This window comes from Pinus tabuliformis, chromosome 6, assembly GCF_031772625.1.
Source record: "Pinus tabuliformis cultivar Carrire ecotype Pingquan chromosome 6, CPIR1, whole genome shotgun sequence".
In the NCBI taxonomy this organism is placed as follows: Eukaryota; Viridiplantae; Streptophyta; class Pinopsida; order Pinales; family Pinaceae; genus Pinus; species Pinus tabuliformis.
The window spans coordinates 750,010,112-750,154,290 of NC_142292.1; positions in this window are offsets into that span (position 1 = coordinate 750,010,112).

A 144,179-nucleotide genomic window follows, 5' to 3' on the forward strand; every position below is an offset into this window, starting at 1 on the left:
TTGTATAAATAGGTGTGTCTTAGGGATGTCTAAGGAAAGTAATGAAGATTTGTCTATGGGTATGATGAAAGGAGTTTAAGTTAGCGCATAAGAGTAGGAAGAAAGGCTTTGCAGCTGTGTGCACAGAGGCCTAGAGTAGAGTCCGAAGCTGACTGCACAGACCCCTACAGCTGAGTGCGCAGCGAAGTCTTGAATCTGTAAGTTGAACTAAATATCAATAAAGAAGATTGTTACAGAAATTCCTATGTTTATCTCTTTACTTCTGCTATGTATGAATGCGCTTATGTTGTGATGAATAATGGTTGTATGAAATAATGATGTATTGATGCATGACTTTACTTGATCTATATTGTCATATGAATGCAATTGATGTTAAGTATTTATGCGAAGATTATATCATTATATGTTAAAGTTATCAAACATTTAAGCAGATCTGAGTAAATATAGGGTTAAGAGTAATCTATGATGCACGTAAGTAGTTAAGTCACTTGTTCAGGGTTTGCAAAAGCCAGTTGTAGACCTTTGCAGAGGTTTAGAGGCTGATTAAGGGAAGTTACATCGATAAGCCATAAGGGCTTATTGATCTGTGTGAAGGAAGATTTAGGGCATAAAAGGAAATCACGCTGATCTTTGGGTGTGGAAACTTGGTTCCAACATCCCCTCATACTGCTTCGGGTGAGACTTTAGTCCGCACTCCGCGGGTTGATGCTGAAAGGGCTAGTAGTGTAGGGATTTGTTTGGCACAACTAACTCTGAACCTAGGTCAGGACCCACTAAGCCAACAATGGATATTAGTGAATGCATCATCAAAAAGGACTATGTGCTTTTGATTTCCAAAATAATTACAGCCTTACTTTTTTCCTTCTTAGTTAGATAAGAAATTAATTTAATATATTAAAGGAAATTTTTTTAATGATATCACCACTCATAATATATGATATGCGATATATATATCACTTCATACATACTCATATCACTCCATATGATATATATACCATCACATAACATTATGTGTTCATTCATAACTTACGTATCCATGAACCATAATGATTTCATAATTTGTGTATCCATGTATGCCACAAGCTTCATATATCCATTATATAATAATACTTGTAATATGAACCAAAAAAAACTTAACAAATTTTATACATACTAGCACCAAAACGACCAATACTTTTTCATATACCCATCATTTTTTTTAAAGGAAACAATTCTCATATACAAATTTGTTTTTTAAACTAATCTCTGCATAGTTTTTGGCCCTTATAAGAAAACCCAACACATTTGTGTGCCATGACATATATACATTATTTTCAAAGCATATTTGACACAACACATACCACTTTCAACGAACGCAAAACCAATGGTCATGCACACTAGCAGAGGCATAATACGAGACTTGGCCTCACATCCCAACAACCACACCTCGATGTAGCACCCCATTTATGCAACAGAAAATATTTAGCACAATATTTAATTCATAACCATGGCAAAATCATGATCTTTTCACAGCTCAATGAGCATATATACCACAGTTGAATGCAAGACATACAATTTCCAGCAATGTCTAACGCTAAGAGTAGAGAACACCATTTTGCATAGCCTTCAAGTGCACGCTTACCACACCATAAGGTGTCATTTCACAAATCACACAACATTCATTGTAATCAATGTTTCATACCATCAAATTTAACGCAGGGTTCATCCTTCAATCCAACACAGTATTCAACACAAGTTATAACCTTCAACACACCATTTCAACCTCTCCACACATTGCACAGGAAGAGATTTGAGATTCAAAAGGAATCTGAAACTAAATTTGGGCAGATAGAGGATAGAGAATTCAATGCACAGAGCAGGGAATATAGCAGTGGATAGGAGTTACAATGTAGAAAACTAAATTTGGGAGTTGGATCCGATACCATGCTAGGCCAGGAGTAACTCCATGAATGAAATTGTTATTTTGCATTAAGAAAAAGATGGGATATAAACATGGAGAGGTAGACTATTGGGTTTCATCTTCCAATGTCTCTTCATCTTCTAATTTATTTTATTTTTCTATTTACAATATGTACATAGATTTTCCTAATCCCAAAGATTAGGTGTCTCAGTCCCTTCAGCTATAAGCCTTAAGATGTGGCCACAAGATGGTTTCCCTTCTAGTTTCATAAACCCAACTAGTTGAACTGTTAATTATATATGTATATGTGGTTGAGAATTGAGGTGATAGATCTTAAATTTATATGGGTGTGAATAGGGCTAACACTAAAAGGATTAGCGTGGAACCAGGAGTAATGAAACTCTTCCCATTGGGACATCACCCACTACCTACCGCCAATTATTTTTATCATGTGATAGTCATGAGACGAGCATGCAAACGATGTTGATCGATCCAATCACAGTTCTTGTTGTGGAACCATATAAGTGCCCACCACCCACTGCTTATGACAAAGTGTGTTGTGAATATGGTATGAATATTCCAATGGAGATAGATGGATCGATCATGGTTCCAATAAAAACCCTTCCACCACTCATTGCCCACCACTCGATCTTAGAATTTTTTCATGAAGGCGGAAAGGGGGCCGATAGAGGGTCACTAGTCTGGTGTGACATGGGTTTATAGACCCCATATGGAATGGGCTTCAAATGAAAATTTAATATAACGGGGGGAAGAACTCATGAACGTTGCACTAAGGAAGAACTCGTGGATGTCACGCTAAGGTTGATTTGGTAGTGGCCACATGGAAGGCTTCATAGGAACTCGTGATGAGAGGGGCCCTTTTTTTGGCTTGGAATAGCCATGTGGGCCACACGTGGATGCCAAATGGTATCCCAATGCTAACATGGCCTAATGTGATTGGATTAACTTCAAATAGGCATAAATTTCACTATGAGAGACATATTAAGGTAAATTGTATATCGTCGAAAAAATATTGACAAGATGAGCATGATGGTGAGGTCAAAATATAATTATGCATACTTGAGAGATGTGACATTTTATAACCCCATCTTCATAACAAACCTTGGAGGTTGGGTTAAATTAATGAGTAACACTCATGTATCCCGAGAAAGTAAAAGGCGGTGGGAGGGAGTGTTACAACTACCATGTGTGGGCCATCTAATTCCTTTTCCACATCAACAAGTCTAAAGAATACATCACTCCTTATTGTATCAACATTTCCACAACCAATCATAAATCATTTTGAGAGAATGAATTCTCTAGTTCCAAGAATCCTTTTAGTGTTATAGGCATGCCTTTGAGGGAAAAACCTATTGTTTTCTTTGTATCTCATTCATATTAGAGACTTTAGAAATGAAAACACTTAGAGAAATTTGAACAAACTACTCATAATATTCTAGATCTTTTGTAGAATTTCTTTAAAGAAGTAATTTTGGGAGAAATAGTAAGTGAAATTTCTACTAGTTCCGATGATTATAGGATTACAACAAGTCTCTTGTTAATATATTTAGCAACATATTTTCTAATTTATGCTAGTAGACTTGATGCTCCCTTCTTTTTTTCATTTGGTTTATAAAATTCTTCAATATGTCTTGTGGTGAAGTAAAATTATGAGTGCGGACACAAACAAACTCCTCTAGCCCGATAATGGGTCTAGCCACAACTGATACATTCTATGAAAGATTTCCTTAGGTTAGAACCAATTAAGAGGGCCTACCTCTTAGTACACTTAACCCGTTTGATGATGTCCTTGCTTGCTCGCTCCAACTATCTCTCGCTTCCTTCTTCAAAAACCTGAAATAAGTAAACAACAAAAAACAACAACTGTGATAATAGACAAATTATAATTCAACCTACTTAACAAGTCAAGAAACATTAAGCCATGAACATGTAAGATGACAAATCATGTAGGAAATCAATCGATAGTTGCATATATATTTAATCAAGAAGAGATTACAACCATTGTCTTGACGTTGTTGTTCTCCTCCGACAAAATCAGGTTCCCACACACTTCTGCTAGCATTCCATGATGGCCTCAACAATAGTAGTTTTAAAGCTCTTCCCTTTAGGATTCACACTAAACCAAATTCACACTTCTTCCTCACACAACTAGAGAGCTAAAAATATGAATAGCTTGTTGTTTACTCCAAACTTAATTAGCACTAGCTCACCAATATTAACACTAGCTTGTGGTTGGGGAAAAGGGAGGTTTATATAGGAAGAATGGATGGGAGATGGATCCTATTCTCATGGGAGAAGGTCTTATCTCTTGAGGTAGTTCCATCATTATAGGGGAAAGGAGCCCAAACTGACATCCTCGACCCCATCCAGCCAAACCATTTACCAGACTTCAGTTACGAAGCTTCTAAAGTTGGAAGCTTCGACTCTTTATTTTGAAAACTTTCCAAAAGAGGACTGGCGTGATTGGAACAAAGATTAGTCACTCTGGTCGACACTAGGGACAGTGTTAATCCCTTCATATCAGCACGAGGAGGACAAATGCCATTAGCATCAGTCTTGTAAACTGGGAAAAACAGAAGTTTTTGGGGAAATGGTGAAAAAGGGAATTACTATGCTCATGAAGAGGGACACAATGGGAATTTCTTTATGAAGGGTAAGCATGTAGGGTTCACTGTAGAGGTCCTCCAGGATCAAGGAACAGGGAGTACAAGGATAGTGACAAAACTTTGTGTAACAAATGCCCCCAAAGCGTGAAGGCCGAACTAGAGTGAGGGATGAAATGCTTTATGAATCCATGTATGGAACCATAGTCTACCATCAGAAAACCTACAAGAAAGTACAAATACATATACATAATTGAGGACTCTGTCAAATAATACATTAATCATGGCATGGACGTAGCCATCTAGAGAATGATCATGTAAATGGATCCAGGTATGGGCGCAACCATCCATCAAAGAGGATCATAATGAAACCAAGGTATGGTCGCAGCCATCCAATAATGAGAAGGATCACAGATGATAACTCATGGTATGGTTGCAGCTATCCATCTGAAAGAGACATGTATATCAACATAACCATGTCACATCACTTCGCAACTTGGAATTTTGTGATCTGAGCCCAAGGTCTTGTGCTCCAACACAACCTAATCAAAGTACAAATTCTAACATGTGAATAGATGTGTTGACGTCGAACATGCTAGAAAGTCACTTGATTACCATTCAGTGATGTAAATTGTTAACAAGCACGAGAGAAACCACCAATAATGACAATGGTCCTCAAGGTACTATCAGCACAATTCACAGAATGTAAATAGAGGAATTGAAGTCAAACACCCGTGAAATCACTTGATCAAAAGCTAATGATGTGAACTTGTCATCAAGTTTGAAGAACTTGCCATTAGGGCATGCAAGCTCTAAGGTATTGGAAGGGAGTCTCTCGGGCAACTTCCCAGATAATGAGTTGAAGTCGAAGGAAAATGACCGTGTTGAAAGAGGGCCATAATGTATCCCACATCATTGACGCGAGACAAAAGGATGCAAAATGATTTTGGATGATACAGAGAATCAGAGGTAAATGTAACTACAGAAGGGTAACTCTTGAACATATCAGCGACACGACTGGAAGTTTGGCAGCTTTTGGATCCATAGGATTGGTGGTCATGATGACGTGGCAGAGATCAAATGGAAGGAAAAAATGAACGACCCAACCCAAGAAGGTCAACAATACAAAGGAGGATATCCCAACCCAACATGAAGCAGAAAGTGTAATGTCCAAGAGTGAGCTGCCGAAACAACTAATTAGATGTCCAAATTTTCCCCCACCATTTCTGGCAAGTACCCCAATTATTTTTAATTGCAAGCTTGAAGGGGATAACATATGCTTGCACTGTAAGTTCATCCTTCAGACCAATCCGACCTAGTAAGTTTAACAAGCCCTAGGAAGGAGAAGCTCATGTTCATCGTGACGACGAATCCGATGTCGTTTGATATTTTAACAAGTTCGACAAAGGTGTAACTCAATATCTTTTTCATGTTTAGAGATTTTGAAAAAGACATGTAAAAGAAAAATCCACATGGTCCCTTTTCGTATGTTTGTGTCTCTCGAGCCCGAAGAGGTAGAAAATGATACTTGAGAGAACTGCTTGACCATTTTAGTTAAGGAATACCTTTTTTGTAAATAGTACATCATAGCTCGAAAAAGGGGTAAACTTATACTGGGCACACGATATTGCACATCCATTGACGAGTTCGAAACGACAAGGGCTCAGCTATCTTTTTGCTTTTAAAGGGTCGGAAAAGAGCTTGGAAGAAGACCCCCCATTTTATTCTCTTTTATGAGTCAAAAGGGAAAACTACTCAGAAATCTTGTCATATGAGTTTAACGATTCGAGAAAAGAGCTGAAACGTGTCTTGTCATCATCGGCAAACATCCATCACCTGTCACTGCGCAAAAAGCTAAAGTGTATTATCCAATTCTTGAGGCAAAATAGGTTAAAATATTTACAAAAACCTAATATTTTCATGAAAAACTTAATAAAAAGGAGAAAAGTAAATATATTTTTACCATTTACCATTTTACCTTTTGTGAAGGGTTTTTACTCACTTTTGCTCTAATTGTTATGGAGCAGATTGCAGGAGATCCGGGAGGTCATTTGTTGAGCCGCCAATTACAGATAAGAGCCAAGGCCCTAAGCTCCATTTTCATGTCTTTTATTCCCGTTTTTAACCATTTTTAGTTTTTTTGAGGGAGATTTTATCAAAAGTTTTTCACCATCGGTCGGCACAACTTCCAGACACGAGATCGCACCTGCCGAGGGTAATTAACACGATATATCATGCCGGTGACACAACTAATTTTAAAGCAGGAAAACCGATGTCGTGAATAGGGAAAAGCCCTATTTCCTCACAAAACCATCATTAAAACTTGAAATTTATGGGCCAAGCATGATTGTTGACTCAAATCTATGGCTTTTGTAGGAAATAATCGCTAAGAATGGTAGACTGGAAAGAACGAGAACATGAAGATGTGGACACCGAGGAACTGAATGATCCAAATTACCTGGAAGCTTTGTGGGCTTGTGGGCTCCTCAAATTCTTTCTCACGCTAGGGATGCGGGTGCAAACTGAGGTGCTTCGGTACTTGATTAGTCTTTGGGACATAAATCGAGAAATATTCGTCATTGGTGACCAGGAGCTGGAGTTAGAAACTTTAGATATATATTTCATCACAGGACTATCTTGAAGAGGGGAACCAGTCAACTTATACAGGCTACGACCGATTGGAGCAAGCATATCCATGTTGCTCATCGAACATTGCCCTGAGGCCCTCAAATCCAAGAGTAGGAAGATCGAGATTTCCACTATTCAGGATTTGACACTGAGAGTGCTACTGTTGACTATCAACAGAGTGGTGGGGTCCCAAGTAGTGCATGAGACTAACAAGTTGAAGTTCTTGTATGCTATCAACTGCACAACACCTATGATCTTCAACTAGGCAGAGGCCATGAAGATCAACATAAAGCACTAGCGAACCAAAGCTAAGGCAGGAAATCTGAAGCAATTTTGCTTCAGATCTTTACTAGTGACCTTTTTCTTGGAACGTGTGCCACTGTTCCAGTACCAGTTGATTGAGATAGATCCTCCCATGCCACGTGACCTGCCGATGGCCTGCTAGAGTCGTTTGATGCCCAGGATCACTGGGGGTCAGCACATGTCGTACAAACCTGCATTCTTTTCATGGCTACAATGACAGAAGATCGTTGTGGAGGACTGGCCATATAGTGGCACTGACTTCCGTGGAGATCTAGACATGCCGCTACCAAATGGAGAGGATTTTGATGATGAAGGTAAAAAATCAATTTTTAGATTTTGATATTTTTTAATTGTTTTTGGCATATATGTGTTTATAACATTTCTTTTGTCAATGTAGACGTTGGACCAAAGCACCATGTTGGGATGTCCCCAATAGCCAGGTGTGTCGCCCACCCAATTGATGTTGTCGCTCCTTATTAGGAGGGGAGTGACAACGAGGAGGAGATCACGAGGAACCTTGAGGGGTTGACTCGTGGTATCCCAGAGTATGCTCGGGTGGGAGACATTCCTCGCCAATACCAGAGACACATGGTGGGAGTATCAGATCAGATCTGCTGATTGCTGACTCGTGTTGCACAAGCTATATCATGCTACCACGATCACCATGCTGATTAGTTCCTAGGTCCAGCACTTACATTTTTTGAGGCCTGCGTGCCATGGATATATGAGGCCTGCGAGCTGCCGATGTTATTTTGGACACACATATTATTTTTTGGGGTTTTGATGTATCAAACATTATCACCATATATATATATATATATATATATATATATATATAGATATATATACATATATTGTATTTTCTTGCTTATTATGGTACAAATGGTTTGTTTTATCTTTTCACATGTTTCATAAATGTATATTTAGCACATAATTAGCTAATGCATATGTCAATGTATTCATGCGTCTAGGAATATGATGATATGTAATGTAATCAAAATGTCTTTCTAGTAGACGAATATAGAGATACATTCTCAACATTTGAGGGTTTCTGATGAAATATTGCTCATTGAGTTGAAGGACGACAAGATGTGAATAGAAGTTTACAACCAACTCTCGAATGTCAAGAGTAATGGCTTCTGACAACGGTTCAATGACCACACTATATTCAAAAATGTTTTTAGTTGTACTATCTAAACAGATACCTTGAAGGTCAATCAACTCACCGTTAGGGTCATAGATAGCCCATGTCGTGGATGACAGGTTCCAAGTACTATGACAAGCATCATCAGCAAAACAGATGTGAGGAGTTGCAAACATATGCAAAGTAAGGAAAACATAGTAAACAGGAAATCTGTTTGAAAACTAACTCACCAAACCACACTGTACAAAAATTAATGACACACTAATGTACACAAGTAACCATGCAAGATAACCTAAGCATAGTACTTCTTGAGGTAAATCCCATTCCGGGTCTCATCCAGAGGATTTCCTTCATAATAAATAAGCTCATAGGCCCCTTTTTGCAAAACACATTTCAAAATGTAGGGCCCATGCCACATGGGCTCGAACTTGCCTGCCCCCAGCTTATCATTAGCTTGGTCATATAGTAAGACCAAATCATCCTCAAAGAATGTGCGAGGGGAGACCAACTAATCAAAATGGGACTTGACCCATTTCTTTTGTGCGTTGATAACCAATGTGACGAGATAACGAGTCTCATCCAGTCGTTCTAAATATAAGAGGCGTTCTTCCTAAGGTGATGTTTTAGGGAGAATTTCAACAGCTAGCTTGAGTGAAGGAATCTCGCATTCGATCGACAATGTTGCTTCCAGACCATAGACTAGCTAGAATAGTATGAAACCAATTTCGTCTTTGGTCAAGGTTTGGTAAGCCCACAGAGCTGAAAGGAGCATGAGATGCCAATTTTGCTTGTGCATCCCAATAATACACTAAAGCATTGTAACCAAAACCTTGTTTATGACTTCAACTTTGCCAGGCCTGAGGGTAATATGGGGTCGAGCCATTGTGGCGCAAGCCCAATGCGGATGTTAGCTCAACCATCATGTAATCTTTGAAATTGGAGCCATGGTCTGTGACAATGGCTTGAGGTACGTTGAACCTAGAAATAACATGGTTGAAAAGGAATTGAGTCATCGTCTTACTGTCTGCAGAGTATGTAGGCATCGCTTTGGTCCATTTGATGAAATAATCCACAATGACGATAATATAGCCATGCCCCCCGGTTGAATGAGGCTTACATGTCACAAAATCAATGCCCCATTTGGAAAAAGGACCAACGGTAATGACGGGGTGTAGGTGAGTGGGTGGGGCACGCATCTTGTGTTGGTAAATTTGGCATTCATGGCACTTGCGAACAGCAAGGATGCAGTCCTTGAAAATGGACGACCAGAAATAACCAGTGTGAAGGACTTTTTGAGCGATAGCATAGCCAGACATATGACCACTACATGCCCTAGAGTGGCAGTCATTGATAACTCTTTCAACCTCATTGATCGTAAGGCATCAGTGAAGAACTGAATCGACACCGACACAGTATAAAGTATCGCCAATAATATGGTAGGGTTGGGAGTGATGCCAAATCCTTCGGTGATCATCCTTAGTCAACATGGACCGGAACATGGACGTCTAGAGATACACAATGATATCACCATACCGAGGATCAAGGGTGATAATCAGGAAGAGAGTCTCGTTCAGAAGCTGTTCATCTGCACCAATAGGGAGAGACTTAGAAGGAAGCTAACAAATCAATTCGGTGAAAACGAGTGACTTCTTAGATTTTGTAGTAGTAAATACCAAATCAAATTCTTGCAGGATGACAATCCATTTAGAATATTTTCCCCTTAGCAACTAACGAGTCAGTATGAAGGTCATGGTGTTGCATTCAGAAATCACCGAAGTCGTGTGTAAGAGGATGTAGTGGCGAAAGCGTTGAACATCCTGGATGGCAGCCAAATCCAACTTCTCGACATGGGCATAACGTGTTTCCATGTCGAGGAGATTACGACTAAGGTAGTAGATAACATGTTCATTGCCTTCGTCGTCGTCTTGGACCAAGACCATAGCAATGGTGCTAGGGGCTGCAACTAGGTAAAGGAAGTAATCTCAATAATAATCCGGGGGATGCAATAGAGGAGCATTTACGAGGACGACCTTGAGATCATCAAAAGATTTTTGGGCCACCTCATCCCATGCAAAGGGCGTTCCTTGTTTTAGCAACCAGGTAAATCCTGTATCTAGCCCAACATAATTGGGTATAAACGATGGAGAAAATTTGCCTTTCCTTGTAGGCTTTGGAGTTGGTGCAATGAATATGGAGGGGGTAAATTTACAATGGCCTCGAATTTAAGCAGATCAAGGTGAATACCATCTTTGGAAACGATAAAGTTGAGGAGTTGTCTGGATTCTACACAGAAGACACATTTATGCGGGTTTAACCGAATGTTGTAGTGTCTACAACGTAGAAAAATCTACCGAAGATGGTCGGGGTGATCTTGGTGCTTACGAGAATGAGCGGGAAGGTCATCCAAGTAAGGTTGGAAAATTTTGCGAATATCATGAAACACATAGGACATTGTTCGCTGAAACGTAGCCCCAACATTTTTGAGGCCGAAAGGGAGATTTTTGTACATGAACGCACCCCATCGATAGATAAAAGCTATCTTCTCTTGATCGGTTGGTGCGATATTGATCTGGTTGTAACCAGAAAAATCATCCATAAAGGAAAAAAAATCGCTCTCGACACATTCATCAATGATTTGATCAATGAAGGGAGTAGAATTGTTATCTTTTTGACAAGCACGATTGAGATCTTGATAATCAATGCAAACGCAGATCGTTCCCTGTTTTTTCATCACCGAGACAATATTTGACACCCAATCTGTAAGAGGGATGGGATAGATGAACCCAGCTTTGATAAGCTTTTCAACTTCACCCTTGATAGCGGTGACCTTCCTAGGGTGCACTGGGCAGAGCCATTGGAAAACGGGCTTCACGTGTGGATAAGTTTGTATGTCGTGCACAACAATGCTAGGATCAATGCCAGGCATTTCTTCGTAGGACCACGCAAACACATCACAGAATTCTTGAAATAGATGAGTATAAGTCTTGATCTCATCCGGAGAACAAGATACCCGATATGGACATGTTCAATACCAGGATTGATAGAAATATCAATCGGCATCATTTGGGTAATATTATCCAAATTTCCTTCTGACCATACTTCATGAGTTATGATCGGTGGCGGAAGTGGGAGGGAAGGAAACAGAGAAGAAGACTCTTCGAAAGCGGTAGACGTGACCACCGGGCGAGGTAGGAATGAGGAAAGATGATGAGTATTGGTCCAAGGTGGTTCCTCGAGAGACATGACTTCCATGATACCTTCATTAGCAAGGAAGGTCTCAACTAAGGAATCAATGGATTCCAAAGTGCCAAGCCACGAGGATTGAGAATACATATCGAGAGAGGTCTTCGAAAAAGAGTTATAGGATGCAGAACCCAAAGCTGAAACAATTTCCACATAATTTATTTCGGCAGGACTAAGCAGCATAACCTCACCCCAGGTACCAACAAGATCTGGTGAAGGTATGACCCAAGGGTCAGATTTGAACGAGATCATGTTGACAGAGCTAACATGAGGAGGTGGGAGCAGAAAAATTTCCATTAAGGCAGAATCTTTGAAAAGACCTGCCGCCAAACTCTCATAGTGAGCACCAGTGTGATTGAATTACAGAACATTACCATCCGAAGAGGAAGAGGTAAAGAAAGATAGCTAGTCGACAGTGACAATCTTCCCTTGATGGGGAAAATGAATCATGCGAAATAGGGAGGAGGCTACAACATGCATATCATGGGTCCAACTCTGGCCAAGTAGAAGATTGTAATTAAGATTGGTGTCAACAATCTCTACCTCGACTTCCACTGTATTTCCTTCCAGATTAATGTCAAGGTTAGGTAAAACACCAAAGGGTCACAAATCGTGACCATAGAAAGCTTCCAAAGTGTTTGGAGATTGGTTCAAAGCAGGAGAACCAATGGCCTTCCAGTAGGTGATCGACATGAAGCACCTTCATCAATGACAGTCCTATGGATGGTATTCCCATTGATGATTACCTGAATAAGAAAGGCAATTTGATGAGGGAGATGCGAAACATGGTTCTCTAGATAAAAACATATCAAATTGGAATCGGTGGGATCAATACCCCTGATAGCTGACAACAAATATTTCCGCTGCGATGGGCAACTTTGGAGCACCTCGAGAGCTGACATAGTTGACGGTGCCTGAGCCAAATTCTCAACAATATTATAGTGCTAAGAAGCTCAGGCATTAGGGCTATACGAGGATTTCTATAGCACACCTCGAGAGGGTGGTTGTATAGTAGAATCAGGGTTAGGGTGCTCGATATGAAGAGGGTCGAAACTTGGGGCAGAAGAAGAAGGTGTGGCTTCTTTCTCTTTCCCAGTTGTTGAAGCAGGAGTTTGGTAATCTTTCGATCTAGTAGCCGCATTAATAGGCGTACTCATCATGAACACTTGAGATCCTGAGGAAGTATATGATTGAGGTTGGTCTACCATTTGGGTTTGCTGAGACAAAATGGCTCTTTGAAGACAGCAAGGGTCCCTTTGAGTAGATGACTAACTTCAGATCGTCGGGGACAATCCTTAGTATAGTGATCCTCCTCACAAATGAGGCAGGGATACTTAGGTTTCCGTTGTGAAGATTCACCAGCAGACGATTTGGGAGGACCCTGTTTTGGGGCATCGGCTTTACCCTTGCCTTTGCCTTTCTTCTTACCTTTCGAGGATTTGTCCACTGCAGTAGACTGGAAAACGTGGACCTCTAAGGTTTTACCAGGGCCAGGAGGATTTTAGGAAGAACTAATGGGAGCAACATTCGAGAATGACTTCTATTTGGAAGAATATTTAGCAGGGGTCTGGGATACTGAACCAATAACTCCATCGATAGGAGGTACAAATTGTGACTTTGATGTTGTGGGATCGGATGATGGCCATGGAGCATCAGGTAATAACTCATACAAAGTGCTAGATTGAGAGTAAACTATATCTAAGTCAGGAAACAACTCCTTAGGCAATCTTTCATATGGAGGAGAGGAAGAGGAACTAGGTGAACCAGATGGTTTAGCCACGATGACCTTGTCTTAGTTGATAGAAAAATAAACTTCAAGGCTTTAAAATGTTATTTAAGGGAAACTCATGATTTGGTCTATAAAATACTAATAGGATGTTATTGGATCGTGGGCAATCAATTATTAAGATGCATAAAAAGACTGGTGCTCTTTCATTTTTTAAGAGTCGAGAAAGAAACAAAGATGACTCTATCACTTTCGATTGGAAACGAGCTAGAAAGGACAAGTGCTCGAATGATCTTTTAAGTTTAATGACTCCAAAAGATCGAATGATTGCTCTGGATGATCTAGGTAAACATGATTACCAGGGAACCATGAACTGCAGAATACCTCTCGGTAAACAGAGAAGTATGAGCAGGAAATCTCCCCGAATGTTGTGTTTGGTGTATCACGTTTTCAAGGCGACCGACTCGACTTTCTAAGGATAAATGATTGTAGCCTAATGGGGTCTCCCATTATATACTCGATGGTCCGGGGAGCACAAATCTGTACTGACGCTATATAATGCCGAACCTAATGACAGTTTCTAGTTTTAAAGATGTCAGAACACGTCTCTAGCCTAGACCTTCTAGATATGATCGTTAGATGTCAAATGCGCATTAGGTTAATTGAGTTCATTTTAAAGTTTATCTTGAGTTATGTTTAAGTTTTCAGGCCTTAGCGATGCGACTCGAAAAACCTTAAATGCAACTAAATGAGACAAGACCCTTTCAATTTGATGAATTTCCTACACTAGAGAGGGTAGAAACTACACAATCAAATGCAAACAACCAAGCAACTGAAAGCAAAATGATCTTTCACTACTTCACTTTTTGAAAAAATAAACTAATGAAAAATGAATTCCAATTCCTAATTTCCTGACAAGCACGTTTCTAACAGTCCTTTCAAAAGCAAAAAGAGTTCTTTTCCTTTTCAAATGCCAATGCAATCCTAGTTTTTAATGATGCTAATTATCGTAGCACAATGATGCAATAAACTAAAATTTCATGTTTTTTCATGAAACAATGAAATGAATTTTTTGCATACAACACTTTAATGAAAGTTTTTTTGAGGCAATTAGCTCTTCAAGCAAATGAAAACACGAAAAAGAGATACTCATTCAAACTAATGAAGCATCAAATTTACCAAAAACAAGACAAGCAATGTAATCCATGCCAGAAAATAAAAGTTTTGACAAGCAAACGGAAAATTTTCAAACTTGTGTAATGGAGGTCAAAGTTGTGAAATGACCGCAAAAAAAATGCAAGGAGTAAGTACACCTACAACTCGACTTACTAAGTTCACAATCAGCTGAATGGATGACAATCCAGATGCCCTAGTGTCACTAACCATCCAATGACTCAGGAAGTCAAGTAGAAAGGTGAAAAGACAACAAGCAAACAAAAACAAACAAAAAGCAGCTTCTAGTCATGGATAAAATGGTCTAAAAGGCTTACAGGGTCGAAATCATGAGAGAAAAACACACTGGCCAAGATTGGGGACAAATCCTAATCTTCACTTACAGGCATCGGTGTGACTACCTAACTAAAAACAAGCGCCAGAGGCTGGTCGGCGTGGCTATTTCTCAACATATCGTGCTGATCGACGCGACTGTCAATGGATTAAGTGCACTGAGTGAGGGAGCCAAGAAAAAAAAAAAAATAGGGACCAGATTTGCTACTATGAATTTCAAACTTAGACCAGTAAGTAGGAGAAAAGAAATAGAACCAAAGGGAAAAAGTGGAACTAGAAAATTTCACATGAAATCATGAAATATCAAACAACAAACAGAAGGATTGGCTCCCGAGTATGGTCACCAATTTGTGGTGAAGTAAAGTTATGAGTGCGGACACAAACAAATTCCTCTAGCTCGATAATGGGTCTAGCCACAATTGATACATTCTATGGAATATTTCCTTAGTTTAGAACCAATTAAGAAGGCCTACCTCTTAGTACGCTTATCCCGTTTGATGATGTACTTGTTTGCTTGCTCCAGCTATCTCTCGATTCCTTCTTCAAACACCTAAAACAAGTAAACAACAACAAATAACAACTGTTCTAATATAAAAATTGTAATTCAACCTACTTAACAAGTCAAGAAACATTAAGCCATGAACATGTAAGATGACAAATCATGTAGGAAATCAATCGATAGTTGCATATATATTGAATCAAGAAGAGATTACAACCATTGTCTTGATGTTGCCATTCTCCTTCGACAAAACCAAGTTCTCACACACTTCTGCTAGCATTCCATGATGGACTCAACAATAGTAGTTTTAAGGCTCTTTCCTTTAGGCTTCACACTAAACCAAATTGACACTTCTCCCTCACACAACTAGAGATCTACAACTATGTATAGCTTTTTTTTTACTCCAAACTTAATTAGCACTAGCACACCAATATTAACACTAGCTTGTGCTTGGGAAAAAGGGAGGTTTATATAGGATGAATGGATGGGAGATGGATCCTCTTCTCATGGGAGAAGGTCTTATCTCTTGAGATAGTTCCATCATTATAAGGGAAAGGAGCCCAAACTGACATCCTCGACCCCATCCGGCCAAACCATTTACCAGACTTCCGTTACGAAGGTTTTAGAGCTGGAAGATTCGATTCTTTATTTAAAAAACTTTCCATAAGAGGACTGGCACGATTGTAACAAAGCTTAGTCGCTGCAGTCAGCACTAGGAACAGTGTTAATCCCTACATATCAGTGTGAGGAGGACAAAGTCCATTGGCGTCGGTCTTGTAAACTAGGAAAAACAGAAGTTTTTGGGGAAATGGTGCAAAATTGAATTGCTCTGCTCATGGAGAGGGACACAATGGGAATTTCTTGATGAAGGGTAAGCATGTAGGGTTCACTGTAGAGGTCCTCCAGGATCAAGGAACGGGGAGTACAGGGACAGTGAAAAAATGTTTTGTAACATGTCTCAATGTATTTAATGGTTCAAAAAACAATCGCCCTGGACATAGGGTAGCTTCCGCTTCATCAATTCTCTTCTAGTTCATTAATTTCCTTGTCTTTTTCATTAACAGAATATTCAAGAACATCCCTTGCTTCCTAGTGAAACTTTAGAACTTGAGAACATTTTCTTTCTCTAATCTTGATGTCATAATTCCATTGTTGTGCCACTTACTTATTTTTTACGTTGGCCCTTCCAATTTGTATCAAATTCAGTATTGTGTAGTGTAAATGATTCCTCTTAAAAAATAATAGGGTCCTAAGTAGCAAGTTTTGCTACAATGATTCTATTTTTGTCCCAACTAGGGACTTCAAAGATATCATCAATCCCATATTTTGGGAGTCAATTTGTTCCTCTTCGGATTCTTTTGTAGCTATCCCTTTTTATTCTCTCTCTCTCTTTGTACCAACAGAAACAAAATGAGATCCTTTGGTCAATCTCCTTAATATATATTCTTCACCTACTTTTTGACCTATTTTCTTATATTATCTTAATAAGGCTTGACCTATCATCATTTTTCATTATTCCTCCAAAATACCCATACTTATTTTCCCTTTGAACATTCCATACTTAGTTGTGTTTTCAAACTTTGTGCATAACCTCTCGCCTTGTATAAGAACCTCGCACTTTTTACACTTTCCAACCTATACCACTCTTAGCCATTTTTTGTTTTTGTGTGGAAGATGCTCCACCCTCTTTTTATTTGTACCATCATTCTTCGACACACTTTAATCTCCACACTTCCTACATTAGAGAAATTTTTAGGTCTAAAATGGGCCTCCTAAGGAATATTATAAAATAATATTGGAAATAACAAAATAAGATTAGATTACATCATCAAATTTTAGAGGGAAAAAAAAAAGAAAAAAATAATTTTTCAACTTATCTCCCTACATTTTGACTCAAATTTCACACAGGGGCACTCATTGGATGTGAGATTTAATTCCTCATCCAAGGAGTACCCATGTCACATACTTTCGATGGACCCTGCTACCTAAAAAAAAGAGAAAACAAAAACAAAAACAAAAACAAAAACAAAACAAAACAAAAAAACAAAAAAAACATGATTACAATTTACTTTCCATTTTGAATTATTCCTTCAAGGTACTTTGATATTTGTGATAGGTCAAGTGTTGTGTTATGGAGTTCTTAGCTATTTAAAATCTCAGTTCATGAATAGAATTAATAAACATATCTTCATCCCATACCATTTTCATCAGGAAATGTGAGAATCATAACCAGGAGTTAAGATTAGATTACATCATCAAATTTTAGAGGGAAAAAAAAGAAGAAAAAAATTTCAACTCGTATTTTCAACTTATCTCCCTACATTTTTACTCAAATTTCACATAGGGGCACTCATTGGATGTGGGATTTAATTCCTCATCCAAGGAGTACCCATGTTTCATACTTTCGATGGACCCTACGACATGAAAAATGAGAAATACATAAAAATAAAAAAACATGATTACAATCACACTTTTTCATATAATTTTCATTTTGTTTTGTAGGAGGGTCCATCGAAAGTATGCAACATGGGTACTCCTTGGATGAGGAATTAAATTATGCATCTAACAAGTGCTCCCACTTTAAATTTGAGTAAAACCTTATGGAGATAAGTTAAAAATACGAGTTGAAAAAGTAGTTTATTTATTTATTTTATGTTTTAATCTTTTTACTTTTTTACTTAAAAATGGTGAATCATCCCCCATAGTTGACATCGTCATTTTGAATCCTATTGGTTCATATAAAGGTTATTTTGGTAGTAAACTTTTGTTTTGAGGCTCATTTTTTACCTCAAATTTTCTCTAATGTCCATTGACACTCCCACTTTTCCACACGTATAAACATTCTACACTATAATATCACTTATTCTTATCAAAGTGGTTTCTCCCCTTATAATCCATACTTATTGAAATTCACTAAAATACCCATTTTGGTCCTTTCAAGGCTAACTAAAAGATCATTTAAGAAATCTTAATCCTCAAGGTAAATGGTGTAATTATGGCATTATGTGAATCAAATCCTCCAATTTCTGTAAATGGCGCACCCTTGATTGTTAACTCCTGATTATTATTCTCACATGTCTTGATGAAAGTGGTATGTGATGAAGATATGTTTAGTAAATTCTATTCATGAACTGAGATTTTAAATGGTTAAGAACTCCATAACACAACACATGACCTATCACAAATATAAAAGTGCCTTGAAGGAATAATTCAAAATGGAAAGTAAATGAAAGGAGAATTTATTTTGTGGGGATACAACTAATTTTCTTGCCCGATAGGATAAAATATTCCAATGGTTGATGATGCACTAATGGTATTTGAATTTGACACATGAGCATAAACTCAAAAATAAATATGGACCACGGTTTTGCTAATGTTGGATGTGTTCCTGAGGTATTCAATTTCAAAGAACTCATTTCTTGGTGCACTGGTCACTTTGATTCTAAGACAAAAACCATTAGATTTTCTCTTCAAGGAAGAAACCTCTAATTTTCACTCCAAATATTTCAGGAGAATGTTGAGGTTACATGACTGTTGATCACTTTTCTATCAAGGAAAAAAAGACCAACATTGAGAGAAAATATAGTGGGGAACAAGAATGAATCTCCTTATTTTCATAGAGGTGGAACTCCTCTTTCAATGAATGTAACATTATTCTATGTCTTCTGATGAATGTAATGGGTGAGTGCTAAATAATAAAATCCAACAAATCCTACAACAAGGCTCTAAAAATAGAAAATTTTCTTTTGAAGCATATGAAGGGTAAATATATAAATAAACATGAATGTATGAATTTTCATCTATTGGGTTTGCTTTCAAAAAATATTTTTCCTTTTAAAATGATCTTAATCTAAGAGAAACTATGACTTTACAAGATGAAAGTAGAGTGAAAATGTATAGATCATCAAGGAACTAAAATACATGTTAACTAAATGATCCATGTCATAGTACACATCCATTCACACATTTATGAGGAGATATATTTTAAGCATAACAATAGGCAAAAAGTAAAGAGATGGTCGAGATTGCAAAGAACTCTAAAAAAATTCCATACATTCAAATACCTTGAGCATCAATGAATATTCACAAGATTATTACTTCTTGTTTGGAAATTAAAGTTTCAAAACCACAAATGAAATTCCCTCCTAGAAATATCTCTTAGTGAGAGTCAAGAATAATAGTACAGTCTTTGTGCCTAAGAGATTGGAACGGGACTCCCATGGACCAAATGGTAAAGGTTATATACAAGAATGAGAGAAATTGCATTCAAGGATTGGATTCACACATATATAAGACAAGTAATGAAGTTAGATGATTTAAAAAATAGAAGAAATAAAGGGAATTTCTCAAGAAAAAATAAAGAACATCCATAAAATTGAAAAAGGATGGTGTACACAAGAATCCTTGCATCCATCACCATATAAATTCATAAATGAAAGATAACACTTAAATATTTCTTTCAATAAAATCTCGACATGACAAATTTAACAATGTTTGAGACTGTGTTTATGGTGATGGACCGGCCAACATTCAAGGGGATCTCCCCAGTAATATGTCCCAACTAGACCTCAGACAGTTTGGAGTAGGAGTCCTAACAATGGTTGGTAATGTAGCTCCTTGACCGTGGTAGCGCGAAGAGGTAAGTATAACGACTTTGGTTGGAAGAAAGTGTGTGACCTTGCAGTGAGTCAAGTGAGATTCATGGGGGTTCTAACACACAGAGGGGAAAAGGAAGTATGTCCCTTAGAAGTCTGTAATAGTACACAGCCTAAAAGGAACACACGAGCATAATGACATCATAAGCTGGAAAGTGGAATAGTCCAAAAACCAAAGTGACAAGTTAATCCAACATCACGTCTTCAACAAGATTCATACAATTGCATGAAAAATAGTTCATAAGAAAATGTTTAAGTTAAACAACATACATCGCTAAAGAAACCAGAATAATCGAACTACAATAAAAACATATGCATGAAAACGTGCTGCGTCAGTTATATTATTAGGTGAAAGTTCCATCCATACATACACCATTGACAACCACTAGCGCCAATAGTGGGACACTATAGTCAACACCGCCTGCTCCTCCAAAGAAGTGTACTCACTCTATGCTGTGGAGAAGCCAAGGCTCGTCATAATACTCCCAAGTCTTCTCTAAGCCTAAACCTAGACAAAAGCTTAGCTCCCAAAAGCCTGTTCTATGAGTTATTAGGATATATTTATAACAAAGGCTGGGGTGACCCTTGACAGTCCCCTTTGTCTCTTTGAATACCCTCATGACTCTTCAACTCCTTTACAAATAACCCTTTACATTACATAGTGATTGTTCACATTCCACTAATGACACTTGAAATTTCACTTAAAATATATTTACAAATAATACACATTTTCCACATATACCCATGTGGGACAAAATAGGCTTGAGTCAACCTAACAAGACAAACACCATGACTCAAAAGCTTGGGGAAAGACCAACTCAGCAACATCCTCTTGATGATCTTCGGAGACGAATTGATACCAATCTTGGTACTCTGCTATGGTATCCTCGTACGGTTTGGTGATGTCTTTCTAGAAACGGACTCTTGCCTCATGGCATCTTGGTATATGGTCCTGGAGCCTTTGTCCAACTCATCTTGAAGCATGCACAACATTTTCCTGAGTGTGGTTGGACCACCAATGTACTTCTGCATGCTATCTATGCTCAACTGCAAGTCATCGCAGGTGGCCTCTTGCATCAACTTCTCCATGTACCTATCGACCTCCAACCAAACTTATCTCTTCTCAATGGCTTTGGTGAGGGAACTGATTGAAGGGATCATGTGTTTCCTCACCATGACATCTAGACTCTTGAGCAACCATGCATAGGAAGCCTCAATTCTACTAATGAGCAGAGGGAGTTGCTCATAGTTCCCAATCAACATCCAAATCCATGCTTTGTCTAGCTATTCTCACGGGTTCATTATCTTATGCAAGTAAAGCGAGGCTCCCTTGTATCTCATTGTCCATTCATGTACATGTGCAATAACAGCATGTATGTCCTTGAGGGTTTGGCTATCCTCACACACCACTGCTGAAAACCATGTAGATGGACAACTTCCTCATGCACGGTGAACAATATATCATAAAGTTTTTGCATGGTGGTCTCAGGAGTGAGTACTTCAGCAAGTATCACTTTCTTCATCTCTGCCATAGCATATCCTGTGGATTGTTCTACCCTCTATCTAGACGCTTGCAAGTCCTTTTCCATCTAATCATTCTCTGTTAACAAGAACTTGAAACTTGAGCCCGTGGCTTCAGCATAATCCTTAGTGGCATCGTCCATGATAGCTGGATGCTTTCTAACATATGACACTATCACCCTTTCCTTCATAAATGGAGGTGATGCATGATCATCCGATAAATTCTTTCTTTGTGCCTATACAATATTTTGTTGCAACTCATCAAAGGATATATTGTACACATCCATCATTGAATCATCATCAAGGAGGAAAACCTCTCCTTGCTCGCTCGGGACTAGTTCTGATATTGGAGGTGGCAGAGACTGCGGGGCGACCTCGGATGCTCTCGGAATGAGGTCGATGTTTTGGTCCTGCAGCTCCTTTTCCAAATCTATTTCCATCTCTTCAACAATTTTCTCAAACTGTTGAGCATGTTCTCAATCCTACAATTTCTCACCCTCTTCTTCATCTGCTGGCTGTTCCGACTCTTCAACCTGTATTGGTGCAATTTGTTCTATGATCACACCTTGCCCTTCTTCTTGTTCTTGTTTTTGCTTCTCTTCCCTCTCTCTCCTTCTTAGCTCCTTCTCTTCTTTCAACTTCTTCTTTATTTACTGCAACTTCCTTTTTTCTTCCTCAAACCTTTGCTTCTCTCTCTTCCTCCATTCTGATCTCTTTATAAATTGTTGTCTCTTTGCCTCCACTGCCAAAGTTTCTTTCTCAACGAGAGGATATTCTCTAAACTTGTAGCTTTTCTCAACTTTTGGGTTCTTGGAAGTCTTCCTCTTGCCTTTGTCCTACATCGTTTTGCTACTTGTTGTTGTTGTTGTTGCTTACTACAGTGCTGCTGCCTGCAAAGCAGCTTTCCATTCTATAACCATGCTGATTAGTTCATTGAGATTAAAGGAGTTGTAACAATAACTCTAAGGATCTTCCTTTGCCCATTGAAATGTCCCGTGGATCCATGGATAATACACCTTTGCACAGTGGTTCTTGCATGTAAAGTGGGGATCGTACAAATTGTAGTTTTTGGTGTCGAACTAAAAAAGTCCTCCATCGCTTCTTAGGACATGCAAGGTGGATCCTATTCAAAGATCAACTTGTAAACTGGGATGATGAAATGGTCAAATAGCCTCACCATGACTCCATAGTATATGCACTAAGAAAGAAACTTGCAATAAATATTCACAGTAGTCTCTGATGGTGTCCATGTCCAACCCATGACAAGAAACTGATGTTGGGCACAAATTGCATCAAGTAGGTACATGGACATATAGAATCTCACTTTCTCATCCTTGGGTGGATTCCGAGAATTAGTCGCATGCACTTTCAACTAAAGAGCTAATAGATCCGACTAGTTGAATGACCTTCCGTCATTTGACAACTGGTCCAAGACAACCACCAAATTCTGCAGAAAGGTCTTCGTGCTCTCTTGACTGTACAATCAGCATGAAAAGATGATCAAGAGTTGGTAGGCCTTTCTGATTGACTTAGTCTTATAAACGTGATTGGGTGTCGATTTGAACTTTGACAACTCTTTCATCCAACACTTTATGATATCTCTAGTGTTCACATTGCTGTTGGGGGAAAAATAAAAGTGCATCCATGTGGTTCATTGATTGTGGTAAGTGAGAAATTTGATGATAAATTTTTGTCCTAAAGGTAGCAAGATGTATTCCACTGGCACTGCTCAATGGCATCATCTCAAGATCTATATGTGAGACAATCCATTGAATGATGTCCGCACATGGGAAGGCGGGGTACCTGCATGCAACCTTATATAAGCCTGACTTGTGGATGTTGACATAGACTTGCCGATCTTCTAGATCTTCCTTGAAGCTCTCTACAAATATATCCTTGATTTCCTACCATGTTATCTTCATGTCCTTCTCTATGAACAATTGTGTGTCTGCATATACTGGCAAGTTCATTGACACCTATTCAACTACATCCCCAGTGCTGCTCTCGACAGTATCCTTTGATGCAACTTTCTTGGAAGCCATGTTACCTGTACTGTTGAAGAGATGCTCAACAACTGTTGTACCTGGAGATAGAGAGGACACTCATGGCATGCAAATGTTAGCTTGAAATCAAAAGCACTTCAAGGATAGACCAAGCAACAAACTGGGCAACTGCTGGGAAGGATTGCATAATTCTTGTTGGCTTTATGGGCCCTGACCCAAGTTCCGCTTTAAGAAGCCAAGCAAATCCCTACACTACTGGCCCTTTCAGCATCAATCTATGGAGCACAGATTGAAGTCTCACCTGAAGCAGTATGGGGGGATGCAGGAACCAAGTTTTTGCACCCTGAGATGGTTGTGATGTCAGTTATTTGCCCTAACCTTCCTTCGCGCAGATAGATAAGCCCTTTAGGGCTTATCAAAGTACTTATCTTATTCATCCTCGAAGCCTCTACAAAAGTCTCTGATTGTCCTTCGCGGACCCTAAATAGATAGATTAGGAACTTATGCACCTTTATAATTACTCTACTTCTATATTTATTCAGATTCACTTAAGTGTTGGTTAACTTTAACATGCATTACGGTTATCTTTGCGTAAACAACTATTCTTACTTGTGTTCATATGACAAAGTAAGATAAATAGATTCGCGCATCAGAATAGCATTAAAACATAGACCCAGTATTCAACATAACACAATCACATGTAATGAACAAAAGTAAAATACACTGGTAATTCCATAGTACTTCTCTTTATTGGTAATCAAGATCTCCAGTATAGACTCTAACTACCCTGTGCACACAGCTGCAAGGGTCCACGCACTCAGCTGCGGACTTCTACCCTAGGCCTCTATGCACTTAGCTACAGAGCCTCCTCCTATGCTAAGACTCTTCTCTCTTAGCTCTCATAGACCCATGCATAAAACATAACAAGACTCTATTGAATCCAACTGAACTATCTTAGACTCTTCTAAGACTCCCTTTTTATACAATCCCATGGTCCGCAGACCATGGGCAAATCTTTAAAGCTGATATCACTTATACAAAAGAAGGTGTAGAAATTTTGAATAATATGACACTTATTCACAGAGATTATCCTGATTATACACTATTTTCGGAATGCATGCATAATACGTAACCTTCTCTATGTTGATCATCAATTTGCAGAGTCAAAACATTCACATCCGCACATTGAAACACATCAATAACACATATCAACACACTATGTAACCGGGGAAAGCATACAGCTGAAAACCCCCAACTATATGTATATTATATTGATTGAGAATATGTAACAATACATAGTACAATACTCCTCACAAGTACTCAGTACTATCTCCACCTGTTACACACAAACTAGCTAAGATCTGAATCAATCACAGGTTCAAATCTCCTCCACTGCTTGCCTGCCTCCACTGCGCAATCCTGCATGAGAATAATGAGAATGGCTGATCCAAACTCGTATTTGCCTTGGTTGAACCATGCAATCCTCATTGGCAATACTCAATCCACTGATTGTGCGAATCTCATGCACAACTATAGTCACAACTGACACCTGTCTTGCCCTTTCACTCACCTCTAACACTTGTCTCCACTGAACTGTCCATGCACTGAGTTAACTGATGTATTCTTTAGTTGCTTTGTGAGTTAATAATTAGTGAATTAATTAATAGTTAATTCACATCACTCATCACTAGTGTATTCTGCAGTTAGACTAAATACAACTAGTTTAACCAAGTCAAACTGAACACAACTCCATCAACTCCTCAATCAATTCCACCAAACTCAACCACATCAGTTCTAACTGAAGTCCACCATGCAATAGCTCAACTTACCCACAAGAAAATCATATTTCCTTCTGACAACTGCATGTGCCACATCCGTAGCTCGAACTGAAGTGCTCTAAGAGGATAAGATAATGTTTATAGTCCAAATATTATTAAGAGCTAATAATATTCGACTGTTCTATTTTTAGCCTGACAGTCTAAAAATAGACTCTGCCCATATGTCTAAAAATAGACATAGTCTAAAAATAGACTTTGCACCAAAAATAGCCTACGGGCCCACTTAGTGAAGGCGACTCCTTTCCACTAAGCTCCATCATCTTGTTGCATTTTCAACAGAAGGGAGGAAAACCCTTAGTAACTCTTTACATCTTTGCACTTTGCAACCACAAAATGTGGATAATTTACACAAAACTTGGGCTTTTAGCCCCAAAACTTGGGCTTTTAACCCCAAAATTGACCCCAGGGGACCTATTCCCAACAGGCTCCTAACACAAATCTAGTGACTCTCCCTTGAGTCACTCTGCTGGAGCAGAGATCTTGTCGCGAATACCTCCCAGCTCTATCTGTACCACTGCAACTTCGGCGGTGCATTGCGTCGCTGCTTGCTTCATTGTTCGACCAGCTGCTCCGTTGCTAGCCCTGCGCCATTTGCCTATACCTTCTACTGCATTCCCTGTAGACTAGCTAGTTTTCCTTTGATGCTGGCTATGATCACATAGGATTCATCAAGACAAGGCCCTATTCTGGCCTTGAGGATGCCCTCTTTGCATTGCGTTGCATCCACCGACTCCTTTAGCACCATTTCCTCCTATAGTTTTGCTAACCTCTGTGTAAGGGCGACGGTGTATGTCGTCACTTTGACGTCATCATATCTCTACTGTAGCTCCCGGGCCTTTGTTTCCAACCTTTGAAAGGTGGGGTCCTCCTACAAATTAGTAACCACTTCGAGCGCCTACTCGAAGAGCGTTGTGCACTCCTTCCCTGCGCTATCTAGAGTGGCTACTACATCTCTAACAGCAGCCTCGCACTGCTCCTTTACTTATGGAAGAGTCGAGGGCTTGGTCCCTCAACACAAGTTCTGTGATCTTAAGGTTCAGGTCCAACTGAACCTTGGCCAACTCTGTTCTCGCTTTGTGCACTCCGGCAGTGAGCTTCCGAATTCGTTCATCCACTGGCACATCTTCAGGAATATCTAGCTCGGGGACAGACCTGCATGCCTTTGTCACTACCTTGGTATTGTGCTCATTCTTTGCAGTGATAGCCTTAAAGAGCTTGATGGCAGAAGTCTTCTTGGCAAACATCTGGGCATTGTTAACCTTCTGCTCACTGATGACATTCAATGCTCATTGTTCAGGGTGTGAAGGGCTTCTCTTGGAAGCATGGCTAAGTTTAGCCTGACCTTCTGGAGGGAGAGGATAGTGGCCCTATCATATTTTGATTCCACAGTCAGTGCTTCATTTGGCAGCACAATAAACCGGGGGTCCAAGGGGTGAACCATTTCTACTACTTCAACTGTCCCAAGCGCCAAGCTGGTTGACGCCGCAATACTTCGACCCACACTGGTTTGCACTTGTGCCACTTGAATCTGCGGCTCACGTAGACTATTTGAATGGCGCGCAAGGCCTACTTTTGCTGCTGCTTGAACTATTTTAGAAGTTCCGCAGTGGCATCCCTCACCGTATAACTAATGTCATTCAGATCACCTTCTGTCAAGGTGATCAAGTCGAGGGAAGTCTTGCTAGCCTTGGACTTCTTCCGCAGTCATACTTTCTCCGATTCCCTGTTGCACTTAATCTGGAACGGAGTAGTCTCCGGGTCCGCTCCTCCTTGCCCTGATTGCTATTCCTCCTCCTCTTATGTTTTCGGGGAAGGCGACTTCTAACTCCTGTCAGATTTGCACTCCTCTTCTTCCTCTGTTTGCTTTTGGGTAGCGTGCTCTGCCCTAGATTTGTCCTCAGCCTCCTTCTTCATCTTTTCTGCTAGTTTTTCCATCTTCCGCTTGCCCTCTTCCTTCTTTCACTGTGTTGTAGACTTGCTAGACCCAGATTTCAATTCTGAAGAGGTGTGCCAATCTGCCGACCAACGATCAAGAACCGTTGCGATCACATCGTATGTGGCCAGGTATGGAAGGTCGTACCACTTTTGTTCAGGATCCTTCCACGTACGCATGAAGACATGGTGGGAGTCCGTCTTGAACTCCACATACTCTGTCAACTGATCATAAACTGTCTATGACAACCGCTGGTTGTGGTTGATGGCCATGTGAATACTCATCTCCATCAAGATTCGAAAGACCTTGCTGTCCTTGACCCTTTGGAGGTCCTTTGTAGCCCAGAGTGAAGTGAACTTTGTTGCTTCCGGCAGGTCCTCTGCGACTGGAGGAAACTAAATATCCTCTCATAACTCCCACACGACCAAGACTATGGATAGCAGCAGCCATGTGCAATGAAACACCTTGCTTTGCTCCTGTGCCTCTCTACAATTTGCGAGGAACTCGCTACAGAGGTAGCACGCCCAATTGAACTATACGCCCTCCGCACACTGGGCCGCTATGACACTACGAGTGCTGGCACTTCATCTATGTGACACTTCCTCATAATCTTTCCTTCCAAGATCCGAGCGGCTACCTTGACCGCAGGGTTGTTTATGCTAGTGATGGAGTAGCCGCGTGACTTCTTTGCAAGCTCAAATTTATCCTTCATTGCTTCGACGAGGTCATGCTCACCTGCCTTTCCTCCAAATGCCATGGCCAAATTTTCTCCTGTGTGCGACAACCGAGTGATCCTATGGATCAGCATGTCAGTGATCGGTATCGGCTCCTCTAGCCACAGGCACCCATCATGCACCAAGCACAGCAATTGCTTGATCACTATCATGGTTATGGCATGTGGTTTTAATGCAGTACCCATAGCATGTTTAACATACCAGCCTTATCCACCCCTTTTTCCCACTTTCTTGGGTCTAGCGTGGTCACACCCGAGTCTTTGTAGAAGACACGATGCATGAGTTGATCCATCGCTAAGTGGGGAAAGCGTTTCATATCAGCCAGATCCCAATCCTCTAATTTTAATTGGGGGAAACACCCCAGGCACGGTCCTTTAAAGATGATTTTGTTTGGCAGTAAGGGTGTATGCAGCGTGACCTTACTTTCATCAATGTCCTTCAGAACCTTTGTTTTTCCTCTGCGTGGAGGAATGTATTCGAGCAGTTTGGAGATAGGGTCGGACCCTTCAACGTCAACATCCTCCTCCCCCATGTTAATATCTTCCTCACCCATATGGATTTCTTCAACATCTACTTCAAGTTCTAGGTCAATTACCTTGCCCTTCTCCTGTGTAGTGGGATTCTCCTTCTATGGGTGCTTTCTGGGTGATGCGCGCACTGGTTGTGGTGCCTTCTGCTTATCTTTCTTTGCTTTTGGACCCTCCTTGGTTTGCATAGGCCTCGGCCTAGGTGTCCTCGGTGATTTAGGCACTTTGGCCGGTACTTTGACACTCTCAACCTATGGGGCAACTCCCTCAGCTTCCATTGCTACTTTTTGGGTAACTCCCTCAGCTGCCATTGCTTCTCCTGCACTCACGGTTTCTGCGAGTGCCGACATAATACTGGACAACAACTCTTGCATCTCTTTTGGCAACCTTTCAAACACTGAACTCGCTATCAAAGCTTCAAAGTTCTCATGGTTCATGTGCGCCGAAGATCTCAACACCTTAATTCTCAAAACGCCAAGTGTTTTTCGCTGGGCAGCCACCTGTAATTTATAGGCATTTTTGAATTCACATCCGACCATTCCCCCCAAAATTCGTTCATAAATGCTGGATTGGCAACATATTTTCATATATCTTGCCCTTAAATTCTGACTTAAATTCTACCCTCCTGCTCCATTTGGCCGTTTTCCCATTGTCAAGTCATGAAAAGTGACCATAACGGTCACTTTTCGGTTGCCCTGCATAATCCCTTCTTGGATAGCTTAGCTTCTGGCGCATTTCTGCTGACACTGTGACATTCCTATATTCCACGCTGGTCCCCAATCGTGCAACTCCCCAACCTGGGCATTGTATTTTATAGTCCCGCACCTCCTTTCAACTGCCTGGAGCACTAAGACTGTGCTTCCACCATGTAGTCATCTAGCCAGATCGCCAGTGTATGGCTTCAATCGGCTACCATTCACTCGCCCTGGGAATGGTTCTCCATTCAACTTTACCAATTGAACTGCTCCACCATTGGTAATCTCCTTGATGACATATGGCCCTAGCCAATGCATTTAGAATTTTCCTAGAAATTTATCAAACTTGTTGTCATATAATATAACTAAATCATTTACCTTGAAGGTGCGCAATTTGATGTGTTGATCGTGCCATGCCTTTTCATGCTCCTTTTGAAATTGTTGATGGAATCCAGCTAGAAATCTATCTTCTTCAAGTCCTGTTAGTTGCACGAGCCTCTCCTCCAGGGCTCCGCGATTCGCCACTCCTGTGAATTCCACTATGCACAGACAAGGTACAATGTACTCCATCGGCATCATAGCTTCCATGCCATAAACTAGTCTGAACAGCGTTTGTCCAGTCAACTTCTTGCAAGTCGTTCTATAAACCCATAGCACCGTGGGTATGCAAACATCCCAGTCATTTCGTTGAGCATTGCAAACCTTTATGAGCATGCTCTCCAATATTTTATTAAATGCTTCCACTGTCCCATTAGCCTGTAGATGATATGGCGTGCTCTTTTGATGGTAGACCTAAAATTCCTTTGTCATCATGCTAATCGTCTCATTAAGAAAGTGTGTACTGCGATCGCTCATTAAAATTTTTGGACAACCAAACCTTTTGAGCACATACTCAAAGATGAATTTGTTTGTTGTCGTGCTTGTATAGTCCTTCATAGGCCATGCCTCTGCCCATGTAGTTAAGTACTCAATTGCAATGATGATGTACCGCTCACCTGTCTTTTTCCCTGGAGGCTAAATTGGTCCTACAAAGTCAGTTGCCCACTTCTCGAAGGGATATAGCAATATCTGTGATTCAGCGGCAGCTCATCCCTACACGAGGGTATGCCTGTCCTTTGGCATGCATCGTGTGCCCTACAATATGCTTTTGAATCCTTATGCAAGGTCAGCCACCATAACCCAGCACGTAGAATCTTCTGCACTATTGCTTTTCCTGCATAATGACCTCCCGTGGCTCCACCATGAGCCTCAACGACGGTGTTGTTTCGTTCAAACTCTGGCACATAACATCGCAATATTTCATCTGATCCCATTTTGTACAAGTGCCCTGCAATGACAAAAAATTTTGTCACACACATCATTAGTTCCTTCTTCTGTTGGCTTGTATATCCTTCTGGAACCGTACCTGTCGTCAGGAAGTGTATAATATCTTCAAAGTGGCTATCTGTGACACGTACTGCAAATATCTATGCGTTGGGTAATCCTTCCTCCAAATTCGTAGGTTCCTCTCCTGTTTCAATGCGTGACAGATGATTCGGTCCAACATTCAAGCGTCCTCGTTTCGCAATAACTTCAAAATCATACTCCTGGAACAAAAAAAACCGCCTGCATATCTTCCCCCCCAACATAGGCTTTTTGACCAAGTATTTTAATTCTGAATGGTCTGTATACATCTTAAAATGTCTGCCTAACAAATAATTCTTGAACTTCCGGAGCACGTACACCATAGCTAGTCGTTCGCGCTCTGTCATGGAATAATTTTTCTCAGCTTTGGACAACTTCCTATTTGCGAACGCTATGGGGTGATCCAAGTCCCCTTCACCGCCCTGTGTCAATACTACTCCCAGTGCAATACATGACGTGTCCACATGCACATGAAATTCCTTCTTCCAATTTGGGAAGACTAGGATCAACGCGGTTGTCAGGCTAGGCAGTAACTCCACCAAATCAATTCATATTTTATTCCTTCAGGTTGGTCTTTATTATATACATGAGGGAGAGACTATTCACTTCATCTCCCGATGACTGTTCATATTTCTTATTATTTATTTACATCAATTACATTTATTCACCCAATCCTGATGATTAGGTGTCAACATTCCTTAATCTGAAGGGATGTTGGTGAGTGCAAGCATCATTTTGAATCGTTCAAGCTTTTCCCTTCAAAGCGCTTTGGTGAAGATGTCTACAATTTTCTCATTAGTGGAACAATGATGAAGATGGATTGTTTTTGACTCAACATGATGTTGAATCAAATGATATTTAGTATTGATGTGCTTTGTTCGATCATGGAACTTTGGGTTTTTGGCCAACTTTATTGCAGAGGTATTGTCAATCATGAGAGGAGTTGATTGTACTTGTTTTACCTGCAAATATTCAAGAATTTTCCTAAGCCACACAATTTCTTTTGTTGCCTCAGCTGCTACCACATATTCTACTTCTGTTGTGGAATCTTTTGGAACTGATTGTTTGCATGATCTCCAAGAGACAGCTCCTGATCCAAGACTCATAGCATATCTTGAAGTAGATACCCCAGTTTCTTTGTCTCCATTGAAGTCTGAATCAGAGTATCCAATCAAGCTGAAGTTGTCCACCTGTGTATACTTGATTCCAAAGTCTTGAGTTCCCTTCAAGTACCTTAGAACATTTTTTTGCAGCAGACCAATGTCCCTCACAAGGATTTTGCATAAACCTGGAGAGGATTCCAACAACAAACGAAATGTCCAGTCTGGTAGTAGTTAGGTAGTTGAGACTTCCTACAAGCTGTCTATACTTTGTTGCATCCTCAAATTCTTTTCCTACAATACATGTGAGCTTTAAGTTTTGTTCCATTGGAGTAGTAAGAGGATTGCATTCTGTCATGCCAAACCTGTTCAACAGATCTCCAATGTACTTCTTTTGAGAAAGAAATATGGACTTCGGATGTTGAGTTACTTCAATACCAAGATAGTAATGAACATAGCCCAAATTAGTCATTTCAAAAGTTTTCCGCAATTCCTTCTTTATGGATGCAATGTAGCTTTCATTGTTCCCTGTCATCAAAAGATCATATACTTATACCACAAGATATACAACTATTTTGCCAACTTTCTTGAAAAATAAAGTTGCATCATCAAGATCATAATGTTTGAAATTGAGTTTTAGAAGGTGCTTAGTTAGTTTTTCATACCAGGCTCGCAGTGCTTGTTTGAGGCCATACAAGGATTTCAAAAGTTTGCATACTTTATGTTCATGTCCTTTCACAGCAAATCCTTCAGGCTAGGACATAAAAACATTCTTTTTTAGATCTCCATTCAAGAATGAAGTTTTTACATCCATTTGATGGACTTTGCAACCGTTCTGAGCTGCTAGGGAAAAGAGTGTCCGGATGGTAGCCGATTTTGCTGTGGGGGAAAAAGTCTCCTCATAATCGACCCCTTCCTTCTATTCAAAACCTTTTTCCACAAGCCTGGCTTTATGCTTGTCAAGTAAGCCATCAGCTTTATACTTGTTCTTGTAGACCCACTTGCAGCCAATTGGTTTGGTTCCTAATGGAGGATCAACCAGCTTCCAAGTGCCATTCTTTACGAGGGAATCATACTCTTTTTGCATCGCTTCTTTCCATTCATCATGAGAAGCAGCTTCTTTGAAGGAAGTTGGTTCAAAATCTATAGACAAATTCAATTCACAATCATAAGAAACATCCATATCAACAGGTGAATTAGAGTCATCTACATCACCTCCATTTTTCCGGTTTGAATTTCTAGTTCCTGTCTTTCCAACCTCATCAAAATGAACACTTTCAAGTGTCTTTGTCAGCCACTTTGGAGGACCTTTCTCAGATGGTCCAGGCTGCTTCGTTGATTGAGTTGGGACTGAATCAAGATTGAGTCTCCCAATTCTATTAATCACATCACTTAAAGCATCATCCATTGTTGGAGTTTCATGAGGGGGAGAGATTTCTTCAGAAGAAGATTCCACATGTTGATCTAGTATAAGAATCCCCCCTTCAAGATGTGGAATCTGATTATCAAATTCTTGAAATGATTTTGCATTTGTGAATCTATCCAAGCGATCAAGTTACCGCTCAACAACATTGTCAGTTTTGGATGATTCAAGAAAGATTACATCACTAGATACAACAAACCTTTTATTGACTTCATCATAGAGACGGTATGCTTTGGAGGTGTTTGAATACCCCAGGAAGATACACTTACGACTTCTTGCACCAAGTTTGTTTCTATGTACCTTGGGTATCAAGGCATAATAGGTGGAACCAAAGACCCTAAGATGCTTTACTGAAGGAATGTGCCCATACCACCTTTCATATGGAGTCTTGTTTCTAATAGAATTAGATGGACATCTATTCTTTATATATGCAACACATAGAACAGCATCAGCCCAAAACATTATTTTTACATTTTTGAAGAAGACCATGGAGCGTACCATATTTAAGATTGTCCTATTCATTCTTTCAGCTACACCATTTTGTTGGGGATTATAAGGCACAGTTGTTTGATGTTTGATCCCATGTTGGTGAAGATAGTTTTCAAATTCATTTGATGTGTATTATTTTCCATTATCAGTGCGAATAGACCCAATATGATATTGTGCATCATTTTCAATCCATTTATGAAAGTTCTTGAATGTTTGAAAAGCATCAGATTTGTTCTTCAATAAATAAACCCAACACATTCTGGTGTAGTCATCAATAAATGTCATCATATATTTATTTCCATCTTCAGAAGGAACAGGCATTGGACCACATAAATCTAAATGAATGAGTTCAAGTTTTCTATGTGCTCTTGAATGTGAATCATGAAAAGACTATTTGCTATGCTTTCCTAGAATGCAAGCATCACATTGCTTAAATTTCCTAGGAATTGTAGGCAAACCAGCAACACCATTTTTCTTCAACAAGTGGAGGCTATCATAGTTCAAATGTCCAAATCTAGCATGCCATAATAAAATTGATGGAAGTGTACCTTCTTCATAATGAGAATTGTATGAGAAATGTTGTGCACAAGCAGAGTGTAGAAATTTTGAATAATATGACACTTATTCACAGAGATTATCCTAATTATACACTATTACGGAATGCATGCATAATACATAACCTCCTCTACGTTGATCATCAATTTGCAGAATCAAAACATTCGCATGCGCACATTGAAACACATCAATAACACATATCAACACAGTATGTAACCGGGGAAAGCATACAGCTGAAAACCCCACACTATCTGTATATTATGTTGATTGATAACATGTAACAATACATAGTACAATACTCCTCGCAAGTACTCAGTACTATCTCCACCTGTTACACACAAACTAGCTTAGATCTTAATCAATCACAGGTTCAAATCTCCTTCGCTGCTTGCCTGCCTCCACTGCGCAATCCTGCATGAGAATAGATGAGAATGGCTGATCCAAACTCGTATTTCCCTTGGCTGAACCATGCAATCCTCATTGGCAATACTCAATCCATTGATTGTGCAAATCTCATGCACAACTATAGTCACAACTGACAGCAGTCTCACTCTTTCACCCACCTCTAACACTTGTCTCCACTGAACTGTCCATGCACTGAGTTAACTGATGTATTCTTTAGTTGATTTATGAGTTAATAATTAGTGAATTAATTAATAATTAATTCACATCACTCATCACTAGTGTATTCTACAGTTAGACTAAATACAACTAGTTCAACTAAGTCAAATTGAACACAACTCCATCAACTCCTCAATCAACTCCACCAAACTCAACCACTTGAGTTCTAACTGAAGGCCATCATGCAATAGCTCAACTGACCCATAAGAAAATCGTATTTCCTTCTGACAATTGCATGTGCCACATCCGTAGCTCGAACTGAAGTGCTCCAAGAGGATAAGATAATGTTTATAGTCCAAATATTATTAAGAGCTAATAATATTCGATTGTTCTATTTTTAGCCTGGCAGTCTAAAAATAGACTCCGCCCATATGTATAAAAATAGAAGTCCATCTATTTTTACCAACATGACCAATCATCCACAAATAGCATCCTGCAACTCATAGACCATGATCCATATGTCTAAAAATAGACTTTTCGCCAAAAATAGCCTGCGGGACCACTTAGTGAAGGCGACTCCTTTCCACTAAGCTCCATCATCTTGTTTCATTTTCAAAACTCCCTCTCAACAAGATATGGATTATTTGCAACCCCTATCCTATAACTTTGGAATGTTCTGCATGCAACACATTTGCCCGGTCCACTTGCTCCAACAACACTTGGAACAAAAACACTCCCAACTGACCACTTTGTTGGGCTAGGAACATACTCTGATGCTAAAGCTCTACCTGCTGCCGAAAAGTGCTCCCTCTCTGACATCTGTGCTACTGCAACATCTCCATGCATCTCGCACCATTGCACACTTCTCTGTGCCACTTAGCACTGTGCAAAACACTTGTGCCTTTGGCATTGCTGCAGCCTGCTAGCTATGCGCTATCCTGGGATTCCCTACACTGTCTCTCTCTCTGCCACTCCATCCACATCTGTCTCTACCCAATTAGTCAGTTCCTGCTACTCCACATTGGGGCTCCTGTAGCAAGGTCTCATCCAAGAGGTTGGGTACCTCAAGGATCCTGCCCCTCCTCCTTGGGATGATCACTCTATATCGCCCCACCTTCTACCTGGAGGTATGGTTGCATGTGATCCCTCAGCCCACCTGGCTCGAAGTTTCCCCCTACTGGAGGTCTCTGCATCAGTAGATGTCTCTACTCAATCTCCTCTCAGCTTCCCTTGTTGTGGCTACTCCACAACCTCCTGAAGCTGCTGCACCAATCGTGGCTCCTCCACAATCGTCTGAGACTTCTTTTGGCTCTGCATGTTGAGAGGTAATATACGCTCCCTCTCAACCACCAAGTCTCCATCAGTTTCCTCACTGCTCAAGGCTTTGCATGCATCTTGAACCTCAAGAGCATACAGGTTCTTGACCCGTGAACCAATCTGCTTCACCTGTCTAGTGATGATGTGTCTAAGGAAAACCTTTCCCTTATTGAAGACTACATCACAACCTCTGTCTTCTAGCATCACGATCGACACCAAGTTTCTCTTCAGTCCTGGTACATACTTGACATCGGTCAAGGTAAGGCGAGCTCCATGCTCCCTCTAAAAAATAATCGTGCCTACACCTGAGACACTATACTTCTCATCATTACCCATCGCTATGAGTATCTGGAGATCTTTCTCCTCCAAAGTACTGAACAAAACTTTGTCACCGGTCATGTGGAAAGAAGCTCCACTGTCAAGAAACCAACCACTTCCCACCATGGATGAAACCATGCATGCAAAGAGTGTGAAATCCAACTCAAACTGTGAAGCAAGTGCCTCACCTTCAGATCCTTCCCCGGATCCCTTCTTGGATTTCCTCCGTGGACAATTTGAAGCATAATGGCCACCCTCATGACAACGAAAGCATCGCACTTTCAATTTGTCAACCTTCTTCCCATCATTGGAAGAACTGGATTCAGAAAGAGAACCCTTCTCCTTCCCCTTCTTTGCTTCGGTAGCCAAAGCGCAATTTTCTTCATCAGATGCCTTTGATGAAGATCAGTCCCTGGTATTCTGCCTGATCTCCTCTTGCACAAGATCCGACCAAAGTCTCTCCCATCTTGGCAATTTCTCATGACCATTAACAGAGTCCTGATAGGAATGCAAACTCTTCGGAAGACCAAGGAGAACCAAGCTCACCAAGTCCTCATCATCGACAGTCACCCCCACACTTCCCAGCTCATCCCGGCATTGGGTGAACTTCATGAGATACTTGGGCATACTGTCTCCATTCTCACACTTAATGTTTCTGAGTTTATCCTTGAGCGCCAACTTCCTCTGGTCACTCTTGCTTTGGAATAAATCTGTCAGCACTTTCCACATCAAGTATGGAGAATCCTTTCCATGCAGGCTGGATACAATGTGATCCTTCATGCCCTCCAATAGAATCCTTCGACAATTTGTTGTCTTCTTTTGCCAAGCCTCAACGTGAGCAGCATCAGTAGGCTTTGGGACCTCAGCATCTATGAACTCCTTCAACCCATTGTCATCTAACACCGCCTCCATCCTGTCTTTCCATGCAATATAATTCGAGCTGCCTTCAAGGGCATACTCTAATCGCAATCCGTTGAAAGACATTTCAACTTCGACACCAAGAAAACACTGCTGCAAATTTGAATTCCACCATCTCAAAACTCAACCGCTTCTGATATAAAATTCGTGAGAACAAAGTATTTCTTGTACAGAGATTGACTGTATGGGCTTTTATCGGATATCTCACCTTCCAAAAGAAGGATGAATCCAGAGGCTACCTGGCCCGATTACAGACTCTGCCTGAAGAAATAAAATGTAATCACTTTCTGAATAATAGATCTGATGATCAACTCTGCTCTGATACCATGTAGAAATTTTGAATAATATGACACTTATTCACAGAGATTATCTTGATTATACACTATTGCGGAATGCATGCATAATACATAACCTCCTCTACGTTGATCATCAATTTGCAGAATCAAAACATTCGCATGCGCACATTGAAACACATCAATAACACATATCAACACAGTATGTAACCAGGGAAAGCATACAGCTAAAAACCCCACACTATCTATATATTATATTGATTGATAACATGTAACAATACATAGTACAATACTCATCGCAAGTACTCAGTACTATCTCCACCTGTTACGCACAAACTAGCTCAGATCTAAATCAATCACAGGTTCAAATCTCCTCCGCTGCTTGCCTGCCTCCACTACGCAATCCTGCATGAGAATAGATGAGAATGGCTGATCTAAACTCGTATTTCCCTTGGCTGAACCATGCAATCCTCATTGGCAATACTCAATCCATTGATTGTGCAAATCTCATGCACAACTATAGTCACAACTGACAGTAGTCTCACTCTTTCACCCACCTCTAACACTTGTCTCCACTGAAATGTCCATGCACTGAGTTAACTGATGTATTCTTTAGTTGATTTATGAGTTAATAATTAGTGAATTAATTAATAATTAATTCACATCACTCATCACTAGTGTATTCTGCAGTTAGACTAAATACAACTAGTTCAACTAAGTCAAACTAAACACAACTCCATCAACTCCTCAATCAACTCCACCAAAATCAACCACTTGAGTTCTAACTGAAGTCCATCATGCAATAGCTCAACTGACCCATAAGAAAAGCATATTTCCTTCTGACAGTTGCATGTGCCACATTCGTAGCTCGAACTGAAGTGCTCCAAGAAGCTAAGATAATGTTTATAATCCAAATATTATTAAGAGCTAATAATATTCGACTGTTCTATTTTTAGCCTGGCAGTCTGAAAATAGACTCCGCCCATATGTCTAAAAATAGAAGTCCATCTATTTTTACCAACATGACCAATCATCCACAAATAGCATCCTGAAACTCATAGACCATTATCCATATGTCTAAAAATAGACATAGTCTAAAAATAGACTTTGCGCCAAAAATAGCCTGCGAGACCACTTAGTGAAGGCGACTCCTTTCCACTAAGCTCCATCATCTTGTTGCATTTTCAACACAGAGGTACCTTGCAGCTTGAGAAGCCTTTCTTCTTCTATTCCCCTCATGACGAGTGAGTGGTCAGATGCTTTTCTCACCTCAAGCTTGCCATCAAAAATATGAATGGAGTGACCTTGTCGGCGAATGTGGACCAAGGACAACAAGTTTCTCTTCAGCTGTGGGAGATATAGAACATGATGCAGAAGAAATTTTGGAAGACTAGGCAATTTGAGCCTGATTGTGCCAAGCCCTGATGGCCTGATTTTTGATTGGTCTACAAAGTAAAATGCTCCATTAACATTGTCAGTAAATTCTTCAAAAAAATATTTTCTATGAGTCATGTGGCAAGTTGCTCCTGAATCAAGCAACCAATCATTTTTCCAAGAAGCAAGTGAAGCATGAAATAAGTCTTCATTTACTCCAATATTACAGTGTGCCACAACATAGTGAGCGGATTCAGGTGCTTTACCTTTGTCTGTGTCATTAGTTTTACCTTTGGGTTGATTTCTTTGCTGCTCAATTTTGTCCCAAGGTATTTTGCATGTAGAGGCATCATGTGATCCATTTCTTTTGCAGCGTATGCAGTGCAAATTTGACTTTTCTCCTTGAGAGTGTTGGCCCCCACTGCCTCTGAAATATCTTCCTCTTCCTCTTCGACCACCTCTTCCTCTGGAGGAATCTTGAGCAGGATTCTTTTCTCTATGAGCAAGGGACACAGCCTCTTCAGAAGATTTAGGGGTTGTCTTCTTTCCAAAAGCTTTCTCTCTTTCAACAAATTTTTTCACAAGAGAGTCAAAGGTAATATCTTTGAGATTTCCATTTTCTTGCAATGACTCAAGATAATTGGAGTAAGTAAGATAAAGTGCCTTGAGATAGCAATAAGAGGAATATCCAATTCAAGCTTAGTGGCTTTGATATCATGCATTATAGATTTTACTTCGGATGCAAGAACAAGAGGATCATTATTTTGCAATTCAATAGTGAAGAGTTTGATCATGAGTTGAACAACTTCAAGTGCAGAATGTGAGTCATAGAGTTCTTTCAACTTTTGTAAGGCTTCAAAAGTAGTTGAAAATGGCGAAATATGCCGACTCACCTCTTCACTTACAAATGCTGCAATTAATGCATAGGCTTTGTTGTTCTTATTTTCCCAAATGGCGAACTCTTTTTCAGAGGTAGGTTGTTCTGGTTCTTTGTCTCCGTCTCCAACACATACTCCTTTCCACAACTCATTGAAAATGAGGGTATGTTGTATCTTCCTGGACCACTCAGGATAGTTCTCCTTTCCACTGAGAACTACTCCCACAACAGATATGATTGAATGCATTGAAAAATTTGTCAATGATTGACCAAAATCGACAATACCAGAAGAACTATAATTCCAAGATAGTGAGATAATGGAACAATGTGGTTTACATGTACCAAAAACAATGGCTTTACATGTACCAAAACAGTGGCTTGGAATCCTTTATATATATATCAGCGTTATATATATATATCTATATATATATCTATATATATATCTATATATATATATATATATATATATATATATATATATATATATAGATATATAGATACCAAAAAATATGATATTAAATATAGCAAAGAAAACACTGCAACGCCAACGATTTTGGTTGATTAACGCATATCACAGACAATAAACAAGCATGCAACCCGAGCTCTACAATGGAAACTGAGCCTGCATTCGTTTTGCTGTGGGAGCACGCTCACCGTTTTGCTTCAATCACTAGCACACCACGCACCACGAGTTATATCAATGCACGGGCTCCAGAGGCACCATGGTTACACTGGTTACGCTGTGTGGAGGCACCATGGTTACGCTACTTGGAGGTCTTCCTCAGCAACAATGGTTAAGCTGCGTGGAGGTCTATTCCGCAACCATGGTTACACTGTGTGGAGGTCTTCTTCAGCAACCACGCCTTGTCATTCTCCTTTCCTCAGCATAGTCTACAAACCACCACTCAACAACATTCCCATTGTGCTATCAACATACCAAACGATGCAACATCAAACTTATAATCTAGTTTGAGAATGAAATTTGTCATGGGGAGAGCGATAGACAGGTATCAAAGAGTAGAGAAGCCAAGGATTCAAGTGGCCATTAGTGAAAATGAGATTCGGACCACCACTAAGGGTTTAATCAGAAATTACATCAGTTATGCCACCAGTCTTTTGGAGGAGAAAAAAGGCGCCAAAAATTGTATTGAAAGCAATGGGACAAGCAATAAGCAAGACCGTGGCTACCGCAGAGATTATAAAACAGAAGGTTCCTGGATTGTATCAGAACACAACACTCAGCTCGACAAGCATGACTGATGCTTGGGAACCTATTGAAGAAGGACTATTGCCTCTGGAAACTACTCGACATGTCTCTATGATAGCAATCATTCTGTCAACAACGCTAAGTATAACAGTGGGGAAAAAATATTCGTGAGAAGAATGACATCCCACGAAAATTTCAGGTATGAAGAAAATGACAAGAAAATTCGAAGAGGGAGAGCGAGCAAGGAAATACAAAGAAATCAGTGTGCATCTAGGGAATCAAAGACCCTGTCACGGAAGAGAGGAGTTACAACAGAAGGCAGAGAATAATGTCAAAGATTTGCAGCATTTAAACAGTGGCAGCGTTTAATGGGCAGCGACTGTGGAGGGGGCAGTGGACAGACTGCAAAAAAATTGGCAGAAGGGAGTTACAAGACTAGAAGGAGATGCCAAAAATGGAGCTAGCTCTGATACCATGTCAGGCCAGGCAGTAACTCCACCAAATCAATTCATATTTTATTCCTTCAGGTTGGTCTTTATTATATACATGAGGGAGAGACTATTCACTTCATCTCCTGATGACTGTTCATATTTCTTGTTGTAGAGATAAATCCACTCTGCGGACAGAGACGATCCCTACTAGCCCAGACCAGGTCTAGCAACAATCACACAATGCTATCACGCAAGTTCCTAATTGCAAATAAAAAGTAGATGGTGAGAACCTACTTGGATTCCAACGCTAGTGTTCGTCGAAGAGATGTTGCCTTCGTTCCTTTGCCTTGGCTGGTCACGATCCCCACGATCTCCGTGATTGGACACCTGCACATGCAAAGAACAACACGAAAATAAGCGTAAAATCTAGTAGATGCAATTATATATCAGTCAGAAAAGATATAACTCAACATCAAACATAAAACAATGAGAGTGGAACCATAATGATAGTCATCTATTATTAATAAATAACAAAGAAGAATACAACCATAGTTCTGACGTCGAATCCTTCTCAAGAGGGTCCAGCCAGCAAGTCTCTTAAGCATTCACCCTTGGAGGTAGATCTCCCAAGACAAAAACTCTCTCTCACACAAGTTTACACAAGAAAGAAACACTTCACAACCTTCCTTAAGCTCTCTAGCAATCCCACACTTGTCACACCAACTACCTATCAAGTTCACACACTAGCAGCAACACTCCAAGCACTATCAATTCCAAAACTAGCTGCTCATGGCAATGGTAGAGGCTTAAATAGGAGAGGGATTCTCCATTAATGGTGGGAGGATGAGCTTATCTCCAAGGAAGGTGGCTCAAATGACGAAACAGACATGCCAGAGAAGGGAGGGCGACATTTACAAGGCCAACAACCAGGTCTGGAGTCATCTGGAAGGCCGGTTGTTAGAACAAACTCGCCCAAACTGGATCAGCGCGGGTCCATAACTGCACTGGAGCGCTGACATCGCAGCTGAATAACAAAGAAGGTCATGTCAGCGCGATCAGATATGAATAACAGACGCGTTGGCTCATGAAATTCGACCAGCGCGGGAAACACGTGTGCTTCCGCGTTGGCAGCGCATTCCATCTGTTATGGAGCGCCCGTCAGCGTGTTTATCTTGACAACAGTCGCGATGATAGCAAAAACTTTGGCAAAGTGGGTCATTTGGAAACATTAGAGAGCATGAGCATGATTAATTTGAACTCATGACACAATAGGAAGACTGACAGGAAGACAGTGACAAATTACTGTGTAACATTTCTTATTATTTATTTATATCAATTACATTTATTCACCCAATCTTGATGATTAGGTGTCAACAGCGGTGACCATTTTCTCCTTTAGCACATCCAAGCTCTTCTAGCATTCTTCATTCCAACATAACATAACATCCTTCTTTAACAGTTTTTCCATCGGCATGGTGATCTGGGCATAGCTCTTGATGAATTTCCTATAGTATCTCATATGCCCCAATGTTGTGTGCAGTTGTTTCACACTCCTTGGCACCTCCAAATTGATTATGACCGTGATCTTTGCAGGGTCTACCATCAAGCCTTGTCTACATACCACATGGCCCAACAAGATCCCAAAAGGGACACAAAACAAACATTTCTTCAGATTGAGCGTGATCTGGTACCTTCGGCATGTATCTAGCATCAAGCGCAGACTTTCCACATGGCACTTTACCAGTCCAAACACTGTCCAATCGTCAAAGTATACTTCCAAAAATTTATGAATGAAGTCCTTGAACGTTGCGATGACTATGCACAAAATATCGTCGACGTATTATTCAGCCAAAAAGGCATCACCGTATACTAGAAGCATCCCCATTCAGTCACGAAGGTCATCTTACTTCTATCCTCTAGCGCGATCTTGATCTGATGGTACATAGAGAACCCATCAATGAACAAATATGCTTCCTGGCCACCAATATTATCCAAGACCTCATCAGTGAATGGATTTGGGAAGGGATCATGCACGCATGCATCATTCAACTTCCTAAGATCTACGCATATCGTTTTTTCTTCCTTTTGCTTCTTTTGTTGAACCACTTTTGGGCTTACCCAATTAGATTCTTCCACTAGTTCAATAATACCTACCACAAGCATCTTGTCTAGCTCTAAGAGGATCCTTTATTTATACTTCGGATTGAGGCGGTACGGTCTTTGCTTCACAGGTTTCATGTTTAGTTTTAGGGTGATCTTCATGACACCCAGGTCCCCTATTATCCCTTTCATATCTGAAAACTTTGTGGGAAGCAAATCTTGATATTCGCGGAGTAGTTTGGCGACCTTAACTACTGTCGTGTTGTCCCAATAGTCCCCAATCTTTGCAAACATTGGCTCTGCTTCCATGCCAATGTTAACCTGTCTAGTTTTGAGAAGCTCTATAATGTCGAGGTTCTCTAGTTGCGATCCTTCAACTTCGCAGTGACCTTCAGCCTCCGGGATATTAATCTTTCTTGGGTCTTTGTTGTCTTCTTTCGCTGTTACATTGTAACACTCCAGCGTGTGGATCAGTTGGGTGGTCTAATCAGGTTGAATAAAATCTAGAGGATCTTGCAGTGTCTTAAAGATTGTTGTCTTAACCTCCTACAACGCTTCATCGATAGAGTCAAATCCATCCTCAAAACTGAACGTCGGCAAAAATCCTTGGTGCAAAACATCCCATTCTCTAGTGCCATGATGGAGTTTTGTCTCCAAGTACCAATTCATTGGTATAACACCCAAGGTATGACAAAACAAATGGACCCATTCCGGTTGAGGCTTCGCTCCATATACTTCAGTCCATTTGGCCAAATGGTCATGTAGATAATTTCTCCCATCATATTTTTCTGTTAATAGTACCTTCAGATGGCCAAAGCATACCCTCATCATCCTCCTATATTCACGTCAATCATCAAAACTATATTTGTGCGTACCCCACCATCTTGCGGGCATAGCACCCAATCTAAGGCCTAGAAGTGATGCTTCTCTGGTACTTCCCTTTCAAATGCATCCAAAAAGTAATCAACATCAGTTCACCCATCATAGTAAGGAAGATTTCTTACCTTTGATGATACATAGTGCAATGGCTTGGTCATCATATTACAGAGCAACGTAGATACTTCATGTAGTCGAATCTATCAGTGATCTAGTTCTTCGTTTGAATCTAATGTGCAAGAGTTCTCGTGGTCCCATGCAATACGTCCGTCTGCTATTGGATTCACCCAATCCTGATCTCGCGTCGTTATCTTGTAAATCTAGTCTAAATCGTCATCACTTTCATAATCACTGACCGGATCAGTGTAGCACGGTCCTTTTGTAAGGTCCAGTGGCACCACTGCGCAGAGTGATTTATTCTCAAATATCATCTTTTTTTTCTTCAGGTTGATTACGCCGTTCATGTCAGTGGCCTAATTGATCCCAAGGAGCACAGGGTAGGGATTGATGTCATCCACAATCTCTGTTACTTCAAAATCTGCTAGTGCGCTCGTGCCTTCAATATTAACTATTACCCCCTGCAACCTCCCCATTGGGATGATTTTATGCTGATTCTCCATCCTTAACTGAATCGGAGACCACTGTAGTGCAGGTCTCCCCATTCTTTCCCATGTCTGTTTTGGCAAAACATTCGCGTCGGACCCTAGGTCCAAGATAACTTGGTCCATTTCATATTCTCCTATCTGTGCGGTGAGTCTCATCTCACATCCAGTTCGTGCCTTATGCTTACCAAGCTTCCTAACTACGCACGGTCCATCAGTAGTGGTTTCCTTGCCAGCGCACCTATTGATCAGCTCCTGCAGTCCCTTCACAGCCTTACTATCATGGAGCAGTTTCATGCAGGTCTCCAAGAACATGGTAATCATGGACGGGTCCATTTCTTCAACCAATTTCTCCTGACTCCCTGAGGTAGAGGCCTCAACGAAACTTTTGTTTGCTTCCATAAATGTTTCTTTTGCATGTTCTAGATCAAACCCGGTCTCCTTTTCTGGTCCTTTGCAGACCCACTTACCTTCTTCGGATTGCTTCCACTTATCCTCACCAGTCGTCACTCCACTCTGCAGCACAATATTTACCTTGGGGTCTTCCTTGCAAGGCTCAGCCCTCATCATCTGTAGGTCTTGAGTCAATTGTTGAGGTTGTGCCCCCTTCTCACATATCTTGACTAACAATATAGGGCAATCCTCCGTCGCATGGTCAAACTGAGTACAATAGCAGAATGATAGCCGCGTCGGATTCGAGAAGTCTTGTGCGTAGTGTCCTGGTCCTCCACAATTGCAACAAATAATCTGCCCTCAACCTCTACCATGTCCTCCTCCACCTCGGCCTCGTCCATGCCCCTAATACTCGCCTCATGCTCCTCCAATGCCTTGGTCTGGAGGCCACGTTTCTGCTTGCACCCTGTATGCAGGTGTCCTGTCCATCATCAATTCGTAACTCTGGCAGTTGTGCTCATCATGACCAACTAGACTACAATACAACCATTTTTTGGCTTGATGGGCCCTAACCCAAGTTTAGCATTAAGTAGCCAAGAAAATCCCTACACTACTGGCCCTTTCGGCATCAATCTGTAGAGCACGGACTGAAGTCTCACCCAAAGAAGTATGGGGGGATGCAGGAACCAATTTTCTGCACCCTGAGATGGTTGTGATGTCGGTTATTTTACCTAACCTTCCTTCATGCAGATCAATAAGCCCTTTAGGGCTTATCAAAGTACTTCTCTTATTCATCCTTGTTGTAGAGGTAAATCCTCTCTGCGGACAGAGACGATCCCTTCTAGCCCAGACTGGGTCTAGCAACAATCACACAATGCTATCACGCAAGTTCCTAATTGCAAATAAAAAGTAGATGGTGAGAACCTACTTGGATTCCAACACTAGTGTTCGTCGAAGAGATGTCGCCTTTGTTCCTTTGCCTTGGCCAGTCACGATCCCCACGATCTCCGTGATTGGACACCTGCACATGCAAAGAACAACATGAAAACAAGCGTAAAATCTAGTAGATGCAATTATATACCAGTCAGAAAAGATATAACTCAACATCAAACATAAAACAATGAGAGTGGAACCATAATGATAGTCATCTATTATTAATAAATAACAAAGAAGAATACAACCATAGTTCTGACGTCGAATCCTTCTCAAGAGGGTCCAGCCAACAAGTCTCTTAAGCATTCACCCTTGGAGGTAGATCTCCCAAGACAAAAACTCTCTCTCACACAAGTTTACACAAGAAAGAAACACTTTACAACCTTCCTTAATCTCTCTAGCAATCCCACACTTGTCACACCAAGTACCTATCAAGTTCACACACTAGCAGCAACACTCCAAGCACTATCAATTCCAAAAACTCGCTGCTCATGGCAATGGTAGAGGCTTAAATAGGAGACGGAGTCTCCATGAATGTTGGGAGGATGAGCTTATCTCCAAGGAAGGTGGCTCAAATGACGAAACAAACATGCCAGAGAAGGGAGGGCGACATTTACAAGGCCAACAACCAGGTCTGGAGTCATCTGGAAGGCCGGTTGTTAGAACAAACTCGCCCAAACTGGATCAGCGCGGGTCCATAACTGCACTGGAGCGCTGACATCGCAGCTGAATAACAAAGAAGGTCATGTCAGCGCGATCAAATATGAATAACAGACGCACTGGCTCATGAAATTCGACCAGCGCGGGAAACACGTGTGCTTCCGCGCTGGCAGTGCATTCCGTCTGTTATGGAGCGCCCGTCAGTGCGTTTATCTTGACAACAGTCACGATGATAGCAAAAACTTTGGCAAAGTGGGTCATTTGGCAACATTAGAGAGCATGAGCATGATTAATTTTAACTCATGACACAGTAGGAAGACTGATAGGAAGACAATGACAAATTACTGTGTAACAGATGCCCCCTAAAGCATGAAGCCCGAGAGAGTGGGAGGGGTGAAATGCTTTACGAAACTGGCTGAACTGGAACACCACCAGGAAGAACATGCACGTATGTACAACTGATATCTCTGATAATCGATTACATGTAGTCCAGGCATGGGCGCAACCATCCAAAAGACATACGAAGGAGGTCTGTGGTATGGACACAGCCACCCAGCTAAAGAGACCATGATGATAATAAAGGTATGGTCGCAGCCATCCATGAAGACTCAGGTATGGGCGTAGACATCCATCAATGGGTCATGTAATGATCATAATAATCCACAAAATCGCAACCTGGATTGCAATAGACAAAATCCAGGGTCTTGCACTCCATCTCGACCCGAACAAAGTACAAGTCCAAGCATGTGAATATGGGAGTTGAAGTCGAACATGCAAGAACATCATCTGATTACCAGTCAATGATGAAAATTGTTAACAGACGCGAGAGGGACCACCAATAATGACAATGGTCCTCAAGGTACTATAGGTACAATCCACGGCGTGCGAATCAATGAGCTGGCCTCAAACACCCGCAGAATCATTCGATCGGAGGCCAATGATGAAAACCTCACATCGAACATGAAGAACCTGCCATTAAGGCATGCAGGCTCTAAGGCACCTAAAGGAAGTCTCTAAGTCACCTTCCTGGATAATGAGCTGAAGTCGACAGGAAGTGACCTTGATCGAAGGTGGGCCATAATGTTTCCCACATCATCGACACGAGACAGAGAAGGATAAGATATTTTGTGTGAGGTATCAGAGGGGGGTTGAGTATTCTTGCAGAGGTCAACTTCTCTTGAACATATCGGCGGCACGACAGTGGACTTGGCAGTATTGATATTCAAATGATCAAGGGTCATGGTGACAAGTCAATGAGCAGATGAAAAGTCAAACAGGATAACCCAAACCCATGGAGGCCAGTGTAAAACGAGACAAGAGATTCCCACCCAGACACGAATGCGGTCAAGTGCCATGTTCAAGAGCGACATACTGCCGACACGACAATGATTATGATTCCATTTTCCCCACCATTCCTGGCGAGTACCCCGATTATTTTTTGATAACAAGCTTGACGGGGATAGCATATGCTCGGAAGGCGTCATTTTGACAGAATCCGATGTCATTGAGTTTTAACGAGTCTGACAAAGGAAGAACTCGGTGTCTTTTCCTGTTTAGAGAGTCTGAAAAGACAGCAGAAAAGTAAACTCCAGGGGGGTCCTTTTTCGTAAAGTTGTGTCTCTCGAGCCCGAAAAAGTATAAAACAATGCTCGAAAGAACCGCCCGACCAGTATGATCGAGGAGTACTTTTCGTAAGTAGTGACTTCGACCCGAAAAAGTAAAAAAGTGATCAACATCACGTCGTTTTGCAACCATTAACGAACCTGAAATGATAAGGGTCCGATGATCTTTTTGTTTTTACACGGCCGGAAAAGGGTTTAAAGATGACCGCCTCTCATTTACGTTTAACGAGTCAAGAGGAAAGACTCGGCAATCTTTTCGTCTTTAAACGGCCGGAAAAGAGCTGAAAGAAGACCTCCATTTTTATTCTCTTTAACGAGTCAAAAAGGGGAAAATACTCGGCAATCTTTTCATATTTTATGAGTCAGAAAAGAGCTTAAAGGAGACTCGTCCTAGAGGAATGAGTGGCATAATGGGTAGCAACTGGTTCCGGTAATGGTGGAACTGCTCAAAACATGTAATGGTCAAGAGGCTGGCTAACAAAACCACTCATAACTGCGGTCCCTCAGGAAAGGTAAAACAACCAAGTGAAAGCATATGATCGGCCAAAGAGATGGTGGTGATGGAATGAAAACAACCAAGGCTCATCTAGCAGAACTTAGCGGATAAAAATGGCAAATCACGAGATGTAAATCGAGTATGGGTTCATTTTTACACAAGCTTGAACCATGGAGAACTTTGCTTGGATTCTGTTTCATGTTTACACAAGCTTGAAACGAAAAACTATGCTTGTTATAAGTTCGCATGCTCCCAGGCATAATGACACAAAACGAGGTACATGCCCCCCAAGCTTCATTGCATTCAACAAAGTGGATGGAATGAAGGTTCACTTTCGAGATCTTGGAAAGACTCGACTTGTATTGTATGAGATCTTAATCAAACGATTCGATTTGGATTTCATTTTTTAAGGAGCTTCACACACGGAAACGAACTATGCTCCAACCGAATTGCATCATAAAGAACAGGAAGTCGCTGCTTCCAAGAGTGTCACTCCTGGTGGAAGGACCACATCTTGGAAGTCAGGACCCAATGCCCCCAGGACACTATGCACGACGGCGTCATCACTGGATACAGGCACGGGATAGGTGGCCACGTAGTTGATCTGTGGTGGGGCAGATACAACTGGTGGATAAAAACTAGGAGGGGACGACAACTGCGCAGGAGGCATCGGGGGACTAACGAATGACAATTGATCGATAGTCACAATTCTTCCATCGTGTGGAAAGCAAACCACACGAAAAAGCAAAGAGACAAGGGCCCCCATAGCATAAACATAGTCGCGACCAAGGAGAAGACTAAAGTCTAAAACACCTTGGGTAACCAAGACGTCTATATAGACGGTTTTGCCTCCCAAAGTAATAGGGAACTTCGGGAGAACTCCTAGAGATGGACAGGCTCCTCCGTCGAAGGCCAACAAATTCTGAGTGACTGGCCCAAGCTGCGGGGAACCTAAAGCTTGCCAAGTAGTGCACGGCATAAGACTGACAGATGCCCCTTCATCCAAAATAGTGCCAGGTAGTGCCGTAGCACAGGCATGTACTATGATTTGGAAAGGCATATGGGATGGAAGGCGACCGGCGATCAGGTGATTCCAATCAAAGGAAGCGACCAGACTACTTGGTGGGGGAATCGTATGATTGCCCCCATGTGCTAAAGGAACCGAAGGAGAACCTTCGGGAGCAGCTGGGTTAGGAGATTCATTTCGGGACTCCAGAGAATCTGAAAAGACGAGAAGAACATGGGCGTGATTTTCTTCCGAAACAGAGTGAGCGAGTGGCGGACTCGAGCCAACACTCTTTCCGACCAATGGTTGGTCTGGAATAGGCTGGGGACAGCTGGGTTTGGGAAGAGGGGTCTGGACAAGAGAAGAATTTGAAGCAATCTCTTTGTCAACAGGGGGACGATTTGCAGCTGCAGAGAGACGTCGATATCCAACGGGTAGTTGGGGTGAAGGAGCTGTAAGACTTTCCAAAATGCTGGAGGCTTTATCCATGAGCGGACAAAGGTGAAGGGGATGATTGCCTTCACAAAGTCTACAGGGGATTCGAAGCTTCGCTTTCTCCTTACCTTTGTGAGTCGATAGGGGAACATCGCCGTGAGCCTCAGTGGACGATGAGGGGTGGGCCAGATCAGGAGACCATACTTCTAAGACCCTGGGGATGCCAGGACAATCACGAAGAAGATGGTCCCCCTTGCACAATCTACAAGGAAATTTGACCTTCCGTGGAGGAGCAGAAGGTGGCCCGACTTCAGGTGTACTCGGAGTAAGAGCTGTACTTCTAGCCTCTCCCTTGGGAGCCTTCTTCTTCTTCTTCTTCTTCTTAGCCACCGGGTTACTCGAATCGAGACTTTCACCAGGTGAAGTAGAAGATGAGTAAGTAGAAGTAGGCGTAGAAGGGGAGAGGTCCACCTTAGAATCAACATGATGTTGTTCAGGTGGAGGGACTGATTGATTGGTAGGTGAGACGGCAGGGACCAAAGAGGTGGAGAAAAACCAAACCGGCAACCCAACAATTAACCCTGGGAGGGACAACGTTGCCATATAAGGAGCACCAACATTTCCAAAAGGAGCGAAATGACCAGGGTTCCCGTCAGAGGGGATCCCTGGGTTGGTGAACCCCGAAAAAGTTGCCATCGAGAATGAAAAGAAGCCTACTCAAGCTAACGCTAACAAGATCTAACCAGGTAAATGTTAATCGCAGCCAAATAAATTTTTAGACGCAAGGACACAACTTGACCTTTTCATGTTTTAAGAGTCGAGAAAAGGACAAAAAGCTGACTCTAGTCGCCTTCGAATGTTTTGTGAGCCCGAAGTGACAAACTGCTCAAGTGAGCCTTTTCTTTTAAGGAGTCTGAAAAGGATCAAAAGTGACTACTCTGGAGAGACTAGGCAAAGGGTTAACCAAACAAATCCATAAAACTGCATATACACCTTGGCAGTCATATGAAAACCAAGGACTTCCCGTACGGCAGTCAATCTTCCCGAATGCTGTGTTCGGTGCGTTACGGCTTGTAAGGCAGCAGACATGGCTTCCTGTGGATAAAGAATGATAACCTAGTGGGGTCTCCCCTATATACGCGACGGTACGTGGGAGCTCAAGTCCGTGCTAGACCAATATCGAGTCACAAAAGGAGGAATCACCCAACCATAATGTGAAACAACAGTGACTAGGTTTAACGACGTCGGAGCACGTCTCTAGCCTAGACCTCTAAACAGTTAGCGTTATGTTCCAATGCGTTTTTAAGTTCAGTCAGTTCATTTTATGGTTGATCTTTGATTAGGTTTCGATTTCCAGGTCCTACCGTATGTAATCCCTCGCAATTCCCTAAATGCAAGCTATAATGAATGAAGTATCCTTTTCTTCAATGAACACCTACCTATGGGAGGGTAGAAATATCATTCCCAAACCAAGACAAGCGAATGCAAACACTAAGAAACACAATGCATCAATACACTAATCTCACGATGCATCGATACTACTAATGAAAGATTTAAATTTTGCTTTTCAATTTCTCAAACATGAAAATTTGTAAGGCAAATGCACTTTCACTTTCGTATGCTAAATGAATGCAATTTTTTTCGTGAATTCAAGAAGACAAACAAGCAAGTGTGAACTAATCGATCCAAACAATTGTGATCTATGCTTGGTAGTGAAGAAATCGAATCAACATAAAAAATTGGTTCAATAATCGACACTAAAAATCAACCAGCAACAAGCAGTGAAAAAGCCTCAAGCAAATCAATAAGAGGGTTTTGGATGAACCTTGAATAGACAAGTAACCCAAGCAAATGGTTTCTCGATGAAACTTCTAAAGGGCTAGGTCACATGGTCTAAAAAACACAAGGCTCACTCAAATGAAATCAAAGAGAGAGTGCCCCTAACCAAAAGTAATCAAAACAAGCTAATGAGGGACAAGAAACGACAGGGGATAAGAAAGATTGATGAATTCAGGAGATAAAATTATAAAAACAACTTTTCAGGAATCAGTGCAAGTTACACACTGAGAACCCGAGATGATCACAAAGTTTACACAGACAGCCCGAGATGTCAGCGCAATTTTTACACAGACAACCCGCGCTGGTCGCGGAAAAACACCTATTTTCCGCGATGATGCGATTTCAGGAGTCGTCGCGGGAATTAAGCTAGCAACCCAAGATCATCGCGGGTAAAAAGCTACCAAGTGGCGCTGACATCGCGACTGTACACATCTTTTCCGCGATGATCCGATTTCCAGGATCGTCGCGACTGTTAGGCGTAATTACGCGATGCACAGGATGTTGCAAAAGGGTGAGCGTGATGACAGCGCGACTGTTAAAATTAAATCCGTGATGTAGCTCAAAAATAGTGACAGGCAAATCAAAACTCCCAAATCAAAACAGCCAATCTTTCAATCAAACAGGGGCATTTCCCAGATCAACCCAGGAAACACAAAAGACTGATAATTAATCCCCAAAACTTCAAAAGAGACCAAAACAAAAACTCAAGGCAAGAATGAACAAAAAGGGACAAAGGCCAGCTCCCCAGTGGAGTCGCCAAATTGTTGTAGAGGTAAATCCTCTCTGCGGACAGAGACGATCCCTACTAGCCCAGACCGGGTCTAGCAACAATCACACAATGCTATCACGCAAGTTCCTAATTGCAAATAAAAAGTAGATGGTGAGAACCTACTTGGATTCCAACGCTAGTGTTCGTCGAAGAGATGTCGCCTTCGTTCCTTTGCCTTGGCCGGTCACGATCCCCATGATTGGACACCTGCACATGCAAAGAACAACATGAAAACAAGCGTAAAATCTAGTAGATGCAATTATATATCAGTCAGAAAAGATATAACTCAACATCAAACATAAAACAATGAGAGTGGAACCATAATGATAGTCATCTATTATTAATAAATAACAAAGAAGAATACAACCATAGTTCTGACGTCGAATCCTTCTCAAGAGGGTCCAGCCAGCAAGTCTCTTAAGCATTCACCCTTGGAGGTAGATCTCCCAAGACAAAAACTCTCTCTCACACAAGTTTACACAAGAAAGAAACACTTCACAACCTTCCTTAAGCTCTCTAGCAATCCCACACTTGTCACACCAACTACCTATCAAGTTCACACACTAGCAGCAACACTCCAAGCACTATCAATTCCAAACTAGCTGCTCATGGCAATGGTAGAGGCTTAAATAGGAGAGGGAGTCTCCATGAATGGTGGGAGGATGAGCTTATCTCCAAGGAAGGTGGCTCAAATGACGAAACAGACATGCCAGAGAAGGGAGGGCGACATTTACAAGGCCAACAACCAGGTCTGGAGTCATCTGGAAGGCCGGCTGTTAGAACAAACTCGCCCAAACTGGATCAGCGTGGGTCCATAACTGCACTGGAGCGCTGACATTGCATCTGAATAACAAAGAAGGTCATGTCAGCGCGATCAGATATGAATAACAGATGCGCTGGCTCATGAAATTCGACCAGTGCGGGAAACACGTGTGCTTCCGCGCTGGCAGCACATTCTGTCTATTATGGAGCACCCGTCAGCGCGTTTATCTTGACAACAGTCGCGATGATAGCAAAAACTTTGGCAAAGTGGGTCATTTGGCAACATTAGAGAGCATGAGCATGATTAATTTGAACTCATGACACAGTAGGAAGACTAACAGGAAGACAGTGACAAATTACTGTGTAACAGTCCTCGAAGCCTCAGTGAAAGTCTCTGATCATCCTTCGCAGACCCTAAATAGATAGATTAGACACTTACACGCCTCTGCAATTAATCTACTTCTGTATTTATTTAGATTCACTAAAGTGTTGGTTAACTTTAACATGCATCATGGTTATCTTCACGTAAACAACTATTCTTACTTGCATTCATATGACAAAGTAAGATACATAGATTCGCGCATCAAAGTAGCATTAAAACATAAACCTAGTATTCAACATAACACAATCGCATGTAATGAATAGAAGTAAAATACACAAGTAATTCCAGAATACTTCTCTTTATTGGTAATCAAGATCTCCAATATAGACTCTAACTACCTTGTGCACACAGCTGCAGGGGTCCACGCACTCAGCTGCGGACTTCTACCCTAGGCCTTTGCGCACTCAGCTACAAAGCCTCATCCTATGCTAATATTCTTCGCTCTTAGCTCTCACAGACCCATGCATAAAACATAACAAGATTCTACTGAATCCAACTGAACTATCTTAGACTCTTCTATGATTCCCTTTTTATATAATCCCATGGTCCACGGACCATGGGTAGTTCTCTAAAGATGACATGACTTATACAAAATAAGGGCAGAAAACCCTTAGTAACTCTTTACATCTTCGCATTCCGCGACCACAAAATGTAGAGACTTTATACAAAACTTGGGCTTTTAGCCCCAAAACTTGGGCTTTTAACCCCAAAATTGACCCCAAGGGACCCGTTCCCAACAATTCTGGGTCTCAAAGGTGTGTGACTGTTAGTTGGATCTGCGCATTGCATAGTCCCAGCTACCAATGGGGAGGTGATGCTGACTAAAAATGCACAATGTGCGGTTCTGTCTGGCTTGTGTTGGCTGGGATTACACATTACTCAATCCCAGTGGACAAGGCCTCAGGACTAGATCCTAGAACTGTGCAGTGCGCAGTCTAAGCCAATCCTTGGAATCCTCTGGGCAATTCCTAGAGCCAAGGCAGAGTCTTGAGATCCAAAAATATGCAATGCATGTCGAGAAGAGCTAGATCTGGGCCAAGGAAGCCCAAATATGACTAAGGGAAACATGAAAATGAGAAGATCTAAAAGTGCAAGTGATGGTTGGTGCATATCTGAGTGAATGATGGTGCATGAAAACAAAACAAGTGCAGGAGTCAATAAAACCAATGAACAATGAAGCTTATGGAGAGAGTCGCCGCAACGACGACTGTTAGTTCAAAAACTAGGTTATGCACGCGACACTTAGGAAAGGAAATACAAAGCATTAAAAACCTCACTTCTACAAAATAAAACAAATCAAAACTCCAATGGTCTTTCAATAAAATGGGTAAAACAACACTCTCACAAGCCAAGGAAACAAAAGCGATAGAAAAAGCAGCAAAAAACTAGAAAACCAAGACTTACCCAGAAAGGTTATGACGATTGTGCCGAAGCTTCATATGTCTCCTCGGGAATGCCAGAGCTCCATGATTGAATTTGAAAATGAGCTCTGGAGGTATCCATTAAATAGATTTGGTCGATTTAGGGTTTATGACGTGAAGGCCAAAAATCTAGGAAAAAACGACAGTTTCCAAAAATAGCTCAAGTGTAACTCTGATTGTTAAAAATAACTCCCTATTTTTTAGGGATTCTTTTTAAATTTTTGGTTTTTTCTTTTTTTGGAAAGGAAGTCATGCATGCTCGGAGAGATTACGCAGTTCCAGGGAGCACTGGGAAACTCACTGACACATGCATCAGGCAACTACTAAGGGAATGCTTATGTGCAATTCCTAGGTTGAGTGGCTCTGGCTGCCTCTCATGCTCTGCGTAGTTTCCCAGCTGAAGGAAGGCTTCTAGCTGGGTCTGCACAATTCTAGAGCCGAAGCTCACTGTTGGCCTAAACTACACATTTCCTAAGAGGAAGGTTGGTTGACCTCTACGATTGCGCATCTCACTAAGGCAGGGCTAGAGCAGGATTGAAACCAAGTCAAGAGGTTAGCTTGTGGTTAGATAGAAAAGCAAGTAAGAAAACAAAAGCTATAAATAAAAAGACAAAACTCAATAAAATCACAAGTACCTAGGTTAGTGCAAGACAAGCTTTTGGGATTTTAGTAGGGAGGATCCAAAACAAAGCGTAGGAAAAATTTTGGAGGGTGGTTGTAGCCGCTACGACATTGGTGACACACTAGTAGAACTCCAGCTCTCTATATGGACCTTTTCTCATGTAAATTGAATCCAACTCTTCCAGAAGTATAGTTTGATTCTTTGATCATCATGGTTTCTTCACTAGCTTGAGTTAAAGTTATAGTCTCTTCCATTCTATTTTATCGACAACACTCATACCAAGCCAAGTCAATTGAGTTGTTTTGATTGGCGATGAGGGGTATATTGGTGCACAAGTAATATAGGTTGTCAGAGTTTTAGTTTCATCTTTGGTTTTGTTCCACTGCCAGCAGGCCTGGACAATATCCCGACAGAGTCACTTTAGGAACAAAAGAATTGCTCCGCTGCCAACGAGCCTGGATAGTACCCTAGTGTAGTTACTTTTTCCCCCTCACCTTACTCTACTTGACTAAGTTGACAAGGGTTAACCAAATATAGAAAACCGATTAGAGTTGGCGGTACTAGTTAAGAGTGAAAGCGTTGTGATTTTACCAAGACTCACTCTTAAAGGGAACACATTTTCCATCAAGGTATCATCGACTGAAAGAAACAAAAGATATTCATAAGGAGAGGGAATAGGCAAATAACCAAATGTTGATAGTTGTACAATTCCTCTTGTATTTCACCCTGCGTGTCTCAAAAATCCAAACACGGTTTCATGGGAAAGCTAATCCTATGGGGGCATAAAACAAACAAACAAGAAAACAAGTAAAGGAATGAAGTAAAACAAAGCAAAGCCAAGTAAGCAAAATAAAAACGAGAAAGAAAAAGCAAACAAGAAATCAAACACTACTCCTACTCCTAAGCTAAATAGTGCATGGGCCTACTCATGTAAAGTGATGCTTCCAATGCAATCACCGACGCATTGGTTGGCCCATGTGAATGATTGGCATTGTTAACAAGAAATATATTTAGGAAAAATAGCAAACAAAAAACATAATGCAATGAAAATATACATATTCAAAGTTTGAATGCGTGCACAAAAAAGGAAATATTAAAATCACATGAAAGGCACTTTGTAGATGTATCATGGTGTTGTATCATCCTGTGCGCAGACAACAAGAATTTACACCCTTTCGACCCTGACAAACGAGCAAACATGCAGAAAGAAGAAAAATTTTGTTTCGCAACAGGGCTTGCTACATATGACTTCTCCAATGCATGAGCAATAGGATCGAGTGATTCTAGTGGAGGATGTGAAAAATGTAGATCATATTGATTTTCAATGTGAATAAGAGAGTGATGAGGAGCCTGGGGTGATTCAACATATTTCTAATCAGAAGTGGAACTAACCTCAAGACTATGAGAACTTGACATAACCATTAGCTTAGGCTGAAGTTCCTCAATAGCTTGAGGGGTTTCCAATTCATCAGCAAGTAGATCATCAATGATCAATGGCTTAGAAATATCAACAGCAAGTGAATCAGAATCATGATCAAATGAATGAGAAAAAAGATCATGACATCCATGATCAGAAAATTATAGATGTACATCGACATCTTCATGATCTGACGAATCATATAGAGGGGTTGATGAGAAGCAAAATATTTCACCCTCTGAATTTCTGAAAATGAAAGATGAGAGGTTAAGTGGATTCAAAAAGAAATATGGACTAACATCCTATGTTTTTTGTGAGTGATTGGAAGTAGAGACATTCGGGGATGAATTTTCACGAGAAAGATCAGAAGTGGAAGAATCACAAAAGATGTCAAGATAGAGGGGATGAGGTGCGGACAGAAGGAGGTCATCCTTCGTTGTGACTTCTTCTTCATATTCCCACACATACTCATAAAAAATGATAGCACAGGTTGGCTTTTGAATACCAACTCCATCCATAACTTGATCCTTGTGAACATCACATGTGGAATCCGGGACGGATGAACACAAGACACCGAAATCCGTAGGATCAAAGGAACCAGAGGACGTAGGTTGAGAAAACGAGATCACGTGACAACCAACAATCTTGAAATTTGAATCTACACAAAAATCCAAATTAGGTGGGGTGGGAGGAGGTGACAATTCAACAGGTTTATTCGCAACTTCTCCCACCTCATCCCGCGGAGCTAGAGTTGTTTGATGGGAAGCAGACGGATGGTCACCTGTGACAACAATGCTTTCCGCTTTATATTTGGAAGCTCTAACACCGAGGTATGCTAGGAGGGGTTCAAATGATTCTAACTCATGTGGATTGTTAGATATGTGAAGAAGATACTGAAATATTTCAGACACAAATTTCCAATCAACTTCATCTTTCGGGAATTGAAAAGAGAAATTACAGAAACTTTGCTAAAATTGTGTAACAGAATCATTAGGTGCTTTACGTAATTCCAAGATTTTTCAATTGAGTTCTTTACGGTAAAAAAAAAGAAAGCATGGCATAACTCTCTGATCATGTGATTGAAAGCATGAATAGAGTTTGCGGGCAATGTGAGACACCATTGCTTAATGCACCTTTCAAATGTGTAAGAGAATAACCCACAGGCAAAGTCGTTCGAGGGGACTTCATTCCTATCATAGAAACCTAAAAAGGCAACTCCGTGTCTTAACAAGGCTATTCCTCCTTCACCATCATATTTAATTTGTGACAAGCCATAAATGACATCCTCCAACACTTTGAAATCATGAGCATGAGAAAAACATGTCGGAGTTGAGATTGTGATGTAAGTCATGAATGATTTGTAGTGGTTCAAAACAGACATTGATGGCTCAACTTGTCATCTGTCCCTCCTTCTAGTGCTAGAAATGTTGATGGTGTTGGACTCTCCAACATTTGAGGGGATCTCCCCAGTAAGAAGTCCCAACTAGACCTCAGATCGTTTAATGTAGTGCCTTGACCGTGGTAGCGCGTAGAGGTTAGTATAATGACTTATGTCGGAAGCAAGTGTGTGACCTTGCAATGATTCAAGTGAGATGCATGGGAGTTCTAACACACAGAGGGGAAAAGGAAGTGTGTCCCTTAGAAGCCTATAATTGTATGCAGCCTGAAAGGAGCACACGAGTGGAATGACATCACAAGATGGAAAGCGGAATAGTCCACAAACCAAAGTGATGGGTTAATCCAACAACTCACCTTCAACAATATTCATAGAATTGCATACTAAATATTTCATAAGAAAATTCGTAATTTAAAAAACATACATTGCTAAAGTAACCAGAATAGTTGAACTACAATAACAACATATGCATGAAAACATGTTGGCTCAGTTAGATTATTAAGTGAAAGTTCCATCCATACATACACCATTGATAGCCACTAGCCCCAATAATGGAACATTACAGTCAACACTGCTTTCTCCTCCAAAGAATTGTACTCGCTCTACATTGTGGAGAAGCCAAGGCTCGTCACAATACTCCCAAGCCTTCTCTAAGCCTAAGCCTAACCAAAACCTTGGCTCCCAAAAGCCTGTTCTATGAGTTATGAGGTTCTATTTATTACAAAGGGTGGGGTGACCCTTGACATTCCCCTTTTGACTCTTTGACTACCCTCATGACTCTTAAAATCCTTTACAAATAACTCTTCACATTACATAGTGACTATTCACATTCCATTAATGACACTTGGAATTTCACTTAAAATATATTTACAAATAATATACATTTTCCAAATATACTCATGTGGCAAAAAATAGGCATGAGTCATCCTAACAAGATAAACACTATGACTCAGAAGCTTGGGGAAATACCAACTCAGTAACATCCTCTTGATGATCTTCAGAGACAAATAAATACCAAGCATAGTACTGCGTTATGGTGTCCTCATACTTTTTGGTGATGTCTTTCTGGAAACAGACTCTTGCCTCCATGGCATCTAGGTATATGGTCCTGGAGCCTTTGTCCAACTCATCTTGAAGCATGCGCAACATTGTCGTAAGTGTGGTTGGACCACCAATGTACTTCTGCTTGTTTTCTGCGTTCATCTACAAGTTATCATTGGTGGCCTCTTTCATCAATTGCTTCATGTACCTATTGACCTCCAACTGGACTTGGTTCTTCTCAATGGCTTGGGTGAGGGTACCTATTGAAGGGATCATGTGTGTCCTCACCATGACATCCAGACTCTTGAAAAACCGTGCATAGTGTTGTAGCATCCATTGTTACTTAAGTTTAATTTTCAGTTTTATCAAAATATGAAAGAAAAATCAAATATTATGTTATAACGGAAATAAAAAGAAATACAAAGATTTGAAAGAAATGGTTGATTTTATATTATTAATGGCTTTTGAAAGTGATAAACCCACGAGAATATCTGGGCCGTCCAATCAACAGGCCACATATCCGACGACAATCATGTAGTTAACTAGAATGGGGTTTATTTCAGAGATCGGACATGATGGCGTATCAAATACAACTTAATTGGTTGAATTCTGGGCCAAATATCGGGTCGGAAAGTAATCAGGTTCTATCTTTAAAATTGGACCCGATAAATCATTAACCGACAGTTTTTATTTCCTATCGGGTCCATATGACACCAATGGATATCGAGTCGGCAAGTAATCGGGTTCTATCTTTAAAATCGGACCCGATAAATCATTAACCCACTGTTTTTATTTCATATCGGGTCTGTATGGGAGTCAAAGGGGCATTGAAAGGCGAACGTGACAGGTTTATGAACCAAAGTTTTAATTTTTTGAGTTTCATAATAACCGATCCATTGTCTAAAGGTCATGCAGGTTCAAGAGGTGCAATCAAGCGATAGCTTGATAAGTACATTGAGGTGTGTTGCGAGGAATCAATGAGCACAAATTTTAATTAAAGCTCAACCCCCGCAGTTGACCATGATGTTAGCATGGTTGACCGAAATGTGTGGCCTGAAATTACTGCGGGGGTTCGACCTCGTTGAAGCTCTTGTACATTCTTTACCCCCGCAGTGAGCTCCCAAAGCCTTTCGCCTCACGTCGCTCATTCCACATCTTCCACCGCTTTCATCTGTTAATTGCCTACGCCACTCACCATACCCCGCCACTTCATCCACTACTCCATTAATGCTCAGCCATCAGCAGAACCACAGGCTCAAGCTATAGATTCTAACAGCAAGCAACAATCTCCCATCATTCTCTAATTTCTATTACTTCTTATTATCTTGTTTTCTTGAAATGAATGAGGTGTTTTTACCCTCAAATGTAATATTTTGTAATGATCTTTACTTCAAAGTAGTTAGAGGATAGTTAGGTAGTTTGACAGTTTTGGTGATTACCAACTGTCTCATAATGTATAAAAAGAGGAAAATTTATAGAGAGGGGGTTTGAACTTTGGATAACCTGGAGGCTGGGCCACTCAATTCCCGATACAACTGTTGATTAATGAAAGAATCAGAAGTTTTCCACACATTGTTGGGTATGATTTTGTGACTTCTCTGTTATGTGTCATCAAATTTTTTCCTCCTTTAAGTATGGGAATGAGGCTGCAGGTCTTTATTTTCTTATGTAAATGAAGTTAAAATCCCTTAAAGAGCACTCTTATACTTGAAGTTCCCACCTCTGCAATTCTTCTAAGTTACAGATAGTAGTTTTTGTGTAAGACAACATATTATCTTTAACTTCTCCAAGTGTCATAGATAGTAGATTCTATGTAAAACAACATATTGTCTATGAATTATTCAAGCTTTCTTCATTCATCATTTATATTCAACAATCAAAGGGCATTATGGTATTTCCATGTCACCTAAGTATTGAGGGTTTAAAATGAAGTCTTTCAAGTCCTTCATTTGAGAATACAACATACAATTAAGTGACAAACAAGTGACAATAACTATAAACATTAATGTCTTAAGCACAATTTCTACACAGCTAGGAAATTGGTTTCTTAAGGTACAACATTAATTGGTGCCGCTGCCGGGGAGAGAAGACAAGAACACTTTTCCCTGGGTTTTCAATAGTTTCCTTTGGTTGTTCAGTGAGGAGGAAATTTTTTGTTGTTTTGGATAAAAGCAATAACTCTAGCTCCAAGAAGACCCCATACAAGATCAGACACCTCACAACAGAAAGTTCAAGCCCTTTCAGATCCTGAAAGGCTAGTTTCTAAGAAGGTTGGAAGGTCTAAAACCCCACTTACACCGATTCCTACACTGTCTGCATCAGGCAACAATTCATCACATCTCTCACCCAAACATTCATCTGATCAAGAGTCACTTTTTACATCATCTTCATTTCAAGAACCCAACTGTCAAGAGCAGTCTTTAGAGTCTGTTACTTTTCCATTATTTGCTATAATTTTTCAACCTGAACCTATAACTACATTACCACCTCTGCACACTCCATTTACCCCTCAGTCAGGTTCCACATCTGTTGGTAATCAAGGTTCAATAAATTTGGGAGAAAACATGGCAGTGCCTGCATTCTTGATGAATAGGTATGCACCTCTTCAATTGCCACAACCATTGAATCAAATGCCACAAGAATACCTCAAGATTCTTCCTTGTTTTACAGGGGAAGATGAACAAACAACAGAGAATCATGTATCAATATTTTGTAATTTTGCAGAAAACCTAAATGTTGAACATCTAGATGTTGTTCTAAGACTTTTTGTTCAATCCTTGGATGGAGAAGCAAGAAAATGGTTTAAAGGGCTTCCTAATAACTCTATTCCTTCTTGGGAAGAGATGGAACGCCTATTCACCCAGAGATGGGGAGAAAAAGGAGACCATGGGTATTCACTGATAGAGTTTAATGCTATAAAGAAGAAATCTGATGAAACTATAGTTGAATTTATCAGAATATTTAATAAATTTTACAATAGTCTTCCAGTGGAGATTAAAACCCTTCCTATTGGTGAAAAAATAACTTTTGTAGGGGCTTTTGAGTTAAATTTTGGATTCACATTAAGGGAAAGAAGATCCCCAACCCTTGATCAAATCCAAACAGATGCATTAGAGATAGAAGCAAATCTGGTGGTTGTAGGCAAAGCACCAGAGATACAGCCTATTCAAGACAAGGGAAAGGCAAAGATAGAATCCTCTCAAAGTCAGACATTAGAGGATATGAGTAATGTAATTAAAACTTTGTCAGATAAATTGATTAATTTAGAGTTGAAAAATAAGAATTCTCGGAGACAAGTACAACATAATAAGAACTTTAATCCCCAATACAGAAGACAACCTTTGCAAATCTTGCAAAAGGAGAGAAAAGAATAAGATCAAATTCAAGAACCATTGTATATAGAGGTAGATCCTGGTGAAGTACTAGAGCACCCCAGGGACCATGAAGATCAAATTTCTATGTTATATGCAGTAGATGAAGATGAACTTGGTGTTGAAGGAGAAGAGTATGAATATGTTGAAACAGATGCCATTTATGATGAAAATAAAATTGATGAATATTGGAAGCAATTCTCTGATTTTATGCAGGCATAATTACATAAGAAATATGATTTAAGGTCAAGGAAAAGATCAAGAAGTCAGGAAAATGAAAGTGAGCAGCAAGTTCCAGCTTCCTCACCAAAGGCGACTCCACAAGAATCTTAGCTTGCAAAACAAGTAAATAAAGGAAAGCAACAACAGAATGCAAATGGCAAGACACAAATACTTCAAGGTGAGTCTTCTCAAGACCAAAGTGGAAAAATTCCTTTGGAGAAACTTGTTTCCATTCCCCAAGTAATTTCAGTCATGAAGAAAGGTGAAGATGAAAATGAAAAGAATGCTAAACAGGGTCATTTGTTTAGTCTTACTAAAGAGTTGGAAAAAGTTAGAATTCAAGTTCCCCTTACAGAATTAGCAAAAACACCAGTTTATCAAAGGGAGGTTACTGAGTTTATTAATTTAAAAGAGAATGTGAATATAAATGACATTGTGAGTCTACAGAATGATAAACCAGTAGTGGTTTTTGGTCCGCATGTGGAGGAAGTAGATCCTTCAACACCTCCTTTCTATATTTCATTATTGATCCATGATTTCCTCTTGCATAATTGTATGTTTGATTTAGGAGCTTCACACAACCTTATGCCATTGTCAGTGATGAAACAACTAAATCTACAAGTTACCAAACCCTATAGAGACCTGTACTCTTTTTATTCAAACAAAGTCAAGTGTTTGGGGGTCATTAAGGATCTAGTAGTGTCACTAGCCCAGATCACGGCTAGAAGCTTGGTCATGGATGTAATAGTAGCAGATATCCCTGCTAGGTTTTGAATGCTACTATTTAGGTCATGGGGGTCTAAATTGGGTGGTGTTCTAAAACTAGATTTTACATATGTTGTTATACCGACTTTTGGTGGAGAAGAGAGAAGATTGTACAGAGAAACTAGATTTGTAAAAACAATTACAAAAAATGGAGCAAGTAATTCACCTGTATATAGCCAAGAGAAATATGAATTTGCTGGCTTCATGATACATGATAATGCAAAGTTGGTTGAAGATAATCAAAAGCAGCATACTTCAGCCAATGTAATTACAGAGCTGCAAACTGACAAAGTGTGGAAATTCTTCTTTGATGGAGCCTATTCTAAGGAAGGAACAGGTGCTGGTTTCCTTATAATTGCACCTGGAGGTAATATGTTCCCTTTTTCTTTTAAATTAGAGTTTGAAGCAATAAATAATGTGGCAAAATATGAGTCCTTGATTATTGCTCTACAAACAACTAAACAGATGGGAATTAAGTCAATTTCTGCTTTTGGAGATTCGGAGCTGGTTATAAAACAAATAAAAAATCATTGTCAGACAAAACACCCTAGGCTTAGGGCATGCAGAAATGAAGTATGGGATTTGATTGAGAAATTTTTTGAAGCTTTTAACATTCAATTTATTCCAAGGGATGGGAACAGATTAGCAGATTCATTGGTTGTGGTTGCTAGTACTTTTAGGCCTCCTATTAATCCAAAACTAAGATACAAGGTAGAAATGAGGCATGGACCTTCTGTTCCTAATAATGTTGAATATTAGCAAGTTTTTGAAGATGATCAGTAGATTAAAGAAATTTTTACTATGGTTGAAGAGTTTCATGCATAGAAATCGATCAGGATGAAGATGAAACAACAGAAGTTAGTGGTTTAAAAGATTCAATAGCTAATAAAAAAGTTTTTCAATTGAAAGATAATATTTTGCCAAAGGGACTTGTCCCTCTTGAAATGATTTTTAACCCCAATGATGTGGTTGTTGACTCAAGAAAAATTTCATAGGATGAACACATTCAAGATCATAATATTGGAAGTCAGGAGGAGCCCAGGCTTGTCAAATTATTTAGTGGAGTTTCACCTAATTACCAGGAGAGATATATTAAACTTTTCAAGGACTATGTTGATGTCTTTGCATGGTCCTATGAGGATCTCAAAACATACAATGTAAATATTATTCAGCACAATATCCCCTTTAAAGAGGGAATTAAACCCTTTAAACAGAAGATTAGACAGATAAATCCTCTGCTTCTACCATCAATTGAAAAAGATGTCAAAAAGTTGTTTGATGCAAAAATAATAGTTCCACTCAAGTACTCTGATTGGGTGGCTAATTTAGTGCATATAAGAAAGAAAATTGGAGAGATAAGGTGATGTGTGGACTTCAGAAATCTCAACAGGGCTTCCTTGAAAGATAAATATCCATTGCCTAAAATGGATCATGTGCTGCAGAAGGTAATAGGATCTTTTAGAATGTCAATGCTGGATGGGTTCTTTGAGTATAACCAGGTGGCTGTGGATAGAGAAGATCAGAAGAAGATGACATTCACAACTCCTTGGGGAACCTTTATGTATTCCATAATTCCTTTTGGATTGATGAACGCAGGTGCTACATTTCAGAGTGCTATGGACATTGCTTTTGTGTGTGATAAGTTTGTAGTAATATATTTGGATGTTATTACTGTTTTCTCAAAGTCTGATGAAGAACATCTGGACCATCTGAAAAAGATTTTTGAAAAATGTAGAAGATTTGGGCTTTCCTTAAATCCCAAGAAATCCATTTTTGCTCTGGAAGAGGGAAAACTGTTGGGGCACATTGTTTCTAGATATGGAGTGAAGATAGATCCAACAAGAGTACAAGTTGTGCAAAAAATACCACTGCCTAGGAGTAAAAAGGATATTCAAAAGTTTCTGGGAAAAATAAACTTCTTAAGGAGATTTGTGTCCAATTATGCAGAAATTGTAAAAGAAATTACTAATATGCTGAAGAAGGAGAATGAAGTGCATTGGACTAGGGAAGCCAGAGAATCATTTTCCAGGATTAAAGAAGCATTGTAGGCAGCTCCAGTCCTAATCAACCCTGATTATCAAAAGCCTTCCAATTTTTTTCATTCGCATCACTGAATTCAATAGTTGTTTTCTTGTTGCAGAAGAATGATGAAGAGAAGGAGCAAACTGTTGCATTCTTTATCAAGATTCTTAGGGATGCTGAGCTAAGGTATAATATTCTTGAAAAGCAAGTGTATGCGTTGGTAAAATCCATAAAAGCCTTTAGAACTTATGTGTTGCAGTCACAGATCATTGCTTATGTGCCAAATGCTGCAGTAAAAGATGTATTAGTACAGGGTGATGTAGAAGGCAAAAGAGGAAAATGGATAGCCAAGATCCAAGAGTATGACTTGGATATAAAACCTACAAAGTTGGTGAAAGGGAAAGGATTATAAAAAATGTTGACAGAGTCGAACTTTCAGGCATTGGGAATCAACTTGCTAACATCTGTGGATGAAGGAACAACTGAAGAAAGTGAAGAAAAGCCAAATCCAGGTATGAAGATCAGGTATAAATTTTATGTTCGGAATGGTACAAGCATATAATCCATTATTTGTGTTTTCTCTCCTATCCCCAATCCTTGGATAGAACAAAGTATAGAGCATTAAAGATAAAATCACAGCCATATGTGCTTGTGCAAGGCAGATTATACTGGAAGGATCCTGTAGGAATTTTGTTGCTATGTTTAACGGAAGATGAGTTTACAGAGGCAATCAAAGATTATTATTAGGGGTTATGTGGAGGACATTATAGTTGGAAGGTTACTGCACATAAAATCCTTCAGGCAAGATTTTATTGGCCCACTCTATTCGGTGACACCTATAAATTTGTCATAACTTGTCATAATTGTCAGCTTTTTGCTGAGAATAAGAGGCTAGCTCCCTTTCCTTTGATTCCGGTCTTCATAGAAGAACTATTCAGACAATGGGGTCTAGATTTTGTTGGGGAGATTAACCCACCCTCAAGTGGATAGCATAGGTGGATTCTTATAGCTACTGACTACTTCACCAAGTGGGTGGAAGCTATTCCTACTAAAAGGAAAAATGACTAGGTGGTGATGAAGTTCTTAGAGGAAAATATTTTTAGCAGATTTGGATGCCCTGTCAAAATCATAACATATAATGATCAAGTCTTTATTTCAAACAAGTTTAATGCTTTTTGTCAAAATTACAATGTTATTTTATCCCATTCAACAACTTATCATCCACAAGGAAATGGTCTGGCTGAATCAAGAAATAAAACATTGATGAGGATCCTTAAGAAAACTATTGCGGAGAATCAGAAAGATTGGGATTCTAAGTTGAAGTTTTCTCTCTAGGTTGCTAGAGTAACTACAAGGAGATCTATAGGAAAATCACTTTTTGAATTAGTATATGGCACTCAGGCTATGTTTCCAAGTCAACTTGTGAAGCTTGTGATTGCAATGATTCAGGAGGTGAAAGAAGAACCCAATGCTTTGATAAGAAGAATTAATAAAGTAGTGGAGCTAAGTGAAAACAGGGACAAGGTAAGAGACAACCTGATTATGTATCAATCAAAGATAAAAAGTATTTTTGACAGAAAATCCAAGGATATTGAATTTAAAGTTGCAGACCTATTATTAAGATGGGATACCAGAAAAGAAGATAAGGGTAAGCATGGGAAGTTTGATCCTCTCTGGTATGGCCCTTTTAGAATTGTTGAAGCAAGGTCCAATAACACTTTTCTTCTTGAGAATATTGATGGTGAAACTCTACATCTGCCTGTCAATGGGCAGTACCTCAAGCATTACTTCCAGTTCTGAAGCATAAGCATTGTATCATTGTAGATATTAGAGTGAATTCAGTGTACAAATGCCATAGAATTTGAATTGGTTAAGCAATATATGACTCCATGCCTGAGGTGAAGGAACTAATCTGCAGTTCTTAGTGTTTCTATGGCAAAAGCACTATCCCCAGGTGGAGCCAGATGTTGTAGCATCCATTGTTATTTAAGTTTTATTTTCAGTTTTATCAAAATATGAAAGAAAAATCAAATATTATGTTATAACGGAAATAAAAAGAAATGCGAAGATTTGAAAGAAATGGTTGATTTTATATTATTAATGTCTTTTGAAAGTGATAAACCCGCGAGAAGATCTGGGTCGTCCGATCAATAGGCCACAGATCCGACGACAATCCCGTGGTTAACTAGAATGGGATTTATTTCGTAGATTGGACGCGATGGTGTATCAAATATAGCTTAATTCGCTGAAGTCCGGGCCAAATATCAGGTCGGAAAATAATCAGGTTCTATCTTTAAAATCGGACCCGATAAATCATTAACTGGTAGTTTTTATTTCCTATCAGGTCCGTATGGGAGTCAAAGGGGCGTTGAAAAGGTGAACACGACAGGTTTATGAACCAGAGTTTTAATTTTTTGAGTTCTGTAATAACCGATCCATTGTCTAAAGGTCATGCAGGTTCAAGAGGCGCGATCAAGTGATAGATTGATAAGTACATTGAGGTGTGCTATGGGGAAGCAATGAGCAGGAAGGTTAATTAAAGCTCAATCCCCGCAGTTGACCGTGATGTTAGCATGGTTAACCGAAATGTGTGGCCTGAAATTACTGCGGGGGTTCAACCTCGTTGAAGCTCCCGTACATTCTTTACCCTTGCGGTGAGCTCACAAAGCCTTCCGCCTCATGTCACTCATTCCACATCTTCCACCACTTTCATCTGTTAATTTCCTATGCCACTCACCATACCCTACCACTTCATCCACTACTCCATTAATGATCAGCCATCAGCAGAACCACAGGCTCAAGCTATAGATTCTAACAGCGAGCAGCAATCTCCCATCATTCTCTGATTTCTATTACTTCTTATTATCTTGTTTTCTTGAAATGAATGAGGTGTTTTTACCCTCAAATGTAATATTTTGTAATGATCTTTACTTCAAAGTAGTTAGAGGATAGTTAGGTAGTTTGACAGTTTTGGTGATTGCCATCTGTCTCATAATGTATAAAAAGAGGAAAATGTATAGAGAGGGGGTTCGAACTTTGGAGAAATTGGAGACTAGGCCATTGTATTCCTGATACAATTGTTGATTAATGAAATAATCAGAAGTTTTCCACACATTGTTGGGTATGATTTTGTGACTTCTCTGTTATGTGTCACCAAATGTTTTCCTCCTTTAAGTATGGTAATGAAGTTACAGGCCTTTATTTTCTTATATAAATGAAGTTAAAATCCCTTAAAGAGCGCTCCTATACTTGAAGTTCCCACCTCTGCAATTCTTCTAAGTTACAGATAGTAGTTTCTGTGTAAGACAACATATTATCTTTAACTTCTCCAAGTGTCACAGATAGTAGATTCTATGTAAAACAACATATTGTCTATGACTTCTTCAAGCTTTCTTCATTCATCATTTATATTTAGCAATCAAAGGGCATTCTGAGATTTTCATGTCACCTAAGTATTGAGGGTTTAAAACCAAGTCTTTCAGGTCCTTCATTTGAGAATACAACATACAATTAAGTGACAAACAAGTGACAATAATTATAAACATTAATGTCTTAAGCACAATTTCTACACAGCCAGGAAATTGGTTTCTTAAGGTACAACACATAGGAAGCCTCAATGCTACTGATGAGTAGAGGGAGTTGCTCATAGTTCCTGATCAACATCCAGATCCATGCTTTGTCTAACTCTGCTCACGGCTCCATTATCTTATGCAAGTAAAGCGAGGCTCCATTGTATTTCATTGTCCATTCCTGTACATGTGCAATAGTAGCATGTATGTCCTTGAGAGTTTGGGTTATCCTCATGCACCACTGCTAAAAACCATGTAGATGGACAACTTCCTCATGCACGGTGACAAATCCATCATAAATTTTCCACATGGTGGTCTCAAGAGTCAGTACTTCAGCAAGTACCGCTTTCCTCATCTCTGCCATATCAGATCCTGCGGATTGTTCTTCCCTCTAGTTGGCCACTTGCAAGTCCTTTTCCATCTGATCATTCTCTGCTAACAAGAACTTGGCACTTGAGCTCATGGATTCTGCATAGGCCCTAGTGACATCGACCATGGCAGTTGGATGCTTTCTAACATCTAACACTATCACCCTTTCCTTCATAAATGCAGGTGATGTGTGATCATCTGGGAAATAATTTCTCTACATCTATAAAATATTTTATTGCAACTCATTAAGGAATATATTGTATGCATCCATCACCAAATCATCATCAAGGAGGACAATCTCTCCTTGCTCGCTCAAGATTTGTTCTGATACTGGAGGTGGTGGAGACTGTGGGGAAACCCCAGATTCTCTTGGCATGAGGTTGGTGTCTTGGTCCTACAGCTCCTGTGCCAACTCCATGTCCATCTCTTCAACCGTTTTCTCAATCTACTTAGAAAGTTCCTGATCCTACAACTGCTCACTCTCTTCTTCATCTGCTAGTTGTTTTGACTCTTCAATCTGTATTGGTGCAGTTTTCTCTGTGATTGTGCCTTTCCCTTCTTCTCATTCATGTTTCTTCTTCTCTTCCATGTCTCTCCTTCCTTCTCTTCTTTCAGATTCTTCTATGTTTCCTGTAACTTCCTTTCTGCTTCCTCCAACCTTTTCTTCTCTCTCTTCCTCCATTATGCTCTATTTATGTGTTGTTGCCTCTTTGCCTCCACTGCCAAAGATTATTTCTCAACGGGCAGATCTTCTCCAAAATTGTAGCTTTTCTCAGCCCTTGGGTTCTCAGAATATTCCTCTTACCTTTGTCCTACGTCGTTTGTTGGTTATTGTTGTTGCTTCCTGCAGTGCTACTGGCTACCGAAAAACTTTCCATTCTATATCCATGCTGACCAATTCATTAATCTTAGAGGAGTTGTAACAGTACCTTCAAGGATCTTCCTCTGCCCAATGAAATGTCCCATGGATAATACACCTTCGCATAGTGGTTCTTTCATATACAACGGGGATCATGCAGATTGTAGTCTTTGGTGCCAAACTCAAACTTTTCTAAGTCCTTGGCCTCGGCATTAGCATCCTTCAAACTACTAATCTCGTACAATATAATCTGCAAAGGAAGAGCAATAAATGGTGAATTATTCCTCCTATGCAGCCTTGCTAATAACCCTCTAGAGATGTGATATGAAAACTCTTGCATGATGAACTTATCCATGGAAAACCTTGGTATCACATGTGAAGACTTCTCTCCGCCAAACATCTCGATGAAGGTGCCACTGGGTGAGGCATACCAATATGCAATTTAATGCCTCCATTGATTCTTGGGACATACAAGGTGGATCATGTTCAAAGATCAACTTGTGAACCGAGATGATGAAATGGTTAGATAGCCCCATCATGACTCCTCGATAGCTGCACTCAGAAAGAAATTTACAATAAATATTCACAACAATCTCTGATGGTGTCCATGTCCAACCCATGCTAGGAAACTGATGTTGGGCACATATTGCAACAACTACGTACACAGACATAGAATCTCGCTTGCTCATCCTTGGGAGGATTCCAAGAATTAGTCACATGTACTTTCAGCTGAAGAGCCAATAGATCCGACCAGTTGAATGGCATTCCATCATTCACCAACTCATCCAACACAACCACCCAATTTTGCGGAAAGGTCTCTGTGCTCTCTTGACCGTACAGTCGGCATGCAAAGATGATCAAGAGTTGGTAGGCCTTTCTAAGTGACTTAGTCTTGTAAACATGATTGGGTGTCGATCTGAACTTCAACAACTCTTTCACCCAACACTTTATGATGTCTCTAGTGTTCACATTGTTGTTGGGGGCATATAAAAGTGCATCCATGCAGTTCACTGGTTGTGGTAAGTGATACATCTGATGATAGTTTTCCATCCTGAAGGTAGCAAGTTGTGTTCCACTAGCATTTCTCAATGTCATCGTCTCAGGATCTGTATGTGAGACAATCCAGTGAATGATGTCCACACATGGGAAGGTGAGGTACCTTCATGCAACCTTATATAAGCATGGCTTGTGGATGTTGACATAGACCTGCCAATGTTATAGATCTTCCTTGAAGATCCCTACAAAGATGTCATTGATTTCCTGCCATGTTATCTTCATGTCCTTATTTATGAACAATTTTGTGTATGCATAGACTGAAAATTTCATGGACACTTACTCAAATACATCCCTAGTGCTACTCTCAAAAGTATCCTTTGATGCAGCTTTGTTGGAAGCCATGTTACCTGTAATGTTGAAGAGCTTATCAACAATAGTTGTACATGGAGACGGAGAGGACACTCATGGCATGCAAATTTTAGCTTGAAATCAAAATAACTTCAAGGTCAGACCAGGAAACAAACTGAGAAACTTCTAGGAAGGATTGCACAATTCTATGTCTCAGAGGTGAGTGACTGTCAGTTGGATCTGTGCATTGCGCAGTCCCAACTACCAGTGAGGAGGTGATGCTCACTGGAACTAAGCATTGTATAGTTCAGTCTGGATTGTGCTGGTTGGGACTTCACATTACGCAATCTGAGTGACCAAGGCCTTGGGATTGGCTCTTGGAACTGCACAGTGCGCAGTTGGAGCTAGTCCTTGGCAGAATCTACGTAATTCCTGGAGCCAAGGCAGAGCCTTGAGATCCATAAATGCGCAATGCATGTCGGGAAGAGCTAGATCCAGGCTAAGGAAGCCTAGATCTGCCCAAGGGAAACATGAAAATGAGTAGATATGAAAGTGTAAGTGATGGTTGGTGCAGATCTGAGTGAATGATGATGCATGAAAACAAAACAAGTGCAGGCATTAGGGGAATTTGGAGGTCTAAAATGGACCTCCTAAGGAAATTATAAAATAATAAAATAAGATTAGATTACATCATCAAATTTTAGAGGGAAAAAATAAAAAACTACTTTTTCAACTTGTATTTTCAACTTATCTCCCTATGGTTTTACTCAAATTTTGAATGGGAACACTCGTTGGATGCATAATTTGATTCCTTATCCGAGGAGTACCCATGTTGCATACTTTCGATGGACCCTGCTACACGAAAAATGAGAAATACATGAAAAACGTTATTGCAATCATGTATTTCCATGTATTTCTCATTTTTCATGTAGCAAGGTCCATCGAAAGTATGTAACATGGGTTCTCCTTGAATGAGGAATTAAATTTTGCATCCAACGAGTACTCCCACTTGAAATTTGAGTAAAACCTTAGGGAGATAAGTTGAAAATACAAGTTGAAAAGTAGTTTTATTATTTTATTACTTTTTACACTTTTATTTTTTTATCCTAAAAATGGTTAATCATCCCCCATGGTTGACATCATCATCTTGAATCCTATTGGTTCTTATAAAGTTTATTTTGGTTGTACATTTTTCTTAGGAGGCCAATTTTAGACCTCAAAAGGTTTCAAATGAGAGAGTCGTTGCAAGGACGACTTTTAGTGCAAAAACATGGTTATGCATGCGACACTTAGGAAAGGAAATGCAAAACTTAAAACAACACTTCTATAAGCTAAAACAAATCAAAACGCCAATGTTCGTTCAATAAAATGGGTAAAACAACACTGTCACAGGCCACAGAAACAAAAGCAACAAAAAAAGCAACAAAAGACTAGAAAAGCAAGACTTACCTGGAAAAGCTTTGACGACTGTGTTGAAGGTTCCTAGATCTCCTTAGGAAAGCTAGAGCTCCAAGATCGAATTTGAAAATAAGCTTTGGCAATGTCCATTAAATAGATTTGGCCAATTTAGGGTTTATGACGCGAAGGAAAAAAATATAGGAAAAAGCGACACATAGCGGCAGTTTCTAAAAATAGCTCAAGTGTAACTTTGACTGCTAAAAATAGATCCCTATTTTTTAGGGATGATTTTTCACTTTTTTATTTTTTCTTTTTCGGGAAAGGCTACCATGCATGCATGGAGAGATTGCGCAATGCCAGGGATATATGGGAAACTCACTGACACATGCATTGCGCAACTTCTAAGGGACTGCTTCTGTGCAATTCCTGGGTTGAGTGGCTCTAGTTGCCTCTCATGCTATGCGCAGTTTCTCATCTAAAGGCAGGCTTCCAGTTGGGTCTGCACAATTCTGGAGTTGAAGCTCACTGTTTGCCTGAACTACTTATTTACTGAGAGTTGCGCAACTCACTAGGGCAAGGCTAGAACTGAATTGAAACCAAGTCAAGAGATCATCTTGTGGTTATACAACAAAGTAATTAAGGAAACACAAGCTATAAATAAAAAGATAAAACTCAATGAAAGCACAAGTACATGGGTCAATGTGACATAAGATGTTGTGATTTTAGTAGGAAGGCTCCAAAACAAAGCGTAGGAAAAATTTTGGAGGGTGGCCGCTGCAACAGAGTGTTAGAAAAAATGCAATTAAAATACATTCAGTTTTTAAAAGGTATGTCTTTTATTCCCCTAGACCTGAAATATCATGAAATTTTTCAGAAGAATGGTGAAAACATAATCATTCCTAGATTAATCCAGTTTCTTAGCTTAAATAGAATAACCTCTTGGAAATAAATATTAGAAGAAAAGTTGAAAGATAAAGTCATGTTGGTTGATTCAAAAAACTATTTGAAATGAAAATATATGCTTCAACAAAAACCTAGTAGAGAAAAAATTTAGCATTTAAAGCTTAGGAGCCAAAAGATCTCCCTTCTTCAATGTGCTTGGCATGTCCTTTATAATATATTCTTTTAATCTTCGTAACTAGTTTAAGATTTTGTTTTTCTCTCCTTTTTTTTAATGTAAAAAAGATCCATATTTAGAAATATGAAGTTAGAAATCCATTCTCCAAGCTGGGTCCTGCTTCATATATTCTATATTTTCCTTCTTATAAATTATTTTTTTTAAATAATTTGGTGAGAGACATGAAATTGTTCAGGGTTGTTCATTTAATTTTCCAATCAGATCTATATATATTTGGCCTGTGAGACCAATCCCAACATGTTCTTCATTTTCTTGGTTTTCCAACGAGCTCTCATTTTTCCAAAACTAACATTGGGAACTCAAGTTATGCTCTCTGAAAGTTCATGACTCAACCATTATTGATCTAGAATGAAGTGACTCAACAACCGTTGATCTACTCCACATAAATATTGGCTTTTTTATTTATAACTCCACCATACTCATTGCACATGCATTTTGGGAGAGTATCAACTATGGTTTATAAATAAATGATCCCCTCATATTACTTGTGTCTGAAGTAGAAAGAGTCATGGGATTTTGTGTAGCTCACACACGATGTAGTTTTTTGTTGTTCTCTCCTTGCCTAGTCATTGTGCTAATTCATTTCCTATACATTTCTATAAAATCATGTGCTTCCAAGTTCCATACATGATATATCGACTAGTTTCCATGTGTCATAAGGAGATCTTCCAAAGCTACTCAGGATAAAAATTATATGAGAAAAACTAACAATGTGAAGGTGAGGTGCGAGAAACTAGAAAATAAGTTATGACTTCCTTCCAAGTGTTACCACATGATATGTCCAGCTAGCTACCAGGTGTCATAAGGAGATGTTCCAAAGGTACTTATGATGTAAATGTAACAAGAAAAATTAACAATGCAAAGGTGAGGTGTGAGAAACTAGAAAATAAGCTAATTTTGAAAAGTAATGTGCAGAGGAATATGAAGTAGAGTAAATGCTCTCCACAACTTGGAAAATGATGTAGTATGAGAAATGGTCACATAAATGACTAAGTAAAAAGAGATAAGAGGAGGTAAGGTAATTCCTTATTAAATAATACTTAGTTATGAAATTGGAAAATATATAAATATTGTGAATAATTTAAATAATGATAAAAGGGGAAATAATGGAGATATGTGGGGGGAAATAATTCTATCTTTGACAATGATCTTCATTTTTTTGATTCTACAAAATGTTGGATGAAGGTAAGAAATATGAATATCAAATGATAAGATAAACAAGAGGATGTTGGATGCAGCTAAGAAATAAAACTATCAAATGTGAAGATAAACAAGAGTAATTTATTTCTTTCTTGATGGCCTTGCATGAATAAGAGTAGGACTAACTAAAAGCTTGTTGTTTCAAAATCACTCAATTTGATGTATGACATGAAAACAAATCAATAAGGACCTAAAAGAGAAACTTAAGCTGCTTGAAGCATATTTTTTCCTCGACTCTCATGGCGGGGGTGTGAATGTTCACAAGGAATTCATGGTCCAATTAGTGCACATGCCAACAAACCTTTCATCCATTGATATCTCACTTTTAGAAAATCCTTATAAAGATTTGTCCTAGTTGTATATGTGTATAAGGGGACAGTATTCAACATCCCATATACCTAGGTCACTTTTATATTCTCTATATTTTCCTTTCAAAAATGATACTATCTTCATCTAGGTAGATGTAATTTCCAATGAAATTTCGTTTCAATTGGTTAATTATTTGAAGATTCAAAGTTTTTGTATTTCAACTTATCTTGAACTAACAATAGTTTATTGTTATTTTTTCAATGGCTTACCTTTGAAGAGTAATGTGAACCCTGAAACAAAATTGGTGCAATTATGGTATCCCATTTTATATAGAGGCATAAAGCACCTTTCCACTTTTGCCTCATTGAAAAATTGCTAATGTTAGTGATTTTCAGAAAATTTAGTAGTGGTTTTCAATTGGGAAGTGAATAAAGAAGATCAAAGAAGGATGGTCTACAAGGATTCAAATGTTAAAAAATACGCTATTGTTTCAAATGCACAAAGATCAATGAGTGGAGTAATGATTTCTTTAAAGAAAAAGTAATCATCCAAGACTTTAAAGGCCCATGAATAATTAGAGATTCCATTTTAATTTCAAAGGACTAGCTAGAGGAGGATTTGAGTGTGATGAAGACATCACAAGATAATAAGTTCAATAGTCTAATGGATTTACGAAAGAAGATATCAAGAAATATTTAGTTTCATTTTTCAATGATAGCGTAGACTAATTACTGACCATTGAAAAACTATGCTTAGATTCAAAAGAAGTTGAAGATGAAATATTTGCATTGAGGGTAAAGTAAGATATAATTGTCCTACCTATGAAAAAGTATAATGATGACTGACTTAAAAATATTGTTCAATGAAATAGTTAATCCTAAGTAACTTCCCTGAAAATTTTGCTGACAAACATATGAAGCCAATATATACTCCAACATATGACGCTACAAATGGGAGAGAGGATTCATTCCACCAGTTGTCCTTTTGTAATTTTGTGAGTGTCTTGTATTTTATTGGAAACAATTTCAAATTCTTTTCATCCCATTCTTAGATCATCCAAATTTATGAACTGTATTTTTTAGTTATAAAGCCAATCCCTGATTGCATTCCTTTTCTTTATTCCAAGTTACTATATTACTTATTGGTCCATGGGAGCCCCATCGTAGTTCCTTAGGGATGAATGCATTCAAGTTTTGTTTAAGCATCAAGAATTCGGTAGATTCTTTTAGGGACATGGTTTCTTTGAACTTAAATTCAAATCTGTAACATTATTCTTTACTCTCACAAAGAGTTATTCTAGGAGTGCATGATATTTGTGGTTTCATAGGCTTTTCTTAAGTGTGAGGTCTCGTGATTATTCTCTTATGGCTCTTATGATATTAAATAAATGAAATCATTTAAAGATATGTGAAATGTCAGGACCATCTATTATGTTTTTTATCTATCCACATTTGCTTTACATTGTTAGGTTAAACTTTATTTGGTAAAAGAATCAAAGTTACTCAATTAAACAGTGGTGGTTTTGGGCAAATGGTTTTGGTTTCCCATGGTTTTGTACCTATGGATTTCATGTAATGAATTCTCTAAAAGGATTGTGAAAACTTTATCATAATAGGCTAGGGAGGTGAGTGGTGAAGGCTCACTTGGCTTTGTTTTGGTCAAGGGATTAATATAATATTCAGTTAGCTGGTTTTTTCCTCAGATTGGGGTTTTTCTAGGATAAAATTTATGTTTATGATTTTTGTTTTATTTCTGGTTGTTTTTAATATTCTCTTAGTAAATTTATACTTCTCTTCAATAATTTTAAAATGGTATCAGAGCCAAGAGATCATGACCTAGAGAAGGAATTGGTGATTGCAAATGCTAGCATTGAGGTCAAAGTTAAAAGAGAAGCCCTAAAAAATAAGCCAATATGGATTTGATCATAGAGTGCACAAAATGATGAGCATGTGTGGATCCAATATGGGTTTCCTATTGATGAGAGAGTATGCATGTAGATTGAAATGTAAGCAACCTAGGAGGAAATAAAGTTTTAGAAGAGTGAGATGTGACCATGAAAACCATATTTGAATAAGAGGACACCTGGTGTGAGAAGGTGTGCAAAAGGGAGAGAATGGTGGCACAAGAGTCATGACAAAAATAACAAAAAAAATTACTTTGAATATGAAATTTGTAAATGGGCATATGGCTGTAAGACCTAGTAAGACATGTGTACCCCTATAAAATTAGTGGTAAAGTATGGAGTTAGACCTAGGTTATAGGGGGGCATGCCAAAATTACCAAATACCCTGGATATAAACTTTGAAAAGGGTAGTGCATAAAGGTGAGCGGTGTTGACTCACTTGGCTAGTTTGGCTGGATTTGATCAAGGGAAACCCCAAGTCAAGTTTTAATGGGGGGTTGTAAGGTAAAATTGAATCAGGAAAGAGTCAAAGTTGGTCAGGTCATTAATAGTGGTTTTCCCATGGTTTTTTACTTTTGGATTACATGTAATGAAGCATTTAAAGGCTTATAAGAATTCATTGTAATGGTTCCAGGGAGGCAAGTGGTGAAGGCTGACTTGGTTGGCTTGGCCAGAGTTTTGGCCAAGGACTAATGGATTTTCGTTAGCTAGATTTTACCCCGGAGTTGGGGTTTTCCAAAGATAAACATTGTACATAATATGTTTGATGTTTTATGAATGTTAGTTTAATATTTTCTCTCGGTAAATTTAAGTATCTCTCTCTCACACACACACAATTTCCCCTAAACATAAAATTTTTCCATTCTTAAAGATTTAAAACTAATTTTTTTTAACAATACATACTCATTTTTAATTAAAAAAATTATCCCTATCACTCTTGATATGGTATTAATGATTGACTTATCATGATTATAATCACATATTATTTATTTTAATACACTTAAATAGAAAAGAAACTTTTACACCTCATTAAAAACCAAATATCCTTTCATAGACTAATTATATTTATAATGAAACATAATAACCCTTTATAGACTAATTATATTTATAATGAAACCAAATAACTTTTCATAGAATAATTATATTTACCAGCCTAGATCCATATTAACGCCAAATCTACCAAGCACAGAGAGAGATCACATCTCTTGAGATGAAAGCCTCTTTTAGAGTGAAAAGAGATTTGAGAGATGAAAGGCTCTTTTAGATTGAAAAGAGATTTGATCCCACTTGATGCTTGGTAGATCCAAAGTTAAGATGGATCTAGGCTCGTTTAATTTTCCCCTCTAAATAGGATATATTCCACATGAATACCATGGGTCAATACCATAACTTATTTTTATCTTAACTTTATTTTTTTATTAGTTTTATTTTATGTTGATCAAGTAAAAATATTTTCACGTAGGGTTATTTTTATTTTCATTTTATTTTCATTGAGTTAAGGAATGAATTATTTTATTAAAAAAATAAAAAATATTATATTAAGGAATATTACATTATTTTTTAAAATAAAAATATTATTGCGTCGATATGCGTTCTCCAGCCCAGTATAATAGATATGTTATAATCTCTTGTCCTATCTGGTTTAACATTTTGACTTAGTCAAATTACAATATATATATAACTTTAAAATAATATTAAAGTAAAATAGTCTCCCCGCTGGGGTGAGATCCGATGCGTGTACGAGGGCTGAGAGGGATAATATCCCCACACACAGTGGACATAATGACATTGCGTGCTAGCAGGTGAGCATTACGATGAGGCCCAGGGAACCTTCTCCAGGCCATGGTTGTTATATCTGTGTGAACAATGGTCTAGAAGGAAACTTAGGTTTGTAGGGAAATGAAAATTGGTATTGCAGGGATAACTGGTCCAACCTTGGAGAGTCTCCTCAAGGCCACTATTGAAAAATGTAGCACGAAATTCTCAATTTGATTTTTCCTTGATTAAATTGAGAAAGTTTGAATTTCCACATCAACGGACAACTTGGAGTATGTTAACTTGTGTGACATGGTTTGTCTCACCAAATTTACTTAGTAAATTCGATTTGGATGAGTTAGAGTTCAGTTAATCATGTGTGATTTCTAATATGTAAAAATCAAGGTCATTTATCTAAGGTTGCTTTCAGTTAAACTAGTTCTAACTGTCTAAGGAACTAGTGGAAGGTTAGTTAAGGAGTGGTACTTCAGTCAAACTCAGTGATCATCTAGTTAACTGATCAATTAGCCCAAAATAGCTAGTGGACGCAGAGAATTCAAGTTCCACGAGCTTGGTGGAGATTCCAAGGCAGTGTAACATCAATTGTAGACTAGTCTTGAATGTACAGGTGTTGCATGCAGTCAGATGATCAACCTAAAGGAATTTCGGAATCAATTTGAGGAATTTCCGAAATAATATGGGCCTAATTTATTAAGGAATAACGTAAGGAAATAGGAGCTCAAGAAGAGGCAAAATTTGACTAGGTCTAGCTCAAATCCTTTCAGTGAGCAGAGAGATAGGTTTGCACTTGTAGGTTGTGCTCAGTTGAGCAAAGAAATTGTAATACATATCTATTTTTCTAATTTAATGTAAGCAAGCATTGGGGTTTTTAGCAATTTGCTTTACCTGGGAAAAATACATGTTGCATGTGTGTGATTTCTTATTGCATTTCTAAAATTTTTGTTCTAAATTGTGAATTAATGTCCACAGAGCAGTAGAGTAGGCTTGTGTCTTGTGATTTTTATTAAAATTTCACAAGAATTTGAAAATATACAACTTAATTTATACATGGTATCAAAGTTGGATTCACATTAGTGTAGGAATAATTTCAAAGTTGTTCTCAAGAGGTTTGATTTTGGAGTTCAATGAATTTCTTCAAAGTTGAGAAGATGGCCTTCAATGGACTAAGGCTAGAGTATGCCTTAGAAATCACCTCAAATTTTATTGCATGGAAGGATCGAATGGAGGCAGTATTGGATGAAAATGGATTTCTAGAATACATCAAGACAAATGTTGCAAAACCACAACCATCTGATGCCTAGAACCTTGCTTAGTGGAACAAAGATGTAGCCAAGGCAAGGAGAAGAATATTGGATGGAGTGCGGGATCACATTTTCTCAAATATCCACAAAAAAAACTCCATTCACAATGTGGAAAGCACTGACAGAATTGTTCAAGAATAATAGTGACCACAGGAAGTTGGTGCTCAAGGATAAACTTCAAAATATCAAGATGCAAAAGAATTACATTATTCCGCATTATTTGATCAATTTTACACAATGTTGTGATGAGCTAGGAGGGGTCAGTGTTAATTTCCATAAAGAATACTTGGTAAGCCTACCCCTTCTGGGCCTTCCCAAGAGTTGGCATAACTATCAAGATTCGGTGAACAATAGGGAGAAACTACCAAATTGGGAGTGCTTATGGTCATATTTGGTACAAGAGGAAATAAGGTAGTTACCAGAGATGGAGGGTTCATCTAAGGGAAAGGATGAAGAAAAATTTGCATTAGCTGGAAAGGAAAAGAAGGGAAAAGGGAAGTAATCTCAATCCAAACCAGAATCTAGTCAAGGAGGCAAGAATAAATATTTGTCCAAAATTAAATGCTTCCATTTTCATGAATTCAGAAACTATGCCACGAAGTGTCCACACAAAAAGGCAAGCAAGAGGACCTGAGTAGGAGTAGAAAGTGAAGCTTTGGCTTCATAGTTTGAGCTTTAATTTACCCTCATTGCATGAATGGCCAACACATTGATGGGGATCGTGTGGTTCTTGGACTCAGGTGCATCATTCCACATGACAAGGTGTAGATATTTTTCCAGTGACCTAGAAGAAAAATATTTGTAGATGCACATCGAGATGGGGGATGATGGAAGGTCTAGCATGATCAGGGTTGGTACAATCACCTTTCAAAGGGATTCGAGCTCCCCCACAGGCTCAAGCATGTCATGTTCATTTTGGTTCTAAAGAAAAATCTTGTCTTTGTTGAAATTTTGGAAGATAGTGATTATGATGTGATCTTCAACAAAGAAAAGACATTTTTGAGACACATAGCCATGGGACAGGTGAAGCAGACCAAGGTTCATGTGAAGAACTTGTATAAGCTAGATGTGGAAGATTGTGTTGCATTAAGCACTAAGGCATAGAAGGTGAAAAATCATGATGTCGGTGAACTTTGGCACAAAAGAATTGGCCATTTTCATTATGGCACCATGGAGATTATGCAACAGATAACCACAGGCCTACCCAAAGGTGCACTTGAGCAATAGGTTGTATGCAAAGGATGTACTTTGATGAAGTACAAAAATCCACTTTCCATGATAAGGACAAGAAAGCACATGCATTCCTAGAAAGGATCCACTCTGATGTCTTTGGACCTTTCTCAACATCCTCCACTACCATGCACAAATATTTTGTCATTTTTATTGATGACTTCCCACGTAAGTGCTGGATCTTCTTCATGCAAAAGAAAGATGAGACATTATCCAAGTTCTTAGAATTCAAGGAACTGGTGGAGAAATAAATCGACAAGAAAGTGAAGGCTCTCAGGAGCGATAATGGAGTTGAGTACATATCGAATGAATTAAAAAAATTATGTATGAAAGAAGGCATTTGACAAGAATTGACAACAACTGACAACCCACAACAAAATGGGGTGGCTGAGAGAAAGAACTGCATCGTCATGGGAGAAGCGAGGGAAATGTTGCATGACCAAGGCCTGCCTTTGCATTTGTGGTTTGAGGCATGTAGCATGGCAGTCTATTTTCAGAACCAGAGTCCTCATCAAATTTTGGGCATGATTACACCGAAGGAGGATTCCTCAGGGAGAAAGTTAGACGTGTTGCACTTTAGGATTTTTGGATCATCTGTTTACTTCCATGTCTCCAAATAATCAAGGAAGAATCTTGATCCGACAGCAGAATTGGGGGTATCTTTGGGTTACACAAAAAATCCTCACAACTACTGTGTGTACTTTCCATCCCTCAGAATGACAGTTTTGTGAAGGGATGTAAAATTTGATGAGGAGAAAGCCATGTCGTTATCTCTTGAGAGGGAGCTTCATATCCCACCAGAAGAGGACCTTTTAACTCCAAAGGATGAACCTCAAGAAGTTTTAAAGTAACCACAAATTGAGGAGCAAAGGGTGGAGACAACCACTCAAGGAGAACCATCCAGAGAAGGAAGGAAAATAACCAGGGAAGATGAGAGACTTGTGCAAGATGCGAGGCATAATGTGGGTGCTCCTTCAAATGTGTGTAGAAAGAGATGATCACCAAATTGGTACACTGGATACATGGCTTTGATTACTGAGCTTGTAGATATTGAGCCATCATCTTTCGAGAAAGAAGTAGAGAAACATGTATGGGTTAATGCAATGGTGGAGGAATACAAATCCAATGTAAATAATAGTGTTTGGGAAGTGGTCCCAAGACCAGTAGATAAATCAGTTGTGGTTTTGTGATATATCTTCAAGGTAAAGGAGGTAGCAGACAGAAGCATAGAGAAATATAAGGCCAGATTTGTGGCCAAGGGGTACTCTCAAGTTGAAGGGATTGACTATGACAATACCTTTTCTCTTATAGCAAGGTACTCATCCGTTAGATCAATTCTTTCTCTGGCTACGCAGATGGGGTGAAAGATCCACTAAATGGATGTAAAAAAAATATTCCTCAATGGATTTTTTGAGGAGGAGGTGTACATCAAGCAACCAAAAATATTTGAGACTTTTGAGCGAGAGTCTCATGTGTGCAGACTCAAGTGAGCGTTGTAAAGTCTAAATCAAACACCCTGTGCTTGGCAATCTAGGATCAATAGCTATCTCACCGATTTTGGCTTCACCAAAAGTGAGGTGGATGCAAACCTCTATCATCTCTTAGTATAAGGTATGTTGATTATTGTCTTATATGTTGATGACTTTATTTTAACTAGTGATGAGAAACTGATAAGATATTGCGAGGAGGACCTTGCAAGAGAATTTGAAATGAAGGACATGGGTCACATGCACTATTTCCTTAGGTTGGAAGTATGGCAAGGTGATGGGGAACTGTTTGTCTCTCAAGGAAAGTATGAAAATGAGATACTGGAGAGACTTCACATGGAGAGTTTCAAACCCATTGAGACACCTCTAGAAACCAACTGGAGGATGGAGGATGCCACTTCAGGTGTGTTATGTAGAATTTACGACTGCAGATAGAAGTATCTTCCCTATACCTAGTGGACTGGTCTAGAATAATAGAAAGCAAAGAATATAAAGTTCCCCTTAGAGAAATTGGAGAATGGAAAGAGGCTTACTTGGGATCCATCATAAGATCTTCTCTTCTCTCAGTTTGTAGGCTCCAATCATAGCTCTGATTGCTATAATTAGAACCTGCACATATAATCAACACAAGCTAAATATCTACGACATATATGTAGCATTATCCAATTACTCTATTACATGGATCAACAAAGCATTGAAATATATGAATGTAAACATACCATAACACATATAGGAAAACTATATACTCTTTGTATTAATATGTAAAGGAGAGGTTTTACAACCAAGAATAGAAGTTAATATTGTAGAGATCTCTCCAAGTTGACTTGTCCTTCCTTGTCAAAGCACACCTCATTGCCACCCTAATGCATGAAGATGATAACTCTCTTAGGTTCAAGGAAACATCATGAGGGTATGATTAGTCTCCAAAATCCAACCTTGATGTTGTAGATGGTTGTAGATTTATAGGAGAGTGTGGTAGTTTAGGAATTCTTATCCATTTACCAATCTAGGCTTGAGATCCACTCTTGATGGGAGGATGAGCTCAAGGGATAAGAGGTGAAATATCCAAGGTAGGATCAGATAGGATTCAAAGTTCTTATCCAAGGTAAATGGTTGAAATAACTCATGGAAGCTTTTGGAAGAGGAAGCTTCGAGATTATTTTTATTTTTCCCGAATTTATAGAATTAACACACCACCAACAAGGGACAACCTACTATTGATTAGCGTTGGTGCAGAACTGGGAAACCTATTGTTGAACGTAGGTTTGTAAAGGGGCAGGGTGAAATGGGACTTAAAAGCATTGAAATGAAGCAGCCAGACCAAAAAACTCAAGGATTTAGGAGAGTCATGCTTAGGGCTTTGTGTAGGGATGATGACAAGGTATTCATGGATGTTGATTAATCCAATTTGTAGGCCTATTGACTAGATGCGACAAAATGGCCTATAACATATTTCCCCTAAAGCGCAAAGTCAGAAATAGTGGCCGATGATTGAAAGTATTTACCTTGTGACAATTTCAGATCAAGAACAACTAGTCAAGATCATCATTTGTTACAATAAATTTTCATCATGAGATCTCTATTGAGGGAGGCATACCCATACTCAACATATAAGCTAACATTACATGTACAATGATCAATAAGTTATGTCCAGTGATGATAAAGTATGGGTCCATGCTTGGATGACTCTTTGTATGATCCTAGCCATCATGCTTTCTAATCTTAAATTAATCCTGAAATCACATCCCGGATGGATGGAACTAGATCTGGGTCTTCTATCTCGTTCACTTAATCGTCTAATGTACGAGTCTAACCACACAAATGAAGGTGCTAGAGTCGAACATGGTAGACACCATATGATTACCAGATAATGAGGTAAGTCATTAATAGATGTGAGAGAAACCATTAATGATGTTAATGGCTCTCATGGTACATTAATACAATCTGTGTGGTGTGAATGGATGAGTTGAAGTCGAACACCACACATAATATGTCGGTCAAAGGCCAATGATGAAAACCTATTGTCAAGACTGAGGTAACTTGCCATTGATGTATGCAAGTTACAAGGTGCTAAAGGAATAGTTTCTAAGTCAACTTCTTGGATAATGAGCTGATAACTTCCTTTTTCGTAGGTTTACAGAGCCTAAAAAGGAGATAAAAGTATGCTCTCAAGTAAAAATGACCTCTTTCAATTCAGACATCATCAAATTTGTTAAACAATTGTCAACCTGCTCAAAACACCGCCAAAAGATTAAAAATACATGTTTCATGATAACATTGAATCACATTTAGGTCAAAACATTAAAATATTAATAAAATAATAATGAAAATGACCATAAAATAAGCAAAAGGTAACTCATTTTTACCATTTCACATTTTTACCTTTTGAAGAGTGAGTGTTTTTCTCCCCAATATTTTGTAGCTAATTGCTACAAATCCAGTGGATCATTTCGAGCATCGTTATTTCAATTTTAATTCACACATCATCAAATCCGTTAAACAATTGTCAACCTACTCAAAACACCACCAAAAGATTAAAAATACATGTTTCATGATAAAATTGAATCACATTTAGGTCAAAACATTAAAATATTAATAAAATAATGATGAAAATGACCATAAAATAGGCAAAAGGTAACTCATTTTTACCATTTCACATTTTACCTTTTGGAGAGTGAGTGTTTTTCTCCCCAATATTTTGCAGCTGATTGTGACAAATCCAATGGATCATTTCAAGCGTCGTTACTTCAATTTCAATTTAGACATCATCAAATCCGTTAAACAATTGTCAACCTGCTCAAAACACCACCAAAAGATTAAAAATACATGTTTCATGATAACATTGAATCACATTGACGTCAAAACATTAAAATATTAATAGAATAATGATGAAAATGACCATAATAGGAAAATGGTAACTCAGTTTTACCATTTCACATTTTACCTTTTGGAGAGTGTGTTTTTCCCCTCAATATTTTGCAGCTTATTGTGACAAATCCAGTGGATCATTTTGAGCATTGTTACTTCCAGGTAGGAGCTATAACCTTCCTCTTTCTTTTCATGGTTCCATTTTGTGATTTCATGCAAATTTTTCTAGTTTTTGAGGGTCCTAGGGCTTTAATTCCTCGCCCTACGTCCAGTGCACCCCCATAAGGTCGAACAAATCGCTAAACAAAAGGAAAATATACTAGGGAAAGTGTTGCAATGCATTATCTTCCCTTAAGGGGGTGCACTAAGCACAATTCCCAATCTTGTTTTGCTTGTTTGCCTCAAAATTTCTCTAGTTTTTTGCATGAAACTTGTCCTAATGATCCTTCTTGTGATGTTTCAAGTATCTATTGGAACAAAATGGCTTTGATATGGAGGGAAATAGAAAATTAGGAACAATATTTAACTACAGCTAATGATCCTACCACTATCCAAGCTTTGAGAGATTGTGGACTCTTGAAAATCTTATGGCTTCGTGGTATGATGCAACATATGGAATTATTGAGCTATCTTGTCTGTGCATGGGATATTCATGCATAGGAATCCATACTTGTTGCACATATGGTAGAAATATAGGTGGAAGATATATACTTCTTAACTGGTTTGTCAAGGCGAGGTGCCCCCATCTCTTTATCTAGTTCAAGGAGTGGTGGAGAGACAATAAAGGATTACATCAATGCACATTGTAGACCGAGATCCGAACCGACTAAATATGGAAAAATCGACATCAAGGATGTAGTCTATTTGCCTCTAAGAACGATCTTGTTTACCATCACCAGATTTGTTGGTAGTGCTACTCTACATTTGGAGAATAAGTCCCATATGCACTATGATCTAGAATTTTTGGAGTCAACAATATTCAACTGAAGTAAGGGAGTACTGGTAAACATGAAGGAGCAGTTGACCAAGGAAAAAGATGGACGATTAAAGAACTTTGGCTATGGTTTGAACTTGGTTTCCTTTTCATTAGAGAAAATTCCATTGCTCAGGCCACAACATATCTCGCTTGAGCTCGTAGATCTGAGAGTCCCACGGATGAGGAGATGGGTGGATCTCATGTTTAGACATGCAGGTCTGTCATCGATGAGCTCCACACCATTATTCTTTATATGGTTATGCATGCAGTTCATTATGATAAAATACTATCCATATGCAGGGATGGATTTCTGTAGATACCTGAAGCTCGTGCTTCGTGATGGCGAATGATGGGATGCCATAGGTAACATAGTTTGACAATTTTTGAATATTTAAGTTTTATAATTTCTTTTGTGATTTTTGATGTATTCGAAACTAGACTATTGATTTGTACGCATGCAGATATTGGATCCATTCAACCTATGGGTTCTTCTTATCTCCATTGTGCAGGAGACCCACAACAAGAACCATCCACAGTATAAGTTTCTGCAACAGGATGAGAGGTACTACAAGATCTCAATGTGGTCGAGACCCTTGCAGAGGTTGAGCGTCACATGGAAGGGTTGACCCATGGTATAACTGAGACTAGGGTCGACGAGCTTCCTATGAGACTACAACGACATACTATTGTTGTGCCTGGCCATATCAGTGGATTACTATGCAAGATGACTTACATAATGGCACGCTACCATGAGCACTATGATTAGTCTACTAGGAGGCTTATAGCCATATTTTAACTGCATGTATATTTTAGGCCATGTGTGTCTCAGGCACAAATTTTGTAAAACCAAACTTCTTTATGTGTCTCAGGCACAAATTTCGTAAAACCAAACTTTGATATATATATATATATATATATATATATATATATATATATATATATATATATATATATATATATATAGATATAGATATATATATATATATAGATAGATATATATAGATATATAGATATAGATATAGATATATATAACTATCTTCAATGTTTCTTATGGTTCTATTATCTCTTTCAATGTATGTGATGTGTATTGAATTTAATTTACATGTGTCACAAATGTCTATCTAAAACATGATTAGGCAATGCATATGTTAATGTATTTAGATTTCTAGAAATATGTTGATATTGGATGAAATCAAAATATCTTTCCAGAAGGTGAACCCTCATGAACATGCGAAGCATAGTTGGACTTCTAATCGAATAGACATTAGTCAATTGTAGTACTACAAGTTGTGAGTTGAGTCTGATAACTATACAACAGATACCATGGGAAATAACATCAAACAATACTTCGATCACTACGCTATATGCAACTATGTTATTGGTAGAGAGATCGATACAAATCCCTTGTAAACTCACTAACTCGCCATTCAGAGCATATATAGTCCATGTTGCAGAAGAGAAATTCTGAGTACTATGAATAGCACCATCAACATAACCAACATATGGTTCGAGGGATGCCAACATATGCAAACCAAATGTAAATAGGATTAACAGAAACCGTAGGAAACTCTGAAGGGAACACACTGCAAACAAACTCAATCACACCTATATATAGTATGCACACAGTGCACTGCGCAAAAATTTCACGCATAGTGTTTCTTAAGGTACAACCCATTTCTAGGCTGCACCAAGGGAACTCGATCGAAATCAACCAGCTCATAGGTCCCTTTAGCAAGAACGTGTTTGACAATGTATGGACATAGCCAAATTGGCTCGAACTTCCCTGATCCTAATTTATCAGACTCTTGATCATATAATAGAACAATGTCTCCTTCCAAGAAGACATGAGGCTTGACACTCTTATCATATTACACCTTGATATGTTTCTTATGGGCTTCATTATCCATCACAACATCACATTGGGTTTCATCTAAGCGCATAAGATGTAAGAGACATTCCTCTTCTGTGGAAGTGGTAGGGAGGAGTTCAACAACAAGTTTGAGAGATGAAATTTCACATTCAATTGGAAGGATTTATTCCATACCATAATCTAATTGGAATGGTGTGAACCCGGTAGAAGTCATAATGGAGGTACAATATGCCCACAAAGCTACATAAAGAATAATATGCCAGTCTGATTTATGGACCCCTATCATACGTTGAAGCATTGTTTTGAGAACTTTATTGATTTCCTCAACTTGCCCATTCGCTTGAGGGTAGTATGGAGTGGAACTCTCATGAGAGATTCCCAACTTGGAAACCAGTTTGGACATCATGTGATTACGAAAAAAATTTCCATAGTCCATGACTAAAGCATGTGGAACACCAAACTGTGCAACGACATGGTTGAAGAAAATTTAGTGAGAATTTGTTTTACCGATATTATTGTATGTAGGCATTTCTTCGACCCACTTGGTAAAATAGTCAACCGCTACGATGATATAGCCATGTCCCCTGCTTGAGTGAGGATTACATGTCATGGAATCAATGCCGCATTTTGCAAAAGGATCAACAACGTTAACATGATGCAAAGGAGCGGGCATATCACGGGTCTTACAATCATATATCTAGCATGTGTGACACTTTTGGACAGCGAGGCTGCAGTCGCAAAATATGGTAGGCCAAAGGTAACCAACACACATGATCTTATGTGCAATGGCATAACCAGACAAATGAATGCCACGTGCCCCATAATGGAATTAATTTAATACCTTCTCAGCCTCTTCATGAGTGAGGAACCTTTGAAAAATTGTATTAATACGGCAGTGATAAAGGGTGACACTGATTATAATGTAATGTTTGGCTTGATATCGGATACATCGTTGGTCAAAGTGAGAGGTATCATATACAAAATTATGGGTTTGGAGATATATGATAATGTCCCAATACCACGGGTCAGGTGACGAGATCATAAACAGTGACTCGTATGGAATACAATCATTATACGTTGTTTCAGTTTCAACAGTGGGAAGGTCACAAATTAGCTCAACAAAAACTAATGATTTCTTCGAATTGGATTTGATGGATTCCAAAGCAAACTCTTATGGGATGATAATCCACTTGGAGTAATTTCCACCTAGCAATTGTCACGATAAGATGTGCATCATGGGGTTGGAATATGAAAAACCATAGTTTTTCGGAGAAGTATGTAATGGTGAAATCTTTGGAAAACATGGACAACTGCCAATGCCAACTTTTCAACATGAGTATACTTTACTTTGGTATCATTGAGATTTTGACTCAAGTAACAAATAGGATTTTCAATTCCTACACCATCCTCCTGGACCAATACAATAGAAATGATAGTAACTACAACAATGAGGTACAGGAAATAATCATGTTGGTAATTTGGGGGATAAAACAAGGATGCCTAAATCAGAACATCTTTCAAGGAATCAAACGCCTTTTGAGTAGTGTCGACCTAATGCAAGGGAACCCCTTTCTATAAAAAGCGAGTAAATCCTTTGGTCAGTTCGAAATATCTAGGAAAAAACCTCTGAAGAAAGTTAGCCTTTCTTTGGAGTCGTTGAAGTTGAAGGAGGGAAGAAGGAGTGGGAAAATTAATGATCGCTTGGAATTTCAATGGGTCAATAAGAATTCTATGTTTTCATACAACAAAAACGAGAAGTCGACGAAAACTTACACAAAACACACTTGTGCGGATTGAGTCGAATGTTATAATGTCTACATCATAAAAATATGCCCCTAAGATACATCGGGTGATCAACCCGATGTTTTGAGTGAGCAGGAAAATCATCCAAATATGGTTGCACAATATGTTTAATGTCATGGAAGGCATAATTCATTGCCCTCTGAAATGTAGCCCCAACATTTTTCAATCCGAAAGGGAGTTTTTGATAGATAAATGTGCCCCAAGGACAAATAAATGTGGTTTTACATTGGTCTTCCAGGAGAATGTCTATCTAATTATAGCCAGAGAAGCCATTCATAAATGAAAATATCTCACAACTAACACAATCATCAACAATATGGTCAATGAATAGGGTGGGATAATTGTCCTTTGAACAAGCACAATTGATGTCTTGATAATCGACACACACATGAATTGTTCCTTGTTTCTCCATGATCGGAACAATGTTAGACACCCAATCAGTTAAAGGTACAAGATAGATGAAACCAGTGCATAGAAGTTTTTCAACTTTAGCCTTGATAGCGGAAGCTTTCTTGGGATGGACCAAACGAAGGCGTTTCCGAACTAGTTTAGCATCAGGATATGTCTTAATTTCATGCACAACAAAGTTCGGATCAATTCCTAACATTTATTCATAAGACTAGGCAAGAAAATAACTAAACTACTTGAATAGGGATTTATAAGTCTTAACCTCATCAGGATAGCAATACACACCGATATGTAGATTTTCAACAATGTCAGGTTTAACTAAAATGTCGAGAGGGATAGTCTCTTCAATATTCGACAAGTTCTTCTCCTAAGCGGAATTTGTAGACAAATCAATGATATTGGGTCAATAAATTTCACTAAGATTATCCTCAAAGGAATCTGGCAAGGAGGAATGATGATGATGGTCATTCCATGGTGCATCATTTGACATCATGATCTCCATGATGCTCTCATTAGTAGAAAACGTATGAGAGAAATAATTAGAGGATGTACCATAATCTAAGGAATGATCAACCCAATTAATCAAAGAGGAAGGATCATAATAAGTCACGCAAGCTAAATAGATGGCTTGGTAGTCGAGCTTAATGGGTTTGAGCGGCATACAGTCACCAAAACTATCGATATTAGATTCGTCTGGCACTACCCACGGATAAACTGGAGTAGTGCAATAAGATATCATATTAATATAGGCAACTGAAGTATATTTTTCGGGAAGTGAAGGAGGAGGAAGCGAAAAGGTTCCCATGAGAGAGGAATCCTTAAGAAATCCAACCCCAACATGCTGATATGGGTGAGGGGTTTCCCCCACAAGAGGGACGTTTTCAGTAACTGAAGAAACAATGGAAAAGAAAGTGAGCTAATCAATGACCACTATACCACCTTTATGAGGAAAAGCGATCATTCTAAAATATGTTGAAACAACCGCAACCATGGCATAAACCCATGTATGACCCAGTAGAATATTATAATCTAGCGGTCCATCGATAACTTTGACTTCTACTGATACGGTCTTGCCACCTAATTCTACTTGTAGAGAATTCAAAATTCCACATGGTTTATAGGTTCTTCCATCAAAAGCCTTCAAAGTGGTTAGTGACTGACTTAATTGGGGAGAACCAATGGCCTTCCAGCAAGACATGGACATAATACAGGTTGAGGCTCCCTCATCCACAATGGAATGATGGTATTCTTACCATGAACAACAACCTGGATCATGAAAGCTAATTGAGATGGAAGTCAAGGTGTATACTTCTCATGATTAAAAACTACTAGGTTGAAATTAGAGGGATCAATGCATCCAGTTGCTGAAAGTGAAGCCTTCTTTTGGGTGCGGAAATTTTGCAACACCTCAAGAGTTGAAATAGCTGATGGAGCTTGAGAAAGATCCTCAACTATGTTATAATTCTGAGCATCTCTTGTGCGAGGGTTGAATATCAATGTATGGATAACGCCATTGCGAGGCTTAATTGTCAATTCAGTAGGCACGACATTTGGAGTAGGGTCCGATGGAGATGCAGTCGAACTAGTAGGTTGATCAATATCCTAACTGTTCAAAGGATTCACATTACCATAGTCTTTACTTCAAGTGGCCACCATAACATCATTTTTTGGATTAACAGAGGAAAGAATTAAAACCGAGTCAGAGGAAGTGGGATCCCGGGCAACCATATTGGTGTCCCGATTTAGAAACAAATTTGTCAACACAAGGGGTGTAGTGGATGATTTAAGGAATTGATTCACCTCTTCCCGGTGTGGAAAATCATGAGTGAAATGCTCCTCATTAAAAATAAAACATGGGTAACGAGGTTTCCACTTTTCTTCAGAAGACTGGTTGCTTTTTTAATCCTACAAAGGGTTATGTTTCTTATTTTTACCTTTGCCTTTATTATTAATTCCTAGTTGTTGAGATTTGCCTTTTGATGATTGAACGACATTGATCTCGAAAGTAGAAGTCACAGGAGTGGAAGGAGGTATTTTAGCAATCACAACAAGAGTTGAACCAGATGGTTCACTCGTCAACTACTGGCTGGTAGAACCAATCATGCCATAGGTGGCATGTGATTCTTTACCAAGAGTTTGAGGAGAAGTATCGGTAGGTTGCAGAGCATTTGGTATCTTATCATAGAGCATGCTAGACTAGGTATATATGAGATCTAAATACTGGGCACAAGAAATTACCTGTCCTTCGATCATGACTACACCTTCGATGACATATTTTGTGATATATGGAAACAAATACTTAATGAACCATTCAACTAACAATTAGTTAGGAAAAAAAATTTAATCAAACGACGACAACGTCACCACTCATGAATATGATCAAAGATGCGAGTGGAATTAGATTGTTTGAAATTGGTTAAAAGTTCATATCCAATCTCGTATCTTATGGGTAATTGGAAATGTGTTAGGAATGTGGTTTCCAAGGCGCTGAAGTTATCAAATGAAGCTTGAGTTAATTCAATATACCATTTTTCTACTATATCGATGAGTGTACACTGAAAAATATGCAAATGAACAGAGTCATCATTCACGGAGTTTGAAGAACACCAAATATGATAAGTCATCACGTGTGTGGATGGGTCTTCTCCAGGATTTCCATTGAATTTAGGAACATCACTGGGCAACCTCGTAGGAATAACTGACCACCAAGGAGAATGAGAAATAGGATCATTGATGAGCTTGGTTAGATATGGAAATTCAAGAGTTGCTACAAATAGAAAATTCCTATTGATGTCTGGTGGAGGATACCCTGGATAAGATGGGATAATCTGAGAAATAGGTATCTGTGTCCCAGGACAGGGAGGATTTTGATAACCAATATACACATAACCTTGCTTCCCAGCTCTAGGATAACCTTGTAAAGGTTGAAATGACTTGAGTTTGGATTTGTTGACCGTAAGGCATTTGAGGGATACCTTGATATGGTTGATATTGTTGCCCTATGGGATTTTTCATCATCCCAACATAAGTTTGGTTAGGTTGTGCTTGTGCCATACCATATACATTCTAACCCATCTAAGTTTGAGGAATGGCCTGTCCAAACTATTGTGATTGTAAGTTACCTTGGAAATGTTGGGTATACATGGCTTGATATGTGCAAGATACCGGTGGAATCGGTTGGGTTAAAGGTAAAGCCTGTAAAGGGTGGATCATATTCACTTGAGCTTGAACAAGTTGTGATATAGGTTGTTGAATAGGAAGATGTAGGTTGAGAAACTAAAGATGAAGCCACAACCGAATTAGGTTGTATAGGCATGGTGGGTTTCCAAACATTAGCATCCATTCCCAAATGCGGAGGAAAATTTGGTGGACTCATATGAGGCTGAGCACTAACTTGAGGAGATGAAAATTTCCCTGTAACAAGTTTCTCCCCTACTGAAAGAGGAGAATAATATGGAGGAAACTGCCCCAAGAGGAGGGTTCCCAATAGGAGGTGGATTGGGCTATTATAGGTGTCCATACCCACTAACATAAGGACCAGTCTACTGCTGAACTGTAGGACTAGATGGAGGAAGAAGAGAAGACTGTGTAACGCTCATCACAAAAATGTTAGACAAAATTATAGACGTAGATGACATGGGAGAGGTCCATGGACTGGATGCTGCACCAGAGAAGATACCTGACAAAGATTGTTAACCAGGCGAGACAGACGAGCCACCATACACGTGTCTCTGGTGATGTTACAAACATGGATGAGGTTTCATCTTGGGTTGTCTCAGTCATGTTAGTATATAGAGGTTGAGAAACCATAGCAGATTCAGTCATGGTTAACTGTCCCAAAGAAGATTGTTGAGGGAAACTCAAAGGTGAGTTGAAAGAAAAAGAACTAGACAAAGGAGGCTAAGATGGAGTATGAGGAGAAGGAAAAGGATGAACCTGATAAAAACGAGTCCCTACTCAAATAGGAGAGGAGGGTTGAGGCTCTTCTTGTGGAATCTCTTTGATACTCACAAGACCAGTTGGAAGTGGCTCATCGTCAGGTCCAAGATATATAGTTTGGGGTTGGGTATGGGACATAGGAAGATAAGAGGAAGGCCCTGAAGTAATAGGTGTAGATAATTGAGGTACCTTAGGTAATGTTGTCTTTGATTTAGTATAGTCAGGTTCGATGACCTCAGGTAATGAGATTTGAGGGGCTTCTATTTCAACTGTGTCAGATTCACCAACCAATGGAGAGGTAATCTTAGGATCCATGCTCAAAGGAAAATATGATTTTGCTAGATCTATTTAAGATATAGGACCAGAAGTAATAGATCCTGAAGTACTAGATTTAGTAGTCTATGTCTTCGTATGTTTCTAACGATGACCAGGAGTTGCCTCTGGTGGAAGAGGAGGCGTTTTTTGAATTCTACATGAACGATGAAGTATAGGGTGTTGTTCTTGCATGTTGGATTAATAAATTTTAACAATTAACACAAAAAATAAATCAAAGAGGGTAAATTAGGCATAAAGGTTTACCAAGAAATTGTGAACTACAATATACAACATTGGAGAACCAAGGATTTACATACGGGCAAGAAATCTCCCCGAATGTTATGTTTGGTGTATCATCATATACAAGGTGGTCGACTTGGTTACCTATGGTGAGGATAACAACCTATGGTGGAATTCCAAAATATACTCGACGGTACGTGGAAGTGCAGTCTGTGTTAGTGTTGTCTAATGTGTAACCATACGATGAGAGTGTTCCCATATAATTTTCATGCATGGAGTGCCATCCAATATACCCGGAGGTACGTGGAGAATGGTTTGATACACTTACGTACGTGGAACGATATATCACCCGAAGAACGCAACGCTAGAAAAAAATGAAAGCTCCTATGTTTATAGACATCGAAACATGTCTCTAGCCTAGACCTCTAAATTATTGTGTTAATGTTACAAATGCTCCTTAAGATTGATTCAATAAATTTTAAATTTTATCTTGAATTAAGTTTCAGTTTTCAAGGCTCACCACGAATTTCACCTGAATATCCTAAAAATGCAAGCTAGCATGATGAAATTAAACTTTTCTTTTCAATGAAAATCTATGTATGGGAGGGAAGAGAAAAAAGAATATGCAACATACAAGATGCAACAAACAAAATTGTTAAACAATTCCCCTAATGTAATAGTTCCTAGTTCCAATTTAAAAAAAAAAACCCTAGATGTAATGCATGATGCATAAGATTTTTCTTTTCAATTCCACATAATTTTCAGATGAAAATTAAGATATTTTCCTAATCATTGATAAAAGAAACTATTTAGAATGATGGCTAAAACACCAATTCCTTCAAGGAATCCAATGATCAATAAATCAGTTTTCTAATGACCTAATTGACAAAAACAAAGCAAAATCCAAACAAAATTCTTATCAAAGGCACTCAAAACCAAAAGAAAACAAGATGAAGGCTTCTGAGAGACCAAGACACAATCAGGGACACAAGGGGAACCAACTAGAACAAAGGTAATCAGAGAGAAATAATAAAAAGGAAATTGTTTGCATGAAATAGGGGTCAGTGTAGGTGTAGATAGGCTACCATTGCTCTGCAACGTATGTGAAAAGAAGGCCAAAGAGCGCTGCAATGCTCTGTCAACAGACAAGGGGGAGTGTTGATTAAGGAAAAGCCAGTTTCCGACACAAAAAATCAAATGAATCTCAATGAAAGGTCTTCCTATGGTCAATTCAGACTGAATGAGGCACTGAAGGTATATTCAAGAGGTGTAACAAGGGCTAAAGTCAAGGAAACCACTAAGGGAATGAATTGATCCCTAATATGGTCACCAATTTGTTATGCGTAATTTATAGTTGCAGACAAAAGTATCTTCCCTAGACCTAGTAGACTAGTTTAGAGAAACATAAAGCAAAGAATATAAAGTTCCCCTTTGAGAAATTGGAGAATGGAAAAAGGCTTACTTGGGATTCTTCCCAAGCTCTTCTCTCCTCTCTGCTTGTAAGCTCCAATCGTAGCTCTAATTGCTATAATTAGAACCTGTAGATACAATCAACACAAGACAAAGATCTATGACATATATATATCATTATCCAATTACTCTATTCAATGGATCAACAAAGCATTGAAATATATGAATGTAAAAATATCATAACACATATAGGAAAATGGTATACTCTTTGTATTAATATGAAAATGAGAGAATTTACAACCAAGAATAGAAGTTGATCTTGTAGAGATCTCCCCAAGTTGACTTGTCCTTCCTTGTCACAAAGCACACCTCAATGTCACCCTAATGCATGAAGATGATAACTCTCTTAGGTTCAAGGCAACAAAATGAGGGTATGATTAGTCTCCAAATGCTAACCCTGATGTTGTAGATGGTTGTAGATTATAGGAGAGTGTGGTGGTTTAGGAATTCTTATCCATTTACCAATCTAGGATTGAGATCCACTCTTGATGGGAGGATGAGCTCAAGGGATAAGAGGTGAAATATCCAAGGTAGGATCAGATAGGATTCAAAGTTCTTATCCAAGGTAAATGTTTGAAACAACTCTTGGAAGCTTCTGGAAGAGGAAGCTTCAGGATTCTTTTTATTTTTCCTAAATTTATAGAATCAATGCACCCCCAACAAGGGACAACATGTTGCTGATAAGTGTTGGTGCAAAACTGGCCAAACTGCTATTGAACGTAGGTCCATAAAGGGACAAGGTGTGCTGGGACTTAAAAGCATTGAAATGGAGTAGTTAGACCCAAAAACTTAGGGATTTGAGAGAGTCATGCTTAGGGATTTGTGTAGGGATGATGACAAGGTGTTCATGGATGTTGATTGATCCAGTTTGTAGGCATATTGACCAGATGATAAAAAATGGCATATAACAAGGTGAAGAAGTTGATGCTACCATTTATTGTTGGCTAGTGGGTTCACTGATGTATCTTGTGAACACACAACCAGATATATGCCATGCAGTCAAATGCTTGAGCCAAGCTATGGTTAAGCTAACCAAATTATTTTGAGGGGAATCTAAGCATGTTCTATGGTACCTCAAAGGCACTACCCAGTTTATACTATGGTATAGACAGGTAGAGGGAGTGAAATTGTGTGGCTTCACAGATGCAGATTGGGCAGGGATTCCGTCAGACCAAAAGAGTACATCAGGTGGAATTTTTAGTGTTGGGTTCAGAGTGATTTCCTGTTATAGCAAGAAGCAAAGATATGTGGCACTCAAATTGGAAGAAGCAGAATACATGGTTGCAAGTCAAGCAACATCTGAGGTGATCTGGATGAGAAAGATACTTGTTGGATTGTTTGGTTAGATGAAGGATCCAACTGTGATCTACTGTGATAATCAGAGTTGCATCAAGCTCTTTGAGAATCTTGATTTTCATAATCGATCCAAGCATATAGATATCTAGTATCACCGTTTACGGGACTATGTGCATAGGCAGATAATGTTGTTGCAGTACATTCCGACAAAGGAACAAGATGCTGACATTTTGACAAAGGCCTTGTCAAGAGGGAAGTTTGAGTTCCACAGGTGCAGGATAGGGGTGGTTGATAATCCCTTTCTTGTTAAGAGGGAGTGTTGAAAAATAAAGCAAGAAATTCTCAATTTGATTTTTCCGTGATCAAATTGAAAAAAATTGAACTTCCACATCAACGAACAACTTGGGTGATGTTAACATGTGTGACATGGCTTGTGTCACCCAGTTTACTCAATAAATTCGAGTTGGAGGAGTTAGAGTTTAGTTAAGCATGTGTGATTGCTTATTTTTGCAAATCAAGGTCTGTTTTTTTTTCCCTTAAGGAAAAAGTCGTAATTTCTATTAATAAAAGGAAATTATATTTTGTAGATGCTGGCCGCATATTCATATGAGGCCAATGGCCAGTCTGTGTACAAAAAAACTTGAAAGATCTGGATCTCCACGCAGGGAGTCTTATAGTTTGACTGTGTAAAACACCAACAGTTTTTTTATCCAAAAATCTGCTCTGCGCTAAGAGCACTAATATAGACAGTTACTGAAAATAAAAATATACAGTATAAGTACGTGTATCAAAATTGTCTAAGATGGCTGTGACTATTTATATGCGGGTCTGGGACCCATTTCTATTGAGGTCCACAAAAGGCCTGTGATAGTATTGATGGAAAGTTCCATCAATCTTCTCCTGGATCAGCCATTGATCTAGATGGCTATGCGCTGCTTCTTTGGAAAGTTGGTCCGCTTCTGTATTCTGTTCCCTGTAAATATGGCGACAGACAAAAGATTCAAAAGATGATGTCAGTCTTTTGGCTTCGTCAAGTATATGTCTCAAAGAGAATGCATAACAATGAGATGCAGAATTCAGCCAATTGCAAACAATCTGTGAGTCTCCAAATAATTGTAGGTGTCTGCATTGTTTTTGGTGTGCAAAATGAATGATGTGTTTTGCTGTGCTTAATTCGGAGAAATTGTTGGTGCCATTTTCAACAAATCAAGGTCTGTTATCTAAGGTTGTTTTCATTTAGAATAGTTCTAACTATTGAAGGAACTAGTGGAAGGTCAATTAAGCAGTGGGACTTCAGTTGAACTCAATGATCATCCTGTTAATTGATCAATCAGCACAAAATAGCTAGTGCATGCGGAGGATTGAATTCCCTAGGATTGGTGGAGATTCCAAGATAGTGTAACATCTGTTATATACTAGTCTTGAGTGTACAGGTTGTTAGCGCTTGAAATTTCACCTCAGGCTGAGAAAGGCAAACTCCAAGGCAACATCAAACCACTTAGCCTCGTAGCTAGCCCTACGGGGCAGGAGAGGGCTCTCTCCGGTATATCTCGGCAAAGATCTTCAAAGGGTGGAGATAACCAATAAAGAATCACTGATTTTAGGCTAGTAAACTGATAAAAGGTTTGATTTGAGATTTTTTGGGATTTTGGTGGAAAATCGGGGGAAGGCAATTTTGGGTGCGGGGATTGGACACAGTTTTTGCAGGGGGTTCTTTGGGGCAAGGTAGGAGACTGTATTGATGCCTTTGAAAGAGTCAGATGGGCAAGAATGACTGGTGAGGAGCTAAGGAGAGCAAGTAAACACCTTGAGTTCTCCTTAAACAGATGAAAACATTGATATTAAGCAAACTTAAAAGCAGAGCATGGCAATCATGAATTCTACTTTAACACTTCATTTGCCTAATTTGCAGAAGGAAAAGTAAGAAGATGATTCACATAACAAACTTAAAAGTACAAAGAGAAACACACCATCAATACATGTAACCACAGGAATCCCAAAAAGGACTGCAAAACCTTGGTCTTTCTTCCTTTGCCAAAATTGCAGAGATACAATGAGTAATACAATAGAAGCTTTCTCCCTCAAGAGTCCAACCATGAAAATGACCAAGAAAGTACATAATATAGGCAATCTAACATCTTTCCTTGCCTCTAGGAGTCGAGCTCACTATCCTAGGAGCTGTTTCAACCAATTCCAAACTGAGCACTAAAATCTAGGCAGTCAAAACAACTTGCATCTATAAGCTAGGAAACCAATTCATTCATTAAATTTTTGCCTATTTCATGAATGAATCTTCTAGAAGAGATAAATAAGTGTCAAAGTATCATAAAATTACATCATTTACATCAAGGAGGATCAAAATTCACTCCAAAAAGTCAAACCTAGTCAAAACTGCGTTTTGCTGAGCTATAGGTGCATTTCTGTGAAAATAGCCTGATGCGTAGCGCCCTGAATCTCAATGCGTAGCGCGCCTTTGGTCCTACTTTTGAGGCACTTCCCGGGGTCAAAATGAGGCAAAAGTGGGCTTGTTGGAAAGGTCTGGATGTCTACTTTCCAACCCAAGTGCAATTTCTGAATTTGGTGTCCATTTGCCCCTCCAAAATTGCAATCTCCCAAGATTGCTTCCTGTGTGTCAAAAAGGTTGCAGAAAGTCATTTTTTGCTTGTTTTTTGACCTTCTGGAGGCTCAAAACTTAATGAAATCTCTTGGCAATTGCTGAGCAAGTGTATTTTTGCATGAAAAATCCAAAAATTCTGAGTTTTCATGAAATGGAGTTGCCCATCTTCAGGGTAGCGCGCGGCGCGCTACGCGTTAGGGAGGAAAACCTGTTTTTTGCCCAAAAAATTCACAAATGACCAAAAATGCTTAAATTTTTTTGAAATTTGTGCTGGAGGTAAGTCATTTAGCACCATGCTCCTTGAAGGATGCCTCAGCCAAGATGTGGAGGGGATCAGGCCTTTTTCTTCGTTTTAGTGCCTTGGCCAACCGTCCTTTGAGCACCTTCATTTTTGCCTTACATACGTGCATTCGAGCCCAATAATGGTTTTTCATGTTTCGGAGCATGTCCTTATCTTTGTTAGCCTTGGCCAGCAACCTCTCCAAATGAGCATTGACCCGGAGAAGCATAGCCTCTCGCTCAATGGGTATCAAATCACCGAGTCTCTTACGAGCCAAGTTGCGGTCTTCATGGATCCTCCGCAACTCATCAAGAGTGTGTTCATCTTCTAGTTGCTTGTTGCGCTGCTCTAAGTAGGTGATTGTCCAATTTTCCATTTCCAACCTTTGCTGCAACGAGTCATTTTCAGCCCTCAGTTGCTGGATGATCTCCTTTGGCTCTAGGCTAGGAGAACTGATATCAAGGTCAACAACATCTATGCCTGGATCACCTGATGGCCCCTCATCAATCTTGGGCTGCTTGCCTCTCTCTTGTACCTGTGCTGCTGTCGAAAGCGAGGCCCCTTCCACCTGGTGTGGAGATAACACTCGTGGTGCTGATGAAGAAGGCGAGACCCCTTCCACCTGATGTGGAGAAAATACTCGCCGAGCTGATGCAAATAAGGCCCTGTGGCCTCTCTGATATGTGACCAATGGAGGGGAGCTGACATGTCTGGGCTCAGGGATGTCATACTACTGTGAAGGTCCTCCTTCCTCATGAACAACCTCAGGGGGTGGTGGCGCTGTGAAGAAATCTCAAGAGATGAAATTCTCCCATGGAATACCTTGCTGGGCCAACTGATACATGACCACAATCTTGATCAAAGCATAATGGTAGATGCTCCTATGTTGCTGTGCTGGGCTCTTTCTCTGCACCAAGGGCACCATCCTCTCAATATTCCGGCACATGAAGAAAGGAATGTTCATCATCCGTACCCGTGTGAAATGCATCAACAAGCGGATATGGTATGAATACAAACGTGAAAATTTGCCTTCACAGGTGAAAGAGCGAATGATGAGCCTCATCAAGGGCGCATACTCATCCCTCAAGAATCTGAAAGGAAATACACCAGTCATGTGCCTCATATATACAAGTTTAATGTAGGGCTCAAACTGGAATCTGTCCAACAGCTGGCACTTGTTCCACTCTTCTCCAACATTGAGTATCCCTGTTGCTTGAGCAACAACCTCAGGTGACAATGTAAAATCCACCCCTGCAAGATTCACATGCCCATTGTGCAAATGCAAAACAAACAAGCGGACCAATTCCTTGTGGTGCTGAATTTGGGAAATTCTCTCGCAATATTCATAGCATGATTGATGACGGAAACATGTGACTGCAAGTGGACAAGCTTGCAAATAGGCCAAAGAGGTGGGCTCCTCTCTCACATGCTGACCACCCTTCGCACCCCTGTGAGGCCTCCTTGGCACCTCAACCTCCGGTGTTGACTCACGGTCATCACTTTGCTCATAGTCTGTTTCGGTTTCTGACATGGTTTCAAGAGCAAAATGGCTGAAATGTACTGCTGCTTCTGCACAAATGACCTGCTGTTTTGACTGTTTGAATGCTGCTCCTGTTAGGATATTCCGACATATAGGAAATAGTTAAGTTTAACTTGGTCTAGTATAGAGTTAGGTATAGAGTTAGGTAAAGTGTGTTTCTTTACCGTTGTACATTTTGTAACTTACAATCCGACGGTCACGATATGTAGTGATCCGACGGTTCATTCTCTCCTCGGTATTACCGACACTTGATCCGTGGCTTGACACCCGATTGGTCCATGAGTTCTATTTAAAGCGCATGGAGGGTCATTGTTCGGGTAATCCGTGCATGAGAGAAGCTTATGTAAATTTTCATTCTTTGATTAATAAATTGCCTGTAGTACCCACGTTGGGACAGGCCGTGGACTGTTTCCCTCTTTGAGGGTTTTAACCACGTCAAAAATACTGGTGTATTGATCTGTGATCTGGTTGTGAGCGGTGTCCTTTTGGTATTCTTTCTAAGGAACTTACCCTGTAAATTCCTACATGGTATCAGAGCTATTTTGAGGGCCGCGTCCGTTGGTGATCCAAATCTGAAGCCGGTAGAACTGCATGCGGCTGTCGTTTCCTAGATCTGTTGTTTCTGACTGCTTTCGGGCCGAGAGGACTGCTCTGTTGCGTTCGGAGCATCTGTTCCAGTGAGGAACCCCTTTCGTTTCACGCGAAAAGGTTTCCGGTAGCCCTAGCTGCATCATTTTTCAGATCGGGAGGTATACAGTGTTTTTTGTAGTTTACTGTTATTTTCTCTCTGCTTATTTCGGTTTCGGTTTATTTAGCCTTTTTTTTTAACCGGATCTATACCTTTCATTTCTACGTATGCTCTTTGCCCTGTGACTCTGTGCGATCTGGGCAAATCAGAAACAGAAAGGAAGGATTTTTCTCATGCGTATGCTCTTTTCCCTGCACCTTAGTGTGATCTCGGAAAATCAGAAACATTGAGAAAAATATTTAGTTTTTCGGCTAAAGCTAACTTTGAGATTTTTTTTTTAAATTTCTAGTTTTTTTACTAAAGCTAACTTCGAGCCGCAAGGTTCGTTTTTCTTTGCATATTCGTGTTGGGTTTTGTGTTTTGTGTTTTGTGTTTTGTAGGGAAAAAAGAGCTTTCTCAAGGCAAGCACGCAAACCAAGGCCCCCCCTCTCTCTCTCTCTCTCTCTCTCTCTCTCTCTCTCTCAAATTTTTTGTATAGATCAATTGGTTCAAAGCTATTTTAAGAGAGTAGAGGTCTTGGGTTCAAGTCTCCATTTTGTGGGGGCGGATTTTTTCATTCCCGCACATTCGCGCACTTTGCCGGCAACGTCAACAATTGTTTTTCAAAAAGCCATAACTTCTTCATCCGGAAGCCTTTTTCAAAGCCGTTTTTTTTAAAACCGCCTATTTTTTCGAGATCTATCCATTGGAACACTTACTTTTAGCATCTTCAGCTTCAGTTTTTTTAAAAAAAATGGAAAGTCCATGCCAAGTCATTCTTGACAGCACTAACTACTTCCAATGGGTAGCCTACATGGAAGATTTACTTAGAAGTAAAGGTCTCTTCAGAATAGCCACAGACCAAGAGAAGAAACCAAAAGATGAAGACAAGGCTGCAAAATGGGAAAATAGACAAGATCAAGCACGTGGTTTGATAGGGATGTCTATTTCTCCTGATCTTAGATTCCACATTGCAGAACTTGAGACTCCTCATGAAGCATTAGAAAAACTCGCTAAAGTTTTTGGGATTAAAAATGAAATTAGAGCCCATCAACTTGAAAATGAGTTGCTTACTTTGGATCCTAATAATTTTTCTTGCATTGAAGATTTCTTGTCCAAATTCAAGACCCTTAGATATCTCTTGGAAGGTGTTAAAGTTAAGAAAGAAGATGGTAACCTTATTTATTCCATCCTTACTAAGTTGGGACCAGCCTACTCTGTATTTGTTTCCACTTTCCATTCTACAAGGGAAGCTTTCATTTGTCAAGGAAAAGACTACAAGGCCCCTTCCTTTGACTCCTTTTGTGATTCCTTAATAAGAGAACAAGAAAAACTCTTACACCTTGGTCTTCTTAATCTTGGAAACTCTTCCACGAAAGCGTTAGCCGCCCAGCAGCAACCAAATTCAAAGAATCCTAAGAAGTCATATCCTCAAAAGAATGGTCCTAAACCAACTCAGCCTCAAAATGAAAGATCATTTCAGCAAAATGATAAGACCAATAAAAACAAATGGAAGAAGACTGATAGACATTGTAACTTTTGTAATCGAGATGGCCACTTAGAATCTAAATGCTTTAAGAAGATGGAAGCCTTGGAAGCCGCAATGAAGAAACATAACATCCATGTGGAGCCTACTTCAACTTCAACTTCCGGAATGGCACTTTCTGCATGTCGTTGTCAATCATCTCAGTCTGGTTATGCATTAAATGTATCTTCTTCTTCTTCTCATTCTCATGAGTGGCTCATTGATTCTGGAGCCTCTTATCACATGGCCAAAAACCAAGCCATGTTTTCTTCTTTAAATGATTGTAACACCAAAAATATATATGTTGGTGATGATAGATCTCTTAATGTTGTAGGGACTGGAACTGTTCATCTAGACAATGGTCAGTTTAATGATGTATTATGTGTTCCAACCTTATCCTGCAACCTTCTATCTGTCTATCAGATAACTCATTCAGGTGAAGGTAAAATTGTTGAATTTTCACCTCATGATGTTGTAATCAAGGATCTAAAAGATCCTAAACAGATTCTAGCTACTGGTCTTGCTGATGATTCCACAAGGTTGTATAAGTTTCACAACTTTGGGTCATCAAATCTTCCCTCAGTATTTGTTGCTCATAATGATGAAGTGAGCAAACTTTGGCATGAGCGATTTGGTCACTTAAACTATCGCTCCCTTCAGCATCTATGTAAAGAAAATATGGTGACAGGTCTTCCTATGGTATCTTGCAGAGATGGTGTTTGTTCCGGATGTGTACTCGGAAAACATCATCGGGACAGTTTTGACAAACGTGCCTCTTGGCACGCCTCAGCCCCTTTACAGCTTGTGCACAGTGATTTATGTGGTCCTCTTCCTGTTGCTTCATTCTCTGGCTGCAAGTACTTCTTAACTTTCATTGATGATTTCTCCAGACGCACTTGGGTATACTTCTTAAAACTCAAGAGCGAAGTATTTAACACATTTTTGGCCTTCAAAGCCTTTGTTGAAAAACAATCTGGACATCAAATTCTTAAGCTAAGAACTGATAATGGTGGAGAATATGTTAAAAACACATTCATCAACTTTTGCACCGAAAATGGAATTCAAATGCAACATACTGTTCCATACACTCCACAACAAAATGGTGTAGCTGAAAGGAAAAATCGCACCTTAAAGGAAATGGCTAATTGTATGCTGCAATCTAAAGGACTCAGTCTTAGTTTTTGGGCCGAAGCAATTAATTGTGCAAATTATATAATCAATCGCACTCCTACTAAGGTTCTAGAGAATATCACTCCAGAAGAAGCTTGGAGTTCCATTAAACCAGATGTAAGTCACTTTCGTGTGTTTGGAAGTGAAGCATGGGCCCATATTCCAGATGAAAAGCATAAAGCTTTAGAACCTAAGAGTGAGAAATGTACTTTTGTTGGATATTCTGAAGATGTAAAAGGTTATAGACTTATTCCATTTAAGTCCAAAAATGTTATCATTAGAAGAGATGTAAAATTTGATGAAAATAAATCGGCCTGCGAGCCTAGTCCGGCGGATGTGCCACCTCTTCCTATCTCTTCTACTTTTGAAAACATTTCTTCTTCAGATGATGAAAGCGAGGATGATAATCCTCCCCCACCTTCTCAGGATCCTCAACTTCCAAGATGGGTCCGTGCTACTCAGGATGCAGCAGGTGATCTTGCCGGTGATCCTACAGATCAGCGACGTACACGTTCTCAGTTTGAAAGAGCCTCTTCTTTACTGGCTCAAGCTCTAGTAAATCATGATCCTGACACTTTTGCAGAAGCTTCAGGCCATCCACATTGGGAAGCAGCTATGAATGAAGAATATCATTCATTGATGACAAATGATACATGGGATCTTGTTCCTCTACCAAAGGGACGCAAACTTGTTAGATGTAAATGGGTTTACAGAACCAAGTATGGACCAGATGGGAAAGTTGATAAACATAAAGCTCGTCTCGTTGCTAAGGGCTTTTCACAGGTTGAAGGCATTGACTACACTGAAACCTTCTCCCCTGTTGCCAAAATGAACTCTATCCGCCTTGTTCTTTCCCTTGCTGCCTCTTTAAAATGGGAAGTCCATCAGATGGATGTTAAATCTGCCTTCTTGCATGGGGACTTGCAGGAAGAAATCTATATGGAACAAGCCATTGGCTTCATACAAACAGACTCCAGCCTTGTTTGTCGACTTAAGAAATCCCTTTATGGCCTCAAGCAAGCCCCTCGGGCTTGGTATGCCAAAATGGATAGCTTTCTTTTAGAATCTGGCTTTTCTAGGTGTCATTCTGACAATACTGTCTACACCAAGAAAGTGGGCAACTCTCTTATCATCCTTGTTCTTTATGTTGATGATCTTATTCTTACAGGTAGTGATCCCAACCTTATAAACCATGTGAAGTCCAGCCTTAAAAAGAAATTTGAAATGACAGACTTAGGACACTTACACTATTTTCTCGGTCTTCAAGTCTTGCAATCCAAGGAGGGTATTTTCCTTTCCCAGTCCAAGTATGCTTGTGATATTCTTCGTCATTTTCACATGGAAGACTGTAAGCCAGCCCCTTCTCCCTTTCAGTCTGGAGTCAAACTTTCAGTCTCTTGTACTTCTCCTGAAGTTGATGCTACCTTATACCGTCAACTTGTAGGAAAACTCTTGTATTTAACCCATACTCGTCCTGATCTTTCCTTTGCTGTTGGCCTTGTTGCTCGTTTTATGCAAAACCCCCGTGAAAGTCATTGGAAAGCAGCTAAAAGAATACTTCGTTATGTTCGAGGTACAGTACAGTTTGGGATTCATTACAGTGCCAAAGCAGCTCCTCTGTTAGTTGGTTTCACTGATTCTGATTGGGCTGGTGACCCTGATGATCGGAAGTCTACTGCCGGTTATGTCTTCACTCTTGGTTCAGGACCTATTACATGGGCTTGTAAGAAACAGGCTGCCATTTCTCTTTCATCAGCAGAAGCAGAGTATCGTGGTGCCGTGGAAGCTAGTAAGGAAGCCTTGTGGCTTCGTCAGATCCTATCAGAGTTTGGCTTTGAGCAGCAGCATCCAACCACACTTTGGTGTGATAATCAAAGTGCCATTCAGCTATGCAAAGATCCAGTCCAGCATCAGCGCAGCAAACACATTGAACTACACATGCACTTCATCAGAAAGCTCATTCATGACCATGTTCTTGAAGTGCAATATTGTTCAACAGATGATCAGGTTGCAGACATCTTCACAAAGGCTCTCACAGAGGCGAAGTTCACTAAACTTCAATATATGCTTGGAGTTCAGGAAGTTTTCACTAAGGGGGGATAGGCTCTAGTGCCTCCTTCCTTCTCCTATTGTGTCATATTTGTAAATCCTTCAATCCTATCCCAAGTTGTTCTTAAGGGGGGATGTTAGGATATTCCGACACATAGGAAATAGTTAAGTTCAACTTGGTCTAGTATAGAGTTAGGTAAAGTGTGTTTCTTTACCATTGTACATTTTGTAACTTACAATCCGACGGTCACGATATGTAGTGATCCGACGGTTCATTCTCTCCTCGGTATTACCGACACTTGATCTGTGGCTTGACACCCGATTGGTCCATGAGTTCTATTTAAAGCGCATGGAGGGTCATTGTTCGGGTAATCCATGCATGAGAGAAGCTTATGTAAATTTTCATTCTTTGATTAATAAATTGCCTGTAGTACCCTCGTTGGGACAGGCCGTGGACTGTTTCCCTCTTTGAGGGTTTTAACCACGTCAAAAATGCTGGTGTATTGATCTGTGATCTGGTTGTGAGCGGTGTCCTTTTGGTATTCCTTCTAAGGAACTTACCCTGTAAATTCCTACAGCTCCAAGGGGACAAAAACACAAGGGAGATGTTAGGGAGGGGGACTTTTGAGGGGATTTAGGGAAAATATATATAAAAGGGAATTAGGGAAGGAATTATGACACATACACCATCACATAATCATAGTTTGCAGGGGTTTGATAGGAGGTAGGATTTAGGGAGATTTTATTGAATTTTAGGGATAGGGGTAGGGTTTTAGGGCTTTTGATATTTTTGTTAGGGAAATTGTGTGAAAGTGACAAGGGAAGTGATAATGGGAATGTGGGGAAATGAGGGATTGAAAAAGAATGACATTGGGCAGCAAACTCAAAACCCTAGCTTCACTTGCAATTTGAAATTTTTAAACATGATATATATGAATTTCTTGCTTCACACTTGATGGCATTTGACACATTCTCCATGCTCATTTTCTTTAGGCAAGCAAAAAATATTGATGATTGGAGGCCTACCTGTAAAACTTAGGAGATTTGAGGTCATTTTGAAGCTTCACTGGCGGTTTCTGTAGGTGATAACCCAACGCGTAGCGCGCGCCCAACGCGTAGCGCGCGCCCAACGCGTAGCGCCCGACCAATTCTTCCACTGCAGAGTGTGCCCTGACGCGTAGCGCGTGCCCAACGTGTAGCGCGCGGGCCCTGATGCGTAGCGCGCAGGTGTTGTCGCTCAATTCGCCCAGTTTCACACTAAATCGCCTTTCACACTTGCTCTTGGAGTCTTGGAGGCAAATGAATGACAAAATGAAGAGAGAGGAGCTTTATAAGCTTGATTTAAATTTATTTCCCCTCAAACCCACTTTATAATGTTTATGCAATGACACTTTTTAAAACTAGTTGCTGCTGACTTGTGGTTTCCTTTTTTACATGAAATTGGTTGAAATGATGCTTTTTCTTGAAAATTTTTGCAGGGATAGCTTCTGAAGAGTCTTGGAAAAGGAGACCAGGGCTGCATGCCAACTTCTGGAGAGTTTGAATTTTTTACAAATTTTTACAAAAAATGAGAAAATGATCTTGCCTTCAAAAACAGGGTTTTTGAACTCAAGGTAAAAATTAGCTGTACAATATGAAATCTTCTGAAGTGGTGCTTTGATGGACATCCCTCTGGCCTGCTGGGCATTTATTGACCTTAAAGACATGACCTCAAAAGACAAAATTGGACTAAACCCTAAACCTAGGACCTTGACTTCAAGACAAGACCAATGACCCTGTAAAGAATTTTATTGACTGAAACAAACTAGATCCAACAGTGCCAAGAGGGGAATAAAGACACAAGCTCCTCCATCAGGGTTATGGCATGCCTAATGGAATGCAATAAGATGACACTGATGAGACACCTACTAATGCAAATGCAAAGAGCTTTGATCGCTGATGGAGGGCTACTAGACCGACTCTAACACAGGTGTTGCATGCAGTCAAATTATTAGCCTAAAGGAATTACACAATCAATTTGAGGAATTTCCAAAACAATAGGGGTCTAATTCCTCAAGGAATAATGCAAGGAAATAGGAGCTCAAGGAGAGTCAAAATTTGACTAAATCTAGGTCTAATTCTTTCGGTGAGAAGAGACATAAGTCATGCATGTGCAGGTTGTTCTCAGTTGAGCAAAGCAATTGTAATGCATCCCTATTCTTCTGATTTAATACAAGCATGCATTGGAGATTTTAATAGTTTTCTTTCCCCAGGAAAAATACTTATTGCATGTATGTGATTTCTTATTTGCATGTCTAAATTTTTAATTCTAAATTGTGAATTAATGTCCACATAGTAGTAGAGTAGGTTTGTGTCTTGTAATTTTGATTAAAATTTCATGAGCAGTTGCAAGTCTATTGATTAATTTCTACAACCACAAGCTAGCTCTTTGGTAGAGGGGAGGCTCAACTTATTGATAGATGGGAAGCCAAGGGTCATGGAGAGCCACTGGTCAAAACTGAGTCCATTGTTTTGGATCCTGGTGTGCTCTACGGTCGAGGACTCAAATCGCTCAGACCTCCTTGGTATTTCATTCTCCCTCCGTGGATAGGGCGCGATGGAGCTTAGTCAAGCTGACATCCTGGGAGGTCGTTGAGTTTCTTCTGATTGTTCTGTAGGTACTCGTTTTCCCTTTTGGTTACTATTTTCGGATAATTGTGGTGTATGCAAATTTTCGAGAGCCACCTTCCCGATGCCCAGTGGGTGCCTTGAGATTCACTCTCAGTCTTTTCTGGAGAGAGGTGGTGGTTGGATTGATGACTTCTTTGAGTCAAAATGTGGTTGTTCTTGGGAGACCTGGCCAATGGCTCAGTGCAAGGCTTGTTGGAATTGTATTTTTTGTGTTTACTGGCTTATTTATGCCTGTGAAGGTGTCGGGGAAAGGTATCCATGGTAGCCTGCAATCCACAAACCTCTCTAAGCCCAGAGCAAGCAAGTTTTATTCTTATATTCTTTTTAGGTGGGGCCAACGGAGAAATACTGAGTGCCTTTTATGGGGAGGGTCCTCAGCCTGTTACTCCAGTCAGACCTTTTATAATTTAGAGATGCTTCGTTAGCGTGGACAACCTCGTCGAGGGAGTGGCCACCAAGGCAAAGGTGATAGATTGGCGGGAGGCCAAGAGGAGGAGGGGGAGCTTGTTGCCCCACATAGAGACTCATCAGGGTGAGTGGATTTTCTAGATCCCTTAGACTCAATAGAAGCACAAATTTGGCTCCTTCAAAACTCGGTCAACTTTTTAGCTAATATATTGCATAATCAGGGGCGTATTTTGGATCATAAGGCATACCTAAGAAGAAACCGGTAGCGACTGCAAGAGTGTATGGATGGTTTCAAGGGTCGAATGTCACACATGAAATCCCATATCCATGATGCTTTTCATTGTCTAGCTAATCGAGGTGATGATGATAATGACCCAAATGAAGGAAATATGTAATGAAGCAAGTAGGCTTTCTTCTATTCTTTATCACTTTTGTGCTTGGTGAGTTCTTGACATGAAGAGAAATAATTTTATCCAACGACTTTCAGTTACCTTTTGTATTTATCTAATGGCCAACAAATATGGTCAGAGTAAGACCTTGCCTTTCTGTTTGATGAACTTACCACGATGTATTATTTTCTTGAATTAATAGAAAAATGTTGGACTATGTGCATAGGTAGATAATGTTGTTGCAGTACATTCCGACAGAGGAACAAGATGCTGACATTTTGACAAAGGCCTTGTTAAGAGGGAAGTTTGAGTTCCACAGGTGCAGGATAGGGTGGTTGATAATCCCTTTCTTGCTGAGAGGGAGTGTTGAAAAATAAATCAAGAAATTCTCAATTTGATTTTTTCGTGTTAAAATTGAAAAAAATTGAACTTCCACATCAACGGACAACTTGGGTGATGTTAACATGTGTGACATGGCTTGTGTCACCCAGTTTACTCAATAAATTCGAGTTGGAGGAGTTAGAGTTTAGTTAAGCATGTGTGATTGCTTATTTTTGCAAATCAAGGTCTGTTATCTAAGGTTGTTTTCATTTAAAATAGTTCTAACTATTGAAGGAACTAGTGGAAGGTCAGTTAAGCAGTGGGACTTCAGTTGAACTCAATGATCATCCTGTTAACTGATCAATCAGCCCAAAATAGCTAGTGCATGCGGAGAATTGAATTCCCTAGGCTTGGTGGAGATTCCAAGATAGTGTAACATATGTTATATACTAGTCTTGAGTGTATAGGTGTTGCATGTAGTCAAATTATTAGCCTAAAGGAATTGCACAATAAATTTGAGGAATTTCCAAAACAATAGGGGTCTAATTCCTCAAGGAATAATGCAAGGAAATAGGAGCTCAAGAAGAGTCAAAATTTGACTAAATCTAGGTCTAAGGCTTTCGGTGAGAAGAGACACAGGTCATGCATGTGCAGGTTGTTCTCAGTTGAGCAAAGCAATTGTAATGCATCCCTATTCTTCTGATTTAATACAAGCATGCATTGGGGATTTTAGTAGTTTTCTTTCCCCAGGAAAAATACTTATTGCATGTCTGTGATTTCTTATTGCATGTCTAAATTTTTAATTCTAAATTGTGAATCAATGTCCACATAGTAGTAGAGTAGGTTTGTGTCTTGTAATTTTGATTAAAATTTCATGAGCAGTTGCAAATTTATTGATTAATTTCTACAACCACAAGCTAGCTCTTTGGCAGAGGGGAGGCTCAACTTACTGATAGATGGGAAGCCAAGGGTCATGGAGAGCCACTGGTCAAAATTGAGTCCATTGTTTGGGATCCTAGTGTGCTTTACGGTCGGGGACTCAAATCGCTCGAACCTCCTTGGTATTTCATTCTCCCTCCGTGGATAGGGTGCGATGGAGCTTAGTCAAGTTGACATCCTGGGAGGTCGTCGAGTTTCTTTTGATTGTTCTGCAGGTATTCGTTTTCCCTTTTGGTTACTATTGTCGCATAATTGTGGTGTATGCAAATTTTCGAGAGCCACCTTCCTGATGCCTAATGGGTGCCCTGAGATTCACTCTCAGTCTTTTCTTGAGAGGGGTGGTGGTTGGATTGATGACTTCTTTGAGTCAAAATGTGGTTGTTCTTGGGAGGCCTGGCCAATGGCTCAGTGCAAGGCTTGTTGGAATTGTATTTGTGGTGTTTACTGGATTATTTATGCCTATGAAGGTGTTGGGGAAAGGTATCCATGGTAGCCTGCAATCCACAAACCTCTCTGAGCCCGGAGCAAGCAAGTTTTATTCTTATATCCTTTTTAGGTGGGGACAACGGAGAAACACTGAGTGCCTTTTATGGGGAGGGTCCTTAGCCTGTTACTCCAGTCAGGCCTTTTATAATTTAGAGATGCTTCGTTAGCGTGGACAACCTCGTCGAGGGAGTGGCCACCAAGGCAAAGGTGATAGATTGGTGGGAGGCCAAGAGGAGGAGGGGGAGCTTGTTGCCCCACATAGAGACTCGTCAGGGTGAGTGGATTTTCTAGATCCCTTAGACTCAATAGAAGCACAAATTTGGCTCCTTCAAAACTCAGTCAACTTTTTAGCTGATATATTGCATAATTAGGGGCGTATTTTGGATCATCAGGCATACCTACGTAGAAACTGGTAGCGACTGCAAGAGTGTATGGATGGTTTAAAGGGTTGAATGGCACACATGAAATCCCATATCCATGATGATTTTCATCGTCTAGCTAATCGAGGTGATGATGATAATGACCCAAATGAAGGAAATATGTAATGAAGCAAGTAGGCTTTCTTCTGTTTTTTATCACTTTTGTGCTTGGTGGGTTCTTGACATGAAGAAAAATAATTTTATCCAACGACTTTTAGTTACCTTTTGTATGCATCTAATGGCCAACAAATATGGTCAGAGTAAGACCCTGCCTTTCTGTTTGATGAACTTACCACGATGTATTATTTTCTTGAATTAATAGAAAAATGTTGAATTGCCAAAAAAAAAAAGTAAAATAGTCAATTTTCCATTGACAAATTTTAGACTATAGATTTTAATATTTTTTAATATATTATTTTTTAAAATAAAAATATTACATTTTAAAATATTATATTCAAAATCTAGAGTCCAAAAATTCTCGATGGTAAATTGACTATTTTACTTTAATCTTATTTTAATTTAAAATTTAATTTAGTTTTAATTTTACTTTTAATTTTTATTCAATTTAATTAAATTAAAATGTTAAATAAAGTATAATAAAACATAATAAGACATTACAACATCTCTATCATATTAAATTAGAAAACACCTCTCAACACAGTAATTATATAAATAATTATATATTTAAACATTATCATTCTATTATAAATAGGTAAATACATAAAATAAAAAAAAAATAAAAAATCGTAAATACATAAAATATAATCAACTATGCTTCACTTTGGGCGAGAATATATATTAGACATGTATAATCGTCCGTACAAGTCAAAATCATTTCATACTCGATGTTTCGTATTCAAAGAAATTGGACAAGATAAGAATCCTAGACATTTGGATTTTTTTTTTTAAAACAGACATATGTTTTTATTAGAAAATATACAATAAGTATAAAAATAATCTAAAAAATTCAAAGATCCAAAAACGATAATATTACCACTCAATATTGAGAATAAATTTTTATTTTTATAATGATATCAACATAAATGGAAAACATAACTTAGTTAGAAAATAAAAGATGTATATACAAATATTTGACCATTAAGTACACCATGTCATGACAAACAATGTGTTTAGGGAATAATAACAAGCTAAATTACTTAGTAAAAAGATGTGTTGAAGCAATGAAATACATCCATAAATTTTTAAGAGGAAATATTGCAAATAGTTTTAAAACATTACTAGTATGCCCAAATTAGCTACATCTCAATTTTAATATTAAATCTAGAGGAAATATTGCAAATAGTTTTAAAACATTACTAATATGCCCAAATTAGCTACATCTCAATTTTAATATTAAATCTAAAGTAACTGAGAATATCTTTAACATAATAATATTTAATTGATAAAAAATATAATAATAACTAAATTTCATTAAGTTTTAAACATTATTCTTACTTTTTTTAAATTTCCTCCTTATCATTTTAACCAAACCCATAGGCGCTTCAAAATAAAAAATTTCTCTCCTTACCTTTTTAACCAAACACATAGTCACTTCAAAATCAAAATTAACCAAACCCATAGTCACTTCACAATCAAAATTAATGTAAATTCATAATCATTTCAAAATCAAAATACCTATTAATTTGGATGATTTCAACTATTCCAATATCATTTTAATATTTTTATTTTTTAAAAATAATCTTTATAAATTCAACAATTTTTTTAACTATATTTATCCTCAAAAAATAAAATAAATAAAAATATATAAATCCTAAAGAATTTGGCCATCACATCACATCCTATCCCTGCCCTTCATATTCTAAATAGCCTTTATTAGTCATTTCTCCAGATGGGAGTTTAGATGTCTCTTCAGTTATGATGACTCATCACTTTTTAATTTGCAATCCACGTCACCCTATAATAAAGTTATTATTAAGAGGATTTAATAATATTTAAATTCATAAAGATATAAGTCATTTCCGAATTTAATATTGTTGAATTAATACACGTGTGTGTACACCCTCCCCACCAACTCCCACCCATGTACTTAGAGAAAGATCAAATAATTACTCCATGCAAAGGGACACTCAAACCATGGAAAACGACCTGTGGGTAATCCACCTTGTGGGTACTCCTATAAATGGAAAAGGATAGTAATCACTGCAATATCCTACGGCTCTGTCATTGTGGGCCCTTGAACAAATGGACTTATGGTCCACAAAACTACCCATACCCTGAATATGAATGTTTTCAATGATAAAAAATGTTGGTAGTAGGGATAAAGAAATCAAATAAAATGATATTTTAAAGGTTTATGAGACTAAAAAGAGTTTATGAGATCAGTGGTTTTCTGTTTTTTGTAATTCAATCTTTTTCCGATTAAATTGATGATGAGTTGGCCCAACTTTCCAACAATTTTCTCGCTAAAAAGACAATGCCAAGAAATTGATGCTAACATGTTCTCATAACTTTTTCTGATGTCTTTGAATGCATCACATTCCAAAATAAATGTTTTTCTGATTCCACAGCCCCAAACGTGGAACATATACATACCCGTTCTTCCCAAGCTTCTTTAGGCCTTTTCCGCCGTCCTGTTTCACACCAAAGTTGATGTGAGTTGGTCCTTAATTAAGCAATAAGAACCTTTTCCCTTCACGAAATGCTAGCTCCAATGAACTCTTTTTGTTGTAAATCACACTTAAGGTTGAATTCCTCAATGTAATATTTCTTCTTTCTACCCAACTCTTTTCCCCAAACATTTTTATGAAATTATTTACGAGTAAGGTCTTTCATGATATTTGTAAAGAGCATATATGAAAATATAGCTGAAATTTAGATATCATTTTGGGATTCAACTGCGTTAAGTAAGTCATTCATGTATGACTATTTCAATCCCACTTCTTCACCCCTGTGAGCAAAACCCGATGCAATGAGTGCTAAGTGGACTATTCAAAAATCATGAGAAATTAGTCAGTTATGATTACCTCTCATGGAAATGGTCATACATGAGTCACTTACTTAATGCAGTTGAATCCCAAAATGATATCTAATTTATGTGATGTGAAAGCCCCTTAATACTTAAATAGATGAAATTTATTTTATTTTATTTTGAATAAATAAAATATATATATATATATATATATATATAGATAGATAATGAATGAATAAAGCATTAAAATTTAGCTAGAAGTTTTGATAATCTTCGTTAGTCTTTGTTTCATCAATATTTTTTCCAAAGAAAATTAAGAATGACTTTTATTTTGTTTTAATTAAAATTAATTATATATATATATATATATATATATATATTATTTAGAATAAAGTATTAAAATTTAGGTTGAAGTTTTGATAATTTTCATGAATCTTTGATTTATCAATATTTTTTCTAAAGAAAATTAAGAATGTTTTTGTAATTTTTGATAGATATTTAAAAAAGAGAAATTAAGAGTGTTTAGTTAGGAGGGGTAATTTTTGAGATAATTAATTCTATTAATGTGTAATTAGTTTTATGTGATTTTTCATTTCATTTTCCAAGGTTATTTTTATTTTTTATTTGTCCTACTATATTTATTTACAATTATATTTATAGGACAAAAAACTCAAAGGATTATGTCTAACATTTTTTATTAAGTTGAAGGGTTGTTTGTTAGCCTAAGCATCATTTTGAATTTTTCAAACTTTTATATTTTAAGTGTTTTGGCGAAGATGTCTACAATTTACTCATTAGTGGAACAATATCTTAAATGAATAGTCTTGGCCTTTACATGGTATCGAATCAAATGATTGATGTGTTTGGTTTGAATATGGAATCTAGGATTCTTGGCCAACTTGATTATAGAAGAATTGTCAATGAGAAGACGAGTAGAATTCACTTGTTTCTCCTACAATTCTTCAAGTATTTTCTTGAGCTACACAATCTCCTTTGTTGCTTCTACATCTGCCACATATTTTTCCCCAATCATGGAATCTGCTAGAATTGACTATTTGTGTGACCTCCGGGAGACAGTTTATGATCCAAGACTCATGAGATAGCCTAAAGTTGACACACTGTTCAAAGTTTGAGTCTGAATATTCAATCAAACAAAAGTCATCTACCCATCAATAATTAAGTCTAAAGTCTTCAGTTCCTTTCAAGTACTTGAAAACTATTTTTGCAAGAAACCAATGTCCTTCATAAGGTTTTTACTTAAATCTAGAAAGAATTCCAACAACAAATGAAATTTTTGGTCTGGTAGCAATAAGGTAGAGAATACTTGCACACAAGTTGTATGTACTTGCTTGCATCCTCAAATGCATCCCCTTCTTTTAATGTGAGATTGAAGTTTTGCTCCATCATAGTAGATAGAGGGTTGCATTAAGCCATGCCAAACATGTTCAACAATTCTCCAATGTACTTCTTTTAGGAGAGATATGTAACACTCCCTCCCACTCTCTTAGATTATTTTAGCTATGGGAGGTGTTACCTATTTGTTTTGACCAAACCTCCAAGGTCTGTCATGAAGGTGGGGTCATACAGCCACAAATTTTCAAATTCTATGGAATTAAATTCTAACTTTACCATCATACTGAACTCGTCGAGAGATTTTTGATGAAATAAATTTTATCTCAAACTGATTTTTGGATCGAAAGTTCTGCCTGCTAGAAAATTTTCCCAAAAGAGGGGTCCACATTAGTCTATGGATCTCCACATGAACCCATATGGCCCATGCGGAACCACTTCTGGCACTCACCCATCCACAAGTCACTTGCCCTATGCACGTCGCATTGGGGTATGAAACCATCTTGACCAAACAACTAGTATCACAGACCCCACCCCAAATGGTGGATTTGAATTTGGGGAAGGGGGATCCTGTAATGAATCTCATTGTTTCATTGAAGTTGGGTGGTTTGGCTGTAATCCCAACCATGCCACCCTCATCTTGTTAAACTTCGACAATGAGGGGGCCCATCAATTGCTTTTGACTGTTTATCTTAATGTGGCATGGATTTCACCTAGTTAACATGCATGGGGTTTAACACCCACTCTATGGGAAAATAGGTGATACCACTCTCCATAGTTATGGTCCAATTACAACAATTTCACCTTCGCTAAAAAGAGTTCTGACATGCTTCGAGGGAGGGGTGAAACCACTAGGGCAATACCACTTACCATGTCATTACCATGTCACCAACATTGTTAGTGCCACGTGGCACACATGTGCCCCCCACCTTGCCTTGGTGGTAGATCCACATCATTACATTGGGACGATAACTCCTTGTCATGTCACTTGTTGTAGGTTAAAAATTTACACAACTTGACAATGGGCAGTGACTCTCCCTAGCGGGCAGGGTTTCCACATCAGAACAATGATTGGATCAACCAATCTATTGTCGACCCACTCACTAGTTAGGTTATTGAGTTACAATGGTTTCAACGATGGGTGGTCTTCTTAATTAACAGACCCGACATATAAAAATTAGCTATGAAAACTGTAGTTTGTCTACCACCACTACCTAACCAAGAAGTTTATGAAGGGTTATGAGTTTCAACAAGCGTGAGGCAATCTCGTTAGTTATTGAGCCTAACAGACATAGCATACCTACAACAATTGTAGTCCATCAATTACCACCACTTGACCAGGAAAGTTTTGAAGGGTTGTAAGTGTCGACGAGCGCAGGGAAATCTAATTAGGTTAGCACCTTTTGGTTTTGGGTCATGTTTATGGGGTTGGTCCTATAAGCCTTCCCACTTAGCACTAGGTGTTGGTAATTTGGTGACAAGTGGGAATATCAACATCAATGGAGGCTCCAGAGAGTTGAGAAAGCACTAATGGCACTATATACAATTGAACACTGATCCATAGTCTTGATCTATTATAGAAATTGTGGGGCTCCCCCTCTTGGAAATATGAGGGTATTTTGAATGTAGGATAATAGTGGAGGTTTGGGCCATCATGCACGAAGAAAGTGAGGTGCATGAACATCACTATTAAATAGGCTGAGCTATTGTTTTATAAATCAAGTTTTTCATGTAAAAAAAAAGGAAGCATGGACACATAGTTTTCCACTTCCATCATAAACATAACATTAATCAGCAAAATCTAGAACTTTATTTCCACTATAAACAGACAAGATAACTATGATTCACAAGTGTGGAAGAAATATTTGTAATTCTAACATTCAACACAATTATAAACCTGTAAGGTAGCCTATCAATCTCAAGTTTGACAGTGAAATGTAGGTAATAAAATATAGACTTTTAAGGTATCCTGAAATCAGGCATTTGGTAGTTAACTACCTAGTTCAAGCATACACTCAATATTTATAAACACATAAGACCATTGATCAATTGTTAGAAAAACAACGAGTTTCAAGAAATCACACATGGATATACATGATCATATAAACATTCATTAACATAACATGGCTATCACATCTTGTAATACAAACACACACAACTTTTATACTTATTTGAATATGACATAATGGTTGGAAAATGAAGGAGGGACTTAAACTCTCCACCCAACCATAGGGCAACAACACAAAAACCTTACTTGAAGCTAACCACCCCCAAGTTGAATCCAAAGTCTGAGAGGATGCTTGCTCAAGGAAAATTTACACCAAAGCTTGGCAGAGACCCATGAGGTGGAGTTCACTATCTTGGTAATTTAACAAGTGTTCTATGGAAGTAAGCACCATAATGAATCATTTACCTTATGAGTTCAATCATAGGGCTTAACCCAAGGTTCACATGGGTTATTGCTTAGTTCCAGGAGGTTGAATTCAATTATTAGGTTGTTTCGTAGATATCATAGCAATCACCACAAGAGTCTACCATCCACTGTATAATTGGTTCAACAACTCTTTCAACAAGCACCAAAATGGTTTGGATTGCCTTGTCCAAGTGGTTCACCAATCATATAGTAATTACCATTGTGAATTGGTCATCCACTAAGTTTCCCATTGGCCACTTAGGCATATACACATAGTTTAGTGGCCTCAAGCACAAAACATAAGGAATAGTACCCAAAATTCATATAGCACAAGGCACAACAATTTACTCCATGATTGCATTGACTTCCTTTTGTCATGCTCCATAGCTCCACATTATTCACACTAGCCTTTTGTGTTCAAGGCTTGACATATGACTGAGGAAGAAGAAGGAGAAGAAGATACCCTCCCCCTTCCCTACTACGTGTATCTATACTTCAACCGTGTCCCTCCATTTTTAGAAAAGCGATATCTCCTCTATTTTGGCCAACTCTTCTCTTCCTACAGAGTCATCTTTGTCCAGTCTCTCCTTGATCTATGAGAGGAATGGGAACCATCCTCTACCCTCCCTCACTCCAGTTTAATCTCATAACTTTTATAGGGTGGTGGTTGTTTGATTGATTCATAATTTACTTCAATAGTACCACTTAGGCTCTATTGTGGTTTGTCAAACAAGTGAGCTTGCATCCTCCCTCAAACAATGGATCCATGTTGTCCACCCCTCCAGTCCAAACATAACATTACATTTAATTTTATCAGTTTGAGATTCAGTTGTATTATCTAGTTGTGCCTCCATGTTGGCATTTTAGTCATGGTTTTCAAATTAAAAAAACAAGTTAAAGGAGGGGCTATTATTGAATCCTAAGAGGGGGAAGTGAATTAGTATTCTTGTTGCCCAAAATAAGTTTTCAATTCAATTCATATTTCTTATATGTTTATGGAATAAATATAAAACCATCATATAATTAAGTGAACACATAAAACACCAAATATTTAATGTGGAAACCCATAAAGCGAGAAAACCACAAATAGTTCTTCTTTTCTTTAGATGATTGTTGTATGCACCCACTTACCAGGAACACCGATCTTCAATTAATGTTGTTCAATTGTTCAACTCTCTCCTTTCTTCACTCTTGTTCTCATACCAACAATTGAAATTTCTAAAAAATTCATTATCTATATTACCCACACTACTCTTTTCACACATTCACTGATATATTACTGCATTTGTACCCTCTTCCCACTGATATTTTTGTTAATATTTTCCTTTCTTCACCACTTCATCACCAACATCTACAATTATTTTTCTTCTATATTTATGGTTTACGTCCTGCCTTTACAATGGGTATAAAATAAATCCACCAGGAAGAAATCCCTTAGAGTTAGGGTTCATATCAAGAGTAAAGGACCTTTGACTCTTTTTATGAAGGGTTACATCTCATTTCTAATCCTTTCAATGCCTTTCCTTCCCCTTCGTTCAAGACTAGACTGGCCTAGAAGAGACTATATATGTTGGGTGAATTAGTGGTTATTTAACAAGATCAGTGTATGCTACTGGAAGATCTAGTTCAAGTGTTGGGTTTCTCACATAAACTAGTATATATCTATATATGCATATATCTATTTATTTATTGATAAGCTCGATACAAAGTCACTCATACAAATGCAATAGACAAGCTAATAATGGCCTCCACTATAGGTGGTGCTAGGGCTGCTTAAACTCTTATGCATGCTCGTAGATAATGAATCCATGGTTTTACCCATGGAAATTCTCACTTCACTATATTAGCATATAAGGTATTGCAACCTTTGAATTCATCAATGGTGTTGGAGAACCTAATCTCCTTTTCTTTTGGTTATTATCTCCATGTGACAACATGTTGGACTAGGGGATAAACCTTAAATTTTGGCATTTGGTCTATATATGTTATATAGCTTTCTCTTGTGTAATTCATTATCTAGTCAGTTCTTGGCCAACTTTCTCTACTCTATACTTAGATGGCTAGATAGGAAGATAACATCTCTACGTTAAGTCATAGATCTGGGAGATTTGACATCCAATGCCTTCTCCCCTTTGTTACAAGACTACATCACCACCTAGTTAGATGGCAAAATAACTCTATTGAATCTTGTGTTTTGTGCTAGGTCCTAATATGATGCTTCAAAATCTAATCCTATATGTCTCCATCAAACTCTTTCTCAACCTAACCTCCTGATGCCCAGATGACCTTTTTCATTCAGATGCCAAAATTACGAAAAGTGTTGATATTATTTAACATTGTGAAGCCTTAGAAAACCAAATTACTAGAATGAATCCCAAATCCTGCCACCTCATCTACCATTTCATTGCCATAACATATTTCTACCACCTTCCATCTCTCATGACCTCAGGGATCCACATCATCATCTGTCCTATGTCACTACCTCTTGATGCCACCTATATTATCCTCCTACTATCATATCATCAACCTAATTGCTACATAACTAACTCCTATATGCCATTGGGCACTGTATGTGCTCCCATGTCATGTTGGGGTCCACTTGGTATTGACTGTTGGGAAATTTTGGATCCAACCATTTCCATCGTTCATTGAATGTTGAACCTCTCATATCTTGAATGTTTGAATAGTCTCCAAAGGCCCAGATTAGTCTAGCTAATCTGCTTAACAAAACTTCCACTTGAGTAAGAGCACCTTGTATATCTTAGACCTCAAATGATTAGATGCATTGAATCCATCTCTACTTGCTAACACTATCTTCACTTCAAAAGGGTTTTTCTCCTCATTCCTTAGGAATTTGACCAAGTCCCATATATCAATGGAAAGCTCTTTTAGAAAGCTATATAAGAAATCCATTTTAATTTTTCATGGTATTTTGAACAAGGTACTTATAGACAAAATTCCTTTAAAGATTTGCTACTAGGATACACATCCAAAAATTTGTAGGAAACCAAGAGGTTAACATCATAATTTTAGCAAACAACTACTGAAATTAATATCCTCCCTCGAACTTGACATTACTTGACATCAGTGAATGAAATTTGACATCAATGACAACAAAAAGCTACCAACAATCCCCCCCTTTGTTATTGATGGGAAAACCACTAGAAATTGTTGGTTAGTGATGGCTCTAGGAGCCTTGAATCCTCCTATTAGGCTGCTAAAACTCACACTAACTCTAAAATACACTATCCACTCACTCCCCCTTGCCATTGTCTACTCATTCTCCCCCTTTTGCATTAATGACAAACAACCGTACCTGTTGACTTTTCCCAGTGAGGTGGACACCAAGTATAACCAAATTTCTTACACTGGAAGACACTATTGGTTGCTTCAAGGAAACAATTCTCCCCCCTACTTCAATATATCAAGTTATTGATGCTACTAGCTATTGAAATAAATAAGATGAGTCATATAAATATTGAAAATTTCCATTCATCATATTTCGTGTAAATATCTTCCCCTAAAGACATGTTGCATTTGCTAATATTGAAACCCCCTCTAAGATGATGCTATATCCTTCTCTTGAACTGTTGATCATACAACTATCCATGCCATATGTTGAAAGTTTCCCGCTTTCTTGTGTAGGAAATCTATGGAAGAGAAGAGAAAGATATCATTCCCAATATTTGTCTAAGATATTCAAAAGGCTCTCTTGGAAGGGGCTTAGTAAATATGTCTGCAATCTACTCCTTAGTAGGCACATATTCCAACTTAACTATGTGACCCAATAATTGTTCTTTGAGAAAATGATATTTAATAGGAATGTTCTTGGTCTTGGAGTGCATCATAGGATTCTTTGATATATTAATTACACTTGTGTTATCACAAAAGATAAATTCAATTTGATTGCAATCTACCTAGGTGTCTTTAAGATTTTTCATCATCTATAGCATTTGTGTACAACATGATGCATCTACAATGTATTTTTTTTTAGCAGTAGATAAGGAGATTTAACTCTATTACTTTTTGAGCTAGGAGACTAGACAATTTCCTAGAAAGAAAGATCCACCACTGGTGCTTTTCCTATCACCAATACTACCTTTCCAATCAACATCAGTATAATCTTGTAGAATAAAGTATGTATCCTTGGTTACCATAAACCAACGTATAAATTTCTTTTCAAATATTTGAATCTCTTCTTGACTACCTTGATATGAATTTCCCTATAATTTGACTTAAATTGTCCCACTAATCCAATTGTGTGCATAATATCGGGTCTTGTAGCTATGAGATAGAGTCTACTTCCAATAATTGATATATAGTTAGATTGATTGACTTATAGGGATTCACCATCCTCGCTAATGTTACAGCCTATTACCATGGGTGCACTTATAGGTTTACAGTCTTCCATCCCAAACTTTCTTAGAATTTCTTTGAGATACTTAGTTTGAGAAAGAAAAAAACACTTTTATGTTTGATGAACTTGTTGTCCAAGAAATAATGGAAGTTATCCAAGCATAGACATTCCAAATTCTTGATACATAACTATTGAAAACCATTGACTCATTGATTCAATATTACTGCCAAAAATTATACCATCAACATACAGTGCAACTAATAGCATATTATTACCTTTAACCTTGATGTAAATATTGTTTCCAGTTGTTACTTTCTTAAAGCCTTGTTGCAACAATTACATGTCTATCTCGTAATATGATTCCCTTGGTGCTTTCTTAATCCATACAAGGATTTCTTGAGTTTGCATACATAATCTTTGTTTTTGGTCAATATAAGACCTTATGGTTGATCCACATAAACTTCCTCTTCTAAGTCATCATTTACAAAGGCAAACTTAACATCCATGTGATAAAATTTGAATTTTCAATAGAAGGAAAATGCTGAAAATATTCTAATGGATTCAATTCATGTAACATGCACGAATGCTTCTTCAAAATCTATTCCTTGTTTTTGAGCATAACCCTTATAGACAAGTCTTGCCTTATTTCTTACAAGTAGTCCATATACATTTAACTTATGCTTGAAAACTCATTTAGTTCCTATCCCATTTTTATTCTTGGATATTGGCACAAGGACCCATGTTTTATTTTTCTCTACTTGATCCAAATATTCATGCATTTCCTTAATGTAGTGCTCATCATAGCTTGCTTGTGAAAAAATGTGAAGTTATATCATAGATGATAATGTTAGGTTTGCATGGCTGAATGTGCCTAGGAAGTTTCTTCTAGTTTGTACCCCTGTTTCTTTATCACCAAGAATCTGACTCTCAGGATTATGTTTTTGTACATACCTTGATGGAGCCTTTTGCTATATAGATTCTTCTTATTGAATTACTAGTGAATCCAAGACTAGTATAGATTTTCATAACTACTTCTAATGATATAATCATTATTCTTATAGAATTCGATTCATTGAGTAGTTATACATGAAAATTTTCAACCATTCAATTTCATCAATAGAGCAATAGAGATCATAGTAAGGAGTAAACAAGAGACAAGATACACTAAAAATTAGGCTCACAACTAGGGAAAAACCAATAAGGGGAAAACCCAACCAATCTTTCCTTATGAGAGAAAGAATTCAATTCAAGAACAATACATCAAAATATTCCAACAAGATTCCAAAAAGTTTGACCTCAAAATATCCAAGTCAAAAATAGTCAACGAAGAGAGAAAAAGTCAATTATGGTCAAACTTTGATTTGTAATAGTAGGGCCTAATTTTGTCTTTTGGAAGCTCTGAACAGGAGGTCAAATTCATTCAAAGCCTTAGTCAAATAGTTTTTTGAAGTCTTTGGTCAAAGCCTTAGTCAATCTTGTGGTCAACCTAAGTCAATAAGCCAAGAACAAAAGTAAAATCTCAGTAAAAAAGAGTAAATAGATACCTGGAATATTCAGCCTCCAAAATAATCAACAAGTTCAATATAAAAGGAGTAATTCTTCCTAAGTCAATATTGGTCAAACATGTGTAGAAGCTAGTCGACATAGACAAGAAGCCATTTTTTGACTCTTTCACACATGTGGATGAATCTCTATAATTTTCAAATTAAATGATGAGTAAGTGATGTGTCAAAATGAGCTCCAATGATGACTTATTTATATGTGATTTTGGAGATGGATTTTCACACATGTGGACCCACCTTGTGCATCTTGAGGTTGACTTGGCCAAACATAAAAATTTGAATATTTTCCATCATTTCTCAATGAAAATACCAACCATAACTACTATATTTTCAACACTCTCTCTTAGCTAGGGAGGTACTTTTAGTTCTTCCTCAAGAGCAATCTCCCTGACCTATACATATGAGGTCTCATAACCACAACCTAAGGGAGAGATCACAAGTTCGAGTCTCTCTCTCTCTATTAAGATCAATCTCCCAAACCAATCCATAGATCTCACAACCACAACCTAAGGAAGAGATCACAAGTCTCATAATAATGAAAGATACATAACATCCAATCAATTAATGAGGTGAAACCACTCATATTCACAAGGTACATCTCCCCAACCACAAACAAGGTCTCATGGCCCACAGCCTAAGGGGGGATTTCCTATCTCAATCCACGGCTATATATGCCCATGGTTCGAGATCTAAGGGAGAGAAATCAAAATTAATCTCCCTGACCAATCCACAGGTATCCCAACAACTTCCTAAGGGAGAGATCACAAACTCATTGTCCCCAACCAAACTGGTCTCACAATCATCATGATCTAAGGGATCACTTGATGCCTCAAAAATAATATACTTGACCAAATTCACTGGCCTCACAATCAATTGGCCTAAGGGAGTGGAAATATTCTGTACCAATCCATAGGCCTCATGGCCATAACTTAAGGAATATTGGTGATCATATGATGTTGTACAATTATTTCTCAGTCTCTCCTAGAGAGGGGTTCTAAAAAACTCCAAGTTTTTCTCTGAAATAAGAAAACTTCATCTGAGGCAATGGCTTTGTTAGTAGATCAAAAACCTACTCATTAGTAGGGACATACTCGAGCCTCACAATTCCCCTCTAGACAATATTTTAGATGTAATGATACTTGATCTCAATGTGCTTCAACCTATAATGAAATATCAGGTTCTTTGAAAGATTCACACAACTTTGATTATCATAATATATAATTGTTGACTCCAAGACTTGATCAAACATATTAGAAAACAACTTTCGAAGCCACACAACTTCACAACAGGTTGAACGTGGAGCCCAAGCTAAAACAATATCCAGAGGTGCTATTTCTATCATCGAAGCTACCATCCAAATCAACATTAGTGAAACCATGCAATTTCCATTTTCCATTAGAATCATATTTCAAACCATATTCAATGGTTCCACACAAATTTTTCAATGTATGCTTCATTGAAACCCAATGCACATGTCGAGGCTCAACCGAGAATTGGCTCAATGTATTCACAACATAAAAAATACCATGCCTAGTGTTCACAAGATAATTCAACAAGCCAATCCATTTGTGATACATATAGGTATCAATCAAATCAGAGTCACAGTCCTAGATCTTCCTCAAATTTGTCACCATTGGAGTATCCATGGATTTGTAGTCCATCATGCCAAATCTCTAAAGGATCTTTTTAGTGTACTTGCCTTGACCAAAAAATATTCTATCAGGCCTTTGAAAATTTTCCAATCCCAAATGGTAATGCATAAGATCAAGATCCTTCATTTCAAATTCAAAAACCAACTCCCTCTTACACTGGACAATCAGAACTTCAACCCTTGTTAGAAATAAATCATCTAAATATAGAAGCAACATCAAGGGCTCGCCTTCAAAACTTTAAAATACAAGTTCATATCAACATATTTCTTCTTGAAGCCAAGACTCAATAAATATGCATCATTGTGGGAGTAGCATGCACAAGAAGCCTGCTTCAGCCCATACAATGATTTATTCAATTTGAAAACATGTGTATCTCTATCATGGACCTCAAAGCATTAAGGTTTCTTAATATAAACTTCCTCTTAAATGGCTCCATTCAAAAGATTAGTTTTGAAATCCATTTGATGAAATTTCTATCTTGCAATAGAAGAAAGAGTAATAATAGATATAATATAAGAATACTTAGCAATGAGATAAAAAGTCTATTCATGATCCTCTCCCTCTCTCTAGGAGAATGCTTGGGCCACACATATTGCCTTCTACTTTTCAACGCTTACATCAGTATCATGATTGATTTTGTAGATCCACTTTGAAGACACAAAAAAAATTCCTTCAAGTCTTGGCATGATTTCCCAAACATCATTCTTCAATATAGATTTATGTTCTTCAGTCATGGCATCTCTCCAAAATTTTTCCTTAGCTTCTTCTTCATAGGTGGATAGCTTGGAATCAATGATCTTGCACATCATTGATGCATTACTAGAGTACTTATTTGGCTTCTTTCTTTCCCTAAAGGTCCCATGAGGTGCAACATGTACTTCAACTTCCTTCAAAGTTATTTCAAGCCAGGGAACTCTCTTTCTAGTCTCAGGTACAGTGGCTCTTGAAGATTCAAAAATTTCATGATCATCAGATTCTTCATGAGGATATTGTTCCATTGATTCAGGTTCTTTAAAATTCAATTCTACATTCTTTGGAGCCACCTATATCTCTTCATTAAAGTCTGAGTGTGCACCCTTATACTTCCAAAAAGAAAAATATTCATCAAAGATAAAACCCCTAAAAGTTTCAATGCAATGTTGTCTTGGTATATAGACCCTAAAGGCCTTTGAATTTTCATTGTAGCCAACAAAAGTTCCTTTCTTCCCAAAAGGTTCCATTTTTTTCCTTTTCTCCTTGGGCACATGAACATAAACAAGACAACCAAATATTCTTAAATTCTCAATATTTGGTGTCTCAACCGTGAAGACTTCTTCACGAGTATTATAGTCCAAGATTCAATGTGGGCATATATTTTGAATATAGACAATTGTTGTTGTAGCTTCTCCCCATAAAACCATTGATAGCTCATGATCATGAAGCATTGCCTTGGAAAATTCCATAATGTTCCTATTATTCCTTTTCACAATACCATTATGTTAAGGATAGTAGGGAACTATCATCTCCCTCTTAATTCCAACAACCCTATAGAAAGCAATCAATTCCTTGGATACATGGTCTCTACCATTTTCAAACCTTAGAACCTTGATCCTTCTTCCTATAGCATTTCATTAAAGAATTTTTGAGGCCTAAAATGGGCCTCAAAACAAAATGTATAACCAAAATCAAAATTTATAAGAACCAATCAGATTCAACATGGATGCATAATTTAATTCCTCATCCAAGGAGTACCCATGTTGCATACTTTCAATGGACCTTGCTACACGAAAAATGAGAAATACATGAAAAACGTGATTGCATTCACAAATTTTCATGTATTTCTCATTTTTCATGTAGCAGGGTCCATCAAAAGTATGCATCATGGGTACTCCTTGGACGAGGAATTAAAATCCACATCCAATTAGTGCTCCCCCTCGAAATTTGAGTAAAAATGTAGGGAGATAAGTTGGAAATACGAGTTGAAAAACTATTTTTTTTCTTTTTTCCCTCTAAAATTTGATGATGTAATCAAATCCTATTTTATTATTTCAACTATTATTTTACAATATTCCTTAGGGGGGAATTTTAGACCTCAAAATTTCTCTAATGTCAACATATGATGCTTTGAATTCATGAAACTTTTAAAAATACTTGATCCTTGAACTTTAAGAGATAAATCCATGTTTTACAAGAGTAATCATCAATGAACGAGACATTATATAAATTTCCACCCAAGGTCTTTTCAAACATAGGCCCACATACATTAAAATGCACAAGATCCAAGATTCCTTTGGATCTACTATCACTACTAGTACATATTCCTTTAACATTTTCCCCAAGGGCACATCCTTTGCATGCTCCATCATGTTTAGTCTTAAGTTTAGGTAAACCTTTGACAAAACATTTCAATCTAGAGAAGGATTTATAATCTATATGACAGTACCTTTGATTCCATAGTTCGCAGAGATCAGCGTTGTTGTGTAACAAGGCTTGAATAGATTTACCAAGAAGATGATATAAGCCTCCAATCTGTACACCAATTACCTTGGTAATTTCAAAAGATGCATCCTTCTTATATACTAGAACTTTTCCATCAATGAATGAAATTCTATATCCTTTGTCTTTAAGAGATAAAATAGACAACAATTTTTTATTTAAACTAGGAACATACAAAATATTATTAATAGATACATTACCTCTTGATTCCAATTTGAAGTATGATGAACCAATGCCAATGATTTCATATTTTCTATTGTCTCCAAGCTAAACTCTTTGAGCTATCTTCTTTTCAACAAATTTAGTGAGATTCGCATGACTTCCAGCATGTGCCTAGAGGCACCATTATCCACCAACCATATTTCATCATGACCTGCAATGGAACCTATAAAGGCAGAGTAAAATGAGTATTCATAATTAGAATCATCCTTCCTATGCCTTCTCTTATGAGATGGTTCATTTAGATTAGCAAAAAAATCATGATGCTTCCCTCTACTCTTAAGATCATCATTCCTTTGATAGTCATCTCTTTTATTCGTTTGAGGACAATGAACTTGATAGTGGCCATGTGCTTGGAAATAAAAACATTGAACATTTGATAGGTGTTTTCTATCTCTTCTATCATAAGAGGGAGGAGGAGGTCCTCTATGTAGAGCAGGTTCCCTTCATGGAGCAGATATTGAAGCAGGTCTTGAATCTGGTCCTCTATAAAAAAATATTTGAAATCTTCCAAAATTAGGTCTTATGTTCTTGTTGCAAAAGCTTCTTCATTTGGAACTTCAATCTCGCCTCTATAAAGGATTCTTGATTCTTCTTGAGTATAGATAACCCATAGATTTTCAAAAATAGGTGCATTTCTCTTACAAAAATACTTGATGAAAAAGAATCCCAAAATTTAGGAAAACCACCCAAAGCTACAACTACAAATTCTTTGTCAGATACTTATTATTCAATGGCTTCGAGTTAATCTCTGATTGAAGTAATTTTGACAAAGTATGATGACATAGTATCATTATTTTTCATCCTAATATTGCAAATTTGACCCCTTAGATTGATGGATTGATTGATGTTGTTGATTGTCTATAATCCAACATTGGCATGATACACAACCTTGGAAGATTAATGATCAACAATATAGGGAAATAAATGATCCATAACATATTCTATGATGATGCTTCTTTCCAATATGTCATCTTCTTGAAATTTGTCTTTTCCTGTTTGGTCAGCTTGTTCTGTAAATTTTCTTGTAACAATACCCAAGTCCTTGTGCCTTGCAAGTACTAATTCAATCCTAGCCTTCCATGCCCTATAATTAGTAGCTCCTTCAAGCTTGTTTTCTTCCTTCATAAAGGAATTCATGATGAATATGTCTAATCAAATATAGCGGGTTGAATCCCAAAATCTTCAAAGTGCTTCTTAATTTCCTTCAAGGAGATCTCATAGCTCTTTTCCTTCACCAGAGCTCTGATACCATGTTGAATTTCTACTGCATCCAAGACTAGTATAGTTTTTCACAATTGATAAATACTTCCAATGATACAACCAGTCTTCTTATAACATTCCAATAATTAAGTAGTTATACATGAAAAAATAAACCATTTAATTTCATCAATAGAGAAATATATATCGTACTAAGTAGTAAATAAGAGATAAGAGACACCAAAAAATTATGCTCACACCCAGGGAAAAACCCAACAAATATTTCCTTATGAGAAAGATAATTCAGCTCATCAATAATACATTATAATATTCCAACAAGATTCCAAAAAGTTTGACCTCAAAATATCCAAGTCAAAACCAATCAACAAAGAGAGAAAAAGTAAATTCTGGTCAAATTCTAATTTGCATTTGAAGGGCCAAATTTTGGCCTATGGAAACTCTGAACAGGAGGCCAAAATTTGGTCAAAGATTTAGTCAAATAGTCCTCTGAAATCCTCAGTCAATGCCTCTGTCAATATTATGGTCAGCCTAAGGCAACAATCCTAGAACAAAATTAAAAACTTGGTCAAATAGAGACAGCGAATCCCTAGAATATTTGGCCTCCAAAATAGTCGATAATTTAGTTAAATAGATGCAATTCTTCTCATGTCAATGTAGGTCAAAAAAATTTGTAGAAGTTGGTCAATGCAAATAGAAAACCCACCTTTGAATCCTTCACATGTGTGGATGAATCTTTGTGATTTTCAATTTGAATGATGAGTGAGTGATGTGTCCAAATGAGCTCAAACAATGACTTATTTATATGTGATTTTGGAAGTGGATTTTCACACATGTGTGACTAACTTGTGCATCTTGAGGCTAACTTGGTCAAACATAAAAAAAATGAATTTTCTCCATCATTTTTGAATGAAAATACTGACCATGGCTACCATATTTTCAGCACTTTTCTGTCTTCTTCCTTTGATTCTTTGCATTCCTCTTGTGCTCATTGTTATTTAACTTTTCTTGGGTAACTCATCGTTGAGGAATTAATTGTGTTGTGGTTGTCTTCTAGTGTGAACATGTCCTTCATCAATTCTTACATCTATACTTTCAATAATATTGTGGAGTCCCTTGTCATAGCACTTATAGCCTTTTATCGTGAAAGAATAGCCAAGCAGGATCCCTTCGTCTGCTCTTGACTCAAATTCACTGGTGTTTTCCTTAGTCCTTTTGATGAAGCATTTTCTACCAAAGACATTAAAATGATTTAAAGAGGTAGGTCTTCCATACCATATTTCATAAGGTGTTTTATCACTATTTACTCTAATATGATCCTTGTTGAGAATGTTGACTTTTGTTTGAACAACTTCTCCTAGAAGGTATGTGGCACCTTTGATTCATTGGGCATAGCTTAGGCCATTTGTAGAATTGTCTTGTTCATCCTTTCAACTACCCCATTATGTTGAGGGATTTACGTTGTTGAGAACTATCTATTAATCCCATGTTGTTCACAAAAACATAAAAATCGTTAGTTGTGTACTCTCCCCCTCTCTCTAATTTAGGCAATCAATTTTAAGATCCATTTCATTTTCCACAGGTGCTTTGAATATTTGGAAATTTTCAAAAGCTTCATCTCTATATTTCAATAAACTAACCCAACACATTATTATGCAATCATCAATTAGCAACATAAAGTATTATCGCCTCATGGATATCTCATTCTTGTGGGTCCACACATGTCTATATGATCAACTCAAGAAGCCCTTTTGTAGAATATTCCTTTGATTTGAATAGAACTCTTGATTGTTTTCCAAATTGACATGAATAACATACATTATTTCTAGGTTTAGTGATTTTGGGCATATCTTAGGAATCATCCTTTTTACCTAATTTATCCAACTAATGAAAACTAAGATGTCCCAATATTTTGTGTCATAATGAACTCTCATTAGTTTTGCCTAATTTTTTTTTCTTTGTCTCCTTTCAACACCTATACATTACTCGGAGTCCTATTTTCTCTAATTATAGTTTCTCTTGTGTCCAACTCTTTGACCAAACACACATTTGACCTTAACATTACTTCATTTCCTTGGTCACACATCTAAATAACACCTCAAATATTATGTTGAAGACCATCTACATATAAAAAAATTTGTGCCTTGGTCTTTCCTTTTTCTAAGAGTATTGTCCCATTACCCATTATTCTTGTTGGTGCATTATTACAAAAAGTGACATTTACACCTTTGTTTTCATTGAAGGATATAAAACTATTTATGTCACTTGTCACGTGTTTTTAACATCCATTATTAATGTGCCACTAATTTCCATGATTTTTGGCTTATAGAAGCAATCCACACCAATCTTATTATTTTCCCAAGTTTTCGTGAATTGTTCCTTTCTTTCTTGCGGATAGGGAGACATCAAATTGCTTCTGCATTCATTGGCCTTATGCCCAAAATTTTTGCATATGTAAGCCTCAATTTAATTCATGAGAGGATAGAATGCATTGTCGAATAATTTTCTAGTTCTTTTCGTTTCATGCAAATTTGGCTTAATCCTTGCATTTCTAGTCCTTCTAGCTTTGTACGTTGTGCAATGTACTACCTTATTGTTGAGTATGTATTATATTATTTACAAGAATAGAATCAAGGGATGTTATGGTGCGTTGGGTGTAGGGGTATATTCCCCTTGCATGGTTTTTAGGGAAATACCCCAAAATTTTCTTTTAGGCAGACCTAAAGATGGTGGGCGAACCCACCCATGGTTTTGCGCATGGTTTCTTGCACATGGTTTTAGGAATGACGGTTTTTCCCATGGTATTTTGTAGATCCATTCAAGGGAACCACAATTATGTTCTAATCCACTGTTAGTGGATTGAGGGTTTATGAATGCTTCGACATGTATATAATGTATTGTAAAATTGAGAGGAATATAATGAAAAATCAATCTAGTTTTCCTAGTTTTGGGCTCTAAGAGAAAAACATCAATGTATATTTTCTATTTTTAAGAATTCATTTCTAGATAATTTTTGTATGGGGTTAAAACCTTCATTTGGTATCATAGCAATTTTGGCTTCAATGGGACAACTTTGTGGCTGACTCGATTTTTCTCCAGCCTGTGGTAGACCCTGTTATAGTGGGAGGTCCGCAGGCTTGATTCTTGTGGTGAAAGGAAATGGTGAACAATTGAAAGATAAAGATCAAGAAATTTGACGGTTAGAGTTTTGAGTTGTGGAAGCTCAGTATGGAGGATTTGTTGGTGGATAAAGATTAGTGGATCGTAGTGGATCTAGGTAATAAATCAATGACATTTTCAACAAAGGACTAGACAAAGATGTCAGGAGATAAAGAGCACAATACAATGGTGTGTCTCTGATTCAAAATTATTGAATGTTTTAGGAGAAGCTACATTGAAAGATTTATGGGAAAAGTTAGGGACTTTATATTAGTCTAAGTCACTGGAAAATAAATTGTTCTTATGGAAGAAGCTATATAACCTGAGGATGTGGGATGGAGACTTAGTGACAGGGCATATAAACACCATCAATATTGTGGTAAGTCAATTATTATCTATTGATATTAAAATTTTAGATGTAGATAAGTGCATTTATTTTTTGTGTTCTCTATTAGAATCATGGGATAGTCTAGTTGTTTCCATATGTAACAATACAACTAAAAATTTGATGAAATAGTCTCATCCTTGTTGTTGAAGGAGATGAGATGAAAAATATGGACAACCAGAATGAGGATGCATTGTTTGTAAAAGGACGGTCAAATAATAGAAATAGAAATAAGTCCTCAAGTTGGAGATCTAAATCTAGAGGGAGATCTAAAGCTCCAGGAAAATATGTAGATGTATGTTGGGAATGTAGAAAAGAATGGAACTACAAGAAAGATTGTAGATATAAAACTCTTGAGAAAGGAAAGGAAACTATTGATGCTCTTTCTGCAGAGGAGAAAACTACCTCAAATGAAGGTGGTTGATTGGCTTAGGTGAATCCTTTCATATGACTCCCCATAGACAGTGGTTCAGTGAATACGAGAAGTATGATGGTGGAAATGTCTTCCTAGGTGATGAAAATAAGACCAGAATCATAAGATGAGAAAAATTCAAGATAAAGATGATAGGTGGAAGGATCAAAACACTTCTAAGTGTTTTGCATATTCCAAGATTGGCAAAAAATCTATTTTTTGTTCGAGAAAGACACCTACAAGATGGTTTGAGGAGCATTGGTGTTGATGTAGAGAGTTTAGATCATAACTCTATACAAGCTTCTGGGAAATACTGTTATTGATGGGTGCAACAATTTTGTTGTTCCTAAAGCTAGAGCATAAAACCTTATAGTGTTTGGTGAAACAACTATGCTATGGCATCAAAGATTGGGACATAATGAAGAGAAGGGCGTTCAGATATTTCATGGTAATGGTATGGTATAAGGTATGTCTAATTTCTCTCTGGATTTTGATTTTTGTGAACATTAGGTATATGGGAAGCTTAATCATGGAAGTTTTCCCTCTAGTGTTAAGAGGGAAGAAGGAATATTAGGCTTGTGCATAGTGATGTGTTTGGATCTATGTCAGTTCCATCATTGGGTAAATTTGTGTACTATGTCTCATTTATAGATGACTGCTCAAGGAATACATGCATATATTTCCTTAGGAAGAAACCTGAATTATTTGACAGGTTTAAATAATTTAAGGCTATGGTGGAAATTAAGACAAAGATCAAGATGATTAAGGCATCGAGGACAAATAATGGTGGAGATTTCTATAAGACAAAATTTAGAGAGCTTTATAAGAAGTGTGGTATAGCATCGCATAATACTACTCCATACAAACCTTATCAAAATGTAGTTGCAGAAAGGATGAATAGGATGTTGATTGACAAGGAAAGTAGCATGGTTAGTGGTACTAGATTAGGGTAGGAATTTTGGGTAGAGTTAGTAGATATTGCATGTTACATATTTAATGAATCACCTTCATCAATGTTGGAGGATAAGGTTCCCCATGAGGTATGGAATGGTAAGAAACCCTCTCTCACACATCTCAGGGTATTTGGCTGCCATGCATATTTACATGTTCTAAAAGATAAAAGAACCAAGTTGGACAGTGAATATGAAAGGTGCATCTTTATTGGGTGTAAATATGGTTTAAAAGGCTACAAAATTTGGATACTAGAAACAAAGAAGGTTGTGTATTGTTGAGATGTGGTATTAGAGAAGCGAAGGATGTCATGAAACAAGAATTAAAACCAAGGGAAAAGAACCAAAGAAGATATAGTTTGATATGAAGGGTGAAGAATTAGACTCCTTAGAAGAACAAGAATCATAAGAAGAAGAATCACACACTCCGATTTTAAAGAGATCAATTCGGGAAAGAAGAAACAAGAGAGGTATAGTCCATCTAATTTATGTTCAAATTTTTATTTATATGTTATTGATGATGATCTTAGAATTGTCAAGGAGGCAGTGGATTTGAAGGATGGAAAAATCTAGAAGAAAGCCATGGTTGAAGAAATGACAATTTTGGACAAAAATGAAGCTTGGGATCCAATATAGTTGTTGGATGGAAGGAAACCAATTGGAAACAAATGGGTGTTTAAGAAGAACATGAATGAAGAAGGAAAAATGAATAAATGAGAAGCTCAGTTGGTAGTAAAAAAGTGTCGAGAATTGATTTTGTTGATATTTTTTATCCTATTTCCAAGTTAGCTTCTACTAGCTTACTTTTAATTTTTGTTGTTTCTTTTAGTTTTGAGGTAGAATATATGGATTTGAAGACATCATTCCTACACGGGGATATAGAAGAAGAGATATACATGAAGAAACTAGAAGGTTTTGCAGTGAAGGGTAAGAAAGAACTAGTATGTAGGTTAAGGAAGTCTCTGTATGGGTTAATGAAATCATTAAGGATATGGTATCAAAAATTTGGTACATATATATAGGAACTTTTCTTCATAAGGAGAAAAGCATATCATTACGTGCACTTTAAATTAATTTTTCATCATGTTGCTTATTTGGTCTTATATTTGGGTAATACGTCGTTGAATGGAAATGATAGAGAAATTATCTAGGATGTGAAGACCAAATTATCCTCTAAATTCAACTTGAAGGATCTTGGTGCTGTAAACTTCATTTTGAGCATGGAAATTAAAAAATATCAGGCAAAGAGGAAGATCTAGTTAAACTAGAGGAAGTATGTTGAGACAATATTGTAGAGGTTTAATGTGTAGGATATAAAACCGGTGAAGGTTCTTATTCCTATAGGTGTAAAGGTATCTATAGAACAGTGTCCCAAGACACAAGAAGAGGCAGAGGAAATGTCTTATGTTCCATATGTAAGTGCAGTTTGAATTTTGATGTATGCAATGGTTTTTACCAAAATAGGCATTGCACATGTAGTGAGAGTATTGATCAGGTTTATGTCAAAACTAGGGAAGGAGCATTGCATGACAGTAAAGATGGTTTTCAAGTTTATGCATGGTGCTAGTGATTATAGTTTGTGCTATGTTGGCTTGTTGGGGCCTAACCTAGGTTCAGAGTTAATTAGCCAAACAAATCCCTGTACTACTGGCCCTTTCAACAACAATCCATGGAGAATGGATTGAGGTCTCACCCAAAGCAGTATGGGGGGATGCTGGAACCAGGTTTCGACACCCTTGAGATATCTGAGGGGTCGATTTAGTCCAACCACGACTACCTTCATGCAGGTCACTTTGCACACTTTCCTAGCCTACGAGGCCTTCGTGCTTTTGTTATACTCACCTTTGCACAGCCCTAACCAGGGGCTGAGGGGATTTCACATTGCTAGGGAAACGATCTGCACTATTTCCCCAAGTTCCGTCGTGGATCTTACCTATCTTATTATAACAATTAGTTATCCTCATGTAAACATATGCATTATGTTATAGTTACTTGCTTCATCACATTCATATAAGTTCGCGCAATAAAATAGCAGTAAACTTGCAATTCATACCCAATATATTTCAATGCAATAAAACAGAAAGCGATACACAGAAATATGGTAAAACTTCTCTTAATAATGCTTCCACTGGTTATAGACTCAAACTGCCTTGTGCACTGAGCTGCAAGGGTCCGCACACTCAACTGCGGACTACTAGGCCTCTGCCCACTCAGATGCAGAGCCTCCTCCTACTCTACGACCCAAAGACACCACTTACACTTTGACTCAATGCTTCATTGACTCAATTCTTTTCATGCTTAGCTTAGATTTTTTACACCTAGAGTGTCACTCTATTTATATAATCCCATGGTCCGCGAACCATGGGTAGATCTTTCAAACTAACATTACATTACAAAAACAAGGGTGGAAAACACTATGACTCTATTACGACTTCAAGCTCCGTGCCCACAAATCACAGAGTCTTTACAGTGGACTTAGTCAAAACTTGGGCTTTAAGCCCTAAAATATGCCTTGGGGGGATCCCATGCAGAGATCTTCGCGCAGAGATCCTCCAACTCTTCTCGGACAACTGCAAGGTTGGTGGCGCACTGAGTGGCTTCCTGCTGAATCTCCTGTACTCGTTTTTCCGAGACCGTTGTGTCAGAACTTCTCCCCTGCATTTATTCCTGTGTCCCCTACATCTACACGAGCTTGCATTTAATTTTTGTGGTGATTACGAAGGCCTCATCAATCAAAGGCTGAACATACGCCTTCAAAATTGCTTCTCTGTGTCGCACGACATCTACTTTCTCCTTGAGTGCTTTGGCCTATTGCATTCACACAAGCCTCTAAGTGAGGGCCACCGTCTACACGGTCCCTTTGACGATTTCATACTGTTGTTGGAGCTCACGTGCCTCTATCTCTAAGCGTTGGATGTTCGGGTCCTCCTGCAGGTTGGTGAGGACCTCGAATGATTCTTCCAACATTCTGGTTCATTCCCTTACTGCACTACTGATCTCCTCCATCCCCGATGTAATAGTGCTGACGCATTGTTCTCGTACCTCTAGAGGAGTGGAAGGCTGCGCCTTCAACCGTAGCTCTGCTATCTGAAGGTTCAGCTCCAGCTGAACCTTGGCCATTTCTTCTCGCGCCTCACACACCCCTGCTACTAATCTATGGATTCACGCCTCTGCTGGTGCTTCTGCTAGAATGGCCAGCTCAGGGACCATCTGGTAGGCTTCTTCAAGTCCTTGTACCATCTATCGGTTCTGATACATGACCTCGTCGTACTACAAGCTCAACTGTTCCATGTTGATCTTCTATTCACTCAACACCTACAACACGTGGCTCTCCCTGGCCCACAATTCTATAGTAATGCCATCCTATAGAACATAGAGCATCTCCCGCAGGAGAGCAGCCATGTTGATCCCGATGCCTTTCAAGGTACTAACCATAGGCCTGTCGGCCTCATTTGTTATAACCAGTGCCCCTTCTAGCAGCACTACTGTGTTGGTTGTACGAGTGCGCAACATTTCCTCAGCTATAGTTCTCCCTACTGCAAGGCTGGTTGAAAGAGTACCAGCCTAAGGAGTGTGCACCTGTAACTCTTGAATTTGTTCTCGAAGGGCCCCCAACATAATCTGATTCTCCTCCACGAAGTTCTGGAGGACCTTGGTGGTGACGTCGCGCAACATCCCTCCTATATCGTGCAGATCCCCTCAGTAAGGGTGATCGAGTCGATAGATAGTTTAGATGCTTTCACCTTCTTGCGCGATCCCATCCGCTCGCCCAGGTGCTAGCACTTTAATTGTGTTGATGCTATTTGTGGGTCCACACCGCCCTCTTGTACCTTTGTTTCCGTCTCCTACTCCTACTCCTGCTCAGGCGAAGGCAACTTCTGGCCCTCGCGCACCTTCTCTGTTGCCTTCTGTGCTGCTGCTGCTGCGACCTTTTTCTACTCTGCTGTTGTCTGCACAGCGTCCCGTGCCTCCTACGCTTTTGCTGCCACTGCCTCTTGCCTTCTCTTTTCTGCCAACTAAGCCATGCGCAGTTTGGCCTCCTCCTTCTTCTTGTGCGCAACAGAATTTTCCACCAAATCTACGTCTGGGGCACGCTATTCTGGCGGCCACGTCTCCAGTACATCAAAAATCACATCATATGTGGCTACGAAGGGTAGCTCGCTCCACTTCTTGGAAGGTTCCTTGCGCACCCTGAGATAGATCTGATGAAAGTCTGCTTTAAACTCTGCGAAACTTTGCAAGCTGTTGTAGACAGTGGGTGATAACTGTGGCTTGCGGTTAATCCCCATTTTGATGTTCATCTCCATGAACACCTAGAATATCTTTCTGTTGCAGATCCGGTTCGCATATTTTGTGGCCCACAGCGAAGCGTATGTACTTCACGGCCTCCAGGAGATCCCTTGTGATTGTGGGGAACTAGCTATCCTCAGGCAATTCCCCTGCTACTAGCACTATGGACAGTAGAAGCCATGCATAGTGGAAAGTTTTTCCTTGTTCCTGTGCCTCGCGACAATTTTCTAGGAATTCTTTGCACAAGAACTCAGACCAGTTAAACTGGACCCCCTCTGCGCACTGTTTGGCAAGTGCCACCATCATCATGGGAACCTTATACGCGCGGAACTTCCACATGAGCTTACCTGCCAGTATCTAGGTCACAACTTTGACTACTCTGTTGTTGATGCTGGATATTACGTAGCCCCTTTTCTTCTTCTCCAACTTGTATTTCTTTTTCATGGCCTCTGCGATGGCCAGATCACTGCTCTTACCCTCTGAAATGTCTGTGAGGTCCTCTCCTTTACACGGGAGCTGGGTAATGTGATGGATTAAGTGGTCTGTGATGGGGATGGGCTCCTCCAGTCACAAACACCCACCATCCACCAAGTAGAGAAGCTGCCTGATGACGAAGATCGTCACTGGGGCGCGGTGGTAATGTGATACCTAGAGTAGGTTTAATAACCCTTCTTTTTCAACTCTGCGTAACCACATGCATGACTCCAATTCTATAACTCGCACGTGGTTTCTAGGTGAGGGAATTTCTCGTGGTTAGTGAGATCCAAATCTTCAAACTTCAAGTTCTGCACCCGTCCCAGGTGCATGCCCTAAAAAATAATATCATCCGGGAGGAGCAATGTCTGCAAAGAGCTCTTGCTCTCATTGAGGTCCTTAGGCACCTTTGCCTTCCCATTCCATGGGGGAACATATGTGGGCAGCTTTGTTGGAGGGTGCGCAGCCTCGGTTTCTTCCTCCATGCCCTCGTCCTCATCTTCTTCAATTATGAGGTCCTTAAGGTCTTCTTCCTCCTCGTTAGTTTCCAGGTTAACTTCTTTCCCCTTTTCCTCCATAGTTAATCTAGTTCACAACAGGTTTCGAGGAGACACATGCACCAGAATCATTAGCTGTTTATCTTTCTTTGGTCTTGGTGTGTCCAGTGATTTAGGGATTTCCGCAACAATCCCGGTGCCCTCAGGGGCATCTTCTATGGTCAATGCCTGCCTGGCCTCTTCGGCGGTCATCTCTGCAATTTCCCTAGCTTCTTTAGACGCTGCCATCTTGCTCGTCTAGAAATCTCTCAACCGCTAAATTAGGGGCTCA